Below are 141,362 nucleotides of genomic sequence, written 5' to 3'. Positions count from 1 at the left end.
ATTGGCTCTGAAAGGGGGGAATGAGCGGCTAGCTGTGTGTGTGTGAGTGCTTGTTTGTTTTTGTGTCAGTGGTGTGTTGGTGTTGTGGAGGAAGCCTGCCGAGGGTGTCTGGTTGAGTGTGGTGAAGCCTTCACAATGCTGAAGAGCTATAAATTTTGAAGGGGGTATTTTTGTTTTGTGTTTTGGGGTATTTCAGTCATTCATATAAACCTAATATCACAGAAATCACATTGTGTATCTATCAATCTATATAGATTTAATTTTATTTTGCATGTAGCACCCTAATATTTCCTGGCCCGAAACACACTGGCGTTTGCTGTGTATTTTAAGTGTTTGTCTCGGTGACTCTGCGTGCTGAGGGTCTGATAGAGGAGAATGTGTAGGGATGTCAGACTGACTTGCTTGAGTTTCTTACTACATTAATGTGCACACCCACCCCCCCCCCTGCATAGTCTTGTTACTGCTGCATAAACGGTTGCTTCGCCTCCCAAGCAACTTCAGTCTCACTCATTTCCTTATAATTTTTTTCCCATGGTGTTTTGTCAACTTGCACTATCTGTTGCGTTGTTTATTCTCTTTCCTTTTTACTGCGTTTAATGACTTATTTTCTTCCCTCCCTCCCTTGCAGAATTCATCGGGGATCACCATTCCCAAGCCACCGAAGCCCCCAGATAAGCCACTGATGCCCTACATGCGATACAGCAGAAAGGTAAGGAAATGGATACCAGTAATCTTTTGTTTCTGGGTTTGTCTGAAACAACACGTCACTCATGACACTTGTCCTCTTTGTCAGTTATGTTTGTTGTGGACTTCACCTCCGCCTGTGTTTTCAGGTTTGGGACCAAGTCAAAGCCTCCAATCCGGACCTGAAGCTATGGGAAATTGGGAAGATCATCGGTGGGATGTGGAGGGACCTCACTGATGAGGAGAAGCAGGAATATCTGAACGAATACGAGGCTGAGAAGGTGAGAGTTACCGCTTGGCTACTGTACCTGTGAGTAGCTGATAAACACTGAAGCCCCTCCCCTTTGTCCTTTTGCTTTATGTGAAACCAACCTCTCCTGCTCTGATGCCCTAGATTGAATATAATGAGTCCATGAAGGCCTACCACAACTCCCCGGCCTACCTGGCGTACATCAACGCAAAGAGCCGCGCAGAGGCGGCGCTGGAGGAGGAGAGCCGGCAGCGGCAGTCTCGCATGGAGAAGGGGGAGCCCTACATGAGCATCCAGCCCGCCGAGGATCCCGACGGTAAGCCTGTGCCCCTGCCCTGGCCTGTGCCGCAGTGTGCCACACCACTGCCCGCCTGGGCTCCTTTCCACTCCTGCAGAGCAGCACTGTTGGCATGTATTCATTCTCACTCCCCCTCATGTTCCCCTTAAAGAGAAGCTTTCCTGGTTATGAAATGCATCCTCACTGCCGCGTCTGACAGATCAACACAAATCCATCCATCCATCAATTGGTCGACCAGTTGTCTTTTTAACTGCTGCCAGATTTTTCTTAAGCAATTTATTTTTTAATTATGTTTTATTATTATTTTGTTGATCATAGCCTGAACAGTTGTTGGCAGGAGTTTGACTTTGGCTCTTAATTGATGGGGTATGTTAGGCTTCTGAAGAGCAGGGCCCCCACACTAGGCCTCTGTGAGGACTTGCTTGGTCTGGAGGAGAGAAACTGAACTTGTGCTGTTCCTATCAGGGGAGCGCAGGGAGAGCCCAGGGACAGGGTGGGTTGTTGGCTGGAAGATCTTTTAATTGATTGCTCTTGCCCTGCCTTTGCTGCTCACAAATTGATTTATTTTAATGTTCTTTCTTTGGCTTGAGGGTACGAGTCATTACACAGGGCTCATATAATTCCCTGTGTCTGACGTGCAATCGAGATTGAAATCAGCGAGGGAGAATGCACAAGGCTCTTCGGGAGTCTCATAGGTTTCTTTTTGTGTTTTATGCTTGGAGAATTAGTTTTGCCCTCCTGTGGCTGTGAAAGCTGCTGTGGCGGATGGCAGGTGTGATCGCTCTGGAGTTCAGGTGGTTTGTATTTCACAACTCGGCCACTGAAGGCTGTTGAGCTGCAGGCTTTGAACTGAGCCTCAGCACTTGCCCAATGAATGCATCGTGCTCGACCCACATCTGCATGGCCTGCCTTGCTGTGCAGCACTCCAAGTGAGGTGCTCGGCCCCTCTCCCCCAGCTCAGAGCTGCGGTCCGACTGAGCTCCTGGTGTTTGTGTCTTTCCCACATGAGCTGCAGCAGGGTCAGGGACAAGGGTACTAAACCTGACGCGTGTCAAGTGTTTCTCCTCCTTTGTGTCGAATGAATTTAAAGGCATTGAGTGGCTGTTTCACTTTGACAATCCAGTCTAGTGTTTGCAGTGTTTCACCTCCCCGCTCATTCCTTCTCCTCCACCCCTGTCAGACTACGATGATGGCTTCTCCATGAAGCACACGGCAGCGGCGCGATTCCAGAGGAACCACCGGCTGATCAGCGAGATTCTGAGCGAGAGCGTGGTCCCCGACGTTCGCTCCGTCGTCACCACGGCCCGCATGCAGGTGCTGAAGAGGCAGGTGCAGTCGCTCATGGTGCACCAGGTACGAGGCCCCCTGACCCGCCGGACTCACGCTGTGGTGCTGGACCATCTGCCCCGTGTCCCTCCATCCTGTCCATTACCCTGTTGTAGTTTGTCCTCCCCTTGTAAAGAACATATATTGAAAAAAAAAAAAAAAATGTAGTGCTTCATCTGGCCAGAACTTGCACAACAGAAAGATGTATTAAATATACAAGAGTATATATATAGCAGCCCTGCAGGATGTAGTTTGCCTATGCAGACCACAGCTACATGGGAGGCCTGAGCAATGTGCTTGCTAACCTGTGACCCCTGCCGTCCCTCAGAGGAAGCTGGAGGCCGAGCTGCTGCAGATTGAGGATCGCCACCAGGACAAGAAGAGGAAATTCCTGGAGACAACAGAGTCCTTCAACTGCGAGCTCAAACGGGTAGGGGCTCTCAGTGTCTGTCTGTGTCTGTCTCTGTGTGAAGCTGTGTGCGCCATGGTGTCTGTGTCTGTTTGTGAGAGTGCAAGTGCTCTTGATGAGGCGTGTGGGGAGAGTGAGTTCCTCAGCCCTTAGTGAGAGTACTTATTATTAGCCTGAAAGATGTTGTGGTTTGTCAGTTAACCTGTCTTGAGTGTCCGTGTGCATCTCGTATTAACCCACGTCATTGTGTACAGAGGTCCTACACCAAAGCAGCAGTCCTACACAGTCCAACAGTCGCATTATTACTGACCTTGACAGCAGAGAAACACAAGGGGATGTGGTTAGTTTGTAGGCTCAATGGGTCAGTGTGCATCTCCAGAGTCCTGTAGAGGTGTGTGGGTTGTGGTTCTGATCCCCCGTGTCCGTCTGTCCCCACCTAGCTGTGCAGCCTGAAGGTGGAGGTGGACATGGAGAAGATAGCGGCGGAGATTGCGGCTGCGGAGGAGGCTGCGCGGCGGCGGGCGGAGGAGCGGGAGCGCGAGGCGGCCGAGCAGGCGGAGAGAGCAGCCGCTGCCGCCGCCCTGGAGGAGGAGAAGCGTGAAGCCGCCGCCACAGCCAAGCCCCCCGAGGAAGAGCCGGAGGAGGGGGCCAAAAAGGAGGAGGAAGAGGAAGAGGAGGAGGCCGAGAGCACCTCCATGGAGACAGGTCAGCAGGCAGCGGGTGACTAGACTTTATATTATGATTTTACAGTCCTTTCAGCAAAGTTCACACAGAGCCAGAGCAGAAATGCTTTGTGGCGAATGCATGTATCAGTGTCTGTGAAGCTTCTTGTATCTGCTGCATCTGCTGAGTCCAACCACACCACCTCGATACGCCGTCGTCTTACCTGCAACTTTGTTTTGTTAGCTTTAGTTTTCTGGTCACAAATCTTAGTTTTGGTTTTGGTTTTTAAATTTGTTTTTTTTTTTTTTTTTTATCAGTTCTAAGCCCTACTCTTTCACGCCTGGCTGTCCTGTACAGTCCCGTCTGACTGGGCTGTGCCGAGGGCGCTTTGTAGTCCTGCGCCCGGCAGCTGGGTGAGCACAAGAAGTAACCTCGTTCTCCACAGCCTCGTTGAGGGGGCCCTGCACTTTATTCATTGGGAAACTCGTCTGATTTCTCCCCATTGCCCAAGATTTATTTACCTGATTTCTTATTGCGTAGGATGTGCTTCAGTTGGACAGGATCGGCTTTGTTTAATTTAATCTCATTTTCTGAGAATGTTATTTTCCAAACCTGAAACTCAACCTATGAGTGCATGAGTCCCACCCCTGGCCTCTGTCCCTGGCCTCAGGGGTTCCTGTGGTGTGCCAGCATGAACTGTTATGATTATGATAGAAGATCCTTGTCTGTTTATCTCTCGCTATGAATGCAACAATCAAAGGCTGCAGCCGAGGAATCCTCCCTTGCTGCTTCGTTTAAAGATATGAGGGTAACTGTTCCCCCCGGGTTACTGGGACAGATCTCAAGCAGGTTAGAGACACAGGCGTGGGAGCTTTCACTGAGTTCCTTCTTGGCACCCTAGTAGCTCAGATGCATTTGGAACAGGGTTTTATAAGGCGTTTCACCATGCAGATGTTCTGCACCCGCAGCCTTTTCCATTCTGTCGATTCACTCGGCCTGCTGTGGTGGCTTTGCCTTCTGCTCCTGGTCCTCTACACTGTGCTGAAAGGCCAGAGCATCCGTCCTCCCCCTGTCAGAATGGAGGAGTGTGTGTTTAAGATAAAATATATAGGCCTAATTAACCTGATACTCTGCATTCTTTGTGGACATTTAACCAAAGCCCAGACAGGTGTTGAATATCCCTCTCATCTTGTGGGGTGGGAGGTGTTTTTCTTTTTGTCATTCTTCAGGACAGTGATCCTCTGTAGCTAGTGCAATATTCATTTTTTTGCCACGTATTGTAAATCATCTCTGGGCAGGCCTGAATCTTGTGTTCAATATAAACAGCTCTGTTCCTGAAGAGCAGTGTGCTCTAGTTCTCTCACAGCTTTTCCAGCAGCTGTCCTACAGTAGCTTGTCTCTCTCAGCTCTTGTAAAAATATATTTCTATTTGTTGTTTTGAAATTAGGGGACAAACATTGAAAAGACTGCATGGAAAGGTTGGATAAGTCCTGTGGTGCGACGCTAACCTCAAGTGGGGAGATGGTGGTATTGCAGGAGAGGAGTTCAGTTTTGGCAAAGCTCTGAAGATCTGTGTGCATGTCTGTTATTTATTTTTATATATATTTAAAGATGTAATAAAGCAATCCCCTGAAGGGCTTTTGTACGTTTTGCAGAACAATCCATTTCCCGCAGGCATAGCCAGAGGGGGTAATCTCAGGAGAGAGACTTCAGTCACTTCAGGAAATGTCTGCTTCTCAAGTGCTCTAATCATGTAATCTGTTAGGACCTGGTCCCCCCCGGGGCTAGTACCTATAAAGGACTCCGAGATTCACACTGTTTCCCCACACGGGCCCCATCTGCTTTTCCTGTAGTGGTTGTGCCATCGCATGATCGCTCCTCTCTCCTATCTAACTGCTCTTTAACGCTATCTGCTCTCGCTAACCCCCTCTCCCCTCTCTCTCCTTTCTCTGTGTGCAGAGGAGCCCAGGGCAGAGGAGGTGTTGGAGGGGCAGCAGCCTAGCGAGGAGGGGGCGTCCACCACGGAGGACAAGGAAAGCGTCCCGGAGGGCGGCGACAGCGTGATGGAGGAGGGGACCAGCGACAGCAACACCGGCTCCGAGAGCAACAGCGCCCCCCCCGAGGAGCCACCCCCGGAGCCTGCACCCGAGGAAGCGCCCAGCGAAAAGAGAGAGTGACCGAGCCCAGCGAGGGCTGTGCGTCGTTGTGCTGCGTTGTGCGCGAGGTTCTCCCTGGCTGTTTGTGTTTTTTTTTGGTTTTTTTGTGTTTTCCACATTGCTGTTTTTGGGGCATTTCTGGACAGTTTCCAAAAGAAAAAGGCGCTCATCGCATTTAAACTGCTGGGCCATGCAAAGGGGAGCAGAAGCCGGTTATAGGAGCGGGTGGCAGGGGAGTGTTCCCACCCCCTTGGTACATACTGACAGATGTAGGCAGCTGTGGTTAAACCTTACATTTTTTTCATAGGTCGGCTCTATATCCTTTTTAAACCACAAAACCAATGTCCTCAACCAACCAGATAGTGTATATTATTTTTTTTTTCTTCCCCCAACAGAGTTTACTAGGGCGCATCTCTGGCTTCTTAACACAGTCAGTGGAATTAGTGAACACATGACGTTCGCATTAGGAGCGTCTCGGACATCAGGCTGTAGAGAAGGCAGGTGAATTTTGAAAATCGATTTTAATCACTTTTGTTTTCTATTATCAAAACCCATTTGTACACCCAATTAAATAAAATTGGAAAATGAGAAACAAAACTTCGTCCGAGTTTCTGAATGAGTGGTGGCAGAGGAGTGAGGCGCATAAATCAATAGCTGTTTAAAAAGAAAAAACTAAAGAAAAGTATTTTGGGGACGAGTCACAGTTGTCATCCTGATGTGCTTTCAATCCTACTTCTTCCTGTAGTCATACTTGAAGGCGAAGGTTTACTGGCTGAACCAAAAGAGCAAAGCTGAGTTGGGTCATTCGCATGGCGTCGTTGCAGCCAGCCGCTGGACATGACCTTTGGGGGCAGTGCTGCTGGTGGTCTGCACTCCTCGCATGAGCGTGGGTATGTTCACAGCCCTGTGCATGTGCTCTGTAGCGCGGCAATTCTGAGGCACAACCTGTTTGGTTATAAATACCTTGCTGTGCAATCGCTCACTGATCTGAAAGGATGTGGGTAAGATAAAGGAATAATTGTTTGGCTTGATAGGTACTTAGTGAGATGGGTTTCCTGTTTTTAACATGCATTCATCTCCCATTCTCCGCCCCCCCCATTAAAAATTAAATCTGTACCTCTAGATTCTAGAGAAATTGCATTTTGAATGGCTGGCTGCTGTTATTACTATACATTTTTTTTTACTTATTACATGTTGGCTGAATTTGAAGATGGCACCCCAGGCAAAACTGATTTAATATTCACAGTTTGATTTTATGTATTTATTCCCCACCCCCCCTTTACATGTATTTTTTGTCTCTGTAAATTTAATCTATGAGTGGTGGCTGAAACCATCTTGGTTCTCCAGTCTGTTCCCAGTGTGTGTGCGTCAGGTCACCGTGACTCACCCCCTGCGAGATCTGTACTGGGTGTAACCCCACAGCTGAATTTACGGGTCCCTTGGTCCCAAAAAACTGAGAATTATTGCTGTATCCTTGGAATCGACGTGCAATTTAAGCCTGTGGATTCGGGAGAGGAGACACGGACCGATATTCTGCATTTCCCTGTTTTGCCAGTTTACTTCCATTGAGTTTACTTGGCTATTGGTTCTAAGCTGGACTCTGGTTTGGTTCCCACTCACTACCAAGAACAAATAGTCAGGAGGGAAAAGCAAAGATACGTCAATTTAGACGCATATTCACTCTGACCAGGTCATCAGGTTGTACGTTTGTGTGTTTTTGCGTTGTGATCACTGGACATAGCGCTCAAAGATCATTTGAACCACTGAACCCATTATGAGACATGGTCACGTAACGAGTAATATAACAAGTCTTGACGTATGGTAGCGAAGTTAAATCAACTTCAAAATCAAAAAAGCATGACATTACATTGTATGTATATCTGTATTGTAAGATATTATTTGTTAGAATGCATTTTTCTATGGGAAATTGTTTTTCTAACTGGTTCGGTAGAGGAAACAGACCTACTTCCTTTTATCTAAGATCCCTGGTAGCCTCTGGTAACCTTATCTGTATGTCCAGAAGACCAAAAGGGACCGGTCCTCTTATTGGCTCCTAGCCAAATTCAAAAGGACCCCAGACTTCTAAATTACTTTAGCGTAAGGCACCCAAGTCATGGTGGTGACAAAATGTTATTGGTTGGAAGGAAACCTTATAAAAAGGAAAACAGAGAAGTTTAGTTCTCTTAACACAAGACAGCAGGAGGAGAGCAGAGACAGAGAGACACACCGCTTCCTGCCTGAGCAGAGCTAAAGCTGCCCTGTGAGAGGACAAAGGAGAAAATGGGTATTATCTGTTTCTTACTGTAATCCAGCAGAAGCTTAATATTACTTATTTTCAGTAATATAATTGAATGATATTAGTTTCCTATTTTTTCAAAATAAATGATTATTGCACAACTGTGACTTGACCGCATCTTCCCTCTAAAAATAATCTTAAAAGAGAAACCAATTGACCATGAGTTTTCAGTTCAACTGTTTATTTAGATTGACTGAAAAACCAAGCATATCAAATTCTCTTACAGTATCTATCAAAAGTCTGGGTTTACAGATCTGCTCAAATTTATTTTTAATTTGTTAAAGTTTGACATTACTGCCTTATTAAATTAAATAAATTCGGCAACACGGACGTGGCACGTTGTAAACTGGCATTCCTAATCCCGCTCCATTCACACACACGCGCCAATATGATGGCATTTAGACTAGGACCCGAGGTGGAAAATTCATGATGTCAATATGCCGTCATAAACCCTGTCACACGGACCTCGCCGGCTACAAATTGCGACGTCAAAGTAAATTGTAAATAATTTCTTAGCAGATGCCCTTATCCTGGGCAATTTATAAAATATATGAAGATCACAAAAGCTCAAAATTACACTACATCCTCGTTTGTGATCGCTAATGAGTGCAGTGCATACAGGATGTGCAGTCTTAGTGAAGAGCTATGAGGAAGGGGGCAGTGGAATTTAAAATAAATTAATAACCTTCCTGCATTACAGCAGTGTTACAGCGCAGGGCCGGTGACGCAGCTGCTGGGGACCCGGTGACTGGTGGCAGAGTTCCCCCAACACTCCGGCAGAGCAGGGGATGACCTGCTGGTCAGTGCCGGGGGAATTCCTGCTTATCTGAGGCAGCGCTTGTCGTCTCTCAGCACAGGGAGGAGCAGGGTGGGGGGGTGGTTAAGAGTCGCAGCAGAAAGGGGAAACTGGAGAGTACAAGAAACAATAGTGTCACCACATTGTTTTATTTTTTATTCATTCTGAGACTTTCTTCTGGCTGGTGTGCATTCGGTCTTTTAGCAAATTATAAAATGTTGTGTCAAACAGGTGTGCGGGAGAGCTGGTGTTGGCAGTCTGGCTCGCCTAGGAGCTCTGGTAAAAAGTTAAACATTAAAATGAGTTTGATTCCAGCTGATAAATACTCAGATATCATCTTGCGTGTAAGACATTCTTAGTAAGTAAGGAAATGCTTTCTCTCTCTCTCTCTCCCACGAGCACAGATAGGGGGAGATAAAGATCAGACTGAAGAGTTTGAACAGCGAGGGCTGCGTGTGCCTTTCCTGGCACAACTTATTGTTCCCAGACTCCCAATGCTTTAGCCTGAAATGTAGGAAGGGTCATTTTAAGTTGCACATGAAGTTAATCTGTACTGTGGGGTGGGGTAGTGATGTTAGTTGGAGGGGTTCAGGTGCCTTTTCCTTCTTCTAAAAGTGTAATCCGACTGTAATGAGGAGAGCAGCTGCCTGGTGGTTTGATTGTGTGCCATATTCTTGCACAAGGTATTGGGGTCGTATTTCTGTCATTGTTTACTGCCTCTGAAAGGGCTTCGGCGAGATGAAAGATCCGTGGTTTGCTTCATGGCCTGGAGGCCGGCTTTGTCTGAGCAAGGCAGCATGGTGCTTCTGAGAAGGTGCACCAGTTGTTTTGATTGTGCTGTGGTCAGGTGAGTGATCAGAGTGGGTGAGGGATCAAAGGTTGAGGGGAGGGACTTACTGTTGCAGTGTGGGAGGTGAGGTGGAAAGCTGGCTGTGCTCTCAAGCTCCTGCAGCTTGCAGTTGCTGTGCTGGTGTTCATGGTCGAAAGTGTGGGTGTGTTTGCGAATCTCCCAAAGGCAGCAAGTAGAGGATGTGGCCAAGAAATATTCAGGAGCTTATCAACCTGTGAGACATTATACATAAATAAAACAACATGCACGTGCACATACACACACCGGATAAACTAACAATTCACACACACAAACTCGCACCTAATTGCCCTGCAAACACATTACTGTATGCAGTTATTTTGCTAGTCGGAGAGATGAGCACATTTAAAGCAAATTCATTTGTTCAATATAATAATCCCCAACCCGGATGAGAAGGAGGCGGAGAGAGGCCGCAATCTGCCCCGAGGGCCGTCTCCCTGCGCAGCACAGTCTGTTTCCAGGGAGAAGACAGTGGGCCCTATTCACCTCCCTCTGAGTAATAGGGCCACAGACGCACAAATGCCAGTGAATCAGCCTGTGGGTCACAGCCCTTCAGCTACAGACTCACCCTCCCGCTCAGCATCAGCACCTGTTTCTTCTGCCTGGTTCCTCTGCCTGGGCTCGGGTGCCGTAGGTCATCTTCTGATCTTTGCTTTGTTTTGTTAGTGCTTTGCTTTGGTACACCTCCCCCCACCTTTAACCCCTACCCATTTTCCTATCTGTAGATTTAACCAGTGTCTAGACAGTCGCTGGCAGCAGCAGCAGCAGCAGGGCCCCTGAAGAAGACTTGTGGTTGGGTATTATCTGCCTAGCCAGCGTTTGGGGTTTACTTCCACGAACAGCACACTCCACCCAGCTACCTAGGACTCGGCCTGACTGATGTTAGCTTTGATGCCTCCAGCGAGGTTTATTTTTGTTTGTGTGTTTTGTGTGCTGGCAGTTTCCTTCAGTCTGTCTGGCAGAGTGGAGCTGAGCTTTGAGGTGGCGGTGCTGGTTGTTTTGGTGTCCTGCACCAGGCTGATGTTTGGCCTTGCCGGTTCAACGTGGAGTTGTACAGTGGAGCCCACTACTACCCAGTTACTATGGAGTTACATTCTAAGATGGAGGTTCCCAACCCTGGTCCTGGAGTACCCCCTACCCTGCTGGTTTTTGTTCCAGCCGAGCTCTCAATTACTTAATTGAACCCTTAATTGATGTAATGATTTGGTTACATTTTACTTTTTTTAAAGAAAGTTGGTTCCTTAAAAAGATAATACGTGCTTTATACAATGTTATACTGAACTTAATCCCCCTACTGTTTAAAATAATTAAAAGGCTCTGATTTAAGAAATGATTACTTCAATTAAGGGTTCAATTAAGTAATTGAGAGCTCGGTTGAAACAAAAACCAGCAGGGTAGGGGGTACTCCAGGACCAGGGTTTGGAACCACTGAACTAAGACCGGGAGGACAACCCACAGTCTTGTATCACTCCTGCTCCAAGCACAACCAATCGGATTCCCACTCATGTGCTCCCTTTCTGCAGTGTCCCTTTGCTTGACGTAGCGCGGCCACCAACGCTCCCTCTCGCTTAAAACATTCAAAACAACATCCCTCGGCCTCCCCGGTCTCAACTGTGCAGCAGCTCCTCTACTCCATCCACCATTTCACATTGAGCCAAACCTTCTAATCACATTCACAACATGGCGCAACACCTCCCCCTCCCCCTGTGCTTTTGTTCACTTTCATGTCTTTTCCCTCTCAGGGTGCCCCACCCAGCAAGGCACGGAGCTTATGTTTTTGAAGACACTGGCTGCCTATGTCAGGTAACAAAAGGAAACGAAGAAGAGGCTCAGTAACGTGTGATTTCCCTCTTGAGTAAAGTCGAGGATGTGAAAGCAGAAACAAGGGCCCCAAAGCGTGTGTGTGCGCGTGCTTGTGAGTTCATCATTAATATTCCGAAAAATAAGTCTCGGAAAGTACCAGATCACAAGTTCTGTTGTTTAATTTCTTTTTTGTTTGTTGTTCATTTTATTTTCTTAAAATGTAAAGCTTGAACTGGATTCTAAGACAATACGAACGCTCCAGAGCTCTGGTCAGCTCCGCTCCAGGCTTGGGGGGCAGTCCTGCTGAGCTTGCCCACCTCTGGTGCAGAGTATACCTGGGTCTTGGATGATCCAGGTGAAAGGGATTGAGGGGATTGATGGCACAGTCCACATTCCCCACCCAAGGGTGCAGGTCTGCCTACGGCTCCCTCGTGTCTGAGGCTGCGGGGGATGTGAGCAGGATGTGTGCGGTCGGTAGGCAGGCGCCCTGGTCATTCTTGCATGCCTTCCTCTGCTTCCAGCACTTACCCAGGACTTGATTTATGTTGGCACTTAATAGCCCATTGCACCAGAATGTGTGCTTAACTTATTGAATTTCATACTGATTGTGTTACAGCACTTTTGTAATATCTCTTGTGTAAACTGTAATAAATTAATAATTACACTACGGCAGGCTGTAGCAATGGCAGTTGTCTCAACACTGGACCTGTGCAGAGATTTCATTGTATTAATTGGGCTCCTCATTACCCACCCACAGCCACCCCAAGCGCCCTGCCCTGCCCTTTCTGCCAGAGAATAGGGTGTTTGATTTTACGTTTGTTTGTGCATTTTTCTAAAGGGAGTCCTAGAGAGAGATTCTGAAACATGTGGGTAACATCAGAACTGTGGCACTGGGTAAACTGGTGCTTCCACTCTTGGCATCAGTGCCAGTGTTGACCTAGTTATTAAACTTGGTGCTGCCGGGTGTTTTTTAGAGAAGAGAAACTAACATGCTCTGAATTCTGCAGTGTGGTTTCCATCTGTACCAACTCCCCCCTAAAAAAAAAACGTTCAGGCTGATGCATCAGTTCAATCAGTGGGTGACATCTGATAGACACATGCGCACACACATATAGGCTTGTCTTGTCTGTCTGCTCACAGCTCATTCTTACCCTGGGAGCGCGTCTGCTAGGAAGACAGTCATTGCAGAGGACATATAAACTGTAACCACTGAGACAGAGACTGAACTGAGACCGACATGGCTGGAACCACACGTGAGTGACAATTTTAACTATCTGATATTGAATGTTCTTTGATGTTCCCCCCTGTGTGCAATATGTTGATTGCAGTAGATGCAAAGATTGTAAGTAGGTGTGAAGGGTGTAAATATTGTACACTGACTTGGTGTTGTTGTTGCTTTCTTTCATTACTTTTTCTGCTTGCTTTTCTTGCTGTCTGTCTCTCCTCTCTGTGATTTGTACTTCACCCCAAGCAGCACCCACCACATGCGCGCCTGCCATGCTGCGGCATGGCACTGACTTCTAGGGATTTTAAATGGAAGTGATATTTTCTGTTGTTTTAACGCTGGATCACAAGGAAGGGGTTTAATACAAAGAAAGCGTGCGTGCGCGCCTCATGGAGGGGAGGGGTGATGGTTCTAATTGCGTTTGAATTGATTTACCTTGTTTTACCTTGATTCTATACATCTTACTGCTGACCGCAATAAGTCAGCATTAAGATGTACAGAATCAAGGTAAAAAAAAAAACAGTTTGATAATGCCACCATTGTGAAAGTCTTAATAAGAAGATTTAATCTGTCCCGTAAATCGACACTATTCCGGGAACAGTTGGTGCTTAAGTAAATAGCATCGGTTTCACACCACGCAGACGTTATCTGTAGTCACTGCCAAAAATACAAACGTTTTCGTTTTTTTCAAATGGTCAGGCAGTTGCAGAAATAAGAACCCGATTAACTCTAACACGTGGTTTACTACTAATAAAAACACAACCAAGAAACGCTTTCTCAGACCAGGAGTCGCGCAGTTCTGCGTTACCCAGCGGGGCAACCCCCTGCGCTGCCTCCTCGCCGAGCTGTAGTGAAAACGTGCTTTTAAGATTTAAAAATTAAGGTGCAAGGGAAACCCCGCGTAGACTTGTGGATGAAGTAGATTTGAATATTTCATATTTTATTGTTGTTAATAATGTTTTTGACCTCAGCACAGCTCGTCTGTGACGTGTGCGCTCTCGTCTGTGATGTCAGTGTGGACCAGCGCATCTGGCGCCGTCTCAGCACCTGCCTCGCCTCCTTGCAGCGCAGATTTTGGCAAGTCTGCACAGATCTGCACTGTTGTAAATGTGTTCAAAGGTGCAGATATGCGCACAACTGCAGAAATCGGCGCTACAAAAACGCGACCCTAGAACGTATAGCACGTCTGTTCCCAAGTGTAATTTATCAGACGCACATTAATTAAGAAACACATTTAAAAATACACAAATCTCTGTATACCACCAACTACCCTGCTTAATTGTCAACGATACGAGAATTGAATGAAACGTCTGCAGCCTCTTTGCTGGGTTGTGATTATGTGGTTGTGTTTGCAGGTGAACACATATTCTAATCTACTGCGGCTGCGCATATCGGTTTTGGACTGCGAGGTATATTGCTTGGCACACGTACTGGTTTGCTGGCACTTGTTACAGGGATCCAATCCAGTTCTTAGCAAGTCAGCACATGCCCCAGTGGACCAATACACTTCCCTATGGAGGGTGATCAGTGCCAAAATGAAGATGAACGTGATTATGAAGATGATTATGAACATACAAATATATATAAATATATTTAATTGCATGGAGTTACACGGTTTCAGAGTGTGGAGGACTATCCATTCTGAGATTTAAAATAAATACATAGATAAAATAAATACATTATTACAAATACATGGACATTTAGGCCTATCTATTTATTTGTTTATTTATTTCAACATGTATGTATTCATTCATTAGTTTCAACATGTATATATTTATTTCCTGTGTACATTTCTCAGTGCGCTTCTACATTTCGTAGCATCTCTTGTATTTCTTTTTGAACTCTGTCAATTAAAGCTAGTGGGCAGTAGCCAGTACGCTTATTGTCCTATGCAATGCACATAATCATCTTCATTATCATCTTCATGTCCACGTTCATAATCCTCTTCATGTTCATCTTCATAATCATGTTAATAATCATCTTCATGTTCATCTTCATAATCATCTTCATGTTCATAATCACATTCATCTTCATTTTGGCACTGATCACCCTCCATACTTCCCAGTTGTCCAATCCATGTGTCAGTAACCAAGGTGCATCACAGTTAACCCACACATATAGCAGATGTGCTATTTAATACAAAACAGTTGTTGCCAGCAAAACCAATGGATTTACAAAGAAAATCCAATGCCTATACCAGTAAGCCACTGTGTACTTGTGTCTCAGAGCTTTTCAGTTAAATTAGTCTTGCAGTCTTTTCTGAGGTCTTAATCTGACCTTTGCATGCACGCACACACATTGTGGGGGATCACTGATGGGGGTGCGTTTCAACCAAGGTTTGGAAAATGTTCTGTTTCAGGTTTACTGTGGTCCCACTCTGAAAATATAGTTCCTTATTCTGTTGTTTTAATTTTTATGTAAGTGCTCAGTGGTGCATAGCCCTTAATGCTTGAGTAGCCACCACAATCTAAGCTGACCTATACACAAGAGGCAGTCTGGAAAAATATATGATTCTCAGCACACTGAAACCTGCAAGTGATTCTGAGAATTTCTGACTAAATATCTCAGTTTGTGGACGAATATGTTTTTTTCTTTCTTTCTTCTGCCTAAAGGAATGTGGTTTTTCAACACTATTGTTTTGTTACATTTTCATGTGAGTCAACTCAAACTCAGTCATAGCTATACAGGTTAAAAGGTTTCATCAGTCTCTTAAAAACAGCCAACTGAAAGCAGACAAGTCAAATTAGAGGAAGGGATTTATACTGACATACTCATGAAAGCACTTGCCAGCACGCTGTACACAGCAAACCATTTCAAAAAGCTCTGACACGGCCTGCCCTGCCCAGAGCTCTGAAACACACCTTTATCAGCCTTCATTGTTATGGTTCACTCTGAGAGCCTCAAGCCTGAGGAACGGTCAACTCCCTGGACACGTCTGAATGTTATTGAATATAAATGGCCATGTTTCAAAGTCTCTAAATATCAAATGTCCTTCTCCCCACAGGACTCCCCATACTGTATCCAGTGATGCTCGTCCTGACCATCGTGAAGGTAAGTAAGACACAGCTCACCCTTTACAGATGCAGGGCTCCTAGGTCCGGTTTTCAAAAATGACACCGGGGGATCTTCTACACTCAGTCTGAGTTCTGCCCGGCCCGGCCCGGTGCAGTGTGGGCTCTGAACACAGCTGATCCCATCACACCAGACTGCAAACTGTTAAAGCATGGGAAAACTAGACATTGATAGGCTCCATGTGTTTTATGAAAAATTGCTCATGGTCTCGTGCGTATGCTTGTGTATATTAAAGGTATGAAAAGATCCTGAATGTATTTATTTCCCCTGTTTCAGATTATGTGTTTGATATAAGCTGTGAGTATACTGTGACTGAATGTGAGAGAGAGAGAGAGTGAGAGAGAGAGATAGGAACCCACTAGGTACTGTGAACTCTACAAACAGATTTAGGAAGCTTCACTGCTGAGGTTTACTGTCCTGCAATTAGAATAATTAGCCAACAGTGTGTGTTCTAAAGCAGATAAGGTGGAAATGTCTCTAATGATGTTTTGTCCAATGCTCGAGTGGTGAGACTTATCGCTCCCTTTAAAAAAAATCTCATATCTTGATCTTTCATCTAAACATTGTTTTTCAGTCTCAAAGAGCACAATAACTGTGGTTTACAGACAGCCAGGTGACTGAGGAAGTGGTAACACTAAGAAGTATTTAAGGAAATGTTCTTTCTATGGGGAATTTAATTCTGCTCAAACCAAGAGCTGCGCATCTCAAAAAACTTTCATCTGTTTCTTGTAAACTGGCACACTTTCCACTCTTTGGGTTGTGCTAGAGACCCTTTGATGTGTGTGTGTGTGTGTGTGTGTGTGTGTGTTTTATTTTCAGTGCAAACTTATTTTTGTAAGTGGGACGAGGGGGGCTGCAAATGTTGGCCGGGGGCCTTAAGAGAGTAAAAGTATATTTATCTGCGTAGTTATAGCCAGGCACGCTGCAATCAGACGAGACAAATAGAGAGAGACAGATAAGCTCACTTTTCGTCCCTGTGGTTTTCAGTCACCTTGCAGCATGCAAAAAGGCTACAGGTGGCTAAGTTGCTGCAAACCTGTAATGATTTTACAGCAGTGATATGGGGAGAGGAGTGAGAGGGGAGAGAGGAGAGGAGCTCAAGTCTGCTGCTGCCATTGTTTCCCACAGAAAGAGAGAATGCACAGAAGCTTGTAATTCCAATTCACATCTGTTAAAACCACTCCACGATTTTTAATCTCGGAATAAAACCAAGTGAAAAACCAGGTTGAAAAGTCTGTCTGAATTCACTGTCTGTCTCTTGCTGGCGCATGCACCTTTAAACATTTACAATGAGACAAATTCTAAGAAAGAAAAGCACAGTGGTAGGGGTTTTGCTCTGGATCGGAGAGAAAATCTTTGGAACAACAGAACAAATAAAACTAAATTAATTAATTAATTAATTAAATAAAAGCTCCACCAGTTTAGCATGTATGTGACTTGAAGAGTTGATAAATGCTAATGATGGTTTCTGAACTCTTGTGTTGCAGGTCTGTGTATCCGAAAATGAAAACACGACAGAAGATTTTGATGCTGAATACGACACCAGCAGCATCACAGTCGATTACAACCTCTATGAGCAGCAGTGCCAGAAGACAGAGCTGCGATCCTTCCGCTCCTGGTTCATGCCCACCATGTACTCAGTCATCTGCTTCGTGGGGCTGGTGGGCAACCTGCTGGTCATCCTCACCTACATCTACTTCAAGAGGCTGAAGACCATGACGGACGTGTACCTGCTCAACCTGGCAGCGGCTGACACCCTGTTCCTGCTGACACTGCCCTTCTGGGCAGTGAGCTACACGGGGGAGTGGGTGCTGGGGCTGTGGGTGTGCAAGGCCACCTATGGCATCTACAAGGTGAGCTTCTTCAGTGGAATGCTGCTGCTCATGTGCATCAGCATCGACCGCTACTTTGCCATCGCCCGGGCTGCTTCTGCCCACCGCTACCGCTCGCGGGCCGCTCACTTCAGCAAGGTGTCTTCAGTGGTGCTGTGGGTCCTGGCGATACTCTTCTCCGTGCCCGAGATGGTGCACACCAAGGTGTCTGGCAATACCTGCACGCCCTTCCTCAACGAGTCTGTGGAGCTGAAGATTGGCATCCAGGTGGGGCAGATGGTGGGCGGCTTTGCCCTGCCCATGCTGGTCATGCTGTTCTGCTACATCATGATAATCCGCACGCTGCTGCAGGCGCGCAACTTCGAGAAGAACAAGGCCATCAGGGTGATCTTTGCTGTGGTGCTGGTCTTCCTGCTCTTCCAGCTGCCCTACAACGCGGTCATGCTGGTGCGCACCGTGACCCTGGCCAACGGTGGAAGCCAGCAGTGTGATGCCGACAACCGCCTGTTCTTCGCCATGGATGTGACGCAGAGCCTGGCTTTCCTGCGCTGCTGCCTCAACCCCTTCCTGTATGCCTTCATCGGGGTCAAGTTCCGCAACGACCTGTTCAAGCTGCTCAAGGAGCTGGGCTGCATGAGCCAGGAGAGCTTCTTCCGCTACGCCGCCTGCAAGCAGAAGAGAGCCTCCCTCGCCATGGACACCGAGACCACCACCACCTTCTCCCCCTAGATACCACGAGCAGCTCCGTCCCCCTTTGTTCCGGTTCTGTTTTGTCGGGAGGCAGCTTCTCAGAGCTCTGATTGGGATGCACAGAAATCCACAGTGTGCAGCACTCGATTCCCAGTGAGGGACAGATGAAAATAAGGCAACTCCTTCTATATTTTACATATTTTGTTAGTGAATGTGTGAATGTGTGTGTATATAATGCTACATATCCAGGCTTTCACACACATCTATCTGACAGCACATCTTCTGGGTGATCTGAACCCATCAGTGTGTCTTCTTGAGCTGTTAACTGTAAAGTTTGTGATTACAAGTTGTTACACTTAGGTTCCATTCTAGAGTCACCATTTTAAATGCTAAGTAGGCTACAAAGTGAATATTTAAACATCTTTTGTCAACAGATTGATTGTAATTCTTGTATACATAGTAAATGTTGTATATTTATATTTTAGAGAGCTTTTAAATTAGGTAGCGACATTCGTCCTTTTGTTTAGATTTATGAATGGGGGGTACTTGAATGTGACTGTCAGTGCAGGTAGGCTCGGTTTTTTCATGTGTGGTTGTGTGATACATGGGTGAATGTACTTCACCAGCTGCAAAACAACCTGAACAGATGTGCCTCAGGCAACAGCTGGATTGAATTGCATGATCTTTCTATCACCACGCTGCTCCCATCATCCTCCATTTTACTGTTTTGATGTATTGTCGAGTTATTTACTATAACATATACACGTTTTGTTTTGTAATATTGCATTCTGATTATTTTTATTTGACATAAGCTGGTCCCTCGAGGATTGAACGCATTACACATCTGTACATTACAAACTGGAGCACCAGTTGTAGATAGTGTAGCTCTGCATATTGAAGCGAGATACTCACTCACCATAACACGTTAGAGCAAGCGGACCTGTGTATCCGTTATACCAAGTGTGAAACTATTGTTCATTTCTTCAGCATCTGTTCAGTGGCACGAAGTTCATAGGAATCGCTCCAGACGCTCAAGTGCAACTGTAGGTTTCGCTTGTTCCAAGTAAGTGACATTTTTTTTTTTTATCTTCCTCTCTAGGCGAAAACAATCCCCATCGCAATTAACACCACCTGAGAAGACTTGCGCCAGTAGATTAGAGCTACAGAGTCGGAACAAACTCTTTACGATCCGACCTGGCTGTAGATTTGCACGCAGGTTCACAGTACCCGGTGCAGAGGCGCAGGGTATGTGCGGGCGTGGGGCGTTTCAGACGCAGTTTGCACCTGTTCCTCCCTGGGCTGAGGCTGCCTCCTGCCGGGGCAGTGCTGTCATTGACTGACTGGCCAGCGTCTCTCCCGACACCCACAGAGCGCATATTGATCAGGTTTCATAATCCAGGGTCACTCAAGTGCGATCCTCTAGGACAAATCCGACAGTCCAGGTTTCTCAATCTACCAACCAATCAACCAATATCATAGTTTGATCTTGATAGCTTAGCCGTTGCCTGTACTACTCCTCAACATCCTAGCCTTTAGCAAACAACAATCTTTGCTTTTTATATTTTTAATTGAAGCGTTTCGTTATCGTATATCCTAACATATAAGTCAGAATTACCACTGAAGGAGTTACCTGTTGCACTGAAACCGTGCAGTGGAGAGCGCCTGTACAGTGTTGCCATGATTCAAAAATTACCCATGCAACCTCAGCTTCACAGAGCCAAGTGTAAGGGTGAATGTTAATTGTACACATCAGAAAACCAAATCATACCTCAAAGCTGCTGTTGTCTTCCACTGTATTTTGCTGCTGTAAATATAATTAATGAAGACAAAAAAAAAAAACATTTGATTAAAAGCAAGCCAGTATGATTTAATAATTTAATTAACCAGGAAGTATTCTGATAGTATGCATAGTTTTATATTTGGATTACATTTGTACTTTCCAGTTTTACAGAAATAATAAGAAAAACAAATGAACATGTTATTGTTGTATATGTTTTTTCTTTTTCTTTCAATAAAAGTTTCATTAACTACACTGGTGTGTGTTATGGATAATCCCCTCCTGTGAAGTAAACAATGTTCTTTAGATGTATGAGGAATGCATAGAACAGGAAGTACATCATTTAAAGTCTTTGTAACACTCAGAAACTCAGCAGAACTAAAGCACTTTTGATGACAGTTGCACACTTTCCTCGGAGCTGTACCTTTGATGGAGAAATTCCCCTTGGAACCCCCCCCCCAGTCATAACTATCTCCCAAAGCAATGTTTCCTGAAGGAATGGGTTTGCAGGTGCAGTCTTCAGTGACTCACTTCAATCTTAAGTTTCCATGGCTGTTACTTTTGTCTTTTTTTTCTGCCTGGTCTCTTCTCCAGATGGTGTGCAGTTGTTTCTCTTAAGGTGAAATGTGGGATAGGAAAGCATTACAACGACGCAATCCCAGGCTTTTAATAACAAGAGTTTTAATCACAGAAAGTACCGGAATACCAACAACAGCAGTGCACTTCACAACAGTTTAAATCCTGGAGGGACACGCTTCCCTTGTCCCGACTCTTGGACAGACACAGACAACAGACCCGCAGGTGTGACTGATCAGGTTTGGAAAAAGCCAACTTCTGACAGTTTCTGCTGCTGCGTGTCCCACATACAGACCGCAATCAGTGTTGTTGCTCATACTGTTAATTGATTAGTGTTTTTTTTTTTTTAATTACGCATATTGACAATTTAAAAATCGGTACAATAATTTATCAAGCAACAGAAAGCAGGCTATGGCTTCAATCAGCTCTACAAGTAGAGAATCGAAAGAAAGATATCCTCCTCTTCAAAGTGCAAATGTAACCCCCCCTCATTTGGTCCAAAAAATAGCAATTATAGATATAAATGTGTGTATAAAAGAAAAATTAACACCCTTTGCAGCAACACAAAGCTACATAATCAGACCACACACCTTAAGGAAAAATCAATTCAAAGCTATTAAGATGTAGCACATTCAGTTCAGTCGGGATGAATACAATTTAAAAAAAACAAAACAAAAAAAACTTTAGCACTACAGAAACGTAAAATTTAACAAAGCTCAACCTCAAAGTCTGAAAAATAGCATCACAGCAGACTCTGCAGAGTTACTCCTGGGTTTGTAGATATAAAAAAAATACTTATTTATAATCCCTTATCTTCTCATCTCTGTGGCAGGTGAATGAAAGAAGCCTTAAACAGCACCTAGTAAAAATGGACCTGGAATACCAGAGATGGAGCTGACTTTGGTCATGGGACACTGTTGAAGTACATGTGAGCAGTTTTTCTGTCCCTAATATCCAGATGTTAAGTTCAATATTAAAGTCCAGATGTATTAAACAACTGTACGAGTAGTTTTGAATTTTCTATAGGGAACCTCTGTCTGTCAGCAACATCGTTATAGTAACTTGATGATTTGCCATACCTAAATCGCTCTCTTAATCGATGGATTTGTTTCAGTTTACAGTTATATTTCTTGCATGACTTATGTTATGTACTTATGGTTGTTGGTTCATTTAGCACAAGAGACCATATAAATATATACCTACAGTATTTAAAAAAATACATGGTCAGACCATTCCTTTTGTTTTCAATACATTCATTGCGATGTGGTGCATGGTGAAGCAGCAGTTTGCAGCTGAACTTAGCGAGTCTGACAGGTGCAACAACTGCAGCTGAACCCCGTGCCAACTCCTCCACAGGGGCATTAATGTGCTCCATCTGTAAAAGAGAAGTTATGCTGCTTTCCTGCTTGTTTCTATTTATTTATTATTCTGGATGACTGGCTGCTGTGTCACCTGCGCACAATAGTGCTCTCCTCTGCATTCACACGGAACACTGCGACGTTCGTGGGAAGAGTTCTGTGGGCTCTGTGACATCACAGATGAAATGGGTTCTAAGTAACAGCTCAGGCTGGGACTTTCTAAGATTTATCAGGGCTTGGGTATCACTGTATTATCTGCACACTAGTGTGGAATAAAGCTTTTACTTGTTTCGTACAAATGGACATTTTGGTTTATATATATATATATATTGAATTAATTTTTTAAAAAGCAATTTTCTATAGGACGTGTTTGCCAGCACTGTGTGAGTAGACCCGTGGTGCTCTGTCCATACCACAACACAACACACCTTCCTGACCTGCTCAGACCAGCTGCCAAACTGTTCTGTGGTGCTTCCAGTACGTTTCACACTCACATGATCTCTACATCGGCGTTCTGGTTTGGAATATATGTTTAACCAAGGTTCCCCGGCCTCCTGCCTCAGTGTGGGGATGGCGGGGTGTGGACTGCAGTAGCTGTGCAGAGCGTGCTGTGGATGAGGCGAGTCTGCTGTGGCAGCTGCAGTCTACAGTACTGCAGTCACACAGAGACCGCCCAGGGTATACGCAGCAAGGCCCTGCGCAGTCCTGAGTCCTAACCCCCCAAACCCACCTAACACGGCCAAGTGGTAACTCTTTATACAAGAGAGAGAAAACAGAGAAAGACACAGAATAAAAATTTAAAAAAGGAGAGGATGAGCAGATGGTTCTTTCCTGTGTGATGGTTCCTGTAGTCCCAACCCCCCAGCCCCTCTGCTGTGCAGCCAGGTCGCCTCACCCACGGGCGCCCCTCTTGGCAGCGGTTCGGGCGCGGGCAGCTCACTTGCGGGGCTGGTGGATGTGCTGGTTGATGTGGTGGACAGGGGGCAGCTTCTCCACGCAGGGCTGCGGCTTCTGGTGGGCCACCTGGGCAGCGGCAGGGGGGAAATCCTTATCGCCCTGCGTGACAGACAGATGCACAGAGAGATAGAGATGGGTACACAGGCAGAGACAGAGAGAAACTGATACACAAGGAGACTCACGAGAGGTAGAGAGAGAGAGACACAGACAGGCACACACAATACCATGGGAGACGCATGAGAGGTCCACTGTAACACACTCATCAGCTACAAGCCCATTAGCCGGAGTGCTGTACTCTGTATGTATTGGTTTATTGATTTAATATGGTAAAGAATGCACATAGCAACCTCCCCTCCCTACCCAGCATCAACACCAGACCCAACCGCATTACCTCACGGCTGACATGTGGTCCCATGAAAACCACAAGTGTATTAGGTGACAGAATGGGCACAAAACACTCTTACCCGCGTTACAGCTCCTGAGATGACTAACGTTGGCTTCGGCGGGCTACAGGACAGAGAGAGAGGGAGAGGGAGAGAGGGGCACATTTGGATTTTAAAAATCTCAAAATCCACTGATGTTAAGTATATCCCAGAGTTATACTTTATCATTGGAGGAATAGTTTTTCAATTGGGGAAGATCTGATATTGTTTTTTCCTAATCCATACATACCTACACACACACACACACACACACACACACACACACACACTTGTCTGTAGTCTTATTTTCTTGCATTTACAGCAACCCGCCAATGCAACAAACCTCCTCAGTTCTTGGTTCAATGCAAAGCACAGGGATTCATAATGAATAAAACTTTCATTAAAGCATGATTATTCTCGTAGTGAACTGGGGCTGACCTGCGCCGCTCACCACACAGAGCAGCTTTCCACATTAACACAAACGTTTTCTGCATGCTGTGAGTGACATCCTGTTTGCACCTTGCTACTTCTTCATGCATCATGCAGCCCTAATAGCACCTCCACCGTGCACAGCTCTGATGCAACCTTCAGATAAGATACGATTAAAAAAAATGAATCTAAAGTGGAGGTTACACCCTTAAGGTGCACATCGGAAGAAAAAAAACGGCAGCAAATGCTTTGTGATCTTTCTTCTGAATGGCACAACCTTTGCTGCTGCAGCATCAGCATGGCACCACAATTCAACCGCTGAGCACTGCGCAGGTCAGACTGTGGTCTGTGAAGTGAAAGTTTGATGGGTGCAACAGCACACAGTGTGAACCCGAAATCAGTGTCCACGCCCTGACAGTATTTTCAGAGCTCCCTCCTGGGTGCAGAAGTATACCCTCACCTGGTCCCGCTCTCCCACTCTGTCTTGGTGTCCTTATCCCGGTCCTGGCTCTGATGCTCCCCACTGTGGTGCTTCTGGACGATGCGCATCCCTCCCGCCTTCACTGCAGCCGGCCAAGGAGGACAGAGGGGGAGAGACGAACACAAAGCACAGCCAGAAGAGCATTAGGAGGGACATCAGGCCCAGACCCATCACTGCAGCAGGTATGTGTGGGCTCAGGGCTGGCATGCTGCTTTCTCTCCACTGCCTGACCACAAATGTTTATTTTATATTATTATTTGATGTATCTGAACATTGATTTACTTGCTACCCTGTATGCTTCACTGGCTGTTCTGTAAGCTGGCAGTTTTCCAGCCCTGTTATGGCTGCACTACCCCCGGATAAAGATATAAAAACAGTGATGAATCCACACGTGGCATCACTGGATCTAGGCACACATTTGGCAATCTTAAAAAGTATACCATTACTATGAGCTTGAGCAGATAAGAAACTATTTTGTGTAGTTGGCAAGGGGAGGCACCCATAACACCTACCCCTCCCATGCCTTCAGATTTTCCCTGCTGTGGTTCTTCCCCTGCAGAGTTTTCACCGCTAGCAAGAAACATTTTGAGTTGAAGACCAGACCACAAACCATTCTTGGAGTGATGGCAGGTCAGGACTGTCATTTTAAGATTTCCAATTCACAGTGTTAAACCACTGCAGTCTCCAATTCATTGTAATCAAGTTAAAAAAAAAATACAAATCAAAACCAATAACTACAACAACAACCATCAAAACTATCATCTCTGGTTCAGACAAAAAACAACTACATTTAGATTTGTCATTAAATCATGATACATCCAAATCTTCAATTCGTACAGGTATAACTTTATTAACCTATAATAAATACACCAAATCTTTACTCTGAATGCTCATACTGCAGTGCCAAACTATGAGACAGGACACTATACTCCACTGTGCTATATCAACAGACCATCTACCCCATTTTAAGCCCTGTCAGTGTTGCGATTTGTTTGGGTCCATTAAAATAATATTAGTGATAGTCTTAATAATAATAAATAATAAAAACATGATAATACTTAAATCAAGGGAAAGTGAACAAAAAAGCTTGTCCTGTCCGATAGGCTCATTTCAAGAGCCTACGCTTCTCACAGGGCCTGGTTACTGCTAAACCTCCCCAGTTGCACCAGTTGCGGGCAAGAAACGTCTCCGTGCCACTGCCTGCCCGAGAGCAGCCTGGGGGGACAGCTCGACAGTCAGACTGAAACCTGTCTCTGTGAAACAGGTGAGCCTGAGGAGATAACAGGTGCGGAAGAGGATCAGAAACGGATGCATGTCCTAAAGCACGGAAACTGCTGCAAATCAGACCTGACTGATAAGGTGATTTTTATTTATACATAAAAAAAAATGGCTTTTGTGTAAATTGTCAGTCACCCTCGATAAGGGCATGTGCCAAGACATAAATAATAAAAGCATGTTACACTTTCTTATTACTTCATACCACTTGTGTATCAAATGGATATTGTAGTTGCTGTTATTCTCCTTGTTATTATATGAATACAAATATAATATAATTAACAAAGTACAGGGACAAAACGGGATTTTACAACCGCACTGAAAAGCAACGGAGGACACACCTCGATAAAGACGAAGTGCACAGATTGTAACGATTTGGGCGTGGGTTCAGAGCAGATCTGCGCATGTGCTGCAGGTTGCTGGCGTCACAAAGCAACACTGTGCAGGCCCGCACTGCTGCCAGGAGACAACAGATGAAAGGGTGTCCGGCCCTCTTTGAATTCCCTGCACACGATTGTGTCAGCCTGCTTTCACAGCAGTCCCTTAACCACACAGTGCGTCACATAACCCAGCGCTACACAGCAGCCTATATAGAACAGACCTATTCCAGAACCGGGCTGCTGCATTCAGAAACGGGTCCTATTGCAGCTTTCATCGCTCTTGTCGTGTATCAGTCATAACAGCAGAGGATTAAATATTACACCTCACAGTGTAAAATGAACAGACACGTCATCCAACATCGATTTTGTCATTTAAAACTTTCACAGTCGCTTTCTCAGACTTCTCGCTTCGACGTCCCCCGCCCCCCTTCAGATAAAACCAACCCCCCCCCCCTCTCTCTCTCTCTCTCTCTCTCTCTCTCTGACACAAGCCCCCTCTCACACTCAGACCGCACTTCCTCGCTCAATGCGCTGACAACTCAGAGACCTGCGGGAGCGTGGCCGCCCTTGCTGGGCAGTCTGTCGTGCGGCGGGGATGACATTCCACCAGCTCCTTCACCTGACAAATATATACTGCAAAGAAAATAATGGGTAAAATGATACTAAAAACCAAAATAACTCTACATTAACAGTATTAACGAAATAAAAACCACTAGTGTTAGCACAGCGCTTCTGTTTATGAAGATAACAGCAAACTGCTTCCGTATCCACTGGGCTCTCAGAATCAAAACAAAGCCATGTGACCCGGCTGGGCGGAGTCTGCGGGTCACCCGGGTCCTCGTCTTCTTCGTCGTGTTTGGGAACAACGTGCGGCGCTCCTTGCCCTGTACACGCACACTAGTGAGGATTCAGTCATATTCCCAGAGAGACCCAGCCACACCATGGCACCCCCAAGAAAAACCGCACCATCCCTCAGACACACCGCACGTCCATGGAATGGACTGTTCCACGCCTGCCACGTGACCCGCAGTCCAGACGCGTGGCCCGCGCGGGAGCAGCGCGAGACAGGTGCGGGGCGCTCTGCGCATGATCGGGTTTACGAATCTGCCATTTCCGAGGGTCAGATTGTTTTGTGTTTGACTATGACCACATTTATTATTACTATTATTAATAATAATAATTGACACTCTTAAAGCGTATTATATTATTAATATTATTATATAGTTTAATCATTTTACAGATCCTGCAAAAACAAAAAGACTGCATTTTGTCATATGCGTAATAATAATACTGATAATGATAATTTCAAAGCTCTGGTATGGTTTGTGTACCTGTGCCCTGTATGAGCGGAATTAACCCAAGCACCAGTATACTATGCAATGCCTCCTCCAAACACTAGATGGCATCCTAGGTACAGTCTCTGGGAGTTTGTAAGGGTTTTACTGTTGGCGTGTTTGTTTTGGTGTCAACATTTTTATTGTAGTCCCGTACACCCTGTTGCCCCAGGTCATGCATTTCAACATAGCATGAGTCTTATCAGTTGTGTTCTGACTGTGGTGTGCTTTCACAGCGCCACTGGATCCTCTGCTTTTGTTGGAGTCATTTTCTCTCAATAGGAAACACACCCAAGGACACCAAGGCCAGCCATGAGTCTTTACTTTAAAATGTGATCTTGCACAACCTGCGTGAGGCTTGTGCCACACTGTGGCCAGGCCGTCTCTATCCCCTCCTCCCCTCCCTCTGGATATTCCTCTGTGACCCACTCCCTCTCTCCACACTGGCCTTAATTGTTTTAATTAAGGTTCACAACTGTTTAATGCTGATTGATCTGCACACCACATGCAGTGTTGAAAATTCCAGGAGTGCCCCTGCTGTGGCAGAGAGGAGTAGGACTTAAGACCAACATCCTAACAGTATAATAATCTGACAGCCTGAAACTGTAATAGTGTAACAGCCTAACAACATAATACTACAGTAGTGTAACAGCCGAACAGGGTATTACTACAATAGCGAAACAGCCTAAAACTGTAATAATGTAACAGCCTAAGAGTGTAATACAGCAATAGTGTAACACTTTTACAGTGTAACAGCCCAACAGTGTAACAGTTTAATAGTGTAACAATGTAGTAGTTTAACAATCTAACAGTGCAGTGGTGTAACAGTGTTGTGGTGTAATAGTGTAGTAGTGTAACAGTGTTGCTCTGATGGAATCCCCTCAGAGCAATTGAGCAGCCATGACAATGAACCAGATGCAGTTCACAGCTTTGGCTTGGCTGGGGGCAATTGGTAAGGCATTTAAAACAGCAAAAAGTGATTGTAAGAAAAGCTGAGCATGAGACCATTCCTGCATGGATTCACTGATCAATATTTATCAATGCATCGATTGGCATGGAAGAATCATAACCACAGCTCAATATCAACACAAAATGTAATGAATAACCTTTGCCACGGATCTGTCGCAGCCTGGAGACACATTTATTTGGTTCCACTCATTTGAAAGAAGAAGAGAAAAAGCTTATTCCTTTAAAAAAAAAAAAAACTCACAAAAAAAGCTTGCTGTTGCAGGGAAAATTAAACAAGTCATCAGGAGACAGACGGAAGGGTTGGGGGGGCGGGGGGGTGTCAGAGAGAGGAAAGAGGAAGGGGTGGGGCTGCTTTCCGGCACAGGAGGCTGTGTAGGAGGGGAAGGTCCCTGCAGACAGTCCTGCCACCCCCCCACCAGCTCATCATGCCGTCACAGTCATGTAAATCATATAAATTGCAGCTCCAGGCTGTGGTTCCTGCGGAGACCTGCCTCAGATGAGCACATCATTCCTGTAATTGTTGGTGATTGATCAATTATTTACTTTTATATCTAATTTGGGTTTTATTTAGGTGGGTGCACGGGAGGATTTTATGGTTAGTTTGGTGTACTGCAGTCATTATTAAGTCCACAGTGTCAGGAATAAGATTCCTAGGAAGTCTGCTCCAGCGCCAACCTCCCACCCATGTTCACTCGAGCTGCTCTGATCAGCACGTACAAGGTTTAACATCAAGCACAAAATGGAGCCGGCACCAGCACAACAGGACATTCACAACAGGCTGATATTTACATCCAGTGTTATTATTATTATTATTATTATTATTATTATGATTATTATTATTATTAATAAGTTTACAAACGAGAGGGGGCCATTCGACCCATCGTGCTCGTTTGGTGTTTTTTAATATCTAAGTGATCCAAGGATCCTAGCCAGACTATTTTTAAATGTTCCCAAACTTTCAGCTTCAACCACATCACTGGGGGGTTTGTTCCAGATTGTGACAACTCTCTGTGTGAAGAAGTGTCTCCTGTTTTCTGTCTTCAATGCCTTGAAGCCCAATTTCCATTTGTGTCCCGGGTGCGTGTGTCCCTGCTGATCTGGAAAAGCTCCTCTGGTTGATGTGATCGATGCCTTTCATGATTTTGAAGACTTGAATCAAGTCCCCACGTAGTCTCCTCTGTTCCAGGGTGAAAAGGTTCAGTTCCTCAGTCTCTCAGTAGGACTTTCCCTTCAGACCTGGAATAAGTCTGGTTGCTCTCCTCTGAACTGCCTCTAGAGCAGCGATGTCTTTCTTGAAGTGTGGAGCCCAGAACTGTACACAGTATCCAGATGAGCTCTAACTAGTGCATTGTACAGTCTGAACATCACTGCCCTTGTTCTCAATTCTACACTTTTGACAATATACCCTAACACTCTGTTTACCTTTTTTATTGCTTCCCCGCATTGTTTGGATGGAGAAAGTGAGGAGTCCACATAGACTCCTAGGTCTTTCTCATGTGTGACTTCATCTAGTTCTATTACTCACATAGTGTAATTATAGTGGACATTTTTGTTACCTGCATGTAATACCTTGCACTTGTCCACATTGAATTTCATCTGGCAGGTGTCGGCCCACAACTGAATATTATCTAAGTCCCTCTGAATAGCCTGTGCTGCCACGATTGTATCTGCTGAGTCACCAATTTTAGTATCATCTGCAAATTTGACAAGTTTGCTAACTATCCCAGAGTCCAGATCATTAATATAGATTAGAAAAAGCAAAGGCCCTAGTACTGATCCCTGTGGAACTCCACTAACAACCTCACTCCAGTTAGAAGCAACTCCTCTAATTGACACCCTCTGTTTCCTATACATCAACCAGTTCATAATCCATCTACTTACATTACCCTGAATGCCTACAGCTTCCAATTTGAGGATCAGTCTTTGGTGTGGAACCGTATCAAAAGCTTTCTGGAAATCTAAGTATATCATATCATATGCTTTCACATGATCTACAGCTGCAGTTGCATGTTCAATTTTTTTAAATAAATTAGTAAGACATGATCTGCCTCGTCTAAACCCATGTTGACTATCTCCAAGAATATGGTTTTCATTGAGATGCTCCTCTATTTTCTGTCTAATCATTTTTTCCAACATTTTACAGGTGATGCAGGTGAGACTGATCGGTCTGTAATTTCCTGGCTCAGTTTTGTCCTCTTTCTTGTGGATTGGATGACATTTGCTGTCTTCCAGTCAGTTGGCACATCCTCTGTTCGAAGTGTCATTTGGAATAATCGAGTTAGTGGCCTAAAAATAATTTCCCTCATTTCTTTAAGTACTGTTGGAAATATCCCATCTGGCCCAGGTGATTTGTTTGATTTTAATTCTGCTAGTCCCTTTAGTACCTCCTCCTCATTTATCCTGATCTCTCTTAGGGTTTGACTGGACTGATTGTCAACCTGTGACATGTCATTTGTTTTTTCTTTTGTAAAAACCTCTGTGAAATACTCATTTAGAACATTTGCCACATCTTGTTAGTTTTCCAAGATACCTCAATTTTTGCCCTTTATCTGTTTCACTTCCTCCTTTATTGACCTCTTGCTGTTGTAATATTGAAAAAATCTATTTGCATTGGTTTTAGCTCCAAGAGCTATGTTTCTTTCTATTTCCCTCTTTGCTTTCCTGATCCCTTTCTTAAGATCTCTTTGCAGCTCAACATATTCTATGTATTTTGTTTCGTCACCATCCGTTTTGTATGCGCTATACAACATTTTCTTCCACTTTATATTTTTTTGCATACCTCTATTAAACCATTTTGGCCAGTGTTTTTTGTTCCTCAATTTGCTAAGTTTTGGTACAAATTGCTCCTGAGCCTCAAGTAGTATATTCATAAAATATACCCATCCATTTTCAACTAACTGTGTATCCAGTGTGCTCCAGTCTTCCTCTTCTAAGTGCCGCCTCATACCTTCAAGGTATGCTTTTCTAAAATTGTAGACCATTGTTTTAGACTTGGACCTTGTTTTTTGAAAGAATGCCTCAAAGCTAACCATATTGTGATCACAATTTGCCATTGGTTCTCTAACTACTGTCCCCCTGACTCTATTTTCGTCATTTGAAAAGATCAAGTCAATGCATGCGCTCCCTCTGGTTGGTTCCCTGACAAATTGAGTTAGAAAGCAGTCATTTACCATCTCAACCATTTCTATTTCTGCTTCTGTAGTCCCAACCGGGCTTTCCCAGTCTATGTTTGGGAAATTGAAATCCCCCATTATAATAGCCACATCCTTGCTACATGCAGTCCTGATTACACTGTACAATGCAGCATCTTTCTGAATATCTGAGTTGGGTGGTCTATAACACACTCCTACCGCTAATCCTCCAGATCTCTTGTTCAAAAGTTTCACCCACAAAGATTCTGTTCCATTACTGGGATCTAATACAAGTTCTTCTGCCTCAATGTCATTTTTCACATATAATGCTACCCCATATCACCTTGTAACACTTTAGAGCAGTTAGTTCTCTGAAGACACGGAATTACCTGCTGCAGGAGTTTAATTTTCTGAGTTTATGAAAGCGGAGGATTGACCAGTGTATGACAACATAAGAACATAAGAAAGTTTACAAACGACAGGAGGCCATTCGCCCCCTCATGCTCATTTGGTGTCCATTAATATCTAAGTGATCCAAGGATCCTATCCAGTCTATTTTTAAATGTTCCCAAATTTTCAGCTTCAACCACATCGCTGGGGTGTTTGTTCTAGATTGTGACGACTCTCTGTGTGAAGAAATGTCTCCTGTTTTCCATCTTGAATGCCTTGAAGTCCAATTTCCATTTGTGTCCCCGGGTGCGTGTGTCCCTGCTGATCTGGAAAAGCTCCTCTGGTTTGATGTGGTCGATGCCTTTCATGATTTTGAAGACTTGAATCAAGTCCCCACGTACTGTAGTCTCCTGTTCCAGCGTGAACAGAGCAGTTGAGTGTGGGGCTAGATGGTTAAATCAGTTTTACAAGCAGTGTACTGCATCAATTTGATTGATTTTCTTTCTAAATGCAGGGCTTCTTCTCTTACTTTCTTGGGCTACTTTGAGTTTGAAAGATCTGCCGAAGACACTGGGTGATAACACTCAGTAATTTGGGAAGATTCTTTTTCACTGGAGAATAGCTCATACGCAAACCAGTCCCTTTCCTGTTACAGTTAATCACTAGTGAAATAGTATCCTTTTTGAAAAATAAAAATGTCTTAAGGCTTGCTCACTCTGCCAGCTGATTGGTGACTCATGAGAAGGCTACACCCCAGCCCTGCCAGGAAACACATTCCTTGTGTTACCTTTTCAGTTTTTTTTTTTTGGAGTAACTTTAGAAATCCTTTCATTCCACACCTATGTCTGCAGTTTACAGACAGACAGACAGACACACACGCTCTCACTCACACGTCCGAATGCCCACGTGTAAATGCACACATTCTCTCCCTCTTCCAAGCTCCCTGTCTCCCATTGGAGCAACGCTTGGCTTCAGTAGAAAGGACAACGTGAACAGCAGCAAACGTGTTTCATACAGAAGTAACATGTCTGTTATGAAAATAAAAAAGAGCATTCCTGTCCAAGGACCTCTCCTCTCCTCTGACACCAAATTGCTGCCCTCCACAGAAGCCAAGAATCAGTTTTTAGTTTTTTAGTTTGTGTAGTTTTTCCCTGTTTCTCTCGCGCTGTAATGATATCAGTCTGAATTAGGAGCATCTGGGTATTGAGAAGGCATCTGTGTGCACATCATGTTACCCCAGACCAGTGACTGCACCCCTCCCACACGTGCTTGACAGGCAGCGATCGTCCAGGTGCTTGACAAGAGTGTGGGGCCAGGGGGTCTCTCTTCCATGGTTTTATTTCCTCTTCTCCACTTTTGAGAGACTGGATTTCCAGTACGTCGCCCCCAGGGAAGCCAAGCCTTCCTATGACCTGTTGTTACGAATGCCTAGCGACACACCCAGGCAAATACCACAGCCTGCTACTTTCCTTATTCTTTATAGAATCACAAACTTGATCTCCCTTGGTGTCTTGTGATGTGCCCCTGTGCTCCCCCTTGCTGCCTCTGAAACCTGATGAGCCGTTTCCAGATCTGCACACACAAAGAGACAGACTGATCAAAATGACACACTGCAGAGATCAGGATGGAAACATGCCAGCTGTGAACAGTGCTCTGCTGTCCCCTTCTCCCTGGTTTATCCCAGGGGTTCGGATCCTTGCTCTGGGGGGCCACAAGTGCCACCATGCCTGGTGTGATGCATGTTGTCACCATCACCAGGCTCCTCACAGAGAGACCCACAGGTGGTACCCCGGCTCAAAATTAAAATGTGAGAAACAAGAGCCGCATCGCAGTCTGTGCACTTTGTTCATCTTATGACAGGCCAACCATCTGAAAAGGGCGTAGCTCCATTAATGACAGCCAGGATTTCCAAGGAACAGCCACTTCCTGCAGGTCCCAAGTCTGACTGACACAATAAAACATGAGGTGATTTTACAGCAAAGGGCTCCTGTTCTCCTCCGCTATGTCAGCTCACTTGCTTTTCTTCTTCTTCTTCTTCCTCCTTGTCTTCTCCTGCAAGGCCCCTGAGCACATTCTGAACCTCTGGAGTCTCACAGAGCAGCGTGCCCCGCAGAGGTAGAGGTCTGTGTCCAGCCATGCAGTACGGGTGAACAGAGCTTCAGCCCTCGTAGCCGATCAGCCCCTGGGTGGAAGCGAGAGTGAAATGTACGTTAGACATCCACTGACTGGACCAGCTTGATGTCACCAACACCTCGGGTAGGTGCGTTATAAGGCGATGTGCAGTAATTACAACTCATTTTATGTCACAGCACAGGACATGTCTGGGGAATACCCCAACCCCCCCATCTCAGGTGCATTTTATATTCCCAAAGAATTCTATTCTAGTCGTACTTGAAATTATTTCTGCTTATTGTTTACAGAAAAATCCTACACTGAATAGATTTAGATCTTTACTGTACAGGTTCTTGTAAATGAAATATCAAAGTATGCCGGTTACAGTTGGTTAGTCAGTTCTTTGCTGTTTGTTGTGTTTTTGTTATGTAACCATCTTTTTAAAGCAGTTTGGGTCCATTCAGTGGTGGTTTCCAGTGTTTATGCGCCACAGAGACACGTTATTATACTCTGATCTGTCATGGTAATGTCTGTGAGTTGCTTGGCAACAAAGACACAAAAACACTACAGCAGCATCACTCACTAATTGCAGAATCGAGTTTGCGCACAGTGATTCAGTGGGGCCACCGCTTGCCGGTTTGTAACAGCCCTGGCCACGGACCGTTATGTTGCAATATGATCTCAGGGTATTTTTTCCAATGATGTGTCTGTTTTTGTATTTACAAGACATTTCATGTTCTTGGTATGTGTGTGTGTGTGTGTGTGTGTGTGTGTGTATGTATGAATACTGAATATGTATATTCAGTATTCAGTATTTGTTCATTTAAATCCCAAAGGACAAATGATTTGCAGCATGATACAAAAAACATAATATGAAAAACAACAACATATAGCATACAATACAATTTCACAACAGAAAAGACCAAAAAACAAACAAAGCAAAACTCTGGTACTATCCGTAATGCCGTCCATTTGACAAGTTAATGGCTGAAGGAATGTATGAATATTTATACCTATTGGTCTTGATCTTAGGCAGTCTGAATCGGATGTCAGAGGGCAGGGTAGTAAACTCTAGATGTAGGGGATATTCACCATCCGAAAGAATGACCTGAGCTTTCCCCAGAGCCTGCCTATTGAACATTTCAGGCAAATCTACCAGATTGACTACTATAACCTTGCAGCAATTCAATACAGTGCATTTTTATGTCTCACTCCTACATTCCCAAACCAACAAATCATACTAAAATAAAGGCCTTATAAAACATAATCATAATATATATAAACACTGGATCCAACTCTGTTCTTTTGCTTATGTAACACTCCTATTCTGAGTATGTGTGTCTTTGAGTATTTAAAATGTAGATTAATATATTGTGGTGTTAAATCTTTAGTTGATTATTCCTCTGTGTCAGGTCTGTCTCTTATATTCACATTAAAAGGTTCCAGGGACTTGTTTCCACTGCTGAGGTTTTGTGAATGAGGGGCTCTGAGGAGAAGCAATATCAACTGTCAAATAGATTAACTCAGACTGATATAGAATTACTCCTGTGCTTTCTTCTCACCCCAACAGTCCCTCCCTGCCATGTGCCCATGCTGTGTGATGTCATCCACCCCACCTCAGCTCAGTCCCGGATTTGCTCGCAGAGGGAGTGGCCGGCTGTTTGTTATTTAAAGCACCCATGTGGTCGACAGCAGCACTCAAACTTGAATCTCACAGAGGGAAGTAACGCTCCCTCCTCACTCACAGCCCACAGTCCACTCCCTGCTGACAGAAGCACGGAGAAGGAACCGCTGTCTGATAGGTAAGATGCTGCGATGTTAATATTATTCTTCCTGCACTGTGTGGCTGGACGCTGGCTTGGTCGCATTTGAGGCAAGGCTGCAGTTTGGGCTGAATGTGTCCACTGGGTGCGAAATGTAGTCATAAGGAGAAATAAGGTAGTCGTTATATTAATTTATTGTTATTAATATTATTAGCAGTAATATTATTGTTATTATTAATATTATTAGTAGTATTATGATATTACTGTTAGTCATAGAGGTAGTATTGATTATTACTGTCTGACTGGTTATTAGAATAGAATCAGCTGATGTTTTGCAGAGATCTGCTTCAGCTGTGTGTTTCGCAGCTGGACCAGTCGCTGCTGATGAGAGAGGCAGGTCAAACTGCTCCCCTGTGGGTCATGGGTGTGCTGTGCCAGGATGGGGAGATGTACTCCGACAGCTCGTCCTGCAGCAGGGATGGTAGATGCGTTGGCTGTTGTTGGGCAAGACTGCATGTCCCATTCTGAGGGCCTGTGGTTTGCTCACAGTTTGGGGGTGAAAACCAGGGAGGTGTTTTCTGCCTGTGGCTGAGGCCTGTTGTCCTCCTCCAATGAAGACTGCTGCATCAAAACAGTTTTTAAAACAGTAAGCGAAAGAAACAACTGTAATAATTGTGCAAGAAGTACACAGTGTTTGACCTGGAGGACAATGTGGCTCGATGGCAAGCGCCCAGACTTCACATGGAGGGGCTGGGGCCCGGGGTTCACACACCCAAGCAGAGTGACAGCCTGCTTCACTGGGGGTGGGGCTCTGTGTGTCGGCTGCAGGGGGGCAAAGGTTATCAGAAATGTGTGGGGGAGGGAGGGAGGGGTAAGTCTTTTCCTGTCTCTTCAAAACAAACCCTCTGTTTACATGGCAACGGCCTTGAGATTTATGACTCAAGGAAGACATGCCTCTCTAGAGGCCCAGATACTTGTGCCAGTGCGCTTTTAAATCTGCTTTGTATCCATCTCTATCTATCTTATATCTGTATCTGTCTATCTATCTCTCTTTCTCTCTATCTCTCTATCTGTCTGTCTGTCCATCTGTCTCTGTGTTTGGTTTATAATCCTCTCTCTTGGCATACAGGAAGTGTATCCGTCTCGGCCTTGTTTAAAAACAAATTAGGCTCATGACTTTTTCTTTCTTTATCTGGGAGAAGAATAAAATGACTGTGTGCTTGAGGACGGTTGTGTGCACAGGTGTGACACAAACACACGGACTTGTTGAACTAGGTGCTGCTGAGGGAGAGAGTCAGGGAACCCAGCTTTGTTCTCTTAACCACAGTAAACAGGAATATCAGCGGAGCTGCGTCAACGCTGACAACACAATGAGACAAACAACATCGCAGCCTTGATAATATACAAGGCTGTCTTTATTTTCCCCAGTATCTAGGGCTGTAGGGAACAGGTCTGCATGTCTTGGCTGCTGTGGTGTGGCACTGAGGGTGGTAACGTCACTGTTATTACTGGGCGAGATTGCAGGGGAGCAGTGCCAGCTTGCCTTGGGAGGAGGAGGCAATAGCACTGTGCCTCTGCTGAGTATCAGTATCTCTGCCTGAAAACAACACAGACAGGAACTTGCCATGGGGATCCCAAATGCAGCTCAAAAGAGTGTGTTTTCACTAACCTCTGTGGCAAGTTCTCTCCTGACCTCTGACCTCACTGCCTGTTACGTTTGACACATGATAAAAACAACAACCCTGTAAACAATAATTGCAAAATTAAGGGCAAATCTATAATTGTTCACAATTGTCTTTTATTAGTGGAATCTAAAAATCACAACTGACAGCACCACAAAGTCCAGTAACTGCAGACATAGGTCTTGTTTAACTTGTTATTTTTTATTTTGTTTCAGTTTCACGGAGGCTGTTTTTCAAATCGGACAAGACAAAGCCCTTTTCTCCAGACTGACAGAGAGATAGAGAGCCCTGTGGACTCCTCCTCCCCACCCTGAAGAGCGCATGAGATCCACCGCAGAAGAGATGTCTCAGGTCATCCCCAGACACGTGCTGAGGGTGGGACAGACCATATGCATGTCGTCCAAGGAGGAGGTGCTGCCTCTGGGCCGGGCACTGTCCCCAGGGCCGTTCCAGGGCTGCCACTCCCTGTCGAAGACATCCTGCCAGTACCCCTCAGAGTCATGGGCCCGACACCCAGCCAGGATCGTGTCCCCATGTTCCGAGGGCTCCCCGGGGGGTTCGGACGCCACTGAGTGCAGCCCAGACTCCCCCACCCTGGACATTTCCCTCAACAACCTGAACCAGCTGATCCTGGAGCTCGACCCCTCCTTCGAGCCACTGCCCCTGCATGGAAAAACGCAGAGCCCCCACACCCCCCTGCCCTGGCAGTATGGCCACAGCCCAGGTAAGGGAAGACAAGATGTTTCTGCAAATAAAGTTTCATTTTTTTGTTGTTCAATTTTTGTGGTTTGTCTGAGTATTTTCAGACCTTGGGTAGGAGAGTTTGCACAGTTTTGCACAGGTGAGGTTTCTGCTAGTATGCGTGCTTTCTGCACACACTGTGCTCTGCAGGTTTCAGATAACTATGTATGTGTATGTGTGTGTGATGCAGACATCAAAGCACACCTGAGAAATCAACAGCCAGACCGAATCTGCTTCATGCTGCAGAGCTGTCCATGCACAGAGTCCCCTTTCTGTGTGCAAAACCGCGAAACAAAATTGCAATGCACAGCTCAAATGTCTGCGCTGTCTTTGCACAACAGTAGGATGACCCACATCAATTTGGGTTTTAAGCCGAAGCGGTTTAAATAAAATCCATTCTTAAACTCATTGAAACATCTTAGACCGTATAAGAGCGAAGAGGAGAACATTGGAACACACTGAGCCCCTGGCGGTGCCGGTGTGAGCGAAGCAACACAACACAAAGCAGCAACAGCTGAAGGCCTCAATTGCAGTGGAAAAGCAGTGCTGTTTCAACCTGCTCTGAATGTGCACCTGGAAGGCAGCACCTGGGAGAGGTGAAAGCTGCCGAGTAATCCAGACACGCCAAATACAATATTAGATAATCGCTTGGCAATCATTTGGCAGCTTTCAGGAACACCCTGACAACTGCCCTGAGGATGGCTCTGTACTGGCTGCTGTGTGCCACGCTCCAGCTGGGTTCCTGATGAGGGGGGTGTCGTTCTCTCTCTCTTTCTCTCTCAATCTCTCAGGAGCAGATCAGAGGCTCGCCCTGTGGATGTTGACTGTATGTTTCCTAGCAGCTGAGGAAACACAATGTGCCCTCAATACAAAACTCCACAAAGAAGCATCAGGAAGGGAACATTGATTAGTTTATTCCATGGCGTGGCCCTGCAGTTTCATCCCCACCACCACTGTAGTGACGGATGCACAGACATAATTTACAGTGCGGCGCTGGTTACCCGTTTGCGGATCATCACGATGTTTGTCTTTCACTGCACTGCTGGTTTTGCGCGTTCTGTTTCTCTTGATCCCTGAGTTTCCTGTGCAGGCATTGCTGTGGAGGGCAGGGAGCTGTGCGGCATGTCCTGCCCTCTTTGTTCTGCAGCGCATGCCAGCTGCCAGGACCAGAGGTATGAGAGGTCCTACCTGGGAGACAGGGAGGGAGACAGAGCTGCGCCCAGTCTGTGTGGTGCTGTGCCAGACCATTGGGTGGGAGGAGTGCATGTTGACACATGGCTTAACTGGGCCCCCCTGACCCCAGTCTCCACACTGCAAAAGAACAGCCCTGTGGCTACAGCAGTTACACCCCGCCTTCCAAGTGCTCATCCCGGGAGCTGCAGGTTGGGGAAGAGAAAACAAAGTCTGTTGCTGAGTGTGCAAAGAGATGCCGTGTGATTAGAGTGCAGAGTTTATTCTGCAGTGTTCAGCGTGTTCATTGTGCAGTGTGTGCACTCCCATGACCCCTCCCTGGGTTATCCATACTAACACAACACCTTGCTCTAAAATCCCATGGGGAACCCACGCTTTGCTGGGAAATCACGGCTTGCTCAGGGCTACCGGGTCAGCCACCAACACACCAGGCCGAGCCAGGACGTTCTTATGCATCATTAGCAATCCTGATTGTCAAAAATATTTATATATAAATATATATATACATACCTATGTACAGTACATATTTTTATACCACCCAAGGCTATGTTTTGGCCAGTTATGGCAAAAGGTGATTAAAAGCCAGGGTGTGTCATAATAATGCAATGGGGAGACGCCCAGAGTGCAGGTCTGAGCACGGCTCTGAGGAATTGAATAATCAGCATTGACTAATCCAGCACAGGCGGGCGGGTGGGCGGACTCTGTGTACACAGCTCCAAGACTCACCTGTGTAATCACACACCCGATCACACACCACCCCGCCGACTCTCCCCAAGCTGTGGTTTGGGTCTCTGACAGGCATAATCTGGTCTGGTCATAGTCTGGTATAAATAAGACCCCCCCCCCAGGCAAAATAGTGCTATTTTCCAATCTTACCAGTTTTCCATTGTATGGAATACCCACCTATTGCGCGGTCAATCCACATCACAGGGGTGAGTGCGTGAGGCCCAGATGGGGGACGCAGACGCAGTCAGACTGGTTGAAGTGAGGCGTGGGTATGGTCCTGGTGTACCAGAGAGACCTCAGCCTCCTATGGCAGATCTCTGAGGCGTAGCCATCGTCGTGTGTTGTGATCTGCTGCCAGAGAAAAGATTCCTCTAAACCTTAACAAACGATTCCAGCTGTCTTCCTCTTGTAAATGCGATTGATTCTGTGTGTGTGTGTGTGTGTGTGTGTGTGTAATTAAATAATTGCATTGATTAATTCGTTTTTTTCATTAATCAGTTTTCTCTGTCTCTTCTTAGCATGCTCCCCTGAAGAGGACGTGTCCCGGGCTGTGCTGGTGCCCAGGGGCTGCCCCTCCCAGTCCCAGGTGTCCCAGGTGTCCCAGAGCATCCCCATCCCCACACATCCCCGCATGGGCAGCAGCTGCTCCCCCAGTGGCAGCCTGGTGTTCTCCAGCTCCCCCACTGCCACCAGCGGCCTGCCCCCCCTGCCCCTCAGTCGATCCCGCCCCTCCGGTGGCCCCATGCTGCAGCACACTGACACCCCGCTCTCCGTCTCCCTGGGGACCCCAGCAGTTGGTCGGCACCGGGCCAGCGCTGCCTCGCTCCTGTCGACCTCCCCTGGCTCTGACACGAGCTACATGCTGGGCAGGTGAGTGGACCACACTCTTCGGGAGACGCTTCTCATGGTCTTGTGATGCAATTCCAGAGAGCACTCTGTGTGTCCTCTGTGTGTCTCCTCTATGTCTCCTCTGTGTCTCCTCTTTGTGTCCACTGTATGTCCGCTTTCATCTCCATGTTTCCTTATTTCTGTCTTTTATGTTCTAAGTGTCTGACCTCGTGCCTCTGCCCCTCTGCAGCACCCACTCCCTGCTCAGCGAGGACTCGGAGAGCAGCGAGCGGCGACTCTTCAGCCCGTCAGGCTGGTCCAGTCAGGCCAGCAGCCCATACCCCCAGTCCCCTGGGCCCCACAAGCCGTTCTTCTCAGACCACAGCCTGGACAGGTACGACAGCAGGGCACTTGCCCAGCAGCCCCCCAGCGGACTGTCATACAGGAAGGGCCCCCACCACCACCACCACCTCTCCCCTCCACGGCCCATCGGACAGCCCAGCAGCTGCCCCCCCTCGGTGGCCGGCTCCATGGCCGACATCCCCACGGTGCTGGTCAACGGCTCCCCCCCGCATCCCCAAAGCGAGCTGACCAAGGAAAGGCCCTCATCCTGTGGGGTGGCAGCCGTTGCTGCCGCTGCCCAGAGACAGACGCTGAGAAGGACCTGCAAGGCCTCCAGCACCTCCTCTCTCAACGGTAAGAATCGCTCATGCCCCGATTCCTGCGCCCCCACCCTGGAGGGTGTATACTTTTTGTGTATATAATAACTGTTCTCCTCCCGTGACACTTTGTGAATAATGCCCCCATGACATGAGGCAGCGGTTCCGCAAGGTTCCCTCTGTGCTGACTCTCTCTGTGCTCTGTGTGCTGGCAGGTCAGTGCTCCAGTGGTCAGCCTTCCATGAAGTTTGTGATGGACACTTCACAGTTCTGGTTCCGGCCCCAAATCAGCAGGGAAGAAGGTACGCTGGGTCCGAGCTTGTGTGTGTTTGTGTGTGTGTGCGTGTGTTTGTGTGTGTGTGTGTGTGCTTGTGTGTGTGTGTGTGCGTGTGTTTGTGTGTGTGTGCGTGTGCTTGTGTGTGTGTGTGTGGGATCATTCCAGAACACAGTTGAGCTCCAGGGCTCTGGGTCTGTGCTGATGTTGATACATTTTTTCTGTTACAGCGGACGCTCTGCTCAGGGACCAGGAGCCCGGCGCCTTCGTGATCCGGGACAGCACCTCGTACCGTGGCGCCTTCGGCCTGGCCATGAAGGTGCATGAAGTACCACCCAACTCCCCGCCTACCTCCAGAACAGGTAACCCTCACGGTCTGGACACACAAACCTGTGCACTCACCTATATACTCTGTACACACAAACACACACAAACTCACACACACATCGCACTCGCCTGTATACTGCACAGCACTTCCACCTAGCTGACGCCCCCGTTTGTGTTTGTTGCAGGAGAGGGGGCCACGGAGCTCGTGAGGCACTACCTCATCGAATCCTCTGCGAAAGGCGTCCGGCTGAAGGGAGCGGCTGAGGAGCCCTTCTTTGGTGAGTCCCGCTGGAGAACTTTCTGGGTGGATCAGCCAGCTAACGAATCGATGAGTCAGTCACTCAGCACACAGCCCGGACCAATACCACGCTGTGTAGAGCAGTTATATATGGGCAGGATGTATGGCTGCGGTGCTGGGCCGGACTGTTTGGTGTAACCGGCAGTGGAGTCATGGGGTGTGTTTATTAACCTCCTGCTGTAGAAACCTCCCACTCCAGCCCTCTGCTCTGGTAACCAGCCCTCCCCTGTGTGCCCGACAGTGTTGCCTAGGGCAGTAGAACCTCTCTTCCACAAGGGCGGTCAGTCATTGTGTCGTCTGGTCCCGTGCAAACAAGAACAGCTGCGATGGAGAGGGTTTGCCTGGGGGAGGCGGGTGGGTGTGGATCCTATGTGGTGACGTTAGATCGACCTTCACAGACAGGACGGTGACGAATTGTGCCTTTGCTTCACTGGGTGCAACTCTTATCTTTTTCTGTCTGGCCCAACTGTTACTCAGCCTCCAGAGTCAACATTTACCCCATTAAGAAAGGAGTGTTTGTGTGAGTGTGTGTAGAAAAACACTGCCTTCCATCTCTCTCTCTCCCCTGATGTCTGACCTTCTCCTCCCTTGTCCCGGATACAGGCAGCCTGTCCGCCCTGGTGTTCCAGCATGCCATCACCCCCTTCGCACTGCCCTGCAAGTTGCGCATCCCCTCACCCGGTAAGCATGGCAGCTTCTGCAAGTGATCCCAACATGAACCCTGCTCCGTGGCCCCCAAACTTCCCTCCCAAGGGCAGCTGTGCCAATTGTCAGTCTTTCTCTGCCCCGGTGCTCAGTGCCCCGCTGGCCTAGTTGGTTTGGGATCCAGCCGAGCTGCTTTCTCTCTCCCAGGTGCCACATTGAGCCGTTCACTGAAATCCTCATCTGCCTCATCTGCCTCATTGGACTTTTTAGTTTTTTCTATTTCCTGAGCTTATACAAGACACCTGGGGAAATTCCAGGTCTTGATTATAAGATTTTATTGGGAGATCCCCAGCTGTTTAAAATATGAAATATGAGCTCAGCTGAGGGTTCATTTCAGTCACTGGGAGCTTGGTCTGAACGTGAATCAGCTGGATAGTGACCCCACAGAACTGGGGCTGAGAACCCCTATCGTAGAGCAATGGGATATTCCTTCTTTTGTATAGTAATTATATGACATTGCCCACTGCTTGCAGCCTTTGTGTTGCAATTCATTCTGTTTTAAATTTGGTGTTAATTGGTTCGGTAGAAGAAGAAGAAACCAATAAAACAGTAAGAATGAATAAGTCAAATAATAATGCAGTTACCAGCCCGCTGCTGGTCTCCCTGTCTCACTTCCTCTCGTGCGATGTGGCGGGGGGTGCGCTCCAGCTCTCATTCTCCTGTGCTCTGCTTTTCCCAGCCAATTGTCTTCATTATCCTGTCAACAGTCGGCTCACACTCTCTGACAAATGTTTCTCCTTTGCCGCACAGATGTCATGCCACGGGAGGACCCGAACGTCAACACGTCAGCACAGCCAGACGGTCTGAGGCCCGGTGCTGGTGAGTCCTGTGCTGCAAAGTGCTTCTGCTGGGGGTGGGTGGGGGGGGGTACCTTGAGGGCCACAATACTTTTTATTTTAATTACATTTTTTACTGATGTCAGTTCCCAAGTTTTAAGCTGTTGACTGTAAGAGTACTGATTGCTGAGCTCACTGTGTACATAAACCAGTCTGGCTCATTAACAAATATATATTGAAAAAGAAAAGAAACACACAGCTAAAAGTAAATGGTGCAGTAAACACATCCAGTCCACTTTGACTGGACTGTCCCACTGCTCCTCACCCACCTGCCTCTCCCTCCTGTCCCACAGCCTGCAACTTCCTGTACCTGAACTCAGTCAACACGGAGACCCTGACGGGGCCGTGTGCGGTTGAAAAGGCTGTGTCCATGAGCCTCGAGAAGGAGACGCTGCCCTCGCCCACCATCGTCAACCTGAAGGTGTCTCCCAAGGGTGTGACGCTCACCGACGTCCAGAGGAAGTAAGCATCCTGCCAGGCTGCCCCCATGCCGCCTCCCGCCACTGTGTGTAGCTAGATTCGAGGGACAGTCTTACAGGATTGTGATTTTTTCAACATGATTGTGATTCTCCAACACTACCCACAATGCCCTGGGTCAGTGTTCAGGTGCTGAATCAGAGCTAGGGGGGTGTAGAGGTGTGTTCACCTTTCAGGAGCTACATACATTCCTGGAACGTTTTTCTGAAGTGGGAAGCCTGATTCTGTACTCACCGTAGTGTCCCGAGTGTCCTGCCACCGCCCTTGTGTAGGTGAAGCAACTGATCTGACCCTCTGTTTTTGTGTTTTCTCCTCACCCAGGCTTTTCTTCCGCCGGCACTACCCGGCCCACCTGCTGAGCCACTGTGGTGAAGATCCCAAGAGCCGAACGTAAGTGCAGCCCACAAGGTTGATTGAAAAGCCCACAAAGGCATGGGATTAAGGTTAGGGTGGGGTTAATTCTGTTCCTGAATCTAATCTCTCTCTGGAACCCTGCACTTGGATCTCTAAACCCCATGCCAAGAAACACCCAAAGAGCGAAAAACTAAAAAATGTAGAAAGGCAGAGTTGCTCACACACGCACACCCACACCCACACCTGCTCTCTGCTGCCATGTTTGGTAAAGGGAGCCTGTGCTGTGGGTGTGTCATGAAAGTGTGCTGCTTCACATAAATCATTGTGTCCAGCCCAGGGGGGACTGCGTTGTTAAGAGTGTGCTCATCACACTGTCTTATTCACCTCAGCCGCGGGATCAGGGATGCCTCTCGCAGGGAGGGTTCCCCCTCGGTACGGGATGTTGCTCAACCACACAGGGCTTTCTCAGTCCCCTTGAGCTGATTGACTGATTGTAAGCCTGGGTGGTGTACTCAATAGATATCCAGGGGCAACAGAATGTCACAGTCATCAAGTCAGACATTCCTTAAGACTAGCATTAACATGAATGACTGAAAACTGAGCCATTTGGCTATGTAAATTCTTATTATAATGTGCGTGTGTGTGTCCAGCCCTCTGTGCTGCTCCTGGTGCTCAAACTCTTTCTCTTTGTGTCTCTTTGTCCAGGTGGCAGAAAGAAGGCAGGAAAGCAAGGTAAGCTCTACCTCCGTAATACAACATGCAATGAGTCATCTGCCACTGCTGCAAATAACAATCATCATCATCATGGTAACATGGCAGACAGACCATTACATTTTTGTTGTTTTTCCTCTGCAGGATTTTCGGTTTTGTGGCGAAGGGCGGTGATGCCACCACAGAGAACGTGTGCCACCTGTTTGCGGAGTATGACAGCCTGCAGCCCCCCAGTGTTGCCATCGAGCACATCAGGGCTATCCTGGGACTGCAGTCGCTGCAGTAGACTGGACTGCACTGGACTGGTCTAGACTGGTCTGGTCTGGACTGGACCATGTGGAGTTGCAGCAAACTGCTCTGTAAACCAGACTGGGAAACACAGCAAAAGGGTGGCTCACACCACTGGCCACACTGGGCAACATGGCCACAGATAAGATACCACAAACTAAAGCCAGCTGGACAACAGCAGGATATACCAGTGCCTGGAGGAAACCCAACTGGAAAATATTGTGATGGATGAGACCCCACGGCTCGCCACCCTTGCCAATGTCATGATGGTTTGGCAGTGTGTTAAACCCGCCCAGGGGATATCGCGACAGGCCGCTGCACACGGTTAACCCAAATGGGCAACACAAAGATCAGCCCGGATTGTCCCGCCAATTCAGAGCTCAGAGGCGTGGGACTCTCCCTGAGACCCACAATGCACCTTACAGAGAAATTGGCAAAGAATCTGCTCACAGCACCTTAAAACTGAAATCCTTTGAACAAGACTGCAAAATAAAACACGCTGAAAAAAAAACATGAAGACCTTTTTCAGGTGGAAATCTCTGTTGCAGGGACACTCATCGTCCAGGGCCCCAGATTCTCCCTTTCCTCTTCACTCTTGTTGCCAAGTGAGTCCTGATCTCGGGGCAGAGCCAGGCGCAGTGTCCCCTTTGCACAGCCCAGATGATTAAGGGGCTCTGGGGCTCGTGGAATGTGCCTCGTCATTACAGATGTTGTGTTTCAGGACCGGAGAATTATGGCATATTATAATAATGGGCTTTTTATGCTGTTTTTTAATTTGTTTTTAAATGACATGTAGGCACAAACTGTGCTTTCCTACATGTCATCTTGATAAGATTTTTACTGACCTGTGTTTCACATGGCAAGTCTTCATATTTCCCTGTCAGTTCTGCACACAGAGACAGAGTATTTATTGTCGTTACTCTCTCTCTTTTCGCAATAATTTTGATCCTTTCCGGAGAGTGGTGCGTCATTACTGCTCATATCGAATTCCAGAGTATTAAGATGCACAAGAAAACTGCTTGCAGTGGAGGTTCCTGTGGTCGATTTTGTTTTTATTATTTTGTTATTGTAATTTTTACCAGATGTGTAATATTTTAATAAACTTAATTTTGATCCAGAAATTGTATGTTGTTCCGTCGTGAGGATATTGCTCAATTATTTCTTAACGCAGAAAGTCATTATTGCACATAACTAATGGGTTTCATGTGCCAGAACCTCAGTTCAGTCATGTTAGATTCAATTTAAAAAATACAAATAGAATCATAAAATCATAGTTATTGTTTTATTATTATTACTATTATTCAGATGTAACTGAAGGTCTCAAACAGACCTTCTGTGAATTTAAGAAACAATGTGACTGAGTTGCATAGTCCGCTTCAAGAGTGTATTGGGTGCAGTATCATCTAGCGCCCACAGGAGGGCAGTGTTATATTACAAATATTAATTGACTTGCTCCGCGCAAGAGATTTATCACATTACCAAACTTCAATTACAAACCTGATATATAAAATCTGCCTCATTTTCCTATCAACTTATGTCTCTTCTTCTGTGTGTCTGTGAATATATAGATAGATTAATATAGATGCATAAAAATACGCATGCATAAGAGCTGTTCAAAATACGGCATGTAACTTTTTCTATTGTGAGAAGTATTGTACAATTATCAGATTTGCGTTTTATGAGAAACTCAGGCCCAAAATCTTTCCATGGAGGATACTGAGCCCTGTCTCCCTAACACCAGCACAATATTGTAACATCAACCAGCTTCAGGACAATTCCCAAAACCAGTAGCCTAAAGCCGCCAGCCAGAACAGCTGGGTAACCTTCCCTTGACCAACAGTGCAATGAGTTGAGCACATACTTGGAACTGAAGAGCTTTCTTTCTTTCTTTCTTTCTTTGTGTATCGATTTATCTATATCAGAGAGTAAATGTTTTTCAAAGAACAGAGATTGTAACCTTATAAAAACACAGACAGACATGTAGAGAGAGAAGGAGAAAAGTGGTGCAAATTAAAACATAGCCCATATAGCACAGGACACATGATAATGTTGGTTAATAGGAGAAGGGAGTTTTTGCTCTTGCTTCAGGAAATATGCTTTTCATATATGTGTGTGTGTGTGTGTGTGTGTGAAACAGCACTACGTTTATATTTTAATTTTCTTTTCTAACAAAGCAGTTTTAAAACTCCCTGTGAGCTTGACGGATGACACACACGTGGCAGTGATTTAAAAGGACCCTTTAATTCAATTATTTTCTAACCAAGAAAAAAAAAATGAGAAAAAGATGTTTGCCAAACATTAATTATGAATCAAAGCCAAACTCTAAATATTATCCTGCCCAGGCAGTGAACTGGGAGACATTCACAATGAATAAAAATTAAAAATAGGAACTTTGTATTGCATTCATTAATCATTACACACACGGTCTTTGTTTATAACTATCTTAACCAGAAAAAGATGTTGTTCAATAGTCCGGTTCAGCTGACAAAAGGCCAAGGGAAGAAAAAAAAAAAAGACAATGAATACAGCGGCCTGAATTTGAGTGTTCAGGCAGACGGAGTACAGTGCACTTTGCTGGGTCTTTCTGAGCTGCCAGACTGGACTCTTCCAGCACAGGAATCATCTGCTTCCTCGGCCTCTCTGACCCCGCTCCGTGCGGCGCTTCCTGGAGCGGCTCTCACATCTCATTAAAAGGAGGCTGCGGCCGTCAGACGCATAGAATATATCGTTTTGAAAGTTATAAATCTGTGTTTCTATTGTGCATTTGAAAAAGAAATACAAAAAATAACTTTAATGACATCCTGTCCACTCCCCCGTGCTGCCAGAAATCCCATTGATTATATTTTTTGGACAGAGGTTGAGTTGAATGTGAAAACAAGAAGGGAGTGGGGGTTTTTTGGGGTCAAAGGTTGTTTTTTCTTTGTTTATCCCCCCCTACAGAATTAAACTCTTCATTTTGTAATTCCAAACCATTTCAACCACCCCCCCCCCACAAAAAAAAAAACTGTTAAAATGGAAAACAACAAATAATAATAGTACCAACAAACAAATGGATATCAGCTCCAGCTTCCCCGCAACCCTCACCGGGTTAAGCAGTTTTGAAAATGGATGGAAGGATGGACTAACAAACAAATAAATCATGGAATGCCAACCTACTGTATATTCATTTTGCTCCTGTTTTCAGTTGCCTGTCGATCTTATCAGGACATTTGTGCATTTAAACATATGCCACCACTCTAAAACAATGGAGAGCTACGGCACCAGCCAAGTTGTATCCGTGTCAGCATTGTGGGTTCTCCTGGTGTACTGAGGTAATCTGACTGCTCCCAGCCTCCCAGGCTAATGCCCCGATATCTCAATCTAATGCCATAGTCTTTCTGCAGTCTAGCTCTCTTACAGACACTTAGTCCAGATCTGTCTACAGCCTGTGTGTCTGGACACATCTCCTATCCTAGCTGTAACTCAGGCATTGCTGTGCGCTGCTCTGCCATCAGAGTCATGAAAAGTGCTTGACATTTTCATTATGATTAATATTGTTCTATTATTATAATCATCATCCTCATTGTTATAGGATTGAAACAGTGCAGGAGAGTGCAGTTAAGAGCACTTCATGCAGAACAGCACAGTGCGGTGAAACCCAAGGGATTCACACAGCAAAGACAGGTTACAGGTCTGAGAGGTCTGGAGTATCGGGGACAGCAGTGGCGCAATCTGTCGCCCGCTGTGCTTCACCTACACAGCCCAGACCAGACACCTCATGTCTCACACACACACACACACACACACACACACGGGCTCTCCAAAACAACATCACAGAAAACACCAACACACAATTATAAGGAGCTGATCTGGCAGATACCCACTGAACCTGTGAATGCTCTGATCCTCTCTGACTGCTGACAGTGCTCCCTAGACAGCTCTCAGCTCGCGTAATGAGCGCAGAGGTGTGATTGTCTGAAGCCAGAGATCTATGTAATGCCAGTGCTTTGTAACTCTTGTCAGCCAGGCTGTGGGTGAGCTGCTATTACTGCTCTAACATCCTGCTGTGCTCTGACCTCTTTTATAGCTCCAGAAATCAGTTGTAGACCTCCTCCTCCTCCTCTTTCCTCTTCTTCTCCCGCACAATGCAATCCAGTCACAGTTCATATTTTAGCCTTTTAATAATTCAAATTCAACCAGAAAAAAAATGAAAGTGAAAAAAAAAAAAAATGAGACACAGAAACAAAAGTGTATTGTAGACATACCACTGTCTCCGTAGGAAATTAATAACCCTGGGATTGTGGATTAAAAAAGAGAAAGACATAAAGCAAAAGAAGAAGAAAGAGATGTGTGGGTGTGGGTGGGACTGTGGTGCGGTGGGACGGGAGTGGACGCGAACATAACATCCGTACACTTTTCAGACACTTCTTTTCCATGAGCGAGTCAACTCTCTGAAATGCTTCTGCGTGTTCCCCACGCCTGCTGGGAAAGACAGCCCCGTGTTGGCCTGTCAGTGTTCATGTTACACTCTTGAGAGAACAGTGAGCGTCCTGCCAGCACGAAAACCAAACCGATCAAGATGTCATTTCAGCTGCACGACCAGCAGAGTAAACACGTGGGCAGCATGGGCCCGTGAGACACCATGTTGTGGACACTTCTATATGGGTGGGCCTGATTCTTCAAAACCCTTACAACGCTGAGTTTAAAACCACCAGACTTCAGAAAACACCCGTGCCTGCCTGCCTGCCTGCCTGCCTGATAGATACACTGCTCACAATCTGTCAGACACCTTAGTCAGTCATCCTATCAATCAATCAATATATTTGATTGGGTACAGTGGCCTTCACAACAGGTTGTCAGAGTGCTTGTTTAAAACAGAGACAGTCACAATGCACTGACCATGACCATGAGTTAATAGCACCCATCAGGCAGGAGGGGAAAGAACACAAAACTCATGCAGAGAGAAATTACCCTCTGGGGACCCTGATTTGTGCTGCAACACTTAAAGGGATGGGGGGGGGTTAGCTTAGAGGACCAAACCAAAGCTGCTTTCTGCAACACAGCACAGCAGGCACATATGAATACTCAAGCATCCCTCCCACTGAGGGCCTGCTCCCCTGGCTTCCCATTGCTACCCACTGCCCCTCCATGGGTGCTTAGAGATCATTATTTTTATTTATTTATTTATTTATTTATTTATTTATTTATTTCTTAGCAGAAGCCCTTGTCCAGGTCATGGAATCCGTCTGTGCCTCTGTGTGAGGGGACTTTCTACTATAGTGTCGGTGTCCTACTGTAGTGTTATATAATGCAGTGTGTAGACTGTGGTCTGCTGCAGTGCTTTATAGCACAGTGTAGTGTAATATACTGTAGTACTGTTACTTACATCCTGCTATGTTATCGCTGCTTCCCACACGCATACCTCTACAGACACACTATCATGAGCACTATACCTGCCTTTATACTACCTCTACTGACCTACTTACTGCCACATGCTCTCACTTATGCATACTACTCCTGTGTTAATACTAAAGTAATACAAAAATGACTACAAAAGATTTAGAAGTGAGTCGTTTTTTGAGATTTACGATTATACTCTAATACTTCTAAATCTTCTAAACTTCTAAATCTTTTATAGTCATTTTTGTATTACTTTAGTATAAATACATGTTAATTTGGATTCATATGTTGTTTTTTTCTGACTTTATGTGAACGAAAAGACACAAAGTTGCCCATTTCCTCATTGGAAATAATTACATTTCAAAATATCACTGTCCTGGTCACAAAAGCAAAGTTTGTGGGGAATAATAGACATTTTCTATAATTTTGAGGCATACGCAATTAGGAAATAACACTTACTACCCAGGAACAAATAAATAAATAAATACATGTTACAGTGTAATCTGTAGTCTTATTTGTTTTTCGACATTTAATTTCCAATAATTTAAACCCTGTTATAATAGCACTATAAATGTATATGTAGCCTACATATTAATGTATATGTAGATATAGCAGCGATAATTATCAACACATACGTGCAAACGTCCGCATCAATTGTTCCTTCATTGGCAGCTAATAATGCCTGTGACAGTCTTTGCATATCATAGTCGTCGCAAATCCACTTTTCATTAATTGGTGTTGCTGTATGAGTTTTTTGTGCGGGTGATTCGTACCCACGACGACACACTACATTGTATGCTCCTTTCGAGTCGTAGTTGTAGGACGCATAGTTTTTATTTACACGCATGAAAATGTTTTTGACCACTACCGATTCTTTCCTTTTGTCTGCGGCTTAATTGTGACGACATGTGTGTTGTTTTTTAGTGACGACAGATATTGATTCCAGGAAGTGCAGTTAGTGTGACGTCACCGAGCAGCCGGCAGACAGGTACCTCGAAACGGGAAGCTACAGGTACGTGTGTGAGTGTGAGCGCAAAACCTTTATTATTAAACTGGATGCTGCTTAAGGACACACTGATCACGATTCTGCTGCTTGAAGGTATCCTTTTAACGCTGTCTCTGCCGTACACGCCTGCAGTCGTGGGCTGCCCTCCGCTGCTGCTGTCTGTGCGCAGACTCGTAGGATTGTAGAGCAACAAAGCGCTACGCACCACACACAGTGCTTTAAAAATAATGTATTTTATGTTTTGTATCAGAATTGCAAGTTTCTTCCGGGTGGCTGGACATGGATGCCCACAGTGCAGTGTGTGCACAGTGATTGAGTTTGGGCAGCGGTAAGGAGAAAAATCTAGGCTTCACTAGTGAATGCCCTGGCTGATTTTGCTGGACTGGGAGCCGTGTCGTTAATGTTGAAGGGAGACACAAAACCCCGACCCTCTCCTTAACCAGAGACCCGGCCTTTTAGATTTTAAAACAAAAAACTAGCTCACACTCTATATATAGCCTACATTGTACCTCTCGCTCAAAGCAAATGTTCAATCTGCAACTCATCCCGTCTCAGTTGAAATGGAAACCATATATTTCTCAGCAGATAACTTTATCCAGGGCAACATACAATTGTTACAATACATTATTTTTACATACAATTACTGTGTTTTAATTAAGTGATCAAGGGTACATCACCCCTGTCCCCCACCTGGGATCTCAACAGACGGGCCCCTGTCGCACGCAGTGGGCTTCCTCCTCTTTCTTTTGGCCTCCATCTCTCGCTGCTCCCGCTATTAAATCTGCGTGTCTATGGAATGTGGTATCCAAACCTCTCAGTTCACGCCACTCTTGGCGTGGGGAAGGGGGCAGCTGCCCTATCGACATGTCATATAAATAGGGAGGAATTAAAGATACATGATTCTATCACAAAGGCTTTCGCAAAAATAAACAGTGTCATCTGGAATCAATTCTGCTCCAGTGAGGAATTTATAGTCGAAAATTCCCAAGGCAACCATTCTGCGCTTCCTGCTTGACGGAGTTACATGCAGCCTGCCTGCGAATCGTGGCCTGTCGCGTGGCTGTCTGAGCGGGAAGCTGTGGTCAGGCGGAGGGGCTGCGGCTGACACTGGCGACATGTAGGTGTGTAGGAGCGTAGCTAAGTGTGCTGATGTCTGGGTATTGCATGCCTTGCGGATGTACCTACCCACTAGTTTAAATGTGTGCTGCTTAAAATTGGTAGCTTTGTGTTTAAAGTTTCACAGTGTGCATCATTTTAAACTCTGTCTAGTCTGGTTTGCCCCAAGGAAGGCCTTTCTCTGTCCAACTGACCTTTTTTTCTCAGAGCATTTTGTTTTGCAAGGGTGCAACCAAAAAGAAAAGTTACCCTCCCAGGCTCTGAGTGGCTTGCCTTCCTCCACTCTGAAGGATTTGTCTCCAAGTTATGTTTTTGTGCAGTTCTGTGGTCAACAGCCAACCTGCATGATGCAACAAACGCGTCATTTGCTATTCTTAATTGAATAGCTAATCCACCCTCAATTCAAATTCAAAATAATTTCAGTGTGTGTGTGCGCGAGAAAGTGTGAGAGTGAGAAAGTGGGTGAGTGATTGTGAGAGAGAGTAATGGGGACTGTGGAGAAAATCACCACTACAAGATGTAATATGCTTTCTGTCCCTCTGCTTGTCTGTTTATTAATTTCTGTATGTATGCAAGTGTGCGCATGTGCATTTGTGTGTAATTACACGTGTGCATTATTTTGAGTGTGTTTGTATCTGTGCATTATTGTGAGTGTGAGTGTGCGATTGGAGGTGGGGTGTTGGTTTCTGAAAGCCTTCGTGACCATTGTGTTGTGTGCGCTGGCAGGACGCCCACCCTCGCTGCGGAACTGTGCGGAGACTGGCTAGGTGAAATGAGGGAGACTTAGGCCTGATTACTGGGTCACATAGTTGTGTGGTTGATTCATTGTGCAAGCTGCCGGCCAGCTCTGCACCTGCCAGAGAGCTAATGCGGGGGGAGTGGAAGGCTTGTTCAGGGCTGCTGCTGCTGTTGGATCTCGGGCCCCAGGGAGCGAGGGAAAATTAACACACATTCCTCAGGCAGTCAGCAGGCAGGGTCCGTCTCTCAAAAGGCTGTACAAGTGAAAAAGCATGTAGTGTGTTTTTTACATTCGTAAGATTTTGCTACAAAGAGCCGGAAGCCGTAGAGATAGGCGGGAACGAGAAGGAGCACCTATGCGAAAACGTAACTCTGAACCCTCTGTACCTGTACAGAGTAATTTGACCTCTTGCACCGCATGCTTGGTCGGTCCAGTGCTCTCGCCCCTGAGGTGCCTTACTGTGCCCAGCCCTGCGTTTCCCCATGCTGCACTGTGATGCTGCTGCGCTCTGCTGAGCGTTACAGTGCTGCAGAGAGGAGGGTCGGGGGTAGGAGGGAGATTAGAGCAAAGCCTCCCAAGTCTAGGTTTCCTTCCTCGCTGCAGGTCTGAGAAATGACCAGCCTCCTGTATACCTGCGTCTCTCTCTCCCCCGGCCATACTCCCCGACCCCCTGTGGCTGACCGCTGACACGCACGCCACACCAGCTGAAGAACTGTGGAAGTGCGGCTCTGTCAGACCCTCGCCCTGCGGACTTAAGGGATCTGCCCCCGGACCGACCAGGCCCTGTTCCTAGAAAGCCAGATTCTCACTGTGCTTATAGGTCTGAACAGGCAGCTGCTTTGTACTGCAGTACCCAGTCATTTTGATTACACAAGCCCGATAATCAAGACACTTAATTTATTGAGGGGTCTGGATTCCAGAGATGTTTTTTGGCTCTATTTGTGGGGAGCTGTTTTTGTGTTTTTGTTTTGAGCTGATTCTTTGTTTGCTTTCCTCCAGGGACAAAAATGAATAATATAATTTAAACTCTAAAACACAAATACTAAACTGAGACCTGTTTATTTTAATATATATTTGTATATCTATGTATTTATTGTGTAATCACCCCTGACAGTGACAGCTGCTTGGATGATGACCCCGTTTTCTAAGAACAATAAGTAAATACATTATACATGAATACATTAAAGACATTAATTAATAAAATAAAAGCCATGTATTACTCTCCCACATCTGCGAGGCAGGGGCTGCAGTCAGCTGGAGTCACTGAGCCTCACGCAGAGTCCCTTGGAGGAGCTGTGGAACCAGAGATGGAGAAGTGGGGGGGGGGGCTGATGAGGCTGCAAAATGTTCACAGCTGTTCAGAAAGAGTGGCCTGGATTCTCCACTTTGCTTCTGTTGAGGTTTGTTGAAGATGCCAGTCATACACAGCGCTGGGGGTGCTGCCTAATAAATGGTCTCAATGCATTTTAGTTTTTATGCACATGGGGGATATATCTGAGTATCAAATGACTTTTGTTTTTGTTCTTTTAGTTTTTTTATTATTATTAATTTGTCTGAATAAGAAGAAAAAACAAATGATCTGACAAACAATACTTGCCTTGTATTGGGCTGCTGGACCTAACGAGTCTATGGGGACACTGTACTGCCTCCAGGCCTGGCACGGCCGGGGCTGTAGGAGCTGTCATGTGACGTTTGCTGGGTAAGGAGAGAAGAGAAGGGAGTGATGGAGGAGGAAGGGTGGACCAGAGAGGCCCGAGTCTTGTGCGAGAGATGGAGGAGCACACCCAGGACCTATCTGTACACACACATCAGCTCCCAGTACAGCCCAATAGGAAACAGATCGCATTTATTGATGTTGGCAGAAACAGGCAGCCTAGACTGAAGCGGTGAAGCCTGGCTCTCTGCTGGGGACTTGTCGTTTCTCAGCCAGTCGGCTCCCTGCTGGAGGCCAGGCTGTATCAGGGCAGCGAGATTTTCTTTCTTGCGAATTAAAGGCAAGTTTTGTTATCCTGAATTTTCTTTCTTTTTTCCTCCCTAAAAATCCATCTTCAATTCATATGTGGATATCAAATAAGTAGCCAAATTAGCCTCTAAATAATAATATTCAGAATCTTTATTGCTCACTGTGATGTTAAGACTGTGGGGAATGCCTAGGGAAAGTGAACTGTCCAGGGTCTGTGTTGGATGTAAGTGTTGGATACACCGGTGCACTAGGAGCGGAGATCCCCTGCCCTGCCCCCGCGAACTTCCTCGACATTCCCTGGCATCAATCCCTTGTTGTTCTCATTTCATAGCCTCTGCTATTAAATAGCTCTCTGCTTCAAACTGTTCACTCTGAAGCCAGAGATGGGGCCATGCCATTGTTTGATTTTAAGTATACGTTTTTTATTGATTTATTTTTCATTGTTCAATGCAGTACATTTGGAGAATGAGTTCACATACACACGCAACTGTTGCAGGCTATTGTGTGCATGTGTGTGTGTGTGTGTGCGCGCGTGTGTGTGTGTGAGAGAGAGAGTATAGAGAGAACAAGAGATTTGTTTCAGTTAAAATATTAATAATGGTCAAATTTAACTAATAAAAGCTGGAATAATAACTGAGCCCAGTCAGATTGTAAATGTGACTGAGTGCTTTGAAAGATGTCCAGAAAATCTTTGTGCTCTGGCTTCTCAGCTCTAGACTTTCCTAGAAAACATGTTTCTGTACAGAGCTGGCCTGGGTTACTAACAAAAATACCCATCACTATATTGATTCCACTCCCAGCGCTCTGAGTTGTCAGTGCAAACAGAGATGCCTTTTGGATGGTTCCAGCGTGCCGCGCAGGTAATAAATCACTTCGTGGAAAATACGAAGAACAAAGCTTGTGTTGAAATAAACAAGCCAGCTGGGAGCTGAGAGAGACATGAGAACAAGAGCCGGCAGTGAGCAAGAGTATAAGAAATATTTCTTCGACTTATTCAGGGCTAGAAGAGGTTTACGAGCACCATAAAAAAGAGCCTGGTCTCCGCAGGAGGGCGGAAAGCAGCACATTATCTCAATCCAGACTACGTTCAGTTTATCGGTTACGTTGCAGACGTGGTCTCTGCGTTGTCCAGCCAGTCAGAGGGCGGACCTGTAGCGCCTTGCATTGAGCCGCCAGCCACTCCTCTCACTTCCCTGGAGAGCCCCTTTTTGCGTGAAGCCAAGCTGTCTCCCGCATGTCGGGAAGCCACAAATCAGAGAAAACTGGGGCATTCCTAGAAAGCTTTGCTGGAGTGAAAGTTCCCACTTCAAAGCACAGACGTTTGCTTGTTTTCGCAACCGCTGGGAGAGCAAAAAGGCTCCTTGGCAAATTACCCAGGCGCCCCTGCGTGGGTGGAGGAGGGCTCATGGAGGGAGCTGGGGTTTCTGTGGCAAGACGGGTGGCTGCGGAGGCGGGGATGCTGGCTGGAGTCAGTACACTGTGTCTCTTTTGCTGTGCATGTCCCAGATGCACGGCCATGGGAGAGGTGTTGGTGTTGAGTTGGGTGTGTTTTTTTGCGAGTAGCCCTCACCCGGGTGCAGTGAAGAGTGTTTTGTGAGTGAGTGAGTGAGTCTGTGTGTGCCCATTTGTGTGGTGCAGGTGCGAGTTTTCCGCTGCATCCCCCAGGATGTGATTGTGGGTCTACTTCAGGCCCCGCGCAGCATGGAAGGCCCAGCTGTGTCAGACGTGTTATGTTTTGTGATGGCCCATACAGATGACCTCTTGTATTGAGGCTGCTCCTTTTAATTGGCATGACCCTTTATGAGCAGTGCTTGCGTGTTAATGCAAGGAGGTTTAATATAAAAATGCATTGTAAATGGGATTTTTATTTCTTGAGCGGTTTGTGGTGCAGTTGCTGTTGTTATGGAGATGTGAAACGGAATGGCAGAGTCTGTTTGCTTCTGACACCATGCCAGTGTGTAATAAAATAAGGCAGAGAGAGTGAGTGCAAACAGGGCATGGAATGGAAGCCTGGGAGGCGGTGATTTAGTGTGTGTTACTCTGCATTCAGCCCAGCGCTGGGCCCGTGATTTATTGCGTAAGAGCCCTGTAAATCACCGGCAAGCGTGTAAGGATACAAGTATGTAAACACACCCATGCAATTTGCATTCTCAATACCACCGCTGCTCACGTGCCACTTTGCCGTTACCCTGGGCACGTGTAAGTGGGCTTCACTCCGAATTGTCAACACACGTTCCATTGAGTGAGAGGTGTCGAGGTGCATCGCAGAAAATAAATACAAATGAGAAACATAAACCAAACCACATTGGAGTCGCTCCCAGTGCCCAGGTGCTCCAGAGTCTTTCTCCTGATGCCTTGGATGGTTAGCTCCTGGATGCAGGTGGCAGCTCAGTACTGGTTGAGGGTCTTAAGCGCTGCTTTCCTGTCATCATAGAAGGGGATCTGAGCTGTAGTTGTTTGGAACAGCTGGACAGACTGGACACTGGAATGGTCAGATCTCAGGGTTTGGCCTGTGATCGCTGCTTCTTCTTTCTCTTCATCTCATAGAGTCTCTCCCTCTGCCTGTCTCCCTCTCTCTTTGTCTTTTGGTCTCTTTGTATCATAGATGAAATACATTTATTTATTTGGCATACTTTCATGCTCCATTGGGGCCTTCTGCACTGGACCAGACGGTAATGTGTTTGTGGCTGCTTGTTTCTTGGTGCTTGGTGTTGTGCACGAAGGGGGGGGGGTGGCTGGGGACAGTATCCGTATTGCATAAGGGCCTGATACTACACAAACATCGGGAGGATTTAGGGGAATTAGTTTTCCTGCCGAAAAGAAAGGACAGTACAGTGGTGGGGGGGAGAATCTGGCCAGCTGCCCAAGTGGCTATTGTTTAAACCCATCCCTTATGTGCAGGGGCTGCGGGTGTGCGGCACTGGGCCCCGCGGGCATCACAGGCCATTTTTAGCAGGGTCAGCTCTGCCAAATGATTCCAGGTTTAATCCCAGCTGTGGTTCAAAGGGACACTGAGACACCCCCCCACCCTACTAGCCCTGCATCTGCAAACCATTCTACTCAGCCACAGCCCCCCTGCCTCCAACACAGTCCTGTGTTTCCTTCTACCTGAAAGCAGTTTAGTCCAAACTGATAAGGTGGTGAAATTGAACCTGGGCCCTGTGGGTTACTGCCCACCCCTGTCTGCAGCCCCCCACTCTGCTTTTTCTCAGCTTGAAATCATTTTAAAAGAATATAAATAATCCATGCTCTCTGTATGCAGCGCTGTCCAGTGTATGGCTCTGCACTGCTGATACTCAAACACCTGGCCCCTGTACAACACTGCACACTAAGCTGTCCCGATCACGGGGTACATTTCCGACGAACAATTACTGTTGTAGCAACAAAACAACAACAAGATACAAAGGAGCGAAAAACTGGGAGGGATTGAGAGACACACAGATTCAGTCAGAACTGTTGACAGGAGAAACTAGCTTTCAAATAAGAAAAAGGAAATGGAAAAATGGAAAGAAGATGAAGGCCTGTTTTGTTTTCTTAAGATGCGTGTTCATAAAATGTTCAAATTTTATTTTTGGTTGGAGCCGTCTTGACCCTTGGACGAACCAAAGTTTTCTTAACAAAGCAAAAGGCTGCCCCAGAGAACGTGCTTTGCTTTGGCCTTGACGCATTAAAAATAATCCTCTTAAGGCCCATTTCACACTTATCTCTCCAGGTCCCTCGGTGGCATTCAAATCTGTTATTTTCCAGACCCAGAAGGGCAGTGAAGAGGGGGGCTTGGGGCTTGTGGGTGGGGTGTGTGTGTGTGTGGATGAGTTTCCAGCTAGAAAGTCTCAAGGAAGGGGAGAGGGAGAGAAAGGTGGAGAGGGAGAGGGTGATAAAGAGATTGAGGGGTGGAGGGTTATTCTTTGGGGTTCTGGCTGAGACATGGACTTTTTTTTAGCTATTTGGAAATCCACACTGAGCAGGGAGAGGGTTATACAAAAGCAAGAGGCAGTGCTGCAGGTGTAAGAATACACATATTCTATGTGTATAATACATCATGTATACTTGATGATAAATGATTCATTTTCTGCGGCCTGATTTTGAGGTCGCAAAAGTTGAGCACATTTCATGGAGAGCAGAGGAGAGACGGATCTCAAAGCAGCAGCCTGACTGAGTGTATGGCAACAAGGCTTTGTTTGTCCCTGCCCCACCTCCCCCCCGGCCCCCTGTAGCAACTACAATCATGAACATCTGGAAAGTTGTGCAAGTTGGCACGGGACCATGATTTCAAACATAAAGCAACAGTGCCTTGAGCAAAAGATTAGACCAATCAAATAAAATGTGACAGTTTATATAAATACATACCAATGAACACAACAACCTGAAACATTTGACATTCCTGGTTGGTCAGGACAGATTCTTCCTGGGACTGTGCTGCTGGGCACTGTCCCCTTTAACCAGGGCACTGTTGGGCTAGTGGGGGGGATGTTATACAACCCCCCTAATTATTGCAATAAAAATAAACTGGGTGACGTGTCAGAAGGGCTCTAAACAGCCTGCTCAGGGCAGTGACTCCCCTAAACTCATAAGCAGGCTTACAGTCAAAAGGCAGGCTCTCCCCTGATTGGTTGCTCTGTTTTTAGAACAGGAATGCTCAGCATTCTTGCGCACATTCTTTGATGAGAGTTCTGAGTTTGAATAGTTTTAATGGTTTCACAACTTAAGACCTACAGACTTTATGAAAACATACTTCGCAGGCCTTAAGCTGCCATAGGCTTTGCTTGTACTGTCTAACATTTAATGGCTCGGAAAATTGAAACCAAATGCTATTATTAAAATTGACACGTTTTCTTAAAATGGTGAGGATTTCCCCCCCCCCTTTTTCTCTCTTTCTCTCTGTTTTTCCTAAGGTTCATTCACAGAGGACTTGACCGTGCTATAAAAAGAGTGTTGTTTTCTTGCTGTATAAACACCAAATTTTTGTGTGTATTTCAGCCAAAATGATTATAACTTCATGGCTCTGGGTTGGCAATGAAAGCCTCAGGAGCGCAGCAAAACAAACACCTATACCCCTATCACATGAATTAATAAAAGCAGGCTCACCACAGTCCAACAATGAACATCCCTTGTGTTCCCAAAGGTAGGGGGGGGCTCTGCTGGGTGTAGAGCTGCCTGTGCTGCAGCGAGAGGGTTTCTCATGAGGAAGCCTCAACAAGGGCCTCTGCTTCTTTCTTCATGCCCCTTCTAACATCACTCAACTGTGGCATTTTGGTTAATGAATTAATTGACTGATTAAAACTTAAAAGCTAGAGAGAACTGTGCAAGTTCAAGGGTCAGAAATCAGACTCCTTTTGGGGGGGAGGGGGGTCAGGGGTTAGTGGCCAGGGCACAGTCTCTGGAAGCGGCAGATTTCACAAGATAATTAGAAGCAGGCCTTGTCTGGTTTATTTGTGGAAGTTCTTTTCAAAACAGAAGAAAGGCCCACGGCTTTGAGGCCTTTGATGTGACAGTCAGCGCCTGGTCAGGAGCCTCGAGACTGGGCTGAACGTGGGCTCCTATGGGCAAACAAAACTGGAACTTCACAATGACTTGGATTGGAAGTAGAATGGAGTCCCGAGTGTCCCTGATGGATGAAGGCCCTGGGTGGCTCTGAGGAGGAGGCTGCGGCTGTCCAGGGAGAGGATCATTCCTTGCAGTTCTGGCTGAGACATGGGTCTATATTTTTCAGAGCAGACAGCAGACTTTCTTTGGTTTATGTGGATTCCAAGATGAGTGGGATCTAGGTGGGGTGGTGTCGGGGGTTTGGGGGGTGGAAGGGGAGAGTGGAATGCGATCAAAGTGGAATGACAGTCGTGATCAGTGAAAGCGTGGGGAGTCACTGGGTGGGCGGCAGTGCTGCATTTCCTTGGTACTTCATTATAGAGCGTAGCTTCGGCTGTACAAGGATCACAGGTCATGCTGCCGCTCTGTCTCGGTGACTCGCAGGGGGCAGCCATCCTTTGAGAGTTCAAATCACTGTCCTCCCTGAAGACATGTTTCTCCTCACTGGTCACTGAACTCAGTGCCACTGTATCTCTCGTTTATCAGTAATAACACTAATACTAATGAAGGCATCTGTTAAGAGTGTATTCCCCACCTGGGGAGTATTGGGTACCCCTCTGAAAGAACAGGCTGAACCCTGAAAAGAACACTATACAGACTGAGAGGTTGTTGTACTATAATACTTTAATAAAATGTAATACATTTATGCAATTTTATATCTTTTAGAAGTGAAACAATTTTCATAGTGTTTTATAGTATATACACAATGAGATCAACACCACTGTTTGTTAATGCTGCCCAAGAGGGATGTGACCAGGAGCTGAAATCCCAATATCGCCATGTTGTCATACCGACGCACATCGTCAATACATGATCAGGACACGTTCGAAAACATCGGACACCCCTGCTGGCCAAGGCTTTTCAGCATACAGCATCTTTTCACAGAACTCGTTTTTTCAAACACTGGATGCATGAGCTTACTGTAGCAAAGGGAACGAAAGGCAAGCAAGAGTCTCTTCCAGAGATGCCAAAACACAACACAAGCTGACCGAGAAGCAGCAGAAATTAGGCAGGTTTCTTTTTTCTTTTTAAGCTAAAACATGATATTTAAGAGCAGATCGAGAACGAGTTCTATTGTATACTTGTCCATGTATTTACCTTCGTGCGTATGTGTGTGTGTGATGTATGTGTACTTATAATGCATTTTCAGAGAACTTCCATACCCCCAGGCCACTGTGGGACCCCCCTACCCTCCAATGCTGCCCCCTTGTGGTGCCCTGTGGGGGCCTAACAGGTGAGTCGAAAGAAAATAAACTGCTGGAGGCCAGACTACATCCTCCACCATTCTGTTCTGTGGCTTCCCTTTTGTATGCAATCAGATGTTTCCTTCTTTCGACGCATTGTTTTATTTACTTACTGACTGATTAATTGCTTGATTGATTGATTGATTAATTTTGCCAAAAAAGGAAGAAAAACAATGCAAGCAGTAATATGATTGAAATGCATTCATGGTGTAGCCAGTAAAGCAATCCTGATGCCCTCATTGATCACTCTTTACCACAGCCTTGGAGGCCACAGCTGAATTCTGGAACCCTTGTGCTTATAAACTTAATTCCAGACACCTCCTCCCTCCCATCTCCCAGCTAAGATTCTGACACCACAAACATTGGCACTCAAGTTCGACATACAGTCCAGGCGATGTCCACCATCAGTTTTTTGGTACACGATGCCCCGCAGGCTCTCAGACCCAGCAAACCAGGACCGGCCGTCAGTGAGCCAAGTCCTGTATGAGCACTGCGTTTCAGCTCGACTGCGCGTATAAACACGCCCATGCTATATCCTCTATCCTTTTGGCTTATCTCTTGTTTTGGTACAGGTTCAATATTAAAACAGTGTACCAACTGGTGAAGTAAATACACGCTGTGTTTTGGTACTAGTGCCACACTTCCACTATGTGCCCAACTGGGGCACACCAGCTTAGGTGCTTACTGGCCACTGAGCGTGGTCAGTGACATGTATTTCTTTGTGTTTATTGTCGTTGTGTTTTCTGGTAACATTCAGCACAACAAGGACTCCTGCAATGATAAATGTACTTGTGATTGGTTCACATATTCAAGTCAAAGATTTAAGGATATATTCAAGTTATGCTTCTTTTGTTGCCCCCCTCCCCCATGTTAAATATATAAATCCACCAATCTACGCTTATCTGTATTTGTAATTTAACGACACCCCACCCCAAAAAAATTATCATATAAACTCAGTGTGAGTTTCGCACCAGCAGGGAGGGGGTTAAGGCCGCTCTTTGGCTTTAGACAGTGACTTTTGTGGGTCTTTTTTTGCGTGTTTTTAATTTTCTCTGCACACAGATTTACAGTGGCTTCACACGGCACGGCACGACTGCTCACATCTCTCTCCCAGCTCCACTGACTATAGTATATATACAATACTGTTGATATGTGGTGCCAAATCCTAATTAGAGCACTTAGTCTACAATGGAAACCCCTTGTCTCTTCAGCCCCTTGGTCCAATACATGCAGGAGTCAAAGCTACGAAGGGCAAACTGCAGCTTCTTCACTCCATAGGCAGTTTGCTTCATTCATTCGCTTCTGAAGCAAATCACAACTTTGATAAAAAAACACACACACACACACATATATATATATATATATATATATATATAAACATCACTCTTTGTGTTTCCAAAGCAAGGATAAGCTACAATATCACAGTTATATATGGTGCTCCAATAATACAACAGCCATGAGTATACTATCATTTCCAATATAGGTTTTATACACCTTCCCTCTTTACTTTTGATGATGATGCTCTTAACGGCTATCCTGTCAATACAATTGAGAATTTGTCAATTAGGTTTATGCTTAAACCAAGATTCAAGTTTATTTATAATAAAAAAAATATATCAATTAAATAAAAGTAAAAAGTGCATCTTGTGACCACAATGCTGAGAGAAGCAGTGGTGTCTAAAATCAGGCTTCTCTTTGACGTGTTCCTGACATTTCTCTTACATTGTCATTTATTGGGATTCTCATGTTTGTTTTAATTGCAAAGCACTTATAATCATTGGAGCTTGCCCCCTCCCCCAAATGGAGTTCAGATCAGTTCAGGTTAATCTGTGAGGAAATCTCTGGAGGCAGGGTAAGGGGGCAGTTGCTGGTGCTGCCCTCTGTTGGTTACATACAGCACTGCACCCAAACTCTGGTCTTATTTGTGCTTTTAACTGCCACAGCCAACGGGAAGCCAATTCACAGTATTTTAAAAAAATCACATTGCTTCCTCTAAAGCGATTGCCTGTGCTTTTGGATGTTAATAAGTTGCCACTTGGTTTATAGCATTGGATATGACTTCAGTTGAATGTTGATGACACACAAAAGACCACACGTATTCATGTCACTAAAGTGTAGCTGGTTTTCCGTACGCTCATTCTATTGCATTAACACAGTATTTATATCTAAGGAAAGTGTTTTGGATCACTACAAATCGCACTGCCCTTGATATAACTGTCCCCCACTCTGGGTCGCTCCACCGGTCTCTTCTATAAAGGTTTCTAGGGAATCGGACGTTTAAAACCATTTTCGATGACACACAATTCAACGTCCATCATAGCTCCCCACCTGCTTCAATGTGCAAATTACAGAAAGGAATAAAAAACGGTGCAAATAAGTAAAAAACTAATAGCAACAAAGTACACAGCCAGCCAGGTGTGTGTGAGAGATGCATGCACACACATGTGTGTGGTGCTTGTGCATAGAACGTATGTTTGTGTGTGTGTGTGTGTGTGTGTGTGTGTGAGAGAGACACAGGTAACCAATGGACAGTGTTGCTGCTTACTCTGAAAGCTCTGGGGAATCAGCTTGCAGGTCCTGCAGGTTGGTCGTAGCAGCCATGCTTCTAAGTAAAACGTTGAACTTAGTAGCTGCCAAAATCATCCATTCTTGTAGGAGATGCTGACCTTGACTACGCTGGCATTCAGATCTGAGCAGCAAGACTAAACAGGAAATGTTCTAACTGATACGAGCTGAGAAAAGCAGCTCAAGAGTGGGTGGGGGGGTGGAATGTAGCCCATAACAGAAATAATACAAATTCCTTTACTTAATTTTTTTTCCATTTTGTTTGTTTTTTCAGTGTTTCTGTCATTTTCTCCTTTCACATCCTGGTGGCGATCAAACCGTTTATGAACATGTCCAAGAAAGAAGAAAAAAGGACAGTTCATAGTTATCATGAATTTCCAGGGTACGCCTCAGCTTTTGGAACAGCTCAAACTGCGCTGATCAAGATCAGTTTCCGGAGGTGGTGTGTGGGGGGGGGTTGTGTAGAGAGGGGGGACGGCACACACACACACACACACACACACACACACACACACACACCCAGCTTGACTGTAAGGAGGAAAGGATCCAGCTCGGTTCAGGGGCTGTTCTCCCGTCTGCCTGTTTCAGAAATTACTGGCAGATCCACAGGCCTGTACAGAAGGCACCCCCTTCATGGGCCCTTACTGTCCGCTGTCCGAATGTTGTGTTTGACACATATCTGTAGAACATTAAACTGTAAAATATGTATTTTATTTATTTATGGGTTCTTTTTACATAAATAATTTCATTTTACTCCATGAATGAAACGTTGCCAGTGCAGATTGAGATTAATGGCCTCTGAATACACATGAAGAGAAAGCTGTTGCTTTAACCCAGCTCCTAAACCAGACCTATATTGGCACTCTGTGATTCATTTCTTTCCCTCAGAATATGAAGCTGAAGCTGCACTACGGACAATACGCAGCCTCTAGCAACCGAACAGGGAGAGACACACTGGGATCTGTGTTTCTCCCCTTTCGTTTCAAGACCTGCCAACGCCGTTCTGAGCACCGAGCTCGAAACAGAATAGCACCAGTATCAATATCATGCAGCACAGTGAACCAGAAAAAAAAGCCCCCAAAAAGTTTAGAAACAAAGACAGAAAGAAAAAATAAAGTCTACTTGAGAACAGAAGCAGTTTCCTAGCCCCTTGGCTTCTGCTGTAGTAATAAGATTAGCCCTATCAGCATTGAGCAGTGTTCCCAGCTCAGAGGAGAAAAGCGATTATACAGAGAGCCCCTCGAGTGCGAATAAGAGAGCGGAGAGCCAGCGAGCGGGGGTGCGAGAGGCAGAGATAAAGCCCATCTGCTCTGGGATTTGTCTCCTCTGAAGTGGAGTTTCTGCCTTCAAAGTATAATCAGTTTTTGCTTCCAAGTGCACTGGAAATCTGCAGCTTATGATCCTTGGCAATTAAATACATATTCCTCTCACAAGACACTAGCAGTGCTCAGACTGCGGCTGAAGAGCTGAACACTGCGGTGATGTGAGCAGGATTGATTTAAAGCATATACAAAAATCTAAATATTAATAACAACAACAATAATAATAATACAAATCATAATAATAATAATAATAATAATAATAATAATAAAAAATAGCTTAAACATAAGAGAGGATGTGCAAATAAACTCAAGTCAACAAGCCGCCAAGGACACTTCTTGGTGACATTTACCAATTAAATCATTTAATCTTGAAATATCACTCTGTCTTTGAACTTCATTAACACAACTACCAAGCCTTATGATTTGGAATAGGATTTAAAAAATAAAAAAGTGAAAGAATTGCATTGCTGTGTTTTGGTAAAATTCACACTGATCTGCTTTACAAAGCAATTCTGTTTTCGAGAGCATCACCTTAATAGTTATGATGGTTGGTGTGTTTTGTTTAGTTTTCATTTGTTTTTTTGCAAGTTTTGAAAGAGAGAACAGCTGTTTTACTTTTTCGAAACAAAACACGACAGGATGGGCACGCAGACATATACCAACACACGACACACACACACACACACACACACACACACACACACACGACACAGACACACAGAATGTATTCCACCATGGTTTGCACACCCCAGTACCGTTCACCACAGGTTAAGTGAGGTTGTGTGGTTGAGTCCTTTCCTTTATTGTACAAATCAGCACCACTAGAGCTGGGCACTGGTCGGGCCACCAGGCCCATCCTGCACGGCTCTGCCTCACTCCCTCAGTGGCTCCCCCAGCAGCTGGTGGCAGTCCAGCTCTCCCTTTGCCTCCTGGGAGCCAAGCTTGGTGCCGGTCTTCTGGTCCACGCACCAGCACTTCCCACGCTGGCCATCACGTGCAGGGTGGCACTGTGGAGCAGAAATGGTTTCATTAGTTAATCTATATGTAGCCTATTGTTCAATTATATATTAGGGCTGTCAGTCGATTAAAATTAATCGCTTAATCAATGGTCATTCGGCAATTCATTGGTAGATTAATCAGGGACTTAAGTGTAATGGTCTTTAAGTGGTTGTGCTACATAGTAATACTTTAATAAATACTAGGCATTGATATTACAGTAGCCTATAACAATACTTAATGCAATGGTAACAAAAATAAATATACCTTATTAAAAAAAAAAAACTAAATCATAGTGAGAGTTTACCGACAATGCGTGACAGTGGGGGGTGCACAGATTATTTATCGCCCGCCCAATGTGTGAGATTTTAGCGAGTTTGAGATTATAATTATAATGCAAAAACAATTACCGTTTAGCCACAACATGGCAGAGGATTTTCATTCCCCTCTCGCTACAGCAAATGGTGTCTGCTCGCAAATGACTGTAAACTGCGCACACTGCCCTTTTAAGAAAAGCATTGCTTGCAAATGAAAGAGAAAACCTTTAGTTTGTCTTCAGTGTTTCCTTCCAAATCCACTTTGACTGTAGCTTTCCCATTAGCAGCTTGTGAACCTCAAGTGTGTGGGACTGCACTTTACATGCACATTTGCTTGAAAAACACACGCATTGCATAGCATGTATATATATAACTTAAGAACATCCGTGCACTACAGCATCTTCACTTCTATGAGGTGCTGGCCCAAATAAGGCAAAAATATATAAAGAAAATAAAATTTTGTAGCCACACTCTGACTTATTAGTTATTTAGACCAGACTTTTATATTATTACAGTTTCATTTTATTGAATAACTCACACTCACAACGCATTTCGACACTGCTTTAATTGTAAAGGCTACCTGATGAAGGCTACAGCAGTGTCGAAACGCGTTGTGAGTGTGAGTGAATGAATGAATGAAACTGTAATATAAAATTCTGGTCTAAATAACTAATAAGTGAGAGTGCGGCTACAAAATTTAATTTTCTGTATATATATATATATATATATATATATATATATATATATATATATATATATATACAGTACTGTGCAAAAGTTTTAGGCAAAAATGCTGTAAAGTAAGAATGCTTTAAAAAATAGACATGTTAAAAGATTATATTTATCAATTAACTAAATGCAAAGTGAAGAAAAATCTAAATCAAATCCATATTTGGTGTGACCACCCTTTGCCTTCAAAACGGCATCAATTCTTCTAGGTACACTTGCACAAAGTCAGGGATTTTGTAGGCATATAGTCAGGTGTATGATTAAACAACAGGTGCTAATGATCATCAATTCAATATGTAGGTTGAAACACAATCATCAACTGAAACAGAAACAGCTGTGTAGGAGGAATAAAACTGGGTGAGGAACAGCCAAACTCAGCTAACAAGGTGAGGCTGCTGAAGACAGTTTACTGTCAGAAGTCAGACACCATGGCAAGACTGAGCACAGCAACAAGACACAAGGTAGTTATTCTGCATCAGCAAGGTCTCTCCCAGGCAGACATTTCAAGGCAGACAGGGGTTTCCAGATGTGCTGTCCAAGCACTTTAGAAGAAGCACAAAGAAATGGGCAACGTTGAGGACCGTAGACATAGTGGTCAGCCAAGGAAACTTACTGCAGCACATGAAAGACACATCGTGCTTACTTCTATTCACAATCGGAAGATGTCCAGCAGTGCCATCAGGTCAGAATTGGCAGAAAACAGTGGGACCCTGTACACCCAGCTACTGTCCGGAGAAGACTGGTCAGAAGTGGCCTTTATGGAAGACTTGCGGCCAAAAAGCCATACCTCCGACGTGGAAACAAGGCCAAGTGACTCAACTATGCACGAAAACACAGGAACTGGGGTGCAGAAAAATGGCAGCAGGTGCTCTGGACTGATGAGTTAAAATTGTTTGCCGAAGGGCTGGAGAGCAGTGCAAGAATGAGTGTCTGCAGGCAACAGTGAAGCGTGGTGGAGGTTCCTTGCAAGTTTGGGGCTGCATTTCTGCAAATGGAGTTGGGGATTTGGTCATAATTAATGGTCTCCTCAATGCTGAGAAGTATAGGCAGATATTTATCATGCAATACCATCAGGGAGGCATCTGATTGGCCCCAAATGTATGCTGCAGCATGACAACGACTCCAAACATACAGCGACAGTCATTAAGAACTATCTTCAGCGTAAAGAAGAACAAGGAGTCCTGGAAGTGATGGTATGGCCCCCACAGAGCCCTGATCTCAACATCATCGAGTCTGTATGGGATTACATGAAGAGAGAGAAGCAACTGAGGCTGCCTAAATCCACAGAAGAACTGTGGTTAGTTCTCCAAGATGTTTGGGCCGACCTACCTGCCGAGTTCCTTCAAAAATTGTGTGCAAGTGTACCTAGAAGAATTGATGCTGTTTTGAAGGCAAAGGGTGGTCACATCAAATATGGATTTGATTTAGATTTTTCTTCTGTTCACTCACTTTGCATTTAGTTCATTGATAAATATAATCTATTAAAGCTAGGGTATGCAATCCTGAGAAGCCAGCAGTCAGCAGCTTGTTTTGAAAGATAGAGCGGCCCTCGCTTCAGAGGCGTCTCCAAAGCCACGCCCCCTCTATCACACATGCGCACACACACAGAGCAGAGTCTCAGCGCCAGGAGGAGAGACGTGCGGGTGGAATCGATCGCAACAGTTTCAGAACCGCACGTCTCATTCACAGGTCAGACATTACAATAATAACGAACGTAAACAACTGATTTACGGTTATTATGTTTTTTAAAATAGTAGCTGCGGCTCGCCTCCATTCTATCACTCGCTCTGCACAGTCAAGGTTCCCGCGCTGATGACGTCTCATTCTCTGCGCGAACAAGTTGCGCGGCGGTATGCAAATATAGATTGACAGACAGGAAGGACATCCTATCATTACATTCAGACCGAATTCAATGATTGGTCGATCCTTTTTTAGTCCTGTCCCTTCCACAGAAGATGTATATATATATATATATATTTTTACATTTGGACCACTTAAATTATTGATTGCTATCAGGATGTGAAGAGACTTTCAACCAGTATAACAAAAAAAAAATCTGGAAAAGATTGCATACCCTTTAACATGTCTATTTTTTAAAGCATTCTTACTTCACAGCATTTTTTTACACCTGCCTAAAACTTTTGCACAGTACTGTATATACACCACCAGTCAAAAGTTTTAGAACACCTCAATTTTTTTTTTGTATTGAAATGTATGCAGTTTAATGTCTCAATGTACTCTGAAATTAAAGCTTAGAACAAATAAACAATTGGAGATAAAATAAATAAATAATGGAATCGTTTTGTTTAACAAAATTTAACCCCTTGCACCAAATCCGTGTGCTTCTCTTTAATCCCATGTGTACTCTTCACTGTTGTTTTTGTTTTCCAAGTGTTTGGTATCCCATGTCTCTCAGCTTTCTAATGATGTGAAGCATTCTCTGATGTGAAAAATCTGGGTTTTATACCACCCCCCCCCCCGCATTCTGAAATAGGGGTGTGGGGGGATACTAGGTCTGAGTAGGAATACAAAATCTTGTCAACATATTGACAATTATGACATATTCTGGAACAAGACAGTCTACTTATCAAAACAAGACCATCCACATTTTGGTAGAAGCATCCGTAGAGAGTTCAAAATGTCAAGATGGAAAACGACTTTACATTGGATTGGATTGGATCTGAACTTCTCTGTGTTTGATAGAACATCAATATCAATATATATATAATATCAATACAGTATGTAAAATATCATTAATCGTTAGGTTGTTCTGAACAAAACAAGCCTATTTGCAAAGAAATCTGATCGAAACTGAGTAATCTGTGACCGTCTGAATAAGACACCCCCCCCCGACGGAGCAGACTGCGTATTTAACCCCTGGGCTCTGAATGACGGCGGGCGACATGGAAACTGTAAATGGGATGTGTTTGAGAATGAAACACGCTGGTAGCCAAGAGAATAAGCTGTCAAACGATGTGCGCATTGTAGGAATACAGTGTAACTTCTGTGCACAGGAGCTGCGTGTAACACTGACAAATAATGCTTAAGAGGATGTAGTAACAGTATATAACTCTGAAATGTACATTCGTTTTTGGTGACCTAAACTTTTTTTTTTAGCTTCTGTCAGTTTACCGCTTACCTTTGTACCATTTCAGGTTATTCACTGGACTTGAACTGCTTAAATTTCAATAAAAACTTGCAAAATGGGGGTGTTCTAAAACTTTTGACCGGTAGTGTGTATATATATATAAAAAAAAATCTCCACAATTATTCCACTAGTCTTGCCAGTCAAGTTTAATGCAGTAATAATAATCGGAATAAATATGGAAATAAAGAGCAGCTGCCGATGTGTGATACAAATTGAGTGCTGGAGACTGACTCTGCTGCCCCCATCCTGGTGTTGCCCCAGCAAGACGGGTTCTTTTGGTTTGGTTTTGGTTTTGTTTAATCCCAAATTGTCAAAAATAAATCTTAAAGTTTTTCACACATGAGCCAACATAGATCCCACAACATGTGCAAACAAATGCATAAATGAAGACATATGATTCGGATTTGTATCAACAACAGAAAAAGACTGAGAGAGACAAAGCGGGGGGGACAGACCTGCTTAGGGTGGAAGTCTCCGTTTTTGTCACAGTTGGGGATCAGGAAGGTATAGAGGTCCTCGTGGGTGCGAGTGTGGGATGCCAGTCGCTCTAGTGCCCTCTGCAACTCAGCGCGGCACGGCGCCTGTGGGGACACAGCGGTCAGAGTGCCATCTTGCCTGCCTCCTGCTGGGTTAATTTTGGTCAGGTCTGCCCAGTGCTTATGACTGCACCACGCCAGGGTCAAGCCATGACTTAGCTATAGCTCAGGAAACGTTTGTGAGCGTTTATGAGTCTTGTCAGTGTGAGCTATGGTCCGGTGCATAATACTACACTGCGAAAGTGTGGTAAAAACTGCAGGAAAGCGAGGTGGGAGCCAAGTAAGTCATAGATACAGTACTTGCAAAATAAACTTTACAGGAGCATTAAAGTGCTAAAAAATGGGGAACCTGGCAGTCCTGTGCAATTATCTGTATTAAGGTCTGTTCTGTTCCCTGGCTATTGGCTGTGTGTTTCTTGTGCTATTGTCTGTCTTTTATCTGTGCTGTTCCTTGTCCTAATGTCTGTGCTAATGACTGCTGTTTCCTTTGCTAATGTCAGGCTCCTCTCTGCGCTACTGTCCCACCCTGGCCCTGTGAGATTTGCAGGCACATACCAGAGCCGCCTTGGGGTCCTCGCGGTTGTTTTTGTTCTTCTGGTTGGTCCCCTTCTCACCCCGCTTGGCAATCTGCTTCTGGATGCACTTCTTGTCCCCGGGGCTGCAGGGGATGTGGCTGTTATTGGGATGTTCCAGGCTGATCTGCTCCCCCTTTTCAGCTATTTTGACAAACACACAGAGACAAAACGCAAAAGCAGTTAACTTACAATTCACAATGCAAGAAGCTTTGTTTGTTCAGTTTACACATACAACCCTTCACATTTCAGATGACCGTGTATGGTGTGTTGTTGATGGGGCCCCTCAGGTCTGAGTCACGCTAACAACTGCAAACCTGTATTTATTTACTCATTCATTCCTCATGCCTGTTGTGTGTAGGTGTGGCTTTCGGAGATGATGCTCAGAAAAGTGAGAGGAAGCCAGTTCCTAAGCCCAGCACCATGCAAAGCGTTTCCTGTCCCAACTGGGACTCACACCAATGACCCCCTGCTCCACAGACAGGCTGCTAAAAAGGTCCCCAGTGGAAGGTTTTCAGTCATAACTGTTTACACTCAGTATCCGGTCCAGAAGGGCTCACCGGTTACAAGTGTCCCTCACTGATGTTCCTCATAAGAGCACTTCCACAGCCCTCAAGCATGCTCATAGCACCACGGCATTACCACAGTCTCGGCAGTGACACACAGTGAAGTGTCAAATGCCCCTGAATTGCATGCTGCAATCAATGTCAGTCCCACCCTTGCCATGCTAGTATTTTTTGTTTGTTGTTTTAAATACTAAAAACTTTTTTGAACCCCTGTCCCACATAGCCCTGGCAGCTTGGCTTACACCCCCACCCACCCCTTCAGTCTGTCTCCTCTCCTCTCAATCTGTGGGCTCTGCAGCTCCTAATCTGGGCCCGAATACTGAGGCTCTGAGGGAGGAATTTAATTTCATCCTCCCCAGAGCGCCAAACCAGAGTCCTCACTCTCCATCCAGAACCAGCTTACCCTGCTGGCTGGAGAGGAGAGAGCCAGCATTTCTCCATAGAAACCGCCTGCCCCCCCAGATCACCGCGCACGGTATGCATGAGCACCAAAACTCAGCACGGAGGAAAGTCATTATTTGCAGCTTTGTGTTTTTGCAAAACTTTTTGGATTCACAAAAGAGTTATGCACACAATGTGTCCTTCACAGGGATGGGCCACCACCCTGACTAAGCTCTTTATCAGTAGAATACAGGATCCAGATACAATCACAACTTTCTAGCTCCGAGACATGGGGTGTTTGTTTTTCCGTTTAATTATAATCTCACTTGTGAGTTTCTCTGGGAGATTTCTCAGTGGCACGATTTAGGATGTTATCCAGATAGAGTGCCAGGCTTTCAGTGGCCATGCAAAGGAGAAGAAGACCATAGCTGTCTCCAGAGTGGGGGCCTGGGGTATCCGCTGCATGTCCTCCCCCTTCGTTGTTGTGTGTGTCCAGGAATAAATGGGATCAAGTCCACTTCTTCAGTTCACTAGGTTTCAGAGCAAGGAGGAGAGAAACAAATCCCTTGTCCCTTTATGAATCATTGTACACAAGTTGTATTGAATTAAAGTCATATATCAAAGACAATGGTCATTTTCAGTCTTTGTTGTCACAAAGAGAAAGATAATGTTTTTCACAGTTGAGAAATGACAGACACAGACTGGGATGATCCCAATGTGACAAAGGATGTTAGTTACCATAGTCCTCAACCTCTGCCCAAAAGGGCTGCGCTGGACTCGAGTGGACGCAGCGAGACACGCTGGCTCAAGGCGACTCCCTGGGAGATGTGAGAGGAAGTGTGTTTCCATTGTCTGAAGGGAAGGCGAAGCCCCAGCTGAGGACGGGGTCTCCCGCTGGGTCTTGGCAGGGGCAGCAGGGTCACTGGGTTCAGCAGCGGGCCGTTTGCCAGCTGGACTCTGGAGTCACAGGGGAAAACAAACCCGACGCCGGTCACACCACTGTTTGAGCCATGTCAGGTTCAACACACTGCAGGCTCTTGCATAAGCCCCCACACACAGGAGTGTGAACTGTGACGCTCTCTGAAGTCGCTGGGACAGTTTGCACATGAGTCTGCTGCTCAGAAGATGTGGTGCCATGCAGTGGGAGTCTGAGACACCTGGACACTGTCATGCAAGGGCACCCAGAGACTGGGCCAGAGATATCTTTTCTCCTGTCTAATTACAACATTATAAGATTTTTCTCTTGAATAGTCGTGTTCTGCATAATGTTTGGCCCTGCACATTACACAGAGCCCACATGCCGCGTTAAAACGAGCATCTTAAATAGGAGCAGACACGCACACACAGGACTTATTTTTGGTAGCTAGGGCAGGGCCTAATGCAGACCCCCCCCACCCCCCGGCCGAATACTGATATCTAAACCTCGAGTGTTGCGAGTACACTGAGGAACTGGGCTGTGTAGTTCGTTTTAAGCAGCACTATTGTCTGGTATGAAGAGGCTGCCTTGTTCTAGTGAGCTGTTTTAGGTTACATGGCTTAAAAGTGGGCTGAAGCTCCTGTCTGGATGTTTTGTTTTCTGTTTTTTTTTCTGTCTTTTTCTCTCAAATAGATAAAGAGATACATTTCTCCTCACAGTAACAGTGCCATGTCTCAGCGCTCTCTTCTCACATGACTGATGTGCAGCTGTGTGGTTTTGGTGATTTTCGTTGAAGGAAGAACATTCTTTTAATCTCACTAAGACTAAAAAAAGACAAGGGAAACAAAGCAAGTGAGCAAAAAAAAAAGAATGAAAGAAAGAAAGCTAGTTTCCAAGCCTGAGGGTCTGGCCAACAGACTTAGGAATTTCAGAGCTAATCTTTGGAATTTCTTCTTCCAGATGTTGGCAGGAGAGGCACAGAATATTAAAGATGCTGGGTTTCCTTGCAAACTGTTAAAATATATACTTTGTTTCTCTCTCTCTCTTTTCTCTCCCCTCATGACAAAGTTCAAGTATTTTTCTTTAAAATTCTTTGTAATAAATCAAAAGTCCAAAATAGTGTGAAAAGATTGACGGCAAAGGAAATTGTGCACATGTGCCAGGTGTGAGAGCTCTCGGGAAAGGAGGTGGTATGCAGCAGCTTGGGCCTTCTTCTTCTGAGCACTGGCTGCAGCAGGCTGACCACTTGACTGTCCACAGGCCAGAGATCGACCCAATGGGATCAGGCCCTGACTGAACCTGGCTTGGCATGGCTTGGCTTATCCATAGAAATCTCGTCCCATGTAATCCCAGCTTTCCTTCAGCAAAGGAACTTGGAACACCCCACCTGTTCACCAGCAGTTGTCGTGGTTACGGGGGTTCTAGAATGGTACCAGTGTTCTTTTTGCTTGTTCTTCCAGCAGTGCTGTCGGAGGCCGGGTCCACCTAGGCTGTGCAACCTGCCTGGGATCAACTCACCTGTGGAAACTCTCCTAAACCATCCAGCCGCCTGCGGTGCAGAGAGCAGACCACCACTAGGCTGTCAGAGGTCACTGCTGCTGATGAAAAAACACAAGGAGGCAGATGCAGTGAACAATGCTGCGAGTGTTGCCGATGAGACAGGCAGTGGGCCGTATCGAAACAGGACTTTTATTAAGCTTTCACTGTCTTGTAAAACGAGCATTGATTAGCAGTGGTGTGACTGCGTTAGAGTACTTCACAAAGTCATATATCACACAGGGTTACAAAGCAGCCCTTGCCTTTTGTCAGGCCCTGGTTAGCTTAGCTTTGCTGAAATCCTGAGTTCTAGGTTCACATCCTCAGAGAGGACTCAGAGTAGCTTAAATAGAAAACAAAAATGTGCACACAAGCCTGTCTCCCTGTATGCACAGAGCACATCTATGGTATGGTAAGCCAGGCTAGCCCCCTCTGAGAACATCGGCCCGTCCCACTGGGCAGCACTGATAACAGTATGAAGCACGAGCAGGAGCGGTGATGGCCTTGCAACTCACACACAGCGCTGACCCAGTCAGGCCCAACTGATCAATGGACACCCCCTGCAATGCCAGGGGACCAGGTGGCCAAACCAGTGCAGCACCAGTGAAGTGGCCCAGTTCAGCATGGGAACAAAATAGGTCTCCTACAACTGGGGGATCTTCACCATCCTTTGCCTGATGGATAGAGCTGGAGAGGAGAGAAACCTTCCCAGTACCACAGCACTCCGCTCTGCACGGGCAGTGTGTCTTGCACCCTCTGGAACTAATGCCAATTTCCCCTTGCATCCTCGAGAAGAACAGGCAGCTTTTCGAAACGTCAAAATAAAACAAAAACAAACTGGAAATTAATTCCACAATTGCCATGACTAAAACCAACCAGAGAGCAGCTCAAATCTGGCCTTTTAATGTTTTGTCTTTATTTTCATTTGTTTCCTAGTTTCGACCGTTTAGAGATTTTGTTTTTGTTTTTCTCATTTCCTCCCATACATACTTCATGTGAGGCTTCCTCTTGGGACAACCTCCAGGGATCATGGTTGTCCTCAAAGTATTTTATATCTTTATTTATAAAAATAAAATAAAAAGAAATACCAACCTGTACCCATTAGGAAAGATGGCATAATCAGCCTTTCTGTTTCGGAGTGCTCCTCTTGTTTGGACCAGTTTCTTGCGTTGACTGAAATCCCACAGAGCAGAGAGAATGGTCAGCCCCCTACCCCAACTTCTGCCCTGGAGGGTCTGTGTGGGCAATTCCCATAGTACATTTTACCCTTGGGTTCACCAGATTTACTGCTGTCTCAGATCTGCAAAGAATCTGGTCCAGACACTGATACTGGGGTATAACCGAGAGCCTGTGGTCACCTTGTACTGGACTTTTAGAACCAGTTTAAATGTTGAAGGAAGAAGGCCACACTCTATATATGAGTGCCATGCTAGGCTGTCAATGGAGACATCTGTAGGCAGTGGCAGGGTGGAGAGATGGAGAGGGAGTATGCTACTCTGTTGTTCCGACCCAGTTAAAAATAAACACAGTGGCTCTCCTGCTGCTGGTTTCCCAGCCCCATGGCTCTCTGCACTTACACCCTGGCTCATAGCGGCAATGACTTGAGAAAGACAGAAAGGAAGACTTCAAAAACAATGAAAGAATGAATGCAGACATTAACAAATGCATGAATTGCCAAAAAGAGCAAAGAGAGTGCCTGGCATTGACTGAAAGGAGTCCCAGCCCCCCTCGGTATGCAGGGGCACTGAGCTGGGGATCCATCAGACAGCCCCGGGAGATTTCTTCCCCAAATAATGAGTCATCGTATGCCCTGTTGTACAATTCCACCTTTTCAAATGGACTGGCCGGTTGGAGGCAACCGCTTTGGGCACTTCAAGGTAGTAGCTCACCTGATGGCACCAACACAGCACACCAACACTGCCTACTCTCAGCATGCTGCAGCCCACTAAAGACATCTGTCGGCAGCCCCCTGACCCGGCTCTCCATCAACTGCGTTCTAGACCTTTCTCTGTCATCAGTCACACATATGGATGTTGACGTCGTGGACAAATGCATCAGGCACCTGGTTCTGCTGCTCTTCCTCCTCTACAGGGCACAGGTCAGGTGAGCCCCAGGTTTGGGGTCTGGGGCCACTGCCTATGACATCATCTTCAAAAACATATCTTGTTCCCCTCAACCTGCTGCTGCAATGGCCATCCCCAACAGTGACCCCAAGTGGTACCCACGTGGAGATTTGTGTGATATATCTCCGTATGTGCACAATGCTGTTTTTGTTTTACTTTGTTAGCATTGTCTGAGTAATCCTGCCTGCGGTTTTGTAAGCTCTGGCAAACTCACAGGCAGCCTTCAAAGGATTGGACTGAGAAGTGCATTGCAACCCTATTGATCTTTCAGCCTTAGGAAGAGTGGCTTGATGAGATTTACCTTTTGAAACCCGTCAACGGTTTGAATTTTAATGTGTTTCTGGAAGGTAAAAAAATACAACCAAAAAAAGGTATTGGCCCTGTTCTCCCTATGCCTTCCAGCTGTAAATTACAGCCCCCACTCCTTTATACCCCAATTAACACACTTGTGATGGGCATCCCTGATCATCTTTCTTTTTTCTTTTAAAATTTAAAACAAATCATTATTTTGGAGGGGGAAGAAAGTCTGTTTCCTGAGGCCGTTTCTCACGGGGATTGTAGCAGATTCCTCGTGATGCCAGCTGTGAGCTCCACATATTTAAATAGGCGGCATGCTTGTGAAGGGAGAAATAGAATTGATTTAATACCCTAAAACTAGAGTGTGCTCCCCCCAGCTCTCTTTCTTCCTCTCCCTCTCTCCCTCTCTCTCTCCTTTTCTTCCCCTCTCTCTCGTGTCATGGAGAAGGGAGTTTAATCTGAGTTTTGGGCCTATGGGAATGTGGAGCGTAGCCAAAATTCAGGATTAGAAAGTTTTATTATTTGGGTCTGGCATTCGGCCATCCCTCTTTCTTGTACCTCTCTCTCTCACTCTCTCCCGCCCCCCCCCCCTTCTGATTAGCCTTGTTGCATAGCACAGGCAGGTTAGCGACCTCTCCTAATCAGAAGAAGGCTGACACTCTAAAGTGCTTTCTCATGGGCAGACTGGTGAGTCAGCCGGCTCTCAGAGCTGAATCAGGGATGGGGGGGGGTGCTGGCACACATTAGCCTCCAAGCCAGGAGGAGACTCTTTTTTTTCGGTTCAAAATGCAACACAGATTTCCTCGAACGCAGAGCTCCGCACCCCGTTCTTAAAAGGAGGAGAAGGGCGGGTTGTTGTTGTTTTTACCGTCTCGGTGCCATCTTCTTCCTTGCATGCACAGGTGCTGGGCTGAACCATCGGTTGTCCCATCTGTTCGGTTTTGACCTCTGATTCTCTGAAGGTTGTTTTTTTCTTAACAAACTGTAAGAGTGTCAGTTAGGCCTCCTCTTGGGTGACAGAGTGCACCATGAATGTTGCCATGGATACTAGAGGGGACTTTAGCCAGGTGTCTCACAGAGGTCCGCTCTTCCATTGCCACAGACATGCTCAGCTGTGGGTATATAACTAAACTAAGCTCTAGCTCTAGTATAAATGAATAATCTTTTGTTGAAAATCATGCAAGGAACTGCATTCCTGATGGGAAGGTTCTAGAAGTTTACCAGGTAAACTCACAGTGCTGAGATTGCTGAACCTGTGGCCACAGAACAGCACAGTAAAGGTCGTGGGCAGTGGTGTATTTGAGGGCAAACACAGGCATATGCCATATGCTTATGTAATTTTAAGTGAACTTTGCGTATGGCCATGTATTTTTAGAAGATCTTGTGTATACCCTTGTATAATTTCCTATTACTAATTATGTAATTCCTCCTCCATTCCCCAGTCGACAATAAAAGCAAGGGGGATTTGGGAATATGAGTATACCCACTACTTCAGTCACCACTACAGCGCTGGCTGTGGGGCTAGAAACAGCTTCAATCTGCAGCCACACACACTCACACATACACAGAGAGAGAGAACGAGCAAGAGGATTCTAGAATCAGAATCTTTCCTTCCCTACCATCGGTCACCATGGTAACTCCGGAAGGTGTTCTCAGTTTCCCGTACTTGACCCCTTGGCCCCGGCCCCGTTGTATGTCTGCTCAGAGGCTGTGACCTGCTGGGTGACAGGCAGGCACTCTGTGTGTGCGTCTGTTCATAAGTGAGAGTGTCTGTGTGCATGTTTTGAGTGTGCCTGTGTGTGGGAGCTGTGGTCAGGGAGGCTGGAGTGCGCTGGTCTGCAGGCTCGTTGCGCTGCAGTGCAGCTGGCAGGTTAACTGCAGCATGCTGGAGGCTAAGGGAAGGTGCCGAGAACAAAACAGGAACAAAGTGGCGGCAGTAAAACGCTCCTTCTTTCTTTTTATTACTTTCTGTCTCTCCACAGGTATTTCCTGAAGCTGGCCTTTCTCCCAAAGTTCATTTTTTCTGTTGCTTTTTCTACTAATATGTGTTTTTCCCAGCCCCCCACCCCACCTCCCTCATTATTTCTCTCCCTCTCCCTCTCCCTGTCTCTATCATCGTCGACACACTCCTGCTCTCTCTACATCTGTCCCCCTTCCTCCTTCTCACTCGCTCTCTCAGCTGTCTCTGTCTCTCTCTGTCTGCCTGTCTGTCTTGTAGCATAAGGTACCATGATTATAAAACACTCAAAATCTTAATTCCACAGATGGAATTTTGCCTCCCCATCAAAATGTATTTTTGTATTTGAATCAGTCTAGTATATGCATGATCTTCCATGGTAAATTAGTACCTCAAAATTGCAGTTAATATAATTTTTCTGCCTTTGACAAAACTCTTATACATGATAGTTCTCTGCAATACAGCACAGTGCATGAACAAATGAAGCCTAGAGCTGGGAAATCATTGGCCCAGTGTGAAAGAGAAAAAAACAAAAAAAAACAGCAGTATTTATGGCCAAACACAGTGTTGACATGATAAGACGCAGTATTGAAGGAACTGAGGCCAAGCTGAGAAAGCTGTTATGGCTGGACTCCTTATGCCCCACCACACCCCCTGGCCTGTTGCTGAGCTGGTGTCGTTCCTGACCAATGATCGTCAGCCATCTCTTCACGGCCTACACAGTGTTTTGGAAAGTCAGTGGTTGTGTTTTATGATCAGCTGCATTTTATTAATATTATTTGTTGTTTGTTTGTTTCGGGGCTGAGAGGCAGAACTCGATTGTTTGAATCGAGGGAGATACTTCCGTTCAAGTTCACCAAGTGTCCAGCAAATAAAATCGGTTGCTCAGGTGAAACCAGTCCTGGTGACAAGCATGCCGCCATCATGGGTGATGTTGGCAACCCCCTACTTCCTGTCCCACTCCTATATTGCTCAGCTCCCACAAGCTGCAACCAGTTTGTCAATTCAACCATGTGCACAAACAAGCATCCATTTGTTTTATGGGAAGGGGGAAAACATTCACGTTTAAAATGCATGACGGAACTGAGAGGCGTGCGCCTAGAAATCTACACGTGCCGATTTAAATTTTGTTATGGATATGATTTCCGAGTTTTACAGTTAGCAGTTGGGGAGGGGAAGAGAAAGGAGTGGAGAGATGGTGTTGCCACTTAACTGCGTGGCCAGCGTGATGGAATGGAGGCAGCCAGTGCCCGTTCACCTGTCCTCTGTGGCCCTTGCCCTCAGCGTAGGGGCCCATCAAGCAGAGCGGTTGGGCAACATCCAACCCCTCTCTTCCTGCTTAAAGCCCTGCCTCATTCAGCAGGGTTCACCTGGGGATAGGTCCTACAGTCAAGTAGGCCAGCCCACTCCCTGCCCCTCGGCTAATCACTTCGTAATGCCTTGCTCAGTATTTAATTATCACTGTAATTCATTATGACATCACTGAATTGCTTACAGAGAGCTCCGAGTGATACAGACAACTGGGTCCTTCCTGTGTGGGAGGCGGAGATATCGTACTGTATTCCCTGGAGGCTTGTTTGTCTTTGCCCTTTCTGTTTTGATTTTTGACAGTCCCTGCCTGAAACACTGCCGCTGCCGATAAAACCCACAGCTGCCATATTCCATTTGGGATTCTAACACCTCCTGTCTCCAGCTTTCTGCAACATGAACAAATCATTACCCATTACATGTCACACTGCCGCGGGGCAGTATGCTGGTGTTTAATGTCTTCCGTGCAATTTTAAACATCCTCTCGGCATTATTCATCGTCCTGAGTGCTTACAATACACAGATAAAAATACCAGGGTGAGGGTGAAGCAGGATCCCATTATTATCATTGCAGTCTGCTTATGTTTTAAGGTATGTGTGAATGACATTTCACACCAACATCCTACTCAGATTGGCCTTGTCTGATGCTCCCCTCTTCCTGTGATCGTGTTGTACACTCTCACACGCCTCATTCTAAACAACGTTATTCGGTGGTTTGTGTAGTTTTATGAAAAACGTTTTTAAACTGCTGTTACTGTAACTGCCACTGATATATGCTTTCAGAGCCAGTGCCACACTGATTCAGCCCAGAGAGACCCGTGAAGATCGCAGTACCAAGGCATTCGTGCAGACTGCTGCTCCCAAAAAATAAACTAGGTCTGGTGGATGGGGTGGGGGTGTTATTTGCTCGTTTTGATATGGCAGGGCTCTGACTACATCACGCATGTGTATTTCAGTCGAGCTCTGTGCCGGTGAGAAACGTGAGCCCGGCTGCGCTGTGCTGCGGGGCTGCTGTTGCCCAGGTCTGGCAGGCCTCTCTGTTGTGTTCGGCCTGTGCATTAACATTCCTGGCAGTCTGCTGAATTCTTTGCTGGTGTTTTATTAGGCTCCTCGGCTCTCTCTTCTCCTGCCCTCCTCCTCCTCCTCCCTTGACTGTCAAACGTCTCAGAAAACAAACCGCGCTGACTGAAGTGGCTTCATGGCTCGCAGAGACATGAGCAATAATAGAACCAGCTTAATCATTCTCTCTCTCAACAAGAACATTTTTTGGGGTCAAGTTTAAAAGAAAGACTAATACAAATAAAAGAAAGAAAAACAGAAGGAATTAGCCTCCCGGGAACCCTAACATAAAAATAAAATGAAACAAAACAAGGAGATAGTTCCAGCTTTCTCACAATGTTCCTGTGTCTACGGTATAAATATCAGCTTTCTGTGTGACCTTGGCAAGTCGCTGGGTTTGTGCCTGCTCTGCTTTGTGCTTGGCTGTGTGTCACGGCTCATTATAACAAGGCAGGTTCACTCCCCACACAACCCTGTACACTAGCACACTGGCACCTTCATGCCAAACTGCCCTGAGCCAGGACTTCCATCCAACCCACACTTCAGTTCAGTTCACTGACCACTGAGTATAGCATAGTGCAGTGGAGGACTTCAATGGAGAAGTCAATGGATCGCAATGAGACTGAAGTACCAAGGTGGCTTACCCCACTTAGTACCCGGCTCCCCTAGATGCTAGATGATCCTGAATGGTCAGGGGAGCTTAACGCTAGGGATCCTGGCTGGGTTAGTCCAGGAGTCAGGGTGTGGGGATGCCTGTGAGGCACAGGAGGCAATGGGCCCTGTGGGGCAAAACCCTGGAAGGCAGCTGTCCGCAGATTCTTCTGCCACGGAGCTGTGCAGCCTGACAGGAGCCCAGTGTTAAAAACCCTGTATTTATGATCTGTTTGGTTCAGCCAGTGAGAAGTAGCACTCATGTTTGACTTGCAGACTATTTTCTCCCAATTGATTGAAGTGAGTCTCAGATCTGTGTGTGGTCTCTGTGTTTCCCCAGCTCTGTCTGCACTAAACAGCTCCATCCTGTTGGACCGCAGCGCTGCGGGTCTCTGTGTTCTCCACGCCGCTCGTGTGCTCGGCCGTTCCTCTTCTGTTTTTTCTCCTTTTCTTCAGACAGTCGTTCACTTCAGCCACATTTTCCAGGGTTTCCCAGACAGATATAGTTGTTCCACGTCCTGTTTCATGTTACACAAACTGCAAATCAAGAGCCACCCCAAAATACACCCGCCAGAGTTAGGCACCCCCACCGCAGCAGCCTTGCAGAGCCCCTGCAGACCCAACCAATCGGCACACAGCGCCTGCCTGGAGACAGGGAGAGTTATCCATACATCTCAGCTAGTGCTGCACTAACCCCATCTCCCTCTGGGTTCTTTAGTGCATTAGCAGGAGAAGCAGCAGCCTCTGTAGTAACCATTTAACCATTTACCAGATGCTTTTATCCAAAGCCACGCTCAGGAATAGACCTAGGAGAGGGCATGGGCAGCAGCAGAGTCAGCGGCCACAAGCCCTGGGGCTGGTTATCGCAGACTTGGGAGATTCAGTGACTCGTTTGGCGAGACAGCGGCAGCGCCAGGGCTTTGGCTGGAGGCCTCCTGGTAAAGAGCCCTATTTTGTTAACCAGCAGATCTCCCACCCTCCCTACTGCTACGATGCATCTGCTTGACTGTAGGACAGTGACTGTTGCTGAGGTTATCGTAACCTTTCAGTATTTCATGTTTTTCTTTTTCTGATAATAAGCCCGGAGATGCAGAGAGGTCACCTGTTTCATTCTGCAGGGTCTCTTCCTGTTCCCATGCCCTGTTTAATACTGCCATATGGTGCACACTCACCCTGCCTTCTGCAAGACGCTGTGCAGGCAGGGTCCGTTCTCTACATCACACCCAGGAGACTCTTTAGCAAGGGAGGCTCGCTGGCAGGTCCTTTGAGGTGAACGGGAGGCAGGGCCCGCTGACACTGAGTCTGAGCCGTGCAGTGTGTGTGTATTGCCTTGACAGAACATGCCTCCTCAGTGGAGACATTAATAATTGACAGCCTCAGCAAGACCCCTCAGTGGTTATCTGGCAGTGTTGTTTTTCTCTGAGACACTTAATGAAAATAAAAGGTCTCCCTCCAGCCAACTGCTTTCACCTACCTTCCCATGACCTCACAGAAACCGTACAGCCTTGACTCACTCCTTGCCCCTGTGCATAGCAGGGGTCAGGCCACACCATCTCTAGCATGCTCTCTCTCTCTCTCTCTCACCCTCTTTCTCTCCCTCTGATGTAGTGGGGGGGGGGCTCAGTGCAGAAGTTCAGAGCCCTGTCCTCTTCCAAAAAACAAAAAACAATCTTAAGCTGCCAAAAGATTAAACAGATGCAGAAATGCTGTGTGTTAATTCTGCTCTGGTTTGTACTTGGTGTCGTGTCACATCAGGTAGCTCTTTTTAAAATATCAAGGCTCTGTATTATAACTGTGGAGCAAGAGAATGTTTGACACCGCTAATTAGGGTGAGGAAGCAGAGCATGCTGGGTACTCTTCTGATGTAACTTATCGGGCTACTCTACTGGGCGGTTCAGAGGCAAGTAAGGGCTGGTGACTGATCGTGCTGCTGCATTTTTAATTTTATTGATTCAGTGGGCAGAGAAAAACTGGTCAAAGCTCCAGAAAATCTGTTTCAATTGCTTCAACAAGCAGCTGTTTCTTTTTTCTCCTTTTAGCCTTGTTGCCATTTCGCTTTTATGTCAAGGTCAAAATCACAGCGATAAGAGATTGTTGACTTTGGCTCGGTGGGTAAACGCTGTTTAAAAGCCAGCATTGTGCAAATGTTCAGATTTTATTACTGCCTTCAGAATAGATGTCTAAGGAATTCTGTGTGCTGTGCTATACTTCTCTAAAAAAAAAACTATTTTGTTCAAGTGCCTTGAGGCCTCAATCATGAAAGATGTTATGTAAATACCATCTAGTTTGTACTGAGGAGTGTACAAATCTACCCTACTATATTTCAATGCATTTTTTGTAAACGGCACACCTGTAAGAAGTGAACTTGAAGGCCTAGAAGGTTTAGAAGGTTTTCTTGTTTGTGTGGCTTGTTTGGGAACGTAGATTTGTTTTGGAGAAACAAACAAATCAGTGAGAAATACCCCCGTGGTTTCTGTAGGGAGGGACTCCAATGCAACAGCAATTAAATATACTATCAGGGCAAGAAGGGGCTTTAACTGCCAGACAGGTGCTCAAGCTTTGTTGGCTGCTCTGTGTCATTGCTCTGGACATAATGGAAAGGAAGGGGTGCGAGTGGAGATTAAAAACCAGGACCCGGAGCTAGTGTTGCGGTGTGTTGTTAAGTAGATGTTATGATTTCAGAGCTTTTTGTAACAAGGCTGACATGGCACAGCTAAGGAACAGTCATCAAGAGTCTACACAAGTGCCTGCCCTCTCTGAATGTGGTTTGTGTTTGCCCACTGAGCCGTTGCAGACTGTGAGGTTCTCTATCAGGATTGTGCTGTTATCTCCCACCTCAAACATCCCAGCCCTGGCAATGGGAGGCAGGTAAAGACCAGCTCCCCAATCAAAGTCAACAAGCCTCCTTCCTGGGCTCTGAGTGGGGCAGGGGATCTGTAATCGGCATCCAGTTCAAAGTCAAGCGAACTCGGCAGCTTTTTTAATAGGAGCTCTGGGGCAGTGGTTACTGATTACAAAAAGGTGACCTAGTTGCTGTACCAGGAGATACAGGGCACAGTTACTTGCAAAACACATTAAGCTCTTTTCAACAAAAACAAACTCTCACTCTCTCTCTCTCTCTGTCTTTTAAAGAGCAAGCTGATTTATAACACCCTCATATCCCCACAGGGTCTCTGATGATGATTTCTTGCCAGGACTGTGATCGAGCTGGGAAGCTGTCACCAGGCCCTTGTGTCTGGCAGAGGAGCAGCAACTCTGGATGCTTCCCAGTGCACAGTAAGTGTTTTGGGGGAAGGCACTGCTCCATTGGCTGCAAGTGGGTGATGTCAGGGTGGCAGGAGGCCACAAGGATACCCCCCCCCCCCACCCGGGCTTACAACTGAGCTGTTTCAAATCTCGTCATGATGGTGAAAAAGAAAAGAAAGACAAATTGCAGGCTGGTCTTGTTGCGATCAACACATTGTGAGGTAGAACATGATGTTTCAGAGCTCTCCCCTGCCCCCCCTTTCCAAAAGTGAAATGCACATCCATCACCAAGCTGCGCCTGTGACCCTCTGTCCACTTAGCCCCGCACAGTTCAGACAGCAGGCAAATGCATGCCATGTTGGAAGACTCGCTGTCACTACCATGAGCTCGGAGCTGCGCAACCCCGTACAGTAATGCGAGACAGGAGGAGGGTGAGGCGGGCCACTTCTCCACATCTGCCAGGAATCTGTGGAACAGTATGTTCTACACTCCTTTACATACGAGCAGGACGAAGGGCCTGCCAGTGCGAGAGGAGATTGATCACTGACACTGGTGGCAAACATGCTCCTTATACGCCATGCAGGCAGCCGACCCCTCACACTTCTGGGCCTCTAAGCCCCGCGGCCACTGGGGACTCCGCTGTACGGCAGCCAGCAGCCCACAGCAGTCCTGACCTACCCAGACACTATGGACTCCTTCCAGTCTTTCACCCAGGCACACCGTCCTCATTAATTAAGTATAGCAGGCACTTATAGTTTGCCCACAGAGGAAAGTCAAGAACTTCCCCTTCACTGAATTGGTGGGAGGGGTGGGCATGCTGTACATGGCTGCAGCCGGCTCATGAAAAGTTCTGTGCCAACATCTCTCCATCAGGTACGGTGTCACCGCCCTGCTTCTTTAGCCACGTTTTTCTCCCTGTGCTGTGAGAGAATAAGCAACTCGTGCTGTGTTGGAATGTGGTGGTTATTATAAAAAAAAAGTTTATCTGAATTTCAGCTGCTGACTGCGGGCGGGCGGCTTCTCGAGTGTGGGGTCATGGACTCGGCACCAGGCCTCCAGAGCCTCAGTGCCTTTTGGATGTTGTACTGGCCAGCCGGAAGTTAATGGAATGCTAAATTTAGTTTTACTCAGTCCCGAATCACCTGGCATTTTAGAGCGACCTATTAAAATTGTGGAGTACGTGGATTCGGATTGTTGGTTTGTTTCAGCCTAGAAAAGTGGAGAGGACAGCTCAGACCCTCCTGGTGTCGCCCCCCCACCCGCAGGAGTGAGATGGCTCTGTTCATTTCCAAAACGCACTGGGACCATATCTGGAGATTCGTCAGCCTCTTCTGAGAGGCTGAAGACGCCAGCTATGTAAATGGGCTTTGTTAATACTGAGAGTTTTTTAAGCTCTCTGCTATTTTTAACTGTTGTCTGTTCGCTGTTGCTAGGACTCTGGAAGGCACGAAGCACAGCTCAGGAATATTCCCTCAGTTTAATAATGGATAGCCCTGTTCAACACGCAACCAATGCAAAAGTCATTTGCTCGTTTTTCCATCCAAAGTAAAGTGTTCGAGGGCCTTGAGATGGACTGCAATACAGACGACGCTGATGTCAGATTTCTTTAAAGCATACTTGCTTTGTCATGACAGTATGAGCGGAGCTGGGGAGAGGAGGAGGAGGAGGAGGAGGAGGAGGAGGAGGAATGGGGGGGCTGGGGGGAGGAGGAGGTTGGCTTAAAATTGAAATTCCAGACGTTTAGAGGAAATGTCAAGAACAGCGCGGCCTCTTTGAAGCCAGAACGCGTTGACCATTAACTCTTGTCCTGCAGTGATTTTTAATTTAATGTTTTTTTTTTTTTTTAAGAGGCAGGGCTTTGGTTTTCTCTGTAGAATGCAGAGCTGGCTAGTTCCCTGGTCCAATGACGGACAAAATGCATGAACAAATTAAATTCTCTCTGTTTCAATATGGTGGAAGACCAGTGCGAGAGAGAGCAAGAGAGAAAGAGAGAAAAGAAAAAAACACCAGGCAAGATCCTGCCACAAAAGAATTGTTCAGCCCCCCTCCCCCTGCCCACCGTCCACCTCCAGAACCCTACAGCGCACTTTATTGTTGTTAGTTTTAATGGGCCTGGGCTGAACAAGGGTCCATGGTGAAGTCGGGCTGGTAACGGAATACAACCCCGCTAACGAGGGCAGCGCCCGTCTGTGCCCAGCCAAGCTGTCGCTGGGGAAACTTACCAGACTCTGGAGCGTGCAACTCATCCAGTAAGACAGCCTCCTTCCTTCCCTTTCAAATCCTTAGCATTCATTCTCTAAAGAAACACGATGTGTCAGGCGAGAGGAATTCTCATCACTGGCTCCTCAGTTAAAAAAAACGTCAACAAACAAGACAAAAAAAATCAACAGCTTTTAGTCCCTAGAGAAGCTACAGTCTCTGCACCAGCTTCCAGACAAGTGCGGTGCAAAGTCAGCATAGCTCATTCAGTGCAGTCGCCACAAGCTCCCCTTTGCTGGGAACGTGACTGGTCAGTTCACAGGGTCTGATAGCCAGCTGTTAGGACCGCGGTTCACTGGTGGCTTTGTGCCCAGGCGTGAAAGCTTCACTGCTTTGATTACTGCAACCCCCCTCTGAACAGACAGAATCAATCACACACACACGCATGCACACACACACTGACACACAAGAACACAGACACTCACACTCACACACAACTACACACATTCTCAGACACACAAACCTACAGCACCTATGACCGCCCGCTCCCAACTGTTGTTTTCTACTCAGAATTCTTTGGAGACACATTTATCAAGGTCAGCACAGAGAGGCCGGTGGAGCTGGCGTCCTGTGTGGAAGGAACACGACACGGCACAGGCAGGGAAACGAGTCCCTGCTCATTGCCCATTCAAATACAATTAACAACACAGCTAACTGGGGAGCAACACCAGCTGACCACACAGCCCAGATAATGCTGACTGCACCTTGTCAACGGGGCACGGGAGAGGGCGCAGGCGGGTCCAAGGCAGTTTGCCTCCTGTCGGTTTGCTGTGCTCCTGCGCCTGCTCTACTTCCGCTTTGATTCACTGCGCCTCTGTCACCTATGGCAACACACTGAGGAAGCTGTGGCAGCTGCCCGAGCGGCGAGGGAACACAGCTGCTTCCCTTTCCTCCCTCCAATCCCCCTTCCCCCCTTTGCCTGGCACACCGGCCCTTCCTGGAGATCAGCAGGGTCCCAGAGAGCTGGCAGCGCGAAGGGGAGAGGAGAGGGCATGGCATCAGAACAGGGGAACTGCACCCTGAGGGAAGCTACATTGACAGCTCTGAAACATGCCTTTATTTTTAGTTTCTTACATATATATATTTAGCAATTGTCATATATAATTTAAAAAAAAATCAATAAAATGCATTGGAAAACTGCCACCCAGATTTTAGTATGACGTCCCAAAGCCACAATACACTTCAAATGTTAATTCAATAGGTGAGATGCTGTGGCCCGCACGAGCGCAGGTTCAGCACAGCCCTGTGGGTTTCATGCACTGGAGGACAGCGCCTCTCTCACTAGAAACCAGACTACGACTGCCTGCACTCGCTGACCCTGGAAGACTGTGGCACTGGGACTGGGCAGTTTCTGTGCTGTGTGCAAGTGTTGCCCAAGGTCACCCACAGTCCCCGTTCGGATCGCACCAGCGGGAAGATTGCCACTGCAGGAAGACTCCCCTGACCTGGCGTAAGAAGCCATATGCCATACTCCCGAGAGGCCTTAAGGAGGCGTGAGACCAGATCGGGGATTGGACTGGGTCAGGGGTCAGTCTCCAGTACCAGAGAGACCAGGGTGAGGGGGATAAAGCACAGTGGTGTGACAACGTGAGACAGGAACTTGCAAGACTCTGCTAACTGGAACGGATATGGAAGGCAGGAATAAACATCACCGCGCAAAGCATCGCCACACACGCCCTGCCCTGCCCAGTCCAGTCCAGTCCAGTCCTACCTGGCCACACTAACCCTCAGGCAGGCTCAGGCAATGTGGCAGTGCTACACATACACAGGGCCCAATCACACACACAGACACAACCACAGGGAAGCACAGAGCGGCGGCGGCAGTGGGGGGGGCTTACCTATGAGCTGCTCCACCTCCCTCTCGTCGGTGCAGATACCCTGGCCATGCATGAGAGAGTGCAGGGGCTTATCCACGCCTCGCGGGGGGTAGCAGCGCAGGCCGGAGCCGCAGCGGGGCGAGTACACTCCGCAGTACATGCCCTTGGCCAGGGCGCAGGTGGGGCAGCACCCACAGCCCGGCTCGCGCACCGTCTCCTCACAGCCCGGCGGCTGCTTGCAGCGAGCCAGGCGCTCCTCGGAGCAGGGTGGACAGCGGATGGCCTCCTCCGTCAGGCACAGGGCGGCCAGCGCCAGCATGCAAACCACCCACAGCCCGCCCGGTGGCATCACACCCCACATGGGGACTGCACTGCTTCTCAGCTCTGCTTCCTCTGCTCGGCTCTCCTGTGCTCGACCCGCCAGATGTCTCCTCGTCCTGAGAGGAGTCGGCTGCAGGAGCAGGTGCAGAGTCTGGGCAGGCAGGACAGAGGTTCTTCTTTTGTTTGTTATTTTTTGTGTCAGACGAGTGCCGCGTCTCGGCTCGGGAGAGAAGTTTGTCGGCGTGGGAGCTGTAGTAGTGTGGCTGGTTTGGGTTTTTTTCCCTTTCGCGATGTAAGATTTTAAAAAACAAAAAGAGTCTTTCTCTTAAAAAACAAAAAACGAGTCTCTCCAGATCGTCTCTCAAATGTGTGTCTTCAGTGCTTAAAAAAAGTTATTTTTCGTTTATGTATTTTGTATTTCAGATGTGTTGATGTATATAAGTATATATATGCATGTGTATATATATTTTTTAGAGAATATCTTCACTGACACTCAGGTGAGTCGCTGTCGTCCCTGTCAGTGGTGCGCTGAGTCGCAGTGGAGCGGCAGGGTCCTCCCTGAACTGAAAACTCCAGCTGTGTTCTGCAGCAATCCAGGTGCAAGAGACTGAGTGCAGTGCAGAAGCCCTCCCTCTCTCTCTCTCTCTCTCTCTCTCTCTCTCTCTCTCACACACACACACACACACACTCTCACTCTCTTTCTCTCTCTCTCTCTCACACACACACAAGCTGCAAAGGGAAAATACTGTAGAATGGCTCCACAGAAGTAGCTCCTTGGACTTTATACAGGCCTGTGGTCACGCCTCCTCATCCTGCAGCTCCGGGGAGTGGAGAGTGAGGACAGCCCAGATGAGAAGCACTCAGACTGGGAAGAAATACCAGGCTAACCCCCCCCCCCCCCTCCCCTTCCCTGCCCCCTTCTCTCCCCCTCACCAGCCATGCACACACCCTCTCTCTCTTCCTCCCTTGCTCCCTCTACCCCCCCCCCCCCCTTAGGAGGACGGCCATGCATTGTACTAATTACAAAGCATGCAGTATCCCTCCTTGCCTCTGCAGGGGCTCTGTCAGGCAGCGGCAGCAGCAGCAGGAGGAATGCACACAGAGTCTGTCTTCCTTCAGCCAGACAGTGACACAGCACAGTGCCGCTCTCCCCTCTCCTAGCCCCGCCAGTACCCCCCCCACTGGAGCACACCGCTCCACAGGCAGGGAGAGTGGGCGAGAGAGGCTGCTACTGATGTGACTATTAAATAAAAACAGAAGAGCCAATATATTATATTATATTATTATATTCAACCCTGCCCCAATATTCCTTGTAAGATTGTTATCACAAGGTTTTTTATTGTATTCCTGCAAGGGACATGATAGCCAGCTGGTAAAGGGTGAGGTCTCTGCCCCCAGGTGAGTGTTGGAGAGCGTGTCTGCAGGGTGTGCCCTCCTGGCCCAGGGATCTTTACTGGGATTACTGGGCACTTCACTGTTCTGTATCACGGCTCCACTGCACTGTGCTGAACTCTCGCTGTCTCACTGAAGCTTTAGGGAATGAGGGGAGGTGGCTTAACCAGTCAGTCTCACCCCTAAAGCCAGGAGAACCATCTTCAGCGCAGTGTCTGCCACAACAAGAGCCATGCCAGTGCTGCGCTGTGTGCACCCCCAGTCTGTGAAGCTGACTGCTTCTAAAATGCCTCCAGCCAGTCGGATGTAGCACTTCTAGAATGGCACTGCCCTCCTGAGAAGCTGTGGCATCGCTGCTTCTAGAACATCAGTGTCAAGATGCCTAATGGGAGAAGCAGCTTCATGTGTACACAGCAGCAAACACTGGAGCTGTGGCTTGAGCCATGCACCTGGCTGAATCACTCCCCCCAGTGTCCATTTCCTCTCCCTTTCACCTCATTTAGTTGACAGGACTCATACCCGCTGTTGTGGTGTAAGGGGACTATGCAGCATCAGTTCAAAATGACAGTGCAGACCCTCTGATGTCACTAAGCCTTCTTGGATAAATGCATCTGCTAAATGTATCATTATTATTTGTGTTATAGATAATTTAAGTCATTTCAGACTTCCAGGTGATAATTTGCACTTGATGGGAGCTTCACATTTTTTGTTATTTATTATTTATTTACATTATTTTTAGCTTGGTGCTTCAATACCCCCCCGCCTGCTTTGCTTCCATCGTCCGTTATGTGTTCCCTTAAAAGACCCAAATGCTTTCCGCGATTCTGTTTGGCCACGAAGTGCTCCATATCCACGTGGTGAAGGAAAGTCTGAGATTATTTCCTCCTGTTTTGATTGCTCTGCCCCTGGGGCTCACTCACCTCAGTGTGCTGATGGTCTGACAGTTGTGACGGGTGATTGGAGTTGTTTCCTGTAAGATTTTTCTATAAGGGAGGATCGTACAAGTTCAGAGGAAGAGCACAGATACTGGCAGCGTGCAAGTGTAGTGCGCAGGCAACAGGCACGGAAAACAACGCGTTGTCATTGACGGTACATTAGCCCCACCTGCTGTCAATGCTCCCTCGTTGCTACTGAGAGGTAGGGAGAATTTGCGGTTTCTTCACAGTCAGTACATATATAAAATCCAAGATCTAACTAAAATAAACTCTTTGCTAATGCATGCTGATAACTGAAACAGCATTTGTATGTTTTTATGTATGTTTATTTACGTTATTTATATATCCGAGCTGGATAAGGGTGCCTGCTAATAAGTAAATAATAATAATAATAATAATAATAATAATAATAATAATACGTTAAATTCACTGGGACAGTTCAGTTTTGACCGCATCGCTGTCGTTACATGCTTTACCCTGTTTGCGACCTACCTCTTAATGTCGCAGGTTATTGTCCTGCTGTTTCCAGGGTTACCACGGTCGGCCATGACGTCATAGAAGTCGAAGCCTCATAAGAACACAACCTGTGACCGCAGCTCTCGCCGGAAGCGCAAAATAAAAAATAAAACACAATACCATGCTTTCAAAAAGCCCTGGAAAAATGTTCTGTTTGTTTTAATATTTATTCAAACCATTATTCAAATGAATACATGTAAATATAGATTATAAATATAGAAATTAGGTTTCTGTTACAAAGAATTGCAAAATATTCGCAAATACATATATATAAGCCACAAACCCTGTACAATAAAGTGCGTGAATGAGATTTCATATTAAACTTAAAAAAACAAAAAACTATTTTAGACAGCATGCAAATTAAACTGTATGATTGTCAAGGTGCATTCAGAGCAATCCAGCTCCTTCTACCACCAAGCAAAGCACACTTCCACAGAACAGAACAGCAATCTCTGCCAGAACATCCGTTCTCACTCTGAAGTGGCTACAAATCTCAGCAGGTCATTAAGAGCTCACTTGCAAAGTGCCAGAGTTACTTCCTACATATGTCTTTTCAGATAAAACAAGGAAAATTTAAAGCTACGTTACAGTCGTCTCTGCCAACAAGAAATTTTTGTACAGGATTGTCAGCATGAGGCAGATGGGCAATCTAGGCTGTATTATATTCACAACAAATCTTTCCAGTAGGTTTGGTCCTTTGTTTGGACCTTGTTCAAAAAGACGTGTAGGTAGCTGGGTCACCCCCAAAAGGATTCAACAGTTGTGCTACACAGACAGGCCCCGATGTAATGCAGAAACCTTCCTTCACCACTGTGTTTATAGTATGGGTGATAGTGTCAGTGTGGGGTATATCAGTGTGTGTGTGTGTGTGTGTGTGTGTGTGTGTGTGTGTGTATCGCTCAGTCCTTCAGTGTGTCAGTGTTGGCAGGTCAGTCTCTCTCGCTCTCTCTCAGTGTCAGTGGCCTCTGGTGCTCTGAAACTGCTTGACCATCTTCGCCAGGTGCTCCATGGCCTCGGACATCCCCTCTCCACTCACGGCACAGCAGCCCTGCGCATGCCAGGGGTTGTCTCTCCTCTTGTGCAGCCCCAGTGCCTCTGCCACTTCGCCCGGGCCACGCGCCCCCGGCAGGTCCTGCTTGTTGGCGAGCAGCACCACGGGCACGTCTCTCATCTCCACGTGGGACAGGATGGCATCCAACTCCTCCTGGGCCTCTAGGAAGCGCTGGGTATCCACGCTGTCCACCACAAACAGCAGTCCCTCCGCGTTCTGGTAGTAGTGCCGCCACAGCGCCCGGATCTTGTCCTGGCCCCCCACGTCCCACACCACAAAGGACACCCCAGCTGCCGGCTCCACCGTCTCCACATTGAAGCCCACAGTGGGGATAGTGCTGACCACCTCGCCCAGCTTCAGCTTATACAGCAGGGTGGTTTTGCCCGCAGCATCCAGCCCCAGCAGCAGTACTCGACCCTGCATGCCGAAAAGAGCCTTGTAGATCCTGCTGTACAGCGCTCCCATGATGCAGTGTCGTTCAGTTCAGTCTGGGTTGTATGTCCCGGGGTTTCAGGCTGTTTGCTGGAGAATTTTGAAGCCTGTCTGTAATTTGGCTCAAGACTTTTTTTTTTATCAACAAAAAAACAAACAACCTGGTGTGTAGGCTGGCTGTCTCACTGTTGTCTTTCTTTCTGTGTCTCTCTGTCTCTCTCAGCTGTCTCGATCCTGGGCTCTTCAGTGTCTCAGGCTGTGGGAAGCTGCTTCTGTCTTGGCTGAGTCTCCTGCCTGTCCTATATATACCGCCTTGCTGACAGCATGTAAAGTTCCACCTGTATAGTTTTGACAGAGCCAGAGCCGCTGTCACTTCCTCCCTCATGGATTCCCAGCATGCGGGGGAGTGTCAGTGAGAGAGGGCTGAGCCCAGGGCAGCCCTGCAGGAATCTCCACCGTTCAGCTGTGATGACAACATGTTTACTGTCATCACCTGGGGGCAGCCATCTTTATTTACTCGGTGTGTTTACAAAGCTACCATTCTTTTGATGATTGCTGAACAAGAATGTGAGTGTGTGTGTGTGTTTTTGTGAGGGTTAGAGTTGTCGTGTAATAAACTGCTCACAAGTCAGAAAACCATTGTCCTTTGGAACAGTGAATGTTCACAGACAAATAAAATAAGTAAAATATATATATATATATATATATATATATATATATATATATATATATATATATATATATATATATATATGTAACTATTTGCAGGGACGGCAGCTTTACTGTTTTCAGGATTACCATAGTTAAGAATGCACAAAAGCTAAAGCTAAGTACTTTAATAGCTACTAATCTGTTAAGCCTCTTAAAAGAAGTCTTCTTTAACCATAGCTTTGTTTGTGAGTGTGTTCCTGCTGCCGCTGTTTAGGTTTTATCATCCGCACTGCATTACACACAGCTATCGCGTGCGCGGCCTGCTGCTTCCCCCGTTCACTGGAATCTTGCTGACATCATCACTGGCCACGCTCTCTCCTCTCCCAGCAGCACACTGCAGGCGGGAGCAGCTGACTGACGCAGCCAATCACAGGGAAGGCAGTGCCCAGTCTCCCCCTGGTGCTGTGTGCAGTAGCTGCAGGCGGAGGCTGGCAGTGTGTTCCGATTCCAGCCGACAGGAATGTGCTTGCTCTGTAGATATCAGTGTTGAAGGAGGTGCAGATACAGGTGTGATCAGGGGGAGATAAAGACAGAGAGTGCGGAGAGGGAAGAGTGGGGGGTAAACAAACAAAATCACACAGAGAATTTCTTTCAAGAGTAAATTTTCTTTTATTGTTTTATTGATCATACATGAGCGGCACAGGATGGATCAGGTCTTTCAGTGCAACCAGCAGCTAAGTAGTCATTGTTAAATCAGCACTGTCCTGCACGTAAAGTCCCCACACCCCTGCTTCTGCTTCAACTGCAAATAAGAAACCTTGCATGTGCAGCGCTGTGGGGTTGAAAAGTGATCGGCCGGAGCAGGCGGCTGCAGCAAGGCTGCTCTCTTCGTTCTCCTGGAGAGCACAGCCTTCACTCCGAGCCCTGCAGCCACTACACGCGCCGGGGGCTCCTTGGCTGCTAAACTACTTCATCTATAAAATGTCTGTGTTGATAATTTTTCTCTATTATTATTACACTCCCCCAGTCATTCTGAGTGAGAAGATAAACTGTCAGTGCAACACAGTCACTTTGTTAAACCCTCACGCACTGCCCTCTCTTATGAGTTAGGAAACTCTTGACCAGCTCTGAAGATTTGGGACCAGGATCTCGCTCTGTCCTGTGAAACACAGTTACACCGAGGGAGGGGAGGAAAGGCTCAGGGGAGGGAGGCCTGGCTGCACTGGAGTCGCTCTGTGCAGGCCGAGCTCTCTGGACTCAGTCCTCGAACAGCAGGAAGCCGGAGAACGTGCTGTACCGCCCCCCAGCTGAGTCCTCCATGACCTGCCCACCGTCCAGCTTCACACAGACCCTGTCCCCCACCTGCAACTGCAGGACCACGCTGTTGGCCGCATAGTCAAACTTCCGGTTGGCGTCCTGGGCAATGGAGCTGGCGTGCACCTGGGCAGAGATGGGGACAGGGGCTGCAATCATAGTTTGCAACGGTCGAGATGCAAAAACATCTTACACAGCAATTTCTTGAGTTTTTGTGTATATATGGACAAAAACAGTGACTCAGCAAGAATGGATCTGTGTTGAGCTGAGCTGTGCTGTGCTGTGCTGTACTATAGTGTGCTGTACTTTAGTGTTCTGTACTATACTGTGCTGTACTGTGCTGTGTTGTGCTGTGCTGTGTTATACTATACTGTGCTGTGTTGTTCTCTGCTGTGCAGCACTGCGCTGTGCTGTACTCTAATTTGCCATGCTGTGTTGTATTGTACTGTGCGGTATGATGGAGAGCATGTGGTGTCCACAACCCACAGCAGTGAGCCTGAGTATCACAGCTCCCCACTCCTACTGCAGTGTCTGTATCCTGCCTGTCTGCCTTCTGCGAGGACATGAGCATTGTATTCCTGTCGTCGCTCTGGAAAGACTAAAGAGAAGGAGCTCTTAACCGCCAGTGTCTGGGTGCGTCAATTATGTGACTTTTATCAGTTTTAGCGTTGGCCCTTTTAGACAGTTACGTGGAACCTCAGTTTGGCAGACTATTTTTATTTTATCCAATCAGGAGACAAGCCAGTGTGGGAGGAGAGCATATTCTGAGATCTGGGACATGCTGGCTGAATCTGACTTCTTGCTTTTTAAATTGGTTTCATGTGAAATGAGTCTGCTGAGATTAATCATACATTCACATACACTGTGTGTGTGTGTGTGAATGTGTGCCAGAGTATGCGTGCATGTATATATCAGTGAGAGTGTGTGTGTGTAAAACTAATCAGACTAATCAATGCAAAGTTCTTAACATTTTATTCCCTCTCCCTCTCCCTCTCTCTCTGGCAGTGTCCCCGGGGGCAGCGGTCTTGCTCACCTGGTCGTTGAGCAGCAGGTCGGCCCACATGTCTCCTCCCTCCTTCAGGATGTGGTAGCTGAAGGCGTAGGTGCCGGACACCCTGCAGGTGAACACTCCGGTGCCGGGGTCGTAGCTGTCGCCCAGGTTGGTCACCACGTCCGTGAACCTCAGAACATCCTGGTCTTTGAAGGCGCCGGTGAGTGATGCGTAGAAGGCGATTTTGGAGCCTCTTGTTCTCCCGGGACTTCCCGGTGGCCCAGGGACCCCCGCTATGCCTGGCAGACCACGGGGCCCTGCCTTCCCTGGGGGACCCATCTTGCCCGGGGGTCCAGTGGGCGCTGTGGACAGGGGGATGACCAGCCCTTGCTCCAAGCCGGTGACCGTGCCATCCCGAGTGAGGAGAGGGTCACAGGAGATGCGGCAGGAGCCCGGGGTCGACTGCCCCCCCACGCACACAAGCAGCACCAAGAGGAGAGCCGCACAGAGAGCTGCCATTGCTTGGCCCGGCACACGACAGTCCTGCAGCAGCTACTGCCCAGTGTCCAGCGCAGTCAGTCTTATATGCACTTAAGCCCAGGTGACCTTTGAGACTGTGACTAGTTGTTTTTTTTCTTTTCTGTTTTTTCTTTCCTAGCTTCCCCCCACCTCAATCACCCCCCCCCCCCCCAGCATGTTCCTGTAAACTGAGTCAGCGAGGACATTAGTCATTAGTGCCTGCGCTGCGCTGCGAAGCGCATCGTTAAGTTAGTATCTCTGGCTGGCTGCCCACTCTTTGGAAGAGGTTCCCCTCGGCGTCTGTGTGCGAAGGGAGGTGCAGCGCGATCTTATACAGAGCCAGTGACCCGTGCACGTCTGTTTAAACCGCTGGGCTCTGGAGGCTCCCTGAGGTAGGTAACTGAGTCGAGGCTGAGCCGGTCCCCCTGCCGTGCGGGATCATGCACCTCCTGCAGCAATCGCAGAAACCTCGACTTTCCAGAGACCGCTATGAGTGTTGGCCAGCTCACAGTGACCATAATTTTTCTTGGCACGACGGGCCTCCAATTTCTATTTATAATCCTTTTGAATCAAGGCCAACCTGGACTGAGTGTCAGGGAGAGAATCCATCCTAATTAATCAGTTCAGCGGCAACATTTCTGAGAATTAAGAATGGATTTCATTCAAATGTGATAAAAAAAAACGTCAAGAAATAAAAGCAGGAGTGGAGAGAGGAGCCAGGGCCGTCGGTTAAAGCCGATCATGATTCCTCCTGGTTTTAATTTTTTGTTTTATTTTCTTTTCCTTAATGAACCACCATTGCGTTTACTGGACAGATTTACTGCGGCCTGATATTGCTGTCATCTCATCTGTCAACCTCTGTCCTTGACTCTCGCATAGTGGGTTATAGTGACACAAAGGAAGAGGGAGAAAAAAGAGTGATGAGTTTGTATCCATCTTTATGTAACCTTCGAGTTCACAGTGACATTCACAGTCCATGGAGCTCTTTAATCTTCAATTGGCATGGAATAATACAAAAAAAAGACCGGAGCCGAACGCTGTTGGGTGCTGTTGCATGTGGTCATTGTGTTACAGTTGAGTGGCTGTGTGTACGTGTGTGTGTACGTATGTGTGTGGGTGGGTCTGTGTGTGTGACGATCAGATCACGGTGTTCGCAGGCTGTGTCAGTCTTCGGCAGAGCTGTCTGAGCTGCCAGGATGACCGCTCAGCATCGCGGTGGCTGCGTGCCTCTGGGCCTGTGTGTCTGTCTGTCTGTGTGCGCGGTAGTCGGCCGGGCGCCGGGGGCGGCCGCAGAGTACTCCTCCAAGAGCGACCTGGACTACGATTTTGGTGACTACCGGGGCAAGTGGTGCCTGGACGACCATGGCTTCGTCTTCAACATCGGGGAGACCTACTACCCCAGCGCGACGGCCTGCCCCTGCACCTGCACCGAGGACGGCCCGGTCTGCATCAAGCCCAAGTGCCCTCGCATCCACCCCCGCTGCACGCGCATCAGCTACAGGGCATGCTGCCCGCGCTGCGAGGCTGTCAGCAAGGTGTGCCAGCACGGGGGCCAGACCTACAAGCTGTTCGAGGAGTTCATGGTAATCAGTGCTGTGCTTCAGTTCTGTGCTGTTTTGGTTTTGGTTTTGGTGTTTGGTGTGCCGTGCATCTAGGCTTGCATGTACAGTAAAGTGCAATATGGTCAAGTCAATTGAAGTGCAGTGAAGTAGTGTGTGCAAAGGTGTCTGCTTTCTGTAAAGTTGGAAGAAAGTTTGAGATGTTTCTTTTGAATTGACACAGGGCTGGAGCAGGATCACTTTGTCTCTCCCTCTCTCTGCTGGTTGAACTAGCGTGTGCATTTTCATTCTGTTTGAAGCACAGGACAGCAGATGTGCTCAGCAAAAGTCCTGCGCTGTAGGGTATTGTACCGGTGCACACTTCCTCAGCAACTTGAAGGTGGAACCGGCTCATTGAGAGACAGCTGAGTTTGGTGCAGCTCTGAGGCATATGTTGATGTGTAAACAGCTTCTACGGTTGTTTTACCCTTCGTCTGAAACAATGTTGATTCACTCAGTTTATTTAATATTGTTAATAATACTATACTTAGTATACAATGATACCTTTTCAGAGTTGACTGGAGGCCAATTCAGCCCTGGGATGAAGAGTGTAAATATTTCCACTGTTTGAATACAGAGTTAAAACAAGGAGTGTGTGCGTGTGCGTGTGTATGTGTGAGTGTGAGTGTGTAAGTGTCTGTGTGTGTGCGCAAATGTTGGACTGCTGAAGTCCTGATGAAGAATGAACATCTAAAGATTTCCATGTGCAAGGAGAGCTCTGCCCTCCTCATGCCCCACAGCCTCCTCTTACATAAGTGTGCGACTGTGTCACACACTCCAGTGACAGATTGGAGAAGAAGTGGAGCAGCTGGGGGAGAAAGACGGTCAGTAGTTTGTAGTAAAGCCCTAATGGTGCTGATGTCATGCCCCCCCCGCCTGTTACACAACATGCCAGCCGCTGGCAGAGGGCTACAGATTTCGCCCTCGCCGATGCCAGCGTGGGGCCAAGCAGAGCGTCTTTGTACTGTGTCCAAGTAACCCAGCAGGTCCCTTTAAAAGTGGGCTGTATTTGGCTCCCACCCCCTCGCTCTCTTGCCATAGCCTCCAGACGAATGCTGTTTATGTAATATTTTTTTTTGCAGCAGAATAACTTTGGTCGGAGTTGCTGGGTGGTGGGGGGGTATGTCATCATTCTAGGGGGTGGACCAAATATCAGTGCAGTGCCAGCGGTGCACAGGGCCCGGGCCATATCCTGCAGGAGGGCCTGAAAACCCTGCCTCCTTTCTTCTTCTTCTTCCAAATAACAACAAATGATCTTTAGACAGCAGTACCATGTGTCTCTCTTTCCCTCTCTTACACTCTCTCTCTCTCTCTCTCCCCCCGGCCTGCAGCTGTCCCCCTGTGAGCGGTGTCGCTGCGAGGCTAACAGGGAGGTGTACTGCACTGTGGCCGACTGTCCTGCATTGCACTGTGTCAACCCCACCTTCGAACCTCACCACTGCTGCCCCATCTGCAAGAACGGTACGCTGCCTGCACCAACACTGACACACTCACTCACACACCCCTCACACACACACACACAGCTTTAAAAGTGGGTGTGGGGGGGAGCGATCTCTGGGCTGAACAGCCTGGCCGTGATGGAGGGGGACCGGACGGTTGTAGCAGTTAGTCTCCTGTCTTCCTGTCAGGGCCCAACTGCTTCGTCGGCAGCACCATCATCCCGGCCGGGGTGCGAGTGGAGGTGGACGCGGAGACGGTGTGCTTTTGCTCCTACCGGGACGGCACATGGGACACGCAGCACCACGCCACCTGCCAGAAGCGTGAGCAGGCGGGCAGTGGCCGGCAGGAGGAGATGGAGTCGCAGCTCTTCCCCAAGGTGGACGAGATACCGTAGATGCAGGGGAGGGCGGCCCCGCCTGGCACCTCCTGGCCCCTCACAGTACAGTGTGCTCACCTCCCCCTGACGGTGCTCCCTTGTGAACAGCTTGCAATCACTTTAATGGATAAACAAAACACACAAATGTTGACACCTCTGACATTTTAGTGGGGGTATAGAGGCTGTGAACACCTTCAGGTATCAGGTGACTGGTCACAAGCGTTGCACCCTTATCACACTGTCTTCTGAGGCAAATACAGGACACACAAGCAAAAAAAAAAAAAAAGATTGTAAATAATGTATTTTTTGCTTAAACTCTGTCATACACATATTTCAGAACCCGAGCTTTATAAATACATGTATAAACTGTATTCCTCCACATATTTCTCTGTGAATCAGCTGTATTACTTGTACTAATGTGAAATGATGTCACTGAAGTCTTAACGTAGTTCACATAAATGACATTCACAGCACTTCATAATTGCAGCACACTGGCGGTGATGGCATGTTGCTGGTGCATATGTATCCATTAACATCTCTGCAAACAATGCATAGGTTACTGCTAATACTATAATATATGTGATCAAGGCTGTACAATTATGAACTACTCACATTCCTATAAGTATATGTGTGTGTGTTAACCCTTCAGGGAGATGTTGCTATTAAAGTAGTGTTTCTTTAAAGCTCTAGTCGGACTCTGTTGTTTATCTAAGTGCCGGTCAGTGCTTGTCAGAGACGCTCGTTGCGCCGCTCCTGGGCTGCACTTGGTAAAGGTGGCCACAAGGGGGCGTCGTCGTCCTGCTTGAGCTGTAGGGACCCGGTAGTGATGACAGTGAAGGGTCTTATGAGATCCACTCTTTCTCATACTCTGTGTCCGAAAGATCTCCGTTTTTTCAGTTTTAAACAATTATATTGTTATTCGATTAAAAGCCCAAATGACACCCCTGAAGGGAATGGCGGAATTTGCTTGAATCATTATATAGGCTATAGCTTGCGTTGTCACTGCTTAAACATTTCAAATCTTTAAATGAAATGCAACGTCGTATATTTAAGGGGATTAGCAAGCTACCGTTTTATGTAGATTTGTATCTGCATATCTCTCCTCATAATTATGTTTTTAAAATAATAAAGAAAAGGGTTAAAGAAGAAAAAGAACCAGGTGGGGGGACACAATAATCAAGCACAACGGTAAATAATAAGCGGCTCACACTGCACTGCGGGTTTGTGCGCCTGCCCCTTTAAGACGCCCGTCTCCAAAGGCTGGCGTGTGACGTCACGGGCGGTGCATCCAAACCCCGGCACGCTCCCGGCGCGGGGACGGGAATCTCGCGCCCTGGCAGAAGCGCGCGGCGCGCAGGCGGATTCGAACGGCACGTGAGAGCGCCGCGGCTCGAGGACACGGCGCGGGATGGACGGTAAGACAGACAGACAGACAGACAGACACTCCGCCAATTAACCTGAAAGGAGACAAGTGTGACTGGATAGACAGAGAGGGACGACAGGCTCCAGAGAATGGCCGGGCGCCGGTGACAGTGCAGGCTTGGCCGAGTGTGACGCGCCGAGCTCAAGGTATGTCCAGGTCCGAGGGGTCCCGGCCGGACGGGCAGGGCGCTCACACCGTTTCGAGGAGCCGCTTGGAGCCGCGTCTGTCGAGAGCGAAACCCGAGGCTGGGGCTGATGCTGCGGCGGCAGCGGCTCACAGGTGTCACTGACTTACAGACGCAGCTCCGTTTGTGCATCTGGAAAGATGATGTGTGTGTCAATAAGAGCAGTGTGCCGTGAGCTGTGCACATGAACCAGCCGTCCAACACAGTATATGCATTTGTACCATTTGTGTGTCTTTCTGAACCTTATTAAAGGGCGCTGCTCTAAGTTACATTTCTCTCGGTGCTGTCAGCCGATGTGCAATGATGCTTCGCTGAAACTGTAGCAAGTGAACTGTAGCGAGCAGGGGGGTGGGGGGACAGTCATTTTAAGATTTTTTTTTAATTCACCTAAAACTGTAGTGATAACGGGTGGGTGTGTGTGGTGTAAGTGATCTTTTTTGATGTTTAAATTTCCACTTTTGCATTTTTTTTCTTTTCTCGAGAGTAGAGGTTGAAAGGATTTTACAGTAAATTACTCACAGTTTGATCGTAAGTTACAGCTGTTTTCTAGCTCGCTCCGTGAGAACCGCCGGCCAGGGAAGGGAAGGGGAGAGACGGGATCGTGTTGCCGGTAACGGTGTTACAAAAATGATCATCATGGCACTGCTGAAACGGGTGTGTGGGGGGCTGCGCACAGCAGTGGCATCACTGTCCACTGTGTTACCACTGCTGTGCAGAGCAGAACCAGTAAAATTAATAGATACATACATAAATACATATATGCAGTTACAATCTTTTTGAATAGAATCATGTTTTTGAATTTGTGTTTCCCATTTAAAAGCCATTTTACACCAAGTCTGAAGATGTTGCAGTCCTGTGATATGTATTTAATGGCTTATTTATTGATTGATTGATTGATTTAGACACTTATTTCGTTTTTCATTGGATTATATACTTATATGTTTTTGGTTGCTGTTGCTGATTTTAAAACACTAAGAAATGAGGGGAGATGAGGAAGGAGGCGCTGGCTGCAGTGGTTGAGTGAATTTTACAAAGTGTCGAAGCATGCAAACTCAGCCATCTTGGAGCAAAAGAGTGAAAGAGAAAGCGTGGCTGTGCCTCTGCCTTGCAGTATCTGATCAATAAGGCTTTGCTTGTACTTGGTGTGCTGCTTCTTCTTCGTCTTCATCTTCTTTTCCTCCTCCTCCTCCTCCTGCTTTGAGGCAGTGGTCGTGCTCAGCGGCAACACTGCAGGGCTGTCTGGGCCGTCTCTCCAGGCTCCTCTGTAGAGCTGCTCATGGGCCCATCGAGTCTGAACAGCAGACACTCAGACTGCAGCCTCCTCTTGGGCGACTGCTACAGTGCTTTATTAGCGAACACCGGTTTTGTATAAAGGAGACTTTCATGTCCTATTTATATGTGTATTTATGTTTTGATCGTTTTTCCCCCAGCAGACTCCCCCTCCTTTTAATTTTCGATTCTTTCTTTCTTTACCTACTTTACTTATTTTTACTACAGTGCAGCTCCAACTCTACCCCCCCAGTTTAACAGGGCAACCGAGGTAGTAGTCTCCCCTTGCCCTTCTCCTTTTGCTAGCTGTATATCTCTGTACGCAGTGCCCTGCCTCTCAGCTTGGGCCGGGGGAAAGCACAACCCGACCAACGGAACTGTTTAGTGTAGTTTAAAAACATTCACCTTGTTAAAGATCATTGCAAGCATCTGACTGTGAGGACTGGTAATGTGAGAACGGCCAGTCTCAGGAGATATGATGTTTTAGTTTTTTTTTCCTCCACTAGATATGTATGTATTTATTTATTTATATTATGTGAAAATCACTAAAAAACTGAAAAAAAATACTATTTGCAGCTAATTGTTTGGTGGAACCATTAGTCTAAAAATAGGAGGGTGGTCCAATTGAAAATTAACTAGCAATTAATTGGTGATAAAAGGATAATCAGTAATGTGTAAGGGTTCAATGATAAAAGTTTACTTGAACACTACCTTTCTCCATTTTAGTTTTAGTTTTTAAAAATGTATGTAGTTTTCTCAGGGAGTATGTCAGTTAGGGACACATGCCAATAATAATAATAATAATAATGTATTTAGTGCAATGTTTAATACTAAATTGAGTAATTGATTAATTTAGGTGACATATTTATGTAAGCTTTTTTCTAATGTGTTGTGTTAGTCTTCTGTTTTACCCAGAAGGACATCTGTGTCTAGGGCATAGTTGGTATTGTTGACAGGCATGGTTGTATCTACGCAGGAACATCTCTGATGGCAAGGCTTGGTTTAATGTAATGTTGTAACCCCAGTCGGACTACCTAATTCATCTGTGCCAGTCTGAGCACTCTTTAAGATGTACAACAGGCAATTAACATACAGTAGTAGTACTAATAATAATATAGAATAAGAAGAAGAACTGAGCCTGCATCAGCAATTCTGAGAACTGGGGTACGGGGCTAATTAACACAATCTGAAAAAAATATTTTGCCGTGTAATTGCACTTGGTTTTTGGAGCTGTACTGAAACTGGGGAGTTTGCCTTTTTGGCAGCAATGCTCACAGCAGCTCATATGCGTTGTGAAGAGGGAGCACTTTTGTCATGACTCAGTGCTAAGTAGGCAAGGCACTAATAAAGTATACAAAAAAAGACCTTCACTGGTGATCCACCAGGCTGGACACTTTGCTGGTGTTCTTAAAGAAAGTGCCCAGTGAATTTACACATGTTGGGGGAAGGGATGGGGACTGTTCACATTTATTTATTTAGTTAGTTAGTTAGTTAGTTTATTTATAAAAAATGTCATGTATGGTGGGTGATGACTGAGCGACGGTTGTTTGTCTGTCTAACCTGATCTGATCAGCCTCGCTAGTTATGAGACTTCCCTCCTGAGCTAGCAGGAAGTGTGCCATCCTGACATTTGAGTGCAGCTCCTGAGATAATTAATTAGCTCCATCAGAGTGCATATTAATTTTGCAGCTGTTATAGCTTCGTTATGATTGTGTCTGCCTGGGCACAGCTGTCCAGCAGTGTGTGAAGCTGTGAGTCTTGGCAGCGGAGCAACAGCCAGGCCAGGGCAGAAAAGGCAAGGGTCGCTGACCTGCAGTGTGTGCTGGGGGGCGTGGGCGTCCCTGCGTGGCTCTGTGGCAGTTTGGCAGTTTGAAGTAGGCTATTTTTATCCCTGGCCCGCACAGGGATGGTTGCGAGAACATGTTGTGGGTTAAAGAAGTTTAGTGCACTGGACACCCAAAATCCCCACCCACCCAAGTCCCCAACCTCCCCACCTTCTTCAACAACCCCCAACGCCTGTTCCCAGCCAGCTTTAACTGCTTTTCACACCAGCCCACGCAGGGAAATATTTCACAGGTGCTCCAGCCGTGGTTAATTTCAGACGAGTGTCTTTCAACCTTTGGTGACACGGATGCAGGGGAGGGCTAGACGGTAGCTGTTAGATTGATAGCTTTATTGATTGATTGATCGAACAGAACCCAGGCATTTGAATATGAACAGTGAAGTGCACCTGACTGACCCTGCCCTAATCCCTTTTCCTGTAACTTCCCAGCCCCAGAGGTCGCTGGGTATGACCAGACCGTAGGCCTGTTTGAGGCAGATCATCGCTGTCTGTGTTCTGTGTGAAGTGATAGCATGTGATTTCTTTTTTTTTCATGGGTAATAGTTAATGGAAAAGATGGCAAGGCAGTGTGGAGGTGTGAAAGTTTGTGCTGCAATGTGTGATTTGCTTCTGTTGTAGACTCTCTGGTTTGTGTTTGTTTGAACATGCAACTCACTCCAGGACAGCTCTGCCCCCAAAACGCCACATTTAACTCTTTCCCCACCAAAGACTAGTGGCTTCACTCCCACTACTTAGGTTACAGCAAGGCGCTCTCTCAGTCAGTGTGTGTGGGGAGAGGCAACACAGACAGCCCCCTTACCGCACACTCAGAATCACACAACTTTCTTCCTGGAATTTACTCTGATTTTCCAGATGTAGTGAATTTATTTTGTGTGCAGCGTGGGTGGCTGTGTATGTGAGTGTGTGTGTGTTTTTTTCTTGTTTAGTGGTTTCATTCCATTGCAGGGTTAACTCATTAACTGGGGGCTGGAGTGTTACCCTTTAAGAGTTCCCAGCCTAAACCGTCAGCATTGGTGAAAAGACAAAACCAAGAAGAATAAAATAAAATAATGAATAAAAAAGATAGAGAGATTTTAACTCTTTGTTTTTAAACAGCTAGCTGTTTCGCAGTTGGATCTTATCTTGAACATTTCTCATGATGTTGTCCTCGTTAGTGGCATAAAGAACATTTTCTGTAAGATCCTTAGCTTCCAATTTGATGAGTAGCTGTTTGTCACACCCATAATGCATTTCTACACTGCACCGAGTTCCCTGCAAACTCTCAGCGTCACAAAAGTAGCCTCTATTGTGCCTCTAGGGACTCTGAATTGACCAATCGCAGAAGCCCCTGAAAAACTGTAATTCCATGGTGGAATTACTTCTTTACAGGGGACTTGTTTAACATTTCAGTGCTGCTGCATTGTGGTGTTTTCTGATGAGGAATGTAAAAGGTGAAACCTGCCATAGGGCTGAGGTTCGATGCGATTGTCCCAGGGTTTCTGTAGTGTAGCTCTGCGCACCTGTAATGGATTGTTCAGGTGTCTTCTGTAAGGTGAAGTGTGACCTGCTCTCTTCTCATGCTTTGTCTTGTGGCAAATGTGTTCCAGCAGATATCCCCACTTAATAATAATAATAAATAATTAATAACAAACAATAACGTCAGATCTGCAAAGTTACCCAATGTATCGGTGCTGTCAGTGTTTCCTGAGCTTATGGTGAGACATCTCCTCAAACATCCTGCTACTGGGGATGTTTTAAAATATATATATATATATATATATATATATATATATTTTTTTTTTTAAATAATTGTTTTTAATGAGTTTTCTACCCTGCATATGCCGTGACAGGTCTTCAGTTTCCCATGGCAGTATACAGTTGTAACCTACTTTTAACATAACCTACATAACAGAACAGAACAAAAAAAAGTGCAAATGAAAGAAATCTGAGAGGGATATTATGCAATTGCGGCACACTATGAGTTACATGTTACTCTCACAGCACTGTGTTTCCACCGGTCTGCTGAAGGGGAAAAAAACAAAAACAAGCAAGAAAATCTATTTACTGAGGTTAAATAGTCCTGGCGAATCACAGGTAGTGGTTAGCGGCTCACTCCTACACAGCGCACAGCTGATACTTAATGTGCGCCAGCTATATCTTTTACCATTCTTTTTAGGATTGTGTTTTTTTTTCCCCTTGCTTTGATATCAGAAAGTTCAAAAAGCGGTGACTAAGAGCTGCGAAATCCAGTTTTTATGTGTGTGTGTGTGTGTGTGTGTTTTTTACTTTTTATGAAGATCCGAGACTTCGGGCTTTATTATTACTCCCAAGAAAGAAAGAAAGGCAAGTAGAAGGTTTGTGTCAGTCCTGAGCTGTGAGAAGGCCCATGTGTGAAAGGAGGCTCGCCCCTGCATGTCTCTGTGCACGCTGGCTCATCCTCATATCACCAGGGTCTTCAGCACTAGCACCTTAAGGATGAACTACAAAGACATGACAGACAAGTATAGCTTGATACAGATCACACAATTACTCTCTGATTTACTGTTGATTACCGATGAAATTTGCATGATCATGAAACTGACTGTGCTTCCTGGCTTTGTCTGCTTTCACAGAGAAGTCTGTGACCATGGAATCTGACGAGTCCCAGGAGCAGACGACTTTGGCAGGTTAGTGAAGCCGATTGCTTTCTGCATTGTAAAGAATGCAGGGCTTCCTGCGTCTCATACACCGCCTGCACTGGGCCAAGTTTAACTTCTGACACAATCCCCTATTATCCAGGTCCCTGATTATCTTATTAATGTCTGTTAAGTCATAGAGGGGTGTAGCGAACTGTGGACCTGAATCCGGTAAGCAGGGTAATTCTTTATGGGTTATCCCCGTTCACAGGGCTGTATGGTTTAACAGCATTAGGAAGAGGATTGGAGCAGAATGGCAAAAGGCTAAGAGGGATTAGTCCTGGGCCCAGGAATAATGCCAGAGGCTTCAGCTGGGTTAATGGGCCTTCATTCTCATACCTGGGGATCAGTTTGTGAGGGCAGTGTGTCTGTATGACTACGCACAACCTCAAGCACTGACATAATCATCTAAAGAAGATATAGCAACAGTGGCTATGTATACATGGAGCCTATTAATCCATTAATAATCCGACTGATAGCTCTATCGGTATACAATACTGTCATATAAACATCTGAATCGGAACAGACTAATCAGATTGAGCTCATTCCGAATGAAAGAGGTGGTGTAGACCTTTGATTATCTGTTCAGTAGAAGAATATTAGTGTCTAATAGGCATGTAAACGTTTTAATCTGACTGCTTTCTCAATGGGAAACTATGGGTTCTTTTAGCACGTTGGTTTATTTGCATCACTCAGTTAAATCCCAAAACAGTGGCTTAATTGGTCTTAATTATGTTACGAAGTTTGAAAGATTTGAAAATTATTTAAATATCGATGATTGTAAGGCATCACGCTAATTGTGTGAATCAAATTGCCGTTGCGGTGCACTGATTCTTGTATATTATATAGGAGTATATTTTGCTGAGCCTGTTGAATATTCAAAATTATTAGAAATACAAGTACTGTGTAAAGCATGTGATACTGTAATAAAATAGAACTTTAAAACCTGTGTTCACATAGCTGGTGTTAACTAATGTAACATGCTTTAGCTTAAACGTGAAACTGAATGTCTGAGGTGAGAGCTGAGACTTGTTTTCCTCCAGCAGACAGGCAGACGGCCTGTACCGACCTGTCCAGACGGCCGGGACCCCAGGAGGAGACAGAGAGCACAGACACTGAGAAAGAGCGAGAGAGCCCCGAGCAGCCCATTGCCGACACTGACCCCGACCCAGGTACTGGAGCACGCACACGCACATGCACACACTCACGCACGCATGCACCTCAAAGCATGCCTCAACGTGGATGTGCGGTTTTCTTGGAAATGGGCTCTGCCTCGTCACACACTGTACAGAAGTGTACTGTTCTGGTCTGAGTGCACGGATTTCCCTGTGAGCCCAATGGGCCGGCCTTGAGCTGCACGTGTGGGACCAGCGTTCCCCCTCAGCTGTTGAAACAGCGCCCCAGGGGATGGTTTTAAGGGCTCTCTAAAACAGGGCTCTACATTCCCGATGGAGTGGAATCATCTGGGTTTCTCTGACTAGCTGATGTCTGTCTGTCTGGCGTCCATTACCTCTTCTAATTTGTACAAGTTACATTTTTATTCTGTTTTTTTAATTCTGGAGGACAGTACTCCTGTTGACCACTACTGCTCTACTCCTTTCTACACGAGCTTTCTCGTGGGCCTTCTCCCTGGCAGCCTGCATGACGAAATAGAAGACCTTGCATTTCTTCAGATCTAACAGGTGGCCTCTTTTTAATGGGGTTTGCGTGTTTTGTGTGTATGCGTGGTGTGCGTGTGTGAAGGCAGGTTGATTTCCGAAGCCAACGTTTTAAGAAATATTTCTTTTTTTAAATAGCTGCCAGAGACATGTCTCCACAGGCTCACAACCACAGCAAAGCAGGATGGGAAAATTACCCAGTAAAAAAGAACCCAGTCGCACAAGATTTCACATACTCGTCCCGGGGGCTTCCTCTCACTGTCTGTCGCACTTCCTGTGGGTTGGGGTCGGAGATGGCAGGCTGGAAAAGTTTGGACACTGAGTCGGTGCACGTCTAGTGGCATACATGAAGAGGCCACACTGGCAACATGTCTGTTAGTGGCTTCTGTCCAGAGTGGTGAGACGTGCACATTTGTCAAGAACATGGGAACCCTCGCTCCGAGCTTGCTGGTGTGCGAAAGTACGTTATACAGTAAAAGGCACCAGAATTTGAGTCGCTGGGTGTTCCCCATGAAACAAGGTGTGGAGGTGGAATCTCCCCTAAACCCAGCATTGAATTGATTCCCTGTTTATTTGTTTTTTGCTAATAAAACTGAAATAACCCTTGGGAGTGGTAGGTATTTCCATTGAGCCGAAGGAAGGGGGTGACACATGGAGGGATGTCGATCCACTTTTGGTAATGGACTTTCCGTTCTTTCCTGCATCAGAAGTGGTTTCATTAGCGTCTCACACAGTGGGGGAGAGGGAGAGCAGAGGTCTACTAGGACTGCATCGCTTTTCTTATGAACCTGATCTCTCTGCGCCCTCAGAAAGCGCATCGCACGCTTCACTGGAGCTCTGGTGCTGCAGAGAAACTGCACGTCCCCCCTCCACAGTGCATGGAAAGCCAGGTCAAACTGCTGCCAAATTTCTATCATGAATTTTGTATTGCTATTTATAAAGGATTGTGTACAGTACAGGCAGCAGCAATGCTTTTTTTAATGTGGCTGGAAGAGTTCAGTTTCTGTTTGCAGTCGACCATGTATTATACATGTTTACCTGTGCAATGGGGTTTATGTGTGAGCGTGCAGAGGGGGCGGGGGGAGCTGTGGAGTGGCTATGGTGCTATGTGTGGAAAAAAAGCAGAATAGAGAAACACAGAAAAGTATTATTTTATTATTATTATTATTATTATTGTTGTCTTCACCTTCATATTTTACTTCACGATTGTCATCTCTCATGACTCTGTACTGGTTCACCTCAAGGGGAATTTTTTTTTCTTTCTTAAATATTAATGCTTTTAACTTTAACTTTAACTTTAACTTGTGATGCACTCAGGGTAGTTAATTTAAGCATGGTTTTCTAGAAGTTTCCCAGTCTAGACAAACAGCAACAGGCTGGTGGAACAAGAAGGAAACTACGCAGACATGGTATGGTGTCTGACTTTTATAAATATCTGAAAAGTGTTTATTTCTAAACATCTTATAATGAATAGTGGGGTTCCAGTGACACTTCTGCACTCTTACGCACCCTTCTGTCCCTGAAAGAAAAGTGTTCTCCAGCCAGGGGAACTGATGCACCTCAGCCCCAGAGCTGTGTGCTGTCATACAGTCTCAGGCTGTCTTTCAGCACTTCTAGTTTCATCCACTTCCCTGTCTCCAGCTCCCTGAAAAGCCTCTCTCATTTTCTCCCCAAGTGGCATTTCAGGGGAAAGGACACAAGCAAAGCGAGAAAAAGTCAGCTGCAGCAACAGTTTGGTCAGTCAGAGGAGGGATGTTCGTTCTGGAGACAAGCTTTGAATGGCTCCCAGTATATAGTCTCTATCTTTATTGTCAGTATTATTATTATGTGTTTTATGTTTTTTATAATTCCATTTTTGCTTGTGAAACTCAGGAGGCCTGTGTGTGACTTGTGCCGGTTGTGCAGTTGGATGTGTGCTGAGGTACTGGCGCCGCTGTCTCGAGATGGCGCAGATGATTTTGGTAACTGGGGCACCATGCGCGGGCCCTGTAACCCTGGACTATATTTAAAATAAGTTGTGAGGGACTTCTGAGTCGATGCTAGTTACAGTTTCCATCACACTTCGGCTCTGTGTGTGCGAGCTGTTGTTGCAGCTTTTCACGCGTTTTCAAACCACACTGTGGTTTCTGGATGCTGTTTAGCAGCTTGCACGTCGGGGGGGGGGGGGTCGTGGAGGGGAGGGGGGGGCATGGGGGAGGGGGGCTGTCTTTCGGGCTGGAGTGCAGTGGGAGTGTCGTGTCAAAGCTGGGCCTGGGTGCTAGTTGAGTCTCCAGCAGCCCTGCTGACGAGCGCACGCTCTGGTGCCTGGAGAGGAAGTGCGCCCTTATCTTGGGCGCTGATCTCCTGGGCCCAGAGCTAACCCTATCTCTCAGTGGGGTAAACGCTGTCTTGCATCAGCACAGCACCGCTCATTAACCCCAGCACTGCCACACACCACAGCTACCACCTCCTTCATTATTACTTTATTATGCCTATTTTTATTATTATTAGTAGTATTATTATCATTACTATTATTACTTATATTGTTGTTATTATTATGTAGTTGTTTGGCAGACCCCTTAATCAAAGGTCACAACATGGGTGTAATAGAATCAGTACACAACACTATATTGATGCACATTTGCTTAATATATACTATGTATTCTACCTTTAATTTACCAGACTACCAATCCTCACTCCTGCAAAAATAGTAACACTTGACAGCAGCCTAACCAGCTACAATGTTCCTGCAGGCAGGATTCCAAATGCTGGGCAATATATTCTGTATTGATTAAGACATGATGCCTCAACAGTCCTCAATGCTTTCCTCTGTGCCTGTGTAATCCTAAAACAATAAAACAAGTAATCAGGGACCTGTAAACGTCTCGTTGCTTGGGACGATTATGACTCCTGCTTAGGTTTCTGAGCAGAAATTGGATGCTGTGACTGGAGTCAGATTCGTATTGATTTTCCCACGAAGAGCAATTGCTAGGGAGAGAGGGACAAGATAGGCCCGAGTTTGAGCCCTTGGTAGCCGGGGCCTAACCCAGGGAAAAGGGTGTTAGAGATAAGGTCATGGATGGGAGCTAGGTTGGGCTTTCTGTTGTACAGACACTTTGAGAGCCTCTCATTTCAGGTCTTGATTAGTGAGCAGGCCAGCGGGCCTAGGGAACACTGCCAGCGCTCAGGAGGAGCAGCCAGAGAAAGAGCAGACTGTGGTTCTCTCTGCCAGTGAATGTGTTAGGAATTATGGTTATTAAAAAACATTGAAAGGTGGCTACAGTGGGATTAGGCAACCGACTAATATACTTCAGCCAGGAGACATGATTACTGACCTAAAACAATTGCTCATAAATATAGTTTTTTTATTACATTTTTTTATTAGTTACCACAACACAAAGAAATAATAGGTGTTAGATATATGTACACAAAGAAACATTCTCTAGCATAAAGAGTGATTATAAAACAAGATAATCTTTCTTGTCGACAAGCCGTTTCAAGAAACCCAACACACAGTCACAAGCTCAGGCTGCGTGTTGGCGAGGCAGCTGTGTGAGACTGGTACGTACACCCTCCACATCCCTGGTGTCCCCCTTTTTATCTCTCCCCAGGTGTTGCTCCCCAGGTGTGAACCCCAAACCCCCATCCCATCCCACAGGCTAGATTGTGTTGCGATACAGCAGGAGGCCCTTCTGTCTCTTGTTTTTCAAACGCTCTCTCTCTGTGTCTCCTTTTGTTCCTCGTCTGCTGCTTCCGTGGCGCGCCAGTTTGGTCGAGCGTGCCTCTCTGTTTTTCTTCTTCTTCTTTGTTGTTTTTTTGGTTTGACTTGTTGTTTTTCGAATTTTTAAGGGGTGTGTGTTCTTCACCCCAGGCACCTCTGAGGTCGGCAGCTCGCTGCGTTGTGCTCAGCCCTCGGTGCGCAAGAATCCCCCTTTCACCTGCAGACCCCCAGCGGGGCTTTGAAGCTCTCAGGGGGAGAACAAACACAGCAAGAGATCAGAGTGAAAAAAAGTAATAAAACACAGAGACAGAGACCTGTATCGTTGGTTATGTTTTGTTCCAGCATGGGTATTGTCATCACAATGAAAGATTCACACAAACAGCTGAAACATCTTGGTATTTATACATCTGATGCTCTTTGTTAACTTTAAACTGTAAGCTTTGCTCTTCTTTTTTTTAAGTAGCTGAATGAATGATGGAACAAGATCAATCATATTAGTATGTCCAAACTTAACATTAACTCTATATATCGTCCTGTGTTCACTGTCACATAAGTTCCCTGAGGTGTAGTGAGAGAGAGCTATATGGAGAGAGAAGAAAATATTTGAACCATATTCTTGCTCTGCCCCCAAGAAGCACAGCAATAGTTCAGACAGGAAACTCACTTAATCGCACACAGAATGAATAAGAACAGCATCCCCTGCCGTGCGTTTGACCTTCCCCTCCCCAGCCTCCACCTGTGTCCTGGCTCTCAGAGTGGGGGGGTGAGGGGTGAGGGGTCCTTCTTGGCCCCCTGCCCACAGGTGGACGCTGGTCAGGCATGCAAATTAATTAAAAAATTCAAATTTAAAAGTTACCAAATTAGGGGGAGCCTTGAATGTGAGGTCAAAGCCAAAAGCCTATGTACAACGCATTTCCAATACACTTCAAGCTCTCGCATGCCAGTATTTCTAGGAAAAAGTAATGATTTCAGTTACAGGATTAATAGCACAGTTTCTTCTGGTTGCTTTCTACAAAAGCATGCCCACGTTTTTGTGCCAGTTTTTGTGCACTTGTCATGCGGCAGCGTAGCTTATTCAGATCACCCCCGTGAGGGAGTCTGTGTTACAGTATCGCTGCATTAAAAATTGTGAAACTGAAACTCTGGTGTCCTGATTCAGAGCTTTCCATTCAGAATGATTGTTTCTCGGTCCTGCTGCTGACTAGCTGATGAGTGATTCTGTATGAGAATCACCAAGATAACGAGCACAGAGGGAAAGATAACAATACGATGATGAAGAACAGGAGTTTGTATGTGTATGTGCTTTATGTATTATTAGTACATATATTAACATACACACACTTGTTCTCTCTTGTTCTCCCACTCTCTTTATTTTTATAATCCAACGTGTGTGAGTGACTTCAAGACAAAAGCAACAGAGCACCATGTACTTTACTTCATGAAAAAGACTGCCAGGGCTGATTGTGCCGGGGTTGCGGGGGTGAAGTGAGCACCTATGGGAGTCTAACCTTGCCGCTCAGGCCAGGTCAAGGCCTTGGTACCCCAGCTTTAGCAGCGCTCTAGTGGCCTTTGCTGACGCCAAATTTAAATGAGGGCCCCCTCCTGTTTTCCATGCCCTGGCCGTGTTTAGCCTCCTTCTTGGGAGACCCTCCACGTCAGGGCCCTGCAGGGCACATGGCTGGAGCAGGACATGCCGCATCTGCATCTGCTCCATCTCGTGCTGGATGCCATGTTACATAAATATTTTCTCTTCCTCAAGGCCGTGTTGTGTGTGTGTGTCTGTGTGTACGTATATGTAATAGGTATGTGTATAAATGCACACACACATACATATATTTAGCTAATGTTCTTGAGGTTTTACTCACCTGCCCCCCTTCCATTATTTCACAATTTCACAAAAAAGAGAAAAACCTCAAAGTAGAACAGACTGTGGTTAGGTGCAGGAGCTCTGTGTTGGGGGCTGCAGGAGACGGAGGGGGGTAGAGGGAGGCGGGGTGCGTGTGGGTGAGGCCGCTTTTCTTAAGGAATCTGAGACATTCCTCAGCCTGCTGTTCTGACGACCCTTGCTCTGGGTTCCGGAATGAGAATGCTTGAATTCTGACAGCTGTGCCATTCTGTAGACACCCAGCAGGGTGCAGCATTTGTGAGCAGAAGAAGGGGGAGGGGACATCATTACATTTGTAATTAAACCGTCCCACAGCTGAGCGCCCTGGATACAGTCATTAGAATACAAGAAAGTTTACGAACGAGAGGAGGCCATTTGCACCGTCGTACTCGTTTGGTGCCCATTAATAACGAAGTGATCCAAGGATCCTATCCAGTCTATTTTTAAATGTTCCCACATTTTCAGCTTCAACCACATTCCTGGGGAGTTTGTTCCAGATCGTGACAACTCTCTGTTTGAAGAAGTGTCTCCTGTTTTCTGCTGCATCAGGTGCATCATCCTCTCACCCTGCACACTATTAGCCTTCCTCCCTCACACCATTACTCCTCCTCTCCCTCACTCCCTCCTCTCACCCTTCACACATGCAGCTTCTCTCCCTGCCTCCTCTCACCCTATCCACAAGACTCACTTCTTTCCCTCCTTCACACACAGAGACTTCGTCCCTCTCTCCCTCCGTCTTCTCACCCTACACTCAGCCTCCCTCCCACCTCTCACCCTGCACACTGACAGTCTCATTCCCCGCTTCCTTCCCTGTCTTCTCTCTGCAATCACTGTTACATGGGACTCTGCATCAGCTGCTGTGCTCCTGCAGTAAAGATGTTAATCAGCTGTTCCATTCATTCATTTGCTTTCCTAATTCTAACTTTGACGTACCTCAGGAGAGTCAGGCACTCTTGCCTTTTATCCACCTTTTATCAATCCCCCCACAAAAAATAAAGAAAAAAAAACTATTGAAAATGAGACCTGAGCCCTGTGCCCCAGACTTTTCTTCTCCTGACTACATTCAGGCACCAGAAGGAATCTGTCTTGTATGAAACACACACTGGGCTCCTCAACTTAATCACATTCCTAATCCCGTTAAATGTAAAACATAAAAAACACAATAAAGAGAGTCCTGTGGATTTGTGTTGCACATTGTCGCAGAGTGTGTTCGCTGCCGGTCTGTTCTCCTGCAAACCTGCTACCTGTGACCTGTAGTTCTTATGAGTAGCCATACCGATGGAAAATAAAAACATCAGTTCATTGAAGTGCCCAGGTGCTTCCCTGCGACATAAAGTGAGACGCTGCATTAATGGTCTACTTTGCCCTGACTGATCACCACACCGCAGGGGTGATAAAAAGTTCTCACGCCCGGGTGTGAAGGTGTGATTCAGTGAGCAGTGGAGAGGTGTGAGTGAGACAGTTTTAGGGAGCAGCTGTGGTTGTGACAACACCACAGAAAGCAGCGACTACTTCACTTCTCACCTCCCGCAGCGGGCCCTGTCCCTCACACCATGTCCACAACCACTGCAGTAGACTGACGGATGTACACTTTACAATAGCTGCGGGAGGGGGAGAAGAGGTGGCATAAGCTTCTCTGGCAGTGCCAAGACACTACTGACTGTTTTCTGTTTCTGCCTCTGCTTGTCCCTCCAGCTGAGGTGCGAGTGAAAAACGAACAGGATGAGGACTACGTCAAGGGCGAGGAAGGGGAGGACGAGGAAGGAGAGGGTGAGGCGGATGTTGAGGCAGAAGGCGAGGGGGAGGGGCAGGAGGCTCCCGAGATGGGCGAGTACCTCTCCCCCATTGACTACGCCCGCTACGAACACTCGCCCACCGACAGCTCGGCCGGGGCCTACCTGGGTGCCCGCGCGGCTGGGGGGAAGCTGAGCTGTGACATCTGCGGCCTGGCCTGCGTCAGCCTCAACGTCCTGCTGGTGCACAAACGCAGCCACACAGGTAAGCACACTGACACGGCCTCGCTGTAGCAGGAGCACCATCTTGTCTTTGTATCTGTATCTGTGGCTGTAGCTGTGACAGATCCATTTAAATAAATAGAAAGCTCATCCTCCCCAGGCCAAGCTTCAGTTCGGCTGTTTGTACATGCTGACCAGTTGGCCTGTCTGTTAACACATTCCTCATAACGTATCTGTGTGCCTGATATTTCCGCTGTGTTTCAAAAGCTCTGTTATAAAACTACCATCAGCTAGCCTTAGGTTAAATGTGCCCCGGCAATAGACAAACGTTACCCTGAACCACTAAACTATAGTGTAACAAGGCCTTAGCAGAGCCGAACTGAAATGTAGTAAGACGCAGGCAGCTGCAGTGAACCGCAGTAAGCCGCAGTAAACCGTAATATAAGCGGCGGCAGCAGCGGCGCCCCCCCCTCAGAGACTGACCCCCGGCCGGTGCCTGCCGCGCGCCTGTGTTTCAGGGGAGCGCCCCTTCCACTGCACCCAGTGCGGCGCCTCGTTCACGCAGAAGGGGAACCTGCTGCGCCACATCAAGCTGCACTCCGGGGAGAAGCCCTTCAAGTGCCACATGTGCAGCTACGCCTGCCGCCGCCGCGACGCCCTGAGCGGACATCTGCGCACGCACTCAGGTAAACCACCCCCACCCCTGTCAGCGTCATCCTCACTGCGGTCCAATCACTGATCTGAGGCAGTTTCCCCACGGCTTGCTAGCAATGCCTTCGCTTTACTCCACCATGCTTCTTTTGGTTGTGTTTGTTTCCGTTTGTTTTAGTTGACTATACCTCTTCAGGCCAGAACCGTTGTCCCGCCTTTGCTTTTTACACTTTACTGTGGCTTTACCATGGTGTAATACAGTAAAGTACAGTACTGCAATAATACAATACTACAATAATACAGTACTGTACACTACTACAGTAATACAGTACTACAGTAATATCAGTACTACAGTAATACAGTCTGGCACCTGTTACCCTGCCCTTGTGCCCCAGTCCTCCCTTCATGAACGCCCGGCACACCCTGAACCTGTGCACTTGCACTTAGTTCAGCCAGCCCCCAGCTAAAGAAACATCTGAAAGTTTTTGTTTTGTTTGTTTGTTTGTTCTCCATCCCTCACGTGCATCTGTGTCCTCACATGTGCGTGTGTGTTTGTATACTGTATGTATGTGTACACTGTGTTTGTATACATTGAAAAAAAGATTTTTCAATGTCATTAGCTTTGTCTTTTTAAGTTGGATGTCACATTAGAGGGTGTTTTCTTATGGTACCTGGAAACTGATCACAGTGGTCTCGGTGGTTGGCATACATAATATCAGACTATGAAGAATCCTGGCTTTGATCTCTTCATTTTTTTCTTTCTTGGGTGGTGAACGTTGCCTGCCTGCTCTCGGCATCTCAGTGCGAGCCTGCCTGTCTGTGCCAAGGATGAGTTTTCAGTATGAGTGTGATATGACTCTGATAAGGCTACCTTTTCTTCTCTTTCTGTATTTGCCCTACTATCTTATCTACAGTATCTGATCAGTTAAAGTAATAATCACGCTCTATAGCTGTTAATCAGATCCTGTGCCGGGCATGTTTGCAATGAGAGGGGAAGTGAGCACTTGAAATCTCGGTCAGGCAGTCTACAAATTCACCCCCAACAATACGTTTGGGTATAGCTTCTGTGGTGTGTGTTGGGTGTTGCCCGTGAAAGACAAAACACTCTGTTTAATGAGCATCTCTGACCTGGAAGTGAGAGTTTGGCAGGAAAAACCTGTGCCAAAGGTACAAATAGAAGCAATGGATTTTGGCCTTGAATGCATGTTGAACGCCAATGAAACGAGTTCTCAGTCCATTCCATGCACATTGATATATTTTCCCAGAGTCAGCAGGAATTAACAGCACAGAGAAACTGATGTGTCATTGTTAGTTTACAACAACAACAACCTAGCTTTTCCCTGTTACACAATTTTTTTATTGAAAAAAAACAAATTAGTTTCATTATGCAGTCTGTGGTTCAACGGACAGCAGTGACAAACACACCAGCACAGAGCAAGGCAGGTTAAGGCAAACGCATTCATGTCACTTCGCAGTATCACATTCTGGGTGAGACTTCTGAATGGTGTCCGAATGTCACAAGAGCTGGACTTGCATCTCTGACCTAAGGCCACAGCTGAGTCTTGTCACAAGAGGATCACTGAACGCCCCCTGTTTGGGATGCTGCCACTCAAAAAGGCGTGTTTGTAATCTCGGGGACAACACACACCAGTCCCCTAAAGGTTCACTGTGAGTTCAAACCTGTTTCAGTGAAACTCTTTGAAATCTCTCCATGTCGTTTCCCTTATTAAGCACACATTAATCATGTCTTGCAAGGTGTTATTGTAAAAGGAGCACCTTTGCAGTTGTGCCAGCTCATTATTATTATTTGTCTTAGCAGACGCCCTTATCCAGTGCGTCATACAGTTTAGCACTAAAAGCATTTCAAAGCCTCACAAAGTGCAGTAGAACAAGCAGTACAAAATACAATGAGCACACGTCCCAGTACAGTGAGCGAACCACTTCAGCTCATACCTGTTGAACAAGGGAAACAAGTTCTCCTCAAATACCTCTGGTGCTCACTGACTTAGGAAGAGTGTGTGGCTGCTGTGATAATCAGTGTATTAGTGTCATTAGTGCAGCTACAGTGGTGTCTACCAACATAGCCAAGGCAAGCCCTGTCGGAGTACCTCCTCCCGTAGCACCGGTGCCCTCTGATTTTAGAGTTTGTTACTCTTAAGTCTATAGGTGTGTAAAATAAATATATGTGTGTGATTCACATGTGACTGCATTCATTAGACCAGACCAGGGCACAGATGGAAACCCTCCTATCTCCTTAAAAGAAAACATCAAATTGTATGTGTTAGTTCAGCAACCTTTTTTTGGTGTGTTTCCCCCCCCCCGAAGCAAGAGATTGCTATCAGCCCTTACAATCAAGCGTTCTCAGAAGACCCAGCAAGCTTGAGGCACAATGCGCAGCGAGACCAGGGCAGTAATGCTCAGGGGTGTCAGAGCAATCAGCAGGGACACAGAGACTTTGGAGGATGGGGGGGTGGGGTGTGCTTGTTCTTCCCCCATGCCTGCTGGTGGCCCTGCAGCCCACAGATGTGTGAGTCTGGGCACTGTTTGCCTGACTACCTCAGTGCACGGTGGAGAGGAGTGTGCTTGCTTTGATTTCAGCTCGCTATGGGGCATTATGTAATTCAGACCACACTCCAATGTGCCTGCTGTGTGACTGCGAACCATTATGACTTTATCTTGACTCAGTGGTCGGGAAGGGGTGGCGGTGTTAGTGAAGAATATTTTTCACACCTTCAATGAGATTTTTATTGATGTATTTTTTATTGTATTATTATTTACAGATGCAATATTTTTTTTTGTGTGTGTATATATATCATATATCACTGATCACTGATTGATTGATTTTTGCAGTGGAGAAGCCCTACAAGTGTAACTACTGTGGGAGGAGTTACAAGCAGCGCAGCTCTCTGGAGGAGCACAAGGAGAGGTGTCACGTCTACATCCAGAGCAAAGGAGCCTGCGAAGGAGGTACGACCCCGACACATCACACACACTGCACACACACACCCCCACACACGGCACACAGCCTCAACACAAACTCTTCGATTTTGTATTGCCTTTTTTTTTTTATTCCTTATTAATGAAATACAGGAGTTAAAGCGACAGCAAAAATGCATGCATACGGCCCCTTTGTGTCCTTGACAGTGAGAGGACCGAGCTGCTTCATCAATAGACATATTAGGGGTGTCTCAGTCTGCTGCTGTCAGATGTCACAGGTCATGGTCACAGTGAAACACGGAGCAGTTAACCTGATTTACTCTCATGTAGGTCATGGGCTGAAGTTGAGATGAAAACGTTGAGATGAAGTTGAGTGCCTGTTTATTTCAGTTTATTTATTTATTTAGATTCATTTATGTTTTCTTTTTTTTTATTAGTATATGTGGATGAACTGTAAGGGTGCATAGGGAGGCACAAGCCAGGCATTTCAGAGGGAACAGTAGCAGGGGCGGTGTGTGGGTGAACGAGGGCCAGCCCTCTGCTTGCAGCTCTCTGGAACTTGGGTGGCAGTCCCAGAAGTGATATCACACTGGCCTTCGAGTTATCTTGCGGGCATCGTTCGGCACCTCAGACAAGAAGGGCCCTCAAAGGAAGCAGACTGAGCTTCGGCTGCTCAGGCTCCCCCCCAGCCCCAAGCCCGAGGGTTTGAACACGCAAGGCAGATGTCTGCAGCGCTCCTCCGTACTCCGATCTCTCCATCTGATAAAGCTCTCTGGTTGCACAATACCTCACCTCCCCGCTCCTCGCTCCATCCCTTTTCAACCACATGAGAGCTGACACAGGAAGCGTTGCCTGTCTGATCTCTATACTCAGCAACTGCGGTTTCATCTCTATTGACCTCCTCCACCCCCCCACCTTCTCCACACCTCAACGTTTTCTGTTCGTGATGTTCGTTAAGTTTGAGAACAATATCAATTTGCATGTCTTCCTCGGTGGAGGAGCTTGTGCCTGTCATCGTGAGGGGGGGTTGGGGGTGCGGTTTTGTGCCAGAGCTAATTGTCTTCCTCCCCCTGCACCTCTCAGTTAAGTCAATCAGTCACTCAGCTTCAAACTGTCCGTCAGTCAGTCTGACAATTGCTCTGTCAGGTCTTTATTTTTAATGTGGAGCCTGTTCAGAGTGCGTGCATCCCCGCCAGGCTCATCGCTCTCAGTTTACAATAGGTCGCTGTCAGTGCGTTCCAGAGTCATACAGACATTACACAGGAAAGAGGCTGCTGCCCCACATACAGGCATCTCCGGCTACAGTGCAGAGAGTCTCAAACAGTTCAAGGATGCAAACACAGACAACATAGATACTCTGGAAAAAAATATGATTTTTAACTCTCCTCCACTCTTAGGCACAGTTAGGCATGCCATTTTAACTGGATTTTAAGAGGAGGGAGTAAAGGGGGCATTTTGTAGTATCGAATTTAAAGTAGCTACACTCTGGTGCTGCCCCTTTAACCCCTTTAGAAGCCAGAGCCTCCAAATGTTTCTATCCTGTGTATTCCGGGGTGGAAGCGACCTGGATTCCAAATACATAGACAAGATAGACACATTCCTGGGCAAACTTCATCTGAGAAGATTTAATTAATGTCTTTTGTTAAGCTATTCAAGTATAATTCATCTGGCTTTGCATCAGTCAGGTTGCCGGCATAAGCAACAGCAGCCAAGCGGAGAGACAAAGAATTATAAAAGCGAGTTATTTTAATTACGTTGTTCGTAATTAACTCTAGTTTTGTTTCTCTCTGTTCCCAGGGTCCCTTTGTCACTGGTGCAGGGGGGTCTTGATGTGGGTGGGGACACAAGCACAATGCTGCAGATAAAATCAACAGTATAACATTGTAAAGGTGTAGACAAGCAAGATAGCGTTCTTGAGAAGAATACATTCATAATTAGAGAGAGAGAGGGAGAGATAGCCTCACCATACTAACATCAGAAGCCACATTCTGTGATATTACTCTGCATGTGCAAAGGCTCATATGAAGACCATAGCCAGTGTAGGGTTGTGGTTAAATGTGATGATTCTTCTGTGCTTGCATGCACTTATTTTAATATTGCAGGTTTTATGTATGTGTGTATATATATATATATATATATATATATATATATATATATATATAAATATATAAATAGAAGGATGGACAGATTCATATATATAGGTGTAAAAGCTGCCTAAATTTATCACCATTGGTCTTAAAATGTGTTTGAGTTCCCTGCAAGACGATCGATAGGGGCTTTCTTCAGAATTCATCAATCAGAAACAGACAAAACTTTTCTCCTCCTTCTTCTCCTCTTCTTTCAAAATGCTCCCCACTCCATTCCTGAGCTGACAAGGGACTGCCAGTAATAATAATATTAATAATAATAAACTGAGTGTGTGTGTGTGTGTGTGTGTGTGTGTGTGTGTGTGTATCTGTGTCTGTATGTGTGTGTGTGCGATAAGAACCTGACAAGCACCATTTCCATGTTGCTCAGAGTACATGCAGATGTGCATGAAGCAGCTGTGTGTCTTTGGGCAGATTGTCTGCCTGTTCTGCCTCTCCGTGCACAGCCATCCAGAGCCTCTCAGACTTCCTCCTCTGTGGGCGCAGCAGACTGGGTCCCCCCTCTGAGGCTCCTAGTACCACAGGATGTCTCTCTCTTTCTTTCTCACTCTCTCTCTCTCACTCTCTCTCTCTCTCTCTCTCTCTCTCTCTCTCTCTCTCTGTCGTCTTCCACACTGGCCACAACATGAACATCTCAACTGCTGGAAAAAAAAAGACATATATTGACTTACGTCAGTCCTCAATCGACTTCCTTCCAACAAGAGATAGGAGCGAAAACTTTTTATTTTTCTAGTTTTTGTTTTATTTTGTGCAGAGTAGTGATAGCGTTATGATTGTTGATATTAACGTGGAGGCGTGAAGACACACAGACACACACACACTCACTCACACGGAAAAAGATAACAAAACAGAACAGAACAGAACATACAAACAAACAAACAAACTTAAAAAGGCTCAATGAGGAAAGCCAGTCAGTTGCTGGTCTTGCCCTGCAGGTTCTCTTCTTGCTGCCCTGAGATCTTGCTGTTTTCAGTAGAAAGTAATATCGGTGCTGTGAAAGCTGCTGACACATCCCTTATCTGCAACAGAATCTGAAGAAGGCAAGGCTCCCAGGGCACAGATGGGGACAGAGAGGGCCCTGGTACTGGACAGACTGGCAAGCAACGTGGCGAAAAGGAAGAGTTCGATGCCTCAGAAATTCATCGGTAAGTTATTTATTTATGCATTTATTTATTATGTTTGTTTGCTTGTTTATTTTTCATCCATCCTGAGGTGAGACTTTAGGGTCAGGAATAGGAAGTATGTAGATCAGGAGGAGGGGAATGTGGAGGTTTGAGGCAGAGTGCGAGTGTGTGTGTGAAAGAGAGAGTGGGGGGGTAGAGGAGGGAGGGTAAGGGGAGGGGGGGCAAGGTTGAAAGAGTGATGGGAGCCAGTTGAAAAGAAAAAGAAAGAAAGAAAGAAAACAGTAAAACCAACCTTTGCAACAATGTACATGGGCATTTTCTGTGCTGAAAATGCAGAATTGTTTATCGGTTTGCAAGTTTCTGTTGAGATAATGTTTCCACTCTCGAATGCAGTAAAATGACTGTGGGAGCCGAGTGTGTTGATCAAAGCTTCTGTGTGCGTTTAGGCATTTCTTGCGACTGCTTGCTCTCAGTGCATTGTCATCCTTTGTGGTAACTCTTTACCATATAAAGCACACACCTACTATACTGTCGAGAGTACCTTGAATTAAAAAAAATAAAATGCAAGAAGAAACTCAAAAAATCGCAAAAAGAATCAAGTCTTAAAAAAAATGCAGGTACTGGTCTTTCTTTGTTCTTTGTTCTTTTAAGTATTATTGTTAGAATAATAATTTATATTTTAAAAAGTCGATTGCATTGATAGTGCACAGTAGTCTTTAATGTTTGGTCTTCTGTTTTCCGTTGTTTTTTCTGCCTTATTTTTAATTAATTGAAGGAGTGTTTGCCATTCGGTGCTGGGGATTTTTTTTCTATCTTCAATGTGTGAGTGTTTCTAATCTGCAGGTTATGTTTTTATGGCGTGCTAGTATGGCTCTTGCTTGCATTCTTGTGTATTAGTGTTTCACTTGGTGTACATCTGTGAACCATTTCACAGTGGCTCCGAGCTTCATGTGCCGGTTTGGTGATGCATCTCTGTGTGCTTATTTTATACTGTTTGAACCAGATTTTACTCCTGTTAGGGCACTGATATTTAATTTAATGTATGCATATATGCATATATATAATCTATGGTTTTCAGTGATGTGGGGTCATAGTAATTATGGTGATGTTTTAAAATGCAGAGATTTTAATAATATATATTTTTTCGGTTGTAAGTTAATTAATATTTAAATTAATATTTAAATTAATGTGTAATTTTAAAGTTACATTCCTGGTAATGTCAGGATAATATATGGGATGTCTTCATCTGTAAAGAGCATGTAGATTTATTTATTTATTTCCCCAAATTCTGCTTGTTAAATGGTTAATTTTTATTTATTTATCTTTTATGGATTGTAATGGTATTTATTTAATGGGATCCACAGGTTAAGGCTGGTTTTGCACAGCTTTGCAGCAGGGCCTTTAGATCAGGTCTGCATTAGGTGGGGTAGTGCTGACAGTTTCTGGACAGAATGTATTATAGGAATTTTAGGAGGGTATACAAAAATTATTCATGGGTATATGCAAAGTTACATGAGCAAATGCAAAGTTAAGTGGGCAAACGCAAAATTCCCTTCAAAATTTGTGGGTGTACGGTGTATGCCTGCATATGCCGTCGACTACACCACTGGTGAGACTTGTGTGCAGACACAAAAGGGGCTGCAGGCTTCAAGGTGTGGAAGATGTCAGAATTGTGTGTGACAGAGTGTGATGCAGGGGCTTTTCCTGACTGAGGTGGCTGAAGACATTCCTGTGAGAACCTCCCAGGAATGATGTGGGATCGCTGGGTCACAGTGTCTGCAGTATTATCTTCCACCCAAGCCACCCCACACAGGTCCCAGTCACTCAGATAGTCTGGTTAGATTATGAACTGGAATAATTGAGTTATTCTGCCAGTCATGTGACAGGTCGCATGTCTTGTTTTAGGTTTGGTTTTTTGTTCCATTTGGAGCTCTCAATCACGTTTCTTTGTGTTTTTTTCAATTCCACACGTGTAACTCATGTTACACATTAATCTATCGAAAGTTAAAACAAGGTTACAAGGTTGTTAAAACTGGAAAAAAAAAATATATATATATATAAATGTTCCAAATGGAATGAAAACCAGAACACACTGTGGCCCTCCAGGAATGTGAGAGCACAGTTAGCATTAATATCTTATCTGTCTGTCTGTCTATAGTTCTATCTATCTATCTATCTATCTATCTATCTATCTATGTTATTTTATTTAGTTTCCAAGCTCCGGTGCAAAATCTCCAATTTCTAATTTTTGAAATAAAAAATTAAGTCATTTAAAATATCAAGCAGGAATTCAGTGGGTGTTTATTTTGAGGAATAAAATTATATATATGTATTTATATATATATTTTTTCCTTTGAACACCAAGCAATTCTCATATTAGATCCAGACTTCGACAATTTCAGTTTCAGAAAATCAGGAGCCTATTTAAATTTTTCCTTAGCAGGTGCCCTTTCCCCGGGTTACAAGGATACTTGCGGATTATCAGATATTTATATTGAAGGAAAACGCAGAGAATAACTGTGCTGTGCTGTGTTGTCCTGGCCTCCCCCCTGTTTAAAGCTGTTTCTGTGTAATTTCCTGTCAGCTGGTCGTTGCTATAATACAATTTAGAGGGAGCTGCTTCAACCTGCAGTCTTGCTGTTCTTATATCAGTTGAGATCCCCACTGAAACCTGCACTGAAGTGGCTTGGATGCTTTCCAGCGGCTTTTCATATTAAAAAAAATAAACGAAATAAACAAACAAGCAAAGCCACGGACATCCTCACTTTCGGGCCTCACCTGCAGGGCCTAGATCCCCAGCTCCAGCCCTGACATCATCGCTCCTGGCAGAAGGAGCCGGTCGATGTGAGCAATGCAGAGCGAATGCTGTCCCCTTGTGTTACCAGCCCAGTCTTTGATGACCTGCTGTCAGCATCGAGAGCGAAGTGTAGGGCTGGGCTGGGCTGTGGGTATCTGGACCCGTGTCTTTGGTGCCTGTTGGGAATATATCAATTAACTCAATATATTTATTTAATTATTTTATTTAGATTTTGGGTTTGGGGTAGGGTGCAACAATGCTAAAAAAAAAATACACATTAGGAAATGGATGTATAAATGTATTGTTTTAAATGTCTTATTTTATTATTATTATTGTTATTATTATTATTATTTCATTAATATTTGGGTCACCATTCATTTATACAGTAAAATAAAAAAAGGAAAACAAACCGATACAATACAAAATTCATTTAATAAAGTTTCTTCTGCCTTACAGTGGGCTTTGTCCCTCGTTTCAGCCTGGTAGAGGATTTTTTTACTGGGCTAAGGGTGTGGAAGTCGGTGTTGGACCTCAGAAGCTGAGCCACCTGTTGCATGCTACCTTGCAGTGTGCCCGGGCTTATCTTTAAACACACATGCACCAGAGTGCGTATCCACGATACATGTATGCTGTCAAATTGATGTATTCCAAGCTATTTCTGACATTAGCTGGGCTTTGATCTCCATAGAAACAGGTTTCTAATGGCAGGGCCTTGACAGTGCAGAAGAAGGTTCCTCTGCCCCTGGTGCATTGACTCGTTACTGATAGGCGGTATAATTATGGATGTCTTTTCCAGGAATACTTCTGCAATAAACGTGTTGCGCGGGCTATTTATGATCGATGCAGAACCTGTGGTTTTTGATGTATATTTTTAAAACTCATATTGAATACTTGTGGTATTATTCTGCTTTGTTCTTTGGCAGTAAAAATAACGGCAAGTTTTTAAAAGTTTGCCTGTTTAAATCATATTGTAGAAAGTGTACATTTTTAAATAGTATAGTATATATTCAGTATAATTTATATATATATATATATATATATATATGTTTGAATGTATAAATGTATTTTTTTGCAATGTAAAAAATCATAATATAGAAGTATGACTAAATAAGTATGCACACGTGTATGTATATATATATATATATATATATATATATATATATATATATAGTTTATAGAAAATGTAGAATGCAGTGAACAAGATTAATTTAGTGGGGAAAAAAACAAGTGTGACTACCTCTTGTTTAATTCCTTAAAGGGAGATTTCTTTGTGCAGCTTCCTTTGAGTTTCTACTTTTTCAGCCTGAATTGCTTACATTTTATGATGTTAATTAGTGTGTTTATTGGGCTGTTAGATAACAGTGATAACAGTGAGTGAGAAGTTTGCTCACCATATAGGTTTCTCTTCTTGAGTGATGTGTTATTAGTGAACCTCAGGTCACAGCCCAGCCTTGCTCTGATATAATACAAAATGCAAATAAAAGCATTTAAAAAGAAACAAACACATAAATACAGGTGAGTATGTCTCATCTCACACTGAAGGAATTAGTACAGGGGGTGTTACGAGGGTGTTCTAAGAACATGGAGTGGCTCTGAGGTTCTGATGATGTCGCTGAAATACATCATCAAAAGCCGCTGCTTTTACGTGTGATGTTGTAGCCACATGTACTGACAGTGTAAATGTACAGATACAATATCACCTTGCTACAGTGTGAAGGTGATTTTGTGTGTAAAGATAAAAGATACAGGTTGAGGAGAGGTGAGAAAAACTATCAATATTGTAGGGTTAATTGTGCAAAGTGTGATATTTTTTAAGTTTCTGTGAAAAATATTTTTAAGGTTATTTTAGCAGATGTGTGAAATATGAGTCATAACTGCACTTCTTTTTTTTGTTTTATTTTTTCTGAAAATTACAGTTTTTGTGTGAGTTTGTAGGATGTTCTTCAAAACCTGAGGTGATGAGATCAATGTCAGGCACTGGGAACACCGATCAATCACTAATTAGGTATTCATTAATTAGGTAATGACACTTTTTGATAAAGTGTGTAACTAAAATTTACTCTTTATTGGGGATACGAATGTGATTATTTTAAATCTGTAGTTTATTATATATATATATATATATATATATATATATGTATATTTATATATATATTTTTCAGAAAAAAACAAAAAACAATATATATGTATATATACATATACATATGTGAGTTTCAAAAATTGCTGGCGCTACAATAGTTTTAATAAACCTTAAATGCGGGGCGCCTTCACTGATGTCACAAGAAACATACTTAATTTATTGGAGAAAAAGTGAACATCATAATGCTTATGTGAAACGCGTAATATATATTTGCGCTGGAGCGTGAATGTACACAGGTTCTTAATAGTTTTAATTGGTGAAATTAAGTAAATTAGTTAATTGAGAATCTGTAGACGAGGATCTAGTGGAGTGGAGTTATGATAAAATGCTGCAATCTTTGTAACACTCTGCAACACAACTCTGTATTACTGTATCCTGATATTGTACAGCATAATTTCAGTTCAGCTCTCATGTACTCACAATATTATTATTATTATTATTATTATTATTATTATTAATAGCAGTAGTAGTAATGTAAGTAGTTGCAGTGAACAAGCAGTTTTAGAGTGGATGGTTTGGTTGTTTCGGAGTCTTCTGTTCAGTTGTTTCCAGTGACTAAGTACTGAGAATGTAATGATTCGTAATCATGGAATAGATTATCTTGTGTTTGTGGGTGTTTTTATGTGTGTGTCACTTCTATGTGCAGGGGTTGGCAGCATTGCAGCCCTCTGCAGAGGCAGGTCAGTGTGTTGCTGCAGGTCCCAGGGCTGGACTTCTGCACACATCGGTCTCATGATTTGTAATGCAGTAGAATCTTGCTGGTGTTCATATTTTTCAGGAAATGTTGCCTGCGCCCCACTCAGGGTGAACTGGCTGCAATGGAAACTGTTGGTTTTGCTGATTACTTTACTCACATCGGATTGTCACTGGGTGGAAGTGGCACTCGCTAATGGCCCCCTGTCTGCAGAGCGCATTTGCAGACCAGAATGACTTGAAATCGAGGCCTTCGTTAAGTAAAGAGTCTTTCAAGTGGTGTGCTCCTGTGGTCGGGTGTGTGCAGCCTGCCTTTGCCTACTCTCTCTCTGAGGTCGGGGTACATTGCTGCAGCTGTGCAGAAGAGTGACTGATGACCCCCTTAACACAGACAGGCTAATAATAGAACTGAGAGAGATGGAGGGCCCAGCTTTGTGGCCAGTGGAGCAGAATTAGCTTTCAGTATGAAGGGGAACAGATGAGGGGGGGGAGGTTGTGGAGGCAGGCAGGCAAGCAGACCAGTTGGACCACAGCGAGATTGGGGTAGTGAGGGTTCTGTGTTTCAGTGAGAGTGAGAGAGAGAGAGAGAGAGGGAGGGAGAGAGGGAGAGGGAGAGTCAATGCTTGTGCAATATTAAATGTATAGTTACAGTGCGTAACGTTTCCCCTTACCCCTGTTCCGGAGCACTTGGCCTGTGTGACTTTTAACTCAGGCCCAGGATTGCAGCCTTGGCAAAGAACGTCTTCAGAGTGAAAGTAGCACCTAGTAAGTAGTGAATGTTGCACGTTTGTCAATTCGTACCCATAGTACCTTGCGAACCTCCAAGCAGGAGGGAGGTTTTTAAAAATTGAAAAATTAGTTAACTAAGTGCGGTAAGATTCTCAGGATTCTTCAGATTTGCCCGTGGCTCGTTGCTTTGTATTGTCGGTCACACAATTGCTGGAGTATGCAACCTGTCCATGCATTTTAAAGTACTTTAGTCGCTGATCAGGGCTGCTGTTTGTCTGCTATACAGTTTGTTTCAGTGTGTTCTTACAATAGGGGAGGTTTCAAAGCTTGTTGCTTCTCTGAACACTTGCAAACATTCAGTGACCTGTTAGATAATGGTAGACTTGTTCGACAAAGTGCACTCACTGCTGGATACACACACACAGACACAATTGCATTTCATTTAAAAGTCGTATATTCTGCCTGGGTGGTTCACTGCTAAAGTGACTGTGTATGTCAGCACACACAGTGTGATGCAGAACCGAATGGGATGCTTTGGGTTACTTAATAAATCTTAATCTGACGATGCATTTTTGAATCTGCCCACATGACACGTGACGATTGACATAGAGTGAAACAGTGTAATTAAAAATGTCAACGGTACTGTGTGAGAAATGCAGGCTCTTAGTCATGCTAACTTGCCCTGTGTTTGTACTGTGGAAATCTATACAGACTCTACTTGCCCATATAGATCAAGGGTTCTTTCCCCTTAGGTTTTGTATTTTGTTTTGTTTAGTTTTTTGGGGTGCGTTTTCTTTTTTTGGTTTGGTTTTGCAGAAATGCAGAAATATGTTTTTGCACCCACCATGTCATCCGAGCAGCAGCATATCGTGTGTCAGATAAACTGAAGTCTTCCAATATGACAACCACAGGATGAAAGAGAGAGAAAAAAAACAGAACAAGGTAATATTTTCGACCACAGCTCTCGTAACAAAAAACGAGAAGGAATAAAAGAAAATGTAAGCGGGCTCAGTGCTGCAGCACCTGTGGTGAGACTGCAGTCAAGGGCTCTCGGGCCTCCTCTCTGACTCACACTCAGTTGCAAGAAAGGTGACTGATTTTTAGCAATATCTGTTACGGTAAAACGCTCGCACGTGCCTTCCAGCTTTCCACACGAGCCCTGATATTTCCAGTCCGCGGTTCTTTTTTTTGTTTTGTTTTGTTTTGTTCGTTCCATCTTCTCGTTCTTTTGTGATCGGCGAAAAACCTGCTCTGCTCTCCGCTTGCTGCTCATTTCCTCTGCCTGCTGTGGCGTCGTCAGCCAGCCAGCCAGCTTTTGCTTTTGCGGCCTCTGGACAGCCAGGACAGCTTCCCCAGCTGAGTTTCGGATGCCCTTTTAACTTTCTTGTGTATGTGCCACTGCACAGGTGACAAGCGGCTGTGCTTAGACATCAGCTACAGCAGCAACCTGATGTTCGGCAGCAAGGAGAACGAGCTGATCCAGAGGGGCATGATGGATCCAGCACTGGGGTACTTGAGCTCGGAGAGCATGCATACCCTGATCCAGACACCCACCGGGCCCCCCCCTCCGGACATGGTCCCGGTCATCAGCAGTGCCTACCCCATCCCCCTGACCCGTGCTGAGATGGCCAACGGGCACGAGTCCGAGAGCGGCGGCCACCAGCCACATCCCCGGGTCAAACGGCAGCCCTCCAACCGCTGCCCCTCGCCCAGCCACAGCGGACAAGGCTCCCCGGACGCGGTGGACAGCAACCACCCAGAGGAGCGTGTCGCCCACGGCCACGCCCTGTATAACCTGGGCCACTTGCTCATTCCCCGGCCCCGCAACGGGCTGCACCACCCCGCACCACACCCGCACCCCCACGCGCACCCGCACCCACACCCGCACCCGCACCACTCCCTGAAGGATCTGGCCGCCGCCCGGCCCTATGAGGTCACCCTGAAGCCACCAGGTGCCCCATCGCCACACGAGGCCCTGCGCGTGGTGAATGGCGAGGGCGAGGTGGTTGGGGCGTACCGTTGTGAGCACTGCCGCGTGCTCTTCCTGGACTACGTCATGTTCACCATCCACATGGGCTGCCATGGCTTCCGGGACCCCTTCGAGTGCAACGTGTGTGGCTACCGCAGCCAGGACCGCTACGAGTTCTCCTCACACATCGCCCGCGGGGAGCACCGCCTGCTGCTCAAATAGTGCCGCCTCCGCTCCCATCTCATGCCATTTGCATCTATATATGTATCCATATCTATATCTATATATATATATATATATATATATATATATATATATATATATATATATATGTATGTTTATCTATCTATTTTACAACGATATATATATATATATATATATGTATATAGAAATAGATGTAGATATAGATAAGGGTACCTTTACCTATGTAATTGTATGGAGGTGCTACGGAGAGCATTAACAGCTGGTGTGTATCTTGCCCCCTGCAGCATCGCTCTCTTCACGTCTGCACACTGGGGTCAAGTGAAAATGTTACTGAACCATCCACACAGGGAGTCCATCAGTGGCTGGCTGGTTCAGGAGGTATAGTTCCTATAATGTGGAGCAGAAAGGAGAAAGGACAGTGAGTTTTTATTTTTTTCTGATTATTTGTAAGTCAGCCTGGGACAAAAGCAGATGGAAAGAGAGCCGAACTGCAGGCTGCCAGCCTCCACAGCCAGGGAGGCCCCAGCAACGGCCAGTGCCAGGCGGGCCGGGACCAATGAGGTGCCTCCTGTGGTTCTGTTGTGCCTGTTTTTGTCCTTGCCAGTCTTTTACTGCGTGTGTGTGTTGCTAAAGCCCATTGAGGCCTGTGTGGAACAGCAGAGCCCAGCAGCTTCTCCTTTCCCGAGACCAACCTCAGTCAGAAAGTATTAATCACACAAATTAGCCTGTTTTACCAATTAGCAGTTTATCAGCCATACAAAACCTAAGGAAAGGCAGCACACGCTTCCTCTCAGACCACCTCCTGCAGACAGAATTTTCTCTCCTGTATCACTTCTACTGATTATACTGATTATGGGGTTTGAGTCAGAGCCGCTTTAAATGTGTGTAATTGTCTTCAGCTGGACTGTTCCTAATTATTGTGTGCGTATATACAGTGAAAAGAAGACTGGGGCAGCGGAAAATAAATATCTTTTTAATAATAAATATGAATAAATATATGTTTTTGTTGTTGTTTTTTGCCTGCTAGTACATACAGCTATGATTCCTTATAAATGTCCACCAGATTCCATCCAGATTTCTCTGATTTTTAAGACTGATTTTCTTGCTTTGTCTGGACATTTAACTTATAAGATGAGAATAATGAGACTGATTGACTTGCCTGTCCTACGCCTCGCTGATGTGAAACTCAGATGACAGGGATTGTTCTGTAAGGAATATGTTGATTTTAATGCACTGGCTTATGTATATATCTTTAGTATGTTTTTTTTTTATTTTGCTTAAAAGAGTTTAATTCATTCTTTAGGGTTTTATGTATATTGCTTTGACGTGGTCAAATTTGCCATTGTTTTTTTATATAGTTTTTGTCTCACTGAGTTTAAACCTCCGGTTGTACAATTACTTTGCTACAATAAAGCAATTGAGTGCCAGCAAGTTTATAAAATAATGCCTGATTATAAAATATTGCCATACACACACGCTCACACATATATTTTTTAATATATATGCCTTATGTTTTCAATGCCATTGTATGAGGAATACCAGGTTTGTGATTTGACAAGCCTTTGGTTGTGCACAGACACACAGAGTGGTGCTGCCGTGCATTAGTCTCCCCTGTGACCCAGAGAGTTACTGTATCATCAGAACAGAAACCCAAGTCACTGCTCTACAAGGCATTAATCTGTCACATGCAATGTTTAACCTGCAAGCTGTGACTCAGAAAGTGTGAAAATGATAAACAAGCAAGATAGTCAATCAGCTAATAAGCCTCTAAAAGTCACCACAGATGTGTGTTTGAATCACAAACCTCGGGGATGGTCAGGGCAGCTCAGTGTCCCCTTGGCTCGTTGCGCTCTCTATTTTTTTTAGTTCAGCAGCTTGATCAAATCAAGTCATTGACTTTGACATTTTGGCAAATTAATATCACAATCTGATGCCAAATCCACATCTTCACTTCACTGAATGCAACACCGCTGTGTTTTTAACTTGCAATCGGTGCAGTCAAAGATTGCATTTGGGCCACGCCTCAGCACTGGCAGCTAAGAGACAGAATAAACTTTAAATTGTGCCTCTGACAATTGTGAGTCCGTTTAATACTTTTCATAAATGTAAATAAAGTTTTTTTTTAAGTAATATTGCCTGTTTTATTTTAATGCCCTTTTGTTCTGTTCAGTGTTTCAATGCCATTGTTGTGAATACAATATAGAAAGGTGCTTATTGGTATATGTACTTTTGTCTGAAATGCGTTTTACTTTCTGTTTTTTCAAGGGGTTGAAACCCACTTTGCTCAAATATATATAGAAACATGACCACAATAGAGTTGAACAAACCAGAAACACACACACACACACACACACATATATATATATATATATATATATTAACAAAATGATAAAGATACAATTTAATCTCCTGGCGTGTTGCAAAGAAGTTATTTTAGAGGATCGATGAGCACAAAAACCACAAGTCGTCTCTAATCTCTTTCACTGTGACAAACAGCAGCAGCGGTGACCGTTATTTTTAGTTGCCGTTAATTGATCTGAATCGTTGTATCGCTCATTCTAGCAAGGGTTTCTCCAATTGCCTCAGTGACATTGGGAGGACATTTCATAGTGTGAGGCACAGGTAGGACCGGGTGCTTACGAAGTTCAATCAGCAATCAGGAATGCAATTGCAGTTTGAGGCTCTTAACTACGGGAGCGAAGCTCATAGCTTTTCCGTGCCTGGCTGGGACACTGACCCGTCCAGTGCGGTTGTGGATCCCTGCTGGTTCAGCATGCCTTCCTTGTGCTTTACTACACTGGGCCCTGAGCAGATCACTGAGCGAGCCATAGTAGACAAGCCAGCTGAACCCTGATCATGCCACGCCACTGGTGTTTTCTTGGTACAGAGTAGTAACAGTGTATGACTCCCAGGATAACTTCACCATGGTAAACTTGGGAACACATGATGTCAACTTATTGTAAATCTTATTTTTTTAATTGACTTTTATATCAAGTTTTACACTTCTGAGCAGATCTCTTTTATGATATTGTATCTGCAGTATATGTATGTAATTATGAATGTGTTTTGTCATTTGTTCCCATTTTTTCCCTTTTTAACTCTGATTTAACTTATAAGTGCAATATATACAAATGTATATATCTCACATGCAAGGCTATCTATAATATACATACAATAGTGCACCCATGCATGAACCAAGTGTCGAGTGGAAAAAAAAAAAATCTACATCTAGCAAAATGTACTGAACGAACAGTTGCCAGGTTGTTGTTTATTTTCTTCCTTATCTCTTTTTCTTTTTCTTTCTCAGTTTGCGGGGTGTACTGTATTTCTGTACAGAGCAACGTAATAAAGACTGTTTCAAAGCTTTTTCACCTTTGGCTTTCTTTGTGTTGTGGAAGGCGTGCTTCAGAAACCTGCCGTTTAGAAAAGCTGTGAAAACAAATCTTCGAGATCTTAAAGGTCAATGAGCTGGGCATCTTATTTAGCTTGTGGGTTTTCTTTTAGCAATTAACAGCTAGAGCTAGTTGTCAGTGCTATTTTCAGTTTTGCAAATTCCTCACACTCTTCAAAGAGAGAAAAATAAACAAACATTATTGAGAAAAACAATATTCCAGTATTTAATGCTCGTGAACTTAGCAAGGGAAGTTAGTATGTGAGCTGAGAGTGCAAAACTGAAACATAATTCCAAATCTGAGTTGAGCTCTGTCGTGTGAGACTAGTGTGCAAGCTTGCAAACCCCGGAGAGTTTCCTTTGTACTACTTCTGGGGTTACTCAACTGATCAAATTCAAACCCCGAATTGTAATGTACACAAGATGAAAGGTCAGCGAAAAAGGAGGAGATGATCTTGCATTTTGTGTGTGTTACTTTCTTGGTTTGTTGAAGGACTAAAGAATTAGGACAATTCAAAACGGCATACTTTTTACCTGTAAAATATTTGTATGTGTTCCTATAAAGAAGTCTGTAGATTTTGATGGAAATCCAAACAGATTAGTTAAGATTTGAGCATATGAATGTGGCTTTCATAGTAATGATACAGCATATAAAAACACTTACACTCTCTCTCACACACACACACACACACACATATGCATATTGAGTCGTAAATCTTGCATCACAGTTAGTTGCAGATTAACAGATGCTATGGAGCATGTGGAGGACCAAGGGGCCAAGGGGGTACCAAGAGTCATGAAAATCTGTCAAATTATTTTCGCACTTTGTCATGTGGAAAGGCATAGGCCATTGACAGTTTGGTGTATTGTTTCAACTCCTTAAAAGCTTGTTAAAGAAGTTAACACTGACCCAGTTGGTTTTAAAAAAGATTTTAAAGTTTTAAAAAGATGGAGAGAGAGATACTCAGGTGATGAAGGAGGGAATACTGCCGGCAAATTGAATATTCTGAACCCCAGGTATGTTATCTTGGGAAGTCAACACAATCACATTGAAATAAAAGGCAGATTGCATCAAAAAAAAAACTGATGTGTTGTTTACAGCACAGGGTTTCCCACAGAAAATTATGGCGAATGAGAGCGGTGTGTTGGGGGGGTGTGATGGGGTGTACTTTTAATTTTGCTTTTCATTTACTTTATTTTTAACCTTCACACATTGATTTGGCCAGCATTTCTTCTTGAGTTTGCAGAGACTGTGTCGAAATGTACATCAGCTACCTCTACAACGAACGATGAAGTAAATAGACAGCTTTTGTTGTGTTGTTTCATTCCATGCTTGTAGATGTGGTAATGTGGTTTGATTGTCAGGCAGACAGAGCGGGATGGTGCCGCAGGCCTGTGTTTACCAGTACCAACCCCCTGTGTTTGTGTCCTGTTCATTTTTGGATAGAGTGCCTCAACATTTTCGACAGGACAGGGAGTGTGTAACTCCAGTGCATGTCCATCGATTACCACACAGGTATCTTAAACCTTAATTACACACACACACACACACATATAGATCATCATCATCATATATTGATCCACAGCTGGGTGAAGGTCTCCCCAAGAGGCCTCTCCACTTGTTCTGATCCATAGCTTCCCTTTTCCATGTCACGCCTGCAACATTTATATTTCATATAGATATTATTTATATAATGGAGCCACATGCTTTCCCCTCTGCATTTAAACAAGCTGCTGTTATCCCAAGAAACCAACCCTTGATGCCACCTCTCCTCAGAACTACCGCCCTGTCTCCCTACTTCCCTTCCTCTCCAAGACTCTCGAGCGGGCGGTCCACCGTCAGCTCTCGGACTTTCTGTCCCATCACTCACTCCTTGATCCTCTGCAATCCGGCTTCTGCACAGCTCACTCCACTGAGACGGCTCTGCTGGCAGTCACTGACTCCCTCAGCTGTGCTCGGGCGGCCTCCCTCTCCTCAGTCCTCATCCTCATTGACCTCTCTGCAGCATTTGACACCATTGATCACTCCATCCTCCTCTCCTGCCTCGCTGACCTTGGAATCTCTGGGACTGCTCTCACCTGGTTCTCCTCCTACCTCAGTGACCGGTCCTACCAAGTGACATGGCGAGGCTCCTCATCCACCCCCCAACCTCTCCTCACAGGTGTTCCCCAAGGCTCCGTCCTGGGCCCGCTCTTGTTCTCTTTCTACACTCGCTTCCTGGGCCCCCTCATCGCTTCCCATGGTTTCTCCTACCACTTCTACGCTGATGATGCCCAGATCTTCCTGTCTTTTCCCTCTTCTGACCCTCTCATCCCCTCACGCATCTCTTCCTGCTTGTCTGCCTTTTCCGCCTGGATGCACTCGCACCACCTCAAGCTCAACCTCTCCAAATCAGATCTCCTCTTTTTCCCCCACTCTTCCTCACCTTCTGCTGACCTCCCCATCTCGATCCCCTTGGAATCCACCACACTCTCTCCTTCTTCTTCCGCTAAAAATCTAGGAGTCACCCTCAATCCTGCACTCTCCTACACCCAGCACATCACCACGCTGATGCGCACCTGCAGATTCTTCCTGAGCAACATACGCCGGATCCGTCCCTTCCTCACCGACTACTCGACTCAGCTGCTCGTCCAGTCACTGGTCCTCTCCCGCCTGGACTACTGCAGCTCCCTCCTGGCCGGCCTGCCTGCATCCACTACCCACCGCTCCAGCTCATCCAGAACTCTGCGGCTCGTCTGGTATTCTCTCTGCCCCGATTCGCACACGCTACTCCACTGCTCTGCTCCCTCCACTGGCTCCCGATACCGGCACGCATTCATTTCAAGACTTTGACCCTCACCTACCGCTGTCTTGACCACACTGCACCAAGCTACCTTCAGTCACTCGTCTCTCCATACATCCCCTCCAGACCACTGCGCTCCTCCAGTGCCAGAAGACTATCTCTGCCTCCTCTCCACTCTCCTTCCTCCAGAGCCGCTCCTTCTCATCCCTGACCCCTAAATGGTGGAACGACCTGCCCACTGAAGTCAAAACAGCAGAGTCCTTGACCTCATTCCGGCGCTTACTCAAGACGCATCTCTTCCGACAGCACTTGTAATATTAGTCCTCTATCCCTGCTAGATAGCACTTCAGCTTATTATGCTCCTCGCGTTCTTGATTGTTTTCCTCCTTGTTCCCTTTCCCGTAGCCCTCGTCTGTAACCCTACATCTTGACAGCACTTAGCTTTCACCGTCCAGGATGTAGGAAGTCTCTTACTGTACTTGTGTAAATTGTAAATTGGAATTTGTAAAATGTATTATTTTGAATTGCTATGTTTTAGCT

The 141,362-nt window shown here is 45.9% G+C and overlaps 9 protein-coding genes across 14 annotated transcripts in view; 5 read left to right on the top strand and 4 right to left on the bottom strand.

Moving 5' to 3' along the window:
- The window catches only part of smarce1 (SWI/SNF related BAF chromatin remodeling complex subunit E1), a 10,863-nt gene extending 4,480 nt beyond the window's left edge, over positions 1–6,383 (top strand). For 2 of the 3 annotated variants that reach the window (XM_066698864.1, XM_066698866.1), the window contains exons 5-11: positions 629–709; positions 834–965; positions 1,079–1,250; positions 2,413–2,585; positions 2,887–2,988; positions 3,408–3,687; positions 5,590–6,383. In XM_066698864.1, coding sequence (XP_066554961.1) covers positions 629–709; positions 834–965; positions 1,079–1,250; positions 2,413–2,585; positions 2,887–2,988; positions 3,408–3,687; positions 5,590–5,807 — 1,158 coding nt within the window. In that variant the 3' untranslated portion in view covers positions 5,808–6,383. The remainder of the gene's footprint in view (positions 1–628; positions 710–833; positions 966–1,078; positions 1,251–2,412; positions 2,586–2,886; positions 2,989–3,407; positions 3,688–5,589) is intronic. The other variant, XM_066698867.1, reaches the window with a different exon arrangement.
- A 4,767-nt stretch (positions 6,384–11,150) lies between these two features.
- Positions 11,151–20,400, top strand: ccr7 (chemokine (C-C motif) receptor 7). The gene is made up of 3 exons (XM_066698862.1): positions 11,151–12,802; positions 15,779–15,825; positions 17,334–20,400. Exons 1-3 carry the CDS (start codon positions 12,787–12,789, stop codon positions 18,405–18,407), a joined length of 1,137 nt encoding a protein of 378 aa, XP_066554959.1. The 5' UTR covers positions 11,151–12,786; the 3' UTR covers positions 18,408–20,400.
- Positions 20,401–20,806: 406 nt separating this feature from the next.
- On the bottom strand, positions 20,807–27,064 carry LOC136745784 (death-associated protein 1 homolog). The gene is made up of 4 exons (XM_066698863.1): positions 26,571–27,064; positions 24,348–24,450; positions 23,501–23,543; positions 20,807–23,135 (listed from the first exon to the last, which is right to left on the bottom strand). Exons 1-4 carry the CDS (start codon positions 26,623–26,625, stop codon positions 23,016–23,018), a joined length of 321 nt encoding a protein of 106 aa, XP_066554960.1. The 5' UTR covers positions 26,626–27,064; the 3' UTR covers positions 20,807–23,015.
- Positions 27,065–33,520: 6,456 nt separating this feature from the next.
- On the top strand, positions 33,521–46,940 carry LOC136745752 (tensin-4). Its single transcript, XM_066698860.1, has 14 exons — positions 33,521–34,103; positions 35,530–35,761; positions 37,620–38,128; positions 40,581–40,932; positions 41,141–41,586; positions 41,765–41,851; positions 42,054–42,185; positions 42,336–42,428; positions 43,052–43,129; positions 43,904–43,972; positions 44,283–44,451; positions 44,788–44,856; positions 45,526–45,552; positions 45,676–46,940. The coding sequence occupies exons 3-14, from the start codon at positions 37,726–37,728 to the stop codon at positions 45,815–45,817; spliced, it is 2,067 nt and encodes a 688-aa protein (XP_066554957.1). The 5' UTR covers positions 33,521–34,103; positions 35,530–35,761; positions 37,620–37,725; the 3' UTR covers positions 45,818–46,940.
- A 15,270-nt stretch (positions 46,941–62,210) lies between these two features.
- LOC136745736 (insulin-like growth factor-binding protein 4) lies at positions 62,211–92,285 on the bottom strand. The gene is made up of 4 exons (XM_066698859.1): positions 91,172–92,285; positions 73,018–73,178; positions 72,382–72,507; positions 62,211–67,743 (listed from the first exon to the last, which is right to left on the bottom strand). The coding sequence occupies exons 1-4, from the start codon at positions 91,509–91,511 to the stop codon at positions 67,609–67,611; spliced, it is 762 nt and encodes a 253-aa protein (XP_066554956.1). The 5' UTR covers positions 91,512–92,285; the 3' UTR covers positions 62,211–67,608.
- A 2,177-nt stretch (positions 92,286–94,462) lies between these two features.
- Positions 94,463–96,283, bottom strand: LOC136745720 (uncharacterized). Its single transcript, XM_066698858.1, has one exon. It carries the CDS (start codon positions 95,828–95,830, stop codon positions 95,270–95,272), a length of 561 nt encoding a protein of 186 aa, XP_066554955.1. The 5' UTR covers positions 95,831–96,283; the 3' UTR covers positions 94,463–95,269.
- Positions 96,284–97,093: 810 nt separating this feature from the next.
- On the bottom strand, positions 97,094–99,333 carry LOC136745703 (complement C1q-like protein 3). The gene is made up of 2 exons (XM_066698857.1): positions 98,796–99,333; positions 97,094–97,888 (listed from the first exon to the last, which is right to left on the bottom strand). The coding sequence occupies exons 1-2, from the start codon at positions 99,270–99,272 to the stop codon at positions 97,706–97,708; spliced, it is 660 nt and encodes a 219-aa protein (XP_066554954.1). The 5' UTR covers positions 99,273–99,333; the 3' UTR covers positions 97,094–97,705.
- Positions 99,334–99,991: 658 nt separating this feature from the next.
- LOC136745687 (von Willebrand factor C domain-containing protein 2-like) lies at positions 99,992–103,359 on the top strand. The gene is made up of 3 exons (XM_066698856.1): positions 99,992–100,855; positions 102,202–102,331; positions 102,499–103,359. The coding sequence occupies exons 1-3, from the start codon at positions 100,469–100,471 to the stop codon at positions 102,702–102,704; spliced, it is 723 nt and encodes a 240-aa protein (XP_066554953.1). The 5' UTR covers positions 99,992–100,468; the 3' UTR covers positions 102,705–103,359.
- A 605-nt stretch (positions 103,360–103,964) lies between these two features.
- LOC136745641 (zinc finger protein Aiolos) lies at positions 103,965–138,015 on the top strand. 4 transcript variants are annotated; one of them, XM_066698853.1, is made up of 8 exons: positions 103,965–104,101; positions 109,997–110,050; positions 111,106–111,231; positions 118,998–119,300; positions 119,776–119,943; positions 122,759–122,875; positions 126,021–126,137; positions 133,882–138,015. In XM_066698853.1, the coding sequence occupies exons 1-8, from the start codon at positions 104,095–104,097 to the stop codon at positions 134,664–134,666; spliced, it is 1,677 nt and encodes a 558-aa protein (XP_066554950.1). In that variant the 5' UTR covers positions 103,965–104,094; the 3' UTR covers positions 134,667–138,015. The 4 variants fall into 4 exon arrangements, with proteins under 4 accessions (XP_066554950.1, XP_066554949.1, XP_066554952.1 ...); XM_066698852.1 differs by having other exon boundaries at positions 111,103–111,231; XM_066698855.1 differs by lacking the exon at positions 103,965–104,101 and adding an exon at positions 104,118–104,255.
- Positions 138,016–141,362: the final 3,347 nt, after the last annotated feature.

This window comes from Amia ocellicauda, chromosome 3, assembly GCF_036373705.1.
Source record: "Amia ocellicauda isolate fAmiCal2 chromosome 3, fAmiCal2.hap1, whole genome shotgun sequence".
NCBI classification, from domain to species: domain Eukaryota; kingdom Metazoa; phylum Chordata; class Actinopteri; order Amiiformes; family Amiidae; genus Amia; species Amia ocellicauda.
This window is presented reverse-complemented; position numbering and strand designations above follow the sequence as displayed.

Coding starts and splice junctions, on each gene's coding strand:
- ccr7 (XM_066698862.1), top strand. Junction 15,826..17,333: donor TCGTCCTGACCATCGTGAAG/GTAAGTAAGACA, acceptor CTTGTGTTGCAG/GTCTGTGTATCCGAAAATGA.
- LOC136745784 (XM_066698863.1), bottom strand. CDS start 26,625: ATGTCATCCCCGCCGCACGACAGACTGCCCAGCAAGGGCGGCCACGCT. Junction 24,451..26,570: donor GGGCGGCCACGCTCCCGCAG/GTCTCTGAGTTG, acceptor GGCCGGCTGCAG/TGAAGGCGGGAGGGATGCGC. Junction 23,544..24,347: donor GAGTGGGAGAGCGGGACCAG/GTGAGGGTATAC, acceptor TCTGTCCTGTAG/CCCGCCGAAGCCAACGTTAG.
- LOC136745752 (XM_066698860.1), top strand. CDS start 37,726: ATGAGATCCACCGCAGAAGAGATGTCTCAGGTCATCCCCAGACACGTG. Junction 43,973..44,282: donor CGGTCTGAGGCCCGGTGCTG/GTGAGTCCTGTG, acceptor CCTGTCCCACAG/CCTGCAACTTCCTGTACCTG. Junction 44,452..44,787: donor CTCACCGACGTCCAGAGGAA/GTAAGCATCCTG, acceptor CTCCTCACCCAG/GCTTTTCTTCCGCCGGCACT.
- LOC136745736 (XM_066698859.1), bottom strand. CDS start 91,511: ATGTGGGGTGTGATGCCACCGGGCGGGCTGTGGGTGGTTTGCATGCTG. Junction 72,508..73,017: donor AGGACCCCAAGGCGGCTCTG/GTATGTGCCTGC, acceptor GTGTCCCCACAG/GCGCCGTGCCGCGCTGAGTT. Junction 67,744..72,381: donor GAGACTTCCACCCTAAGCAG/GTCTGTCCCCCC, acceptor TCTGCTCCACAG/TGCCACCCTGCACGTGATGG.
- LOC136745720 (XM_066698858.1), bottom strand. CDS start 95,830: ATGGGAGCGCTGTACAGCAGGATCTACAAGGCTCTTTTCGGCATGCAG.
- LOC136745703 (XM_066698857.1), bottom strand. CDS start 99,272: ATGGCAGCTCTCTGTGCGGCTCTCCTCTTGGTGCTGCTTGTGTGCGTG. Junction 97,889..98,795: donor ACCTGCTGCTCAACGACCAG/GTGAGCAAGACC, acceptor ATCTCTGCCCAG/GTGCACGCCAGCTCCATTGC.
- LOC136745687 (XM_066698856.1), top strand. CDS start 100,469: ATGACCGCTCAGCATCGCGGTGGCTGCGTGCCTCTGGGCCTGTGTGTC. Junction 100,856..102,201: donor AGCTGTTCGAGGAGTTCATG/GTAATCAGTGCT, acceptor CCCGGCCTGCAG/CTGTCCCCCTGTGAGCGGTG. Junction 102,332..102,498: donor CTGCCCCATCTGCAAGAACG/GTACGCTGCCTG, acceptor TCTTCCTGTCAG/GGCCCAACTGCTTCGTCGGC.
- LOC136745641 (XM_066698852.1), top strand. Junction 119,944..122,758: donor ACATCTGCGCACGCACTCAG/GTAAACCACCCC, acceptor TGATTTTTGCAG/TGGAGAAGCCCTACAAGTGT. Junction 126,138..133,881: donor GATGCCTCAGAAATTCATCG/GTAAGTTATTTA, acceptor GCCACTGCACAG/GTGACAAGCGGCTGTGCTTA.